Source organism: Phoenix dactylifera, chromosome 3 (assembly GCF_051530095.1).
Source record: "Phoenix dactylifera cultivar Ajwa chromosome 3, Ajwa_hap1_PhDact_Kaust_v1.1, whole genome shotgun sequence".
Lineage (NCBI taxonomy): Eukaryota > Viridiplantae > Streptophyta > Magnoliopsida > Arecales > Arecaceae > Phoenix > Phoenix dactylifera.
The window spans coordinates 49,628,435-49,729,688 of NC_143192.1; the positions used below are offsets into that span (position 1 = coordinate 49,628,435).

The following is a 101,254-nucleotide window of genomic DNA, read 5'->3' on the forward strand; positions in this document are numbered from 1 at the left end:
TACGTTCCACCATTCCAAATAAGTCCTTTCGCCCGTAAATAAATCAGAAGGCAGACGGCAATCGTAAGCTCATTAATTTTGACAGCTATCTGGTCAGCCTGCTTCATCTGACAATCACTCGTGGTTATCCTAGGCTTTGAAACGAGAGCAGCAAACCATGCAGGGTGCGAAGGAGAAGGTGAAGGATATGGCAAGCACGGTCAAGGAGAAGGCGAAGAAGCACTCCGCCAAGGGCGAGGAGAAGGTGGAGGAGACGACGGCTCGAAGCCGCGAAGAGAAAGAGATGGCCCGGGAGCGAGGGAAGGCGAGAGAGGCCCAAGCCAAGGCGGAGCTCCACCAGGAGAAAGCCGAGCACAGGGAGGAGTCCGCCGCTCATCGTGGCACCCACGTTCCCCTCACCGGTCCCTATCATAATCGTCCTGTTGGTACTGCTGCAGCTCCCACCGGAACCGCTGACCCGACTTACCCGGCCTCCGGTGGCCGCCCAGCCGGTGAAAAGTACCTGTAGTTATGTGGGTTTTTTTTCCTAGGATTCTGCGTGTGAGCAAAGCGTGTTTTCCTGTTCACTTCTGCGCCGGTCTTTTTTCTGTTCTAAGCTGAAGCAGCACTTTAGTTATATATATAATAAAAACTTGGTTATATATATGGTGCAAGAAACTGCAGACTCGTGCATAATAGTATTTTTTTCCTTTTTTCATCATAATGGTAGATATACATGATGATTAATTAGTTAACTCTTATGTGTTTAGGCAAAGCAGCAAACACATGTTAGATTATCTGTTTGCCGCAATTATTATTATTATTATTATTGCTATAATGGATGATTCATACAATTTTAGTAGGACGCCATCTACTCCGCGGTCTCAAAACATGCTTAGTCTGAAAGTATACGCCACCACTCAACATAGCTTGTATATCCTGAAGCAAAGGGTGCCCCCTCCACCATCCATAGTACCATGCACCCTGAATCCAACAAATCACAAATGGCTGAGTCTTTCTCAAGCATGAAGGAGCAAATCACAAATGGCTGAATCCAACAAATCGTCGAGCGTAGCTCAGGCCAGCCTATGCCGCTCTCAGTTGTACTCTAAGGACTGAGATATTGAAGATTTGGCAGTCTTCAACTGCCATCATCCTGGAATTCGGGCACAATTAATTACCATTTTATATATGTTTTCAACCATCGATCGCAGCTAGCCGGTAAACTGTCCGGAAATAAATTAAAAGCAGTTCTTCAGAACAAGGAAATGACGGAGACAAGCCAACAACACCATCATAAATTTTTGATGTTGCTATGTAAACAACAAATTGGCACTGGAATTTCCTTGGCATTAAAGAAAACTGGCTAATTAAAGCTCTCAAAGTTGATAATTAGTACTCTTAATTCTCTACTCAAGGATTCTCGGCATTAATCTCTTCTCAAAGATCTGTCAGTTGACTCTTCCTCTTCCTCATTGTATTGATTTTTTCTTTCTTTTTTCAGACTCATTAATTGTTCAGTTTTTATGAGCATATGATTTTCTTCCTGTTCGCTGTGATGATTTAATTCCTCGATACTCTCTGGTGTCTCTTCCAAGGGCGATTTTCTAACTTCGCTCGGTGGTTTAATCCATGGAGGAATGGCATCTAAGTCGGCCACCTCTGGTCTTATGAAAGCCTATGTCTCTGATAATGGATCCCATCAAACGCAAAATTTCGGTTGTGAGAAGAACAACTGCCAAGTACCGCACATATGCTCGTATGTTCTTCCGTTATATTGTTTTTTAAATCCATGAAATCATAATTAGATTCTATTATATTATCAATAAAAAGAAAGCACCGGTTTTCACGGCCCTATATCATAATAATGAAAATAAAAGGATAAATACATAGAGGGTTTGTTCGGTTCACTGAAAAGAAGATGTTTCAATATATGTCGTTTTGAAAAGCATTGTTTGACGATAAAAAATAATACATTATCAAGTAATTTATATTTAATTAAATATTTATTTTTTAAAAATTGAAATATCTGCTATTTTTTAATAAAAAGAGATTTATTTCATTATATCTAAAAGTTTAAAAATATTTTTAGAAAAATATCTAAATTTTTAGTCAATGGAAATTCAATTTTTTCATATTTTATATAATTTTTTTCATAAAATATAAATTTTTGATTTTTAGGGAAAAGTTATTTTTTATTTTTTTAAAAAATAATTCATATATATATATATATATATATATATATAGTTGGCTATACCTTTTCTCCTCTTCTCCAGAATTCACTGCGACCAGCCTAGCTATCTGGTTCAGGCGGATAAGCAGCGTTGTCATCCCCATTGACCAATCAGATGGTCTTCTTTTTTCTTTTTTTTTTTGGGTGAAAATATAGGAGGGGAGGGGGAGGGACCAGCCCGCTCGCGTAGCGGCCCCCCTTCCACCAGAAAATGTTCGATAAAGGTCGCAGGTTTCGTGTGCCTTCCGCGACCCATGGGCTTATCCTATTGGGCTCACCGCCTCACGTGTGGGTACGTCACCCCAGCGCCACCTTGGTACAAGTGGAAGGAAAGCATAACTGCCAGCAAGCCATCCGGACGTGGGGCATCCGGTCTCCTAATTTAATCGACGTCCGTGCATTTCGAATCCGCCCCCTTACCATTAGGCCACGACCAGATGGTCTTTTATCGCCCATATTTGTGTTCATATTTGCTCCATGAGCTCCTGCAACCTGTCAAGTGAACGTGTACGAATGCATGACAAAGGGCACTTGCATGCACGACGCTTGGCACATGCATGAGGCATGGCATCTTACGTTCCACCGCTCCAAATCTTTTTTTTTTTTTTTTCGCTTTAACAGGTTCTTCAGACAACACGTGTCCGAATATATCCAAGAAAGTCAAAATACACAATCTCACGTAGTGCCAATGGCAGCTCCCTCTATCCTGCCCACAGGGTGTATCCTGAGTGGTGGGCCGCGTATGCAGCCACCCCCACTCTAAATCCTTTAGCCCATAAATAAATAAACAAAGATGGCAGACAGCCATCGTCAGCTCATTTAGACGGATCAAGGTTGTACTGCGAAAGAACGGTTTACCTTCCTCGGCTTGGATCACCTACCATATAGATCTAAAAGCTCTGAAGCTCTATCATGGCACCACTTGCACAGGTCTTAAAACTTTTTGTGGATGATCCAACGGTTGATTCGCACAGCTATCTCAGCCAGCTCATTTTGTTAAGCCTTTCCCATTTTACAATGATTTTTTTGGATTTTAACCATTGCGGCATCCAAATAGGTCCTGAACCTATCTGTTATTAAAATGGTTCGAATCTATCCTGACCCTTTTCCGCCCATAGTCTTAAGTGGCTTAAGAATGACATAAGCGTCAGATCAATGGTTATCTATAAATTGGGTTCAGAGATAAGTCTTGTACTGGTTTTATTATTTGAGATTTTATTTAAAAACAAATAAAAGTTATTCTAAATTTTTAAGTTAAAATCGTGGACTCATGCCTAGCTTTGTATTGAGGTGGAAATCTTGCATGATAAAGTTGGAGGGCTTAATTAGGAAAACGGTTCAGGAGTACCCCAAATGCGAACATCGCTGTAGGGAAATTTTTAACCCTTTGTTTGGGGGATCAAACCCTTTGTTTATTTTTTATTATTTTTGTTTTAAGAAAACGGACTCTACCAGATGCCGGGTACCCATTTGCCGAAGCACGCACCATGGATAAATCGCGACATAAAACATAATGGTAAGCGCGTGCTACGTGCGTCTAGCATTAAGATCTCATTTGGTAAAAAATTTTGGAGAGTTAGAAAAAATATCTTGATTTTTTAAAAATATTTTCAGATGATATTATGATTGAAATGATTTTTTTAGAAAGATGATTTCTGAAAATATGGTACCTAAAAAAATGATTTAAGCATGTCTGATTGATCATTAAAAAGTGACGCATTCCGAAGTTGCTTATATTTAGTTTAATATCTACTTTTCGAGAAAAAATGTATGAGATACCTATTACATTCTTAATAAATAAAATAACATTATTCATGGGTTTTGATAGTTTAAGAGTATTTTTGAAAGAAAAAAAAGACTCCTATTTCTAAACGGTGGAAAAGTAGCTTTTGCATATCCTTCATAATTTTTTTCATAAAATATAGAAATAATCCTAAAAAATACTATTTTTCTATCTATCTCTTTTAAAAACTCTAATTAAATAAAAAAATATTTTTTCATTTTTTTGTTGATTTTTTTAACTAAATTTATTTTAATTTTATGAGGAAGCTGAAAAAAAATATTTAGATTAGTAAGTAGCATGGTCAGCTTTCTTCCGTTCAAAAGTAGTCGATCCGTCCACCGTCACTGCACGTGTGCCCGCCCCAGGACTTACCCCCGGCTTGCACCCCCCCCCCCCCCCCCCCCCCCCCCCCCCCCGCGGCGGCATGGAAGAATCTTAAAACCACCATAAAAGCTTGACTGTAAGACAACCTCAACTTATAACAAGTAAATAAGTCTTAACAATTCCCAATAAAAAGAGGGTTCAAATTCACTTCAGCGGCTAATAGGCGGATAAGAATATGTAGGGTTCGTTTGGTTCACGGGAAGTATTTTCCCTTCTAAAAATATGATTTCTGAAAAGAATATTCCTACGAACAGAATGCCTGGAAATGTACTTTTGGCATGTTTGATTAAACATGGAAAAGTGACAGATTTTCATAGTGCTTATATTTGGTTGACCATCCACTTTTCTGAGAAAGTTATGCGTAATTCCTATTATACCCTTAATAAAAATCAGGTCTTTAATGCCTCTTTAATAGTGAGGGCTTTTTTGGAAAAAAATAAAGATGGAGTGATTCTCGCCTCATGGGAAAGTAACTATCCCATATTTCTAATGGAAAAGACTTTTCCACAAAATGTGGAAATCATATTCCTATGGAAATACAACTTTTTTACCTCTTTCCTTTGAAAACTCTAACCAAACAAGAGGCATCTCATTACTTTCCCGTTGATCACACTTTTTCCTCTTTTTTCCTTGCGAACCAAACGAGCCCTACAGAGTAACAAACGATTGCTATTTGACGGAAACACTGAATTGAATAATTTAAAATATGCTAGGACTAGTAAACTAAGAACTTCACTGAAATTTTCAAAGAGAATTACCCACTTAACCAACCAAGGGCTGTCTAAGCGCCCAAATTTTGGGGCTCTCACATTGAGTTCTTGGTCTGTAAACTCGTAAGAATTTCACGAAGTTTCATACACAAAGTTTCATGCAGGTTGGCCCACAAATCAATTTTGGGCGATTAAATAGGGCAAGGCGAAGTTGAGAGTGGCCTGGTCTGGATTGTGCTACGTACGGCGTGCCTTACAGGAGAGAGAAGTCTTTCTGGAGGATGACTTTGCGACGGCCATTCGATGGTTTTTGCAGGTTTCGGAGGGGGGTCGGCGATTACCACCCACTTCGGAGTGATATTCGGGCCATAGTTTGTGGTGAGATGGTGCTACAGGCAACGCATGTATTTAGAGAGGCCAATGGGGTCGTGGATTGGATGGCTTCTTTTATTGCCAACCACTCTGGAGACCACCTCTGGACGAGAAAGGCGGAGTTGTCCAGTGCTCTCCGTAATGTTTTACTTTTTGATTTTCTTAGTTGTAACAGTACACGTTATGTATGATACTCTCATTTTTAGCAAAAAAAAAAAAAAAAAAAAAACAGGCCAGGGCGTAAAACTCTAGATGAGTCCCCATCGTCTGTTCATTCATCCACAGTCTGGTCGACAGGACCCACCTGTCTGGATGGCTTAGGATGAAGAAGACTCCACTTCCTACTGTAACTCGAGAGGATTGAGCTCGCTAGTTGCGATCCCATCGTCAAAATATTGAAGAGATCTTTCATCTATAGTGAATTGATACGAACCTTTTATATTGAAGAGGTCGATCCCCCATGGCAGCATCGACTAAGCTCCTAATTTTCATTTCCCACCTATGCATAATATTGGAAAAGCCCTCGATAAAATTACCACCCTTTGAGCTAAGCAGCCCTTCAACCCCGCCATGATCATCAAATTTCTTATGCAACCTCAAGTTTCATTTTTAATATGAAAGAAACTAAAAAAAAATTCAGGATGTCCTGTTTTTTTTTAAAAAAATTTATGTTTATTATTTATTTTCAATTTAACATCGGGAAAATGAAGTTTATTTCTATGATGCCTTTTCACTTATCCATGTGTTTAAACTTGAGCCAGCATCCGCCTCGGTTGGTACCCGAAATGGATGGAATTCCTGGGTGGCCAGAGAATGAAGAAAGCGCAGCTAGCAGAGCAAAATGTATGTGGTTAGCGATAAGGAGATTTGATTTTTAGACTGCAGGCATGTAAGAATGAAGTGGTTAGACTCAAATTTCTCGCTCGCTCTCTTCTTTACAAAAATACAATGAAATCTTTCTGATTTTACGAATACTTGTCACAAACTTGCATGGCATTGAGCAGGCTACCAGTTTTTTATCCACGTCATTGGACTCCAAAAAGTAATTCAGTAGCAAGCCAGATCAATGAAGTGGCTAACCAGTCTCCCTTTGTCCTAGCCAATTTGTAATTTTAACTGAGAAACAAGGTCTCTAGGCTACAAAGGCCATCCTACCTTTGGGCACATGGCTACGAGGCCGAACAAGATTGGATTAAGGGGCTGACTGTTCTGCTGCATCATGTTGCAATCACAATCCGTAGCTTAGGTTGTGGGGGCATCTAGATTTGATGTTAGATTTGATGTAAGCCGTCGCAAAAGACATCTTAGTGAAGGTTGCTAATAGGGATGTCAATGAGCAATCTTTGGCACAATTAGGACAAATCTCGAGTGGGCCTTCGTTCGATCCCTTATGCCAGATTACATGGGCAAAGCCTGAAAATGTGAATTATCAAAATAAAAGGTAAAATAGATTGAAACTATGTATTAGTCATCTGCACATGTACCGCTGCAGCAATTGATTGGAAGAAATCGCTCTTACCATCTGAAGTATAAAATAAATGAAGATATCACTGCTATTTTAAGTTCAAGGTGCGCAGAATTGAGACCTGCAGCGTGCAGCTCCTAGATTCGACCCTTCTCAAGTGCACCAATAACATGAACCAGGTGGGAGAGCCCTACGGACTCAAACAAGACCACCATAAGTGCAAATTTATCATACAGGACCTGCAGGGAAGGAGGGGAAAAAAAGGGACAATAGAAAAAAATAGAAAAATACTTTATATTTGGTCGGAGTTTTCAAAAAATAGAGATGCAAAAATAGCTTTATTATCGGACTAAGATTTCTACATTTCATGGAAAAGAAATCTATATGGGAGATGGAAGAGTCCAATTTCTACCGGTTGGGAATTAGGTTTTTTTTTTTCCCAAAAAATACCCTCAAGCTTTTAAACAAAATAGGATAAATTCTTTTTCTTTATTAAAGTATAGTAGGTATTTTGTATAATTTTTTCAAAACAAAATAGATGTTCAACCAAATATAAGCTATTCTGAAATATGCTACTACTATAATAGTTAATCAAATATATAAAAATTATTTTTTATCGATTTTTTTATAAAATAATATTTTAGTGATTTTTTTTTTCTGTAAAACACAGTTGTATGGCAATGGATACATTGTTTTTTTTCCTAAAATAAAGCAAAAAAAAATTGAAAAATGCTAAATGCCAACTGAACTATCATGCAGCGTGGTATGGAAAATGCACGGGAAGCGTGCATTATAGTGAAGTAGGTCCAGGAGCGCAACCGTAGACCTGAAAAAAATTGGACTGCAGGTTGAGAAATGTGTCTCATAAATGGGCATATCAGGAGACTCGTCATTATTTATTTGATATAGAAATGTCAACCCAACCCATAAATTCACCCTAACCCTTATTCAGTACCCAAATATGAACAGAAAGCAAGTGGTAGCTATATAATAAGTTGTTTATTCTGAAACGGCCAATGCTAATTCAAGTCTTCAAAATTTATCAGTTGGAAGATCGTCGAACTTTAGATCACTTTCCAATTGAAATATAATATTTGTTTGCATTTGGGATTGTCCTCCTTAACAACAAGATCGCGGATGACAAATTTCTAAGAGTGGGATGTGTTTGCTTGGAAAAATTACGGCAGAGATGGACTTTCGCTGACCTTGTTGGTTTGTAAGAGGCTCATGATTATCAAAAGCAATCTCCGTAGCATTACAGCCTTCGCTTACAGCCTTGGTAAAAATTGGCGCATGATTCGAATGCAATAAATGACAAATGCACTCCTTTTCCTTAACTTGGATCCCCAATATCTTGTCATAAGTCATGGTTTATACCATGAAAAGCAAGAGGTGACGACCAGAGTATACATAATGAAGATATACCATGAAAAGAGGCTTATCTTGATAGATCTCTTGCTACACTGCAAACCACCTTGTAGTCTAGCCACTAATAAGAGTAGAATAAATAACCTTTAGAATATATGTGAGGATTTAAACAAGCGTGAATTTAACCCAGCAATAGTTATACTTTGGGTAGATTATGTATACTTCTATAGGGCCAAAGAAGCCAAGCAATACCTTCTGATTAGTTTTTTGAGTCAAGCTTTGGAACGTTACAAATGACACCAAAACAAATTTAGTCCACTGTCTTAGTGTAATATATAAATAACTCAAAAAAAAAAACGAAGAAGCAAAACTTTGGCATCAACAAGATTTAGGCCCTCTCACAAAGAAGTCTAGTTTTCACCAACTTCAATTTATCGGGTCGGCGCAATTTTAAAAAAAAAGAATAGCCTATTCGCTTGTTATTAATATGACGATGAGGGAGAACTATAGAGCAAGCTACCAGACAATTTAGCTTATGATATGATGGACAACCTGAAATAAGGACAAGAGGCCTCCACAATGTTACTTGGGTCCTATAAATGACACTTTGAGCGAGATAATGGAGATTATTCACGAAGCTACGAGACAATTACCTGGGTCCTACAGTTGGCACCACGATGGTGAGCCAAGAAGGATTATTAAGGAAGCCACTAGACAATTTCGCATATGATATTGTGGACAAAATTCATAACGTTACTTGGGTCCTAAAGTTGGCATCTCTCTTATCAGCATAATGCATGGGGAGAGTTTTTTATCTTTTTCTTAGTATTTGTATGGGCGGCACCACCAGCAATCTTATTAAAAGAAGCAAAGCTACCACAAATATCCAACATTTGAATATGACATATGATCTAAAAAATCCAAGGTGCATGATGATATGTTTATTCATGAAATATTACAAGTAGAAGGGAAGTTCATCACGACATGGATTTTCCTAAGGAGATAGATACAGTGAAGAAGGAAAAACTAGACATTATACGTGCTCCCAACCCTATATTTTTAGATATTATCGTCTATTCGTAGTCCTCGATCATATTTTAATTGAAGTTCATGGGGTAGACTGGTTGCATATTTGGGTAAAACATCCCAAAATGTTGCTCTGTTCCTCGTGGCTTATGGTTCTCATTAAACATCTCAAATACGTAAGTCTCCAAGGACTTCCAGAGTCTCCTTGGCGTTCCTTGGCCAACATGGTTGACCAAATTCTGATTGTACGCCCTTGCATGTTCCTTCGTTGCTCCAAAGCCACCAGCCGACGGCCAACCACTCTCCGATACCACGACCGTCAAATTGGTCCCTCCCACCTTCTCCGACGCAACGTAAACAGCATCAACAATTACATCAAAGAGGTTCTGATAGCTATACTGTCCGTCTTTTACGACAGTCCTTGAGGAATTAAAGAAGAGATAGTCGACCCCAATATGGTTCGGGTCACCAACATATCTTCTGTAGGGGAACACACTTATGAGGAGTGGGACTCCATTTTTGGCCAGAAATCGAACTACCGGTGTTAACTGTGTCGATGCATGAGAAGAGAATCTCCCGGACGAGGGAGGAGAATACTGCTCCAGGACCTCACGTCCGGTGGCAACTGAGGTGGAGACTTTGATTCGGTCCTGCAGGCCGGCCGAGGACAGAGCAGAATGGATGTTCCTCATGGCTGGAAGCACATACCGGGCTTGGTCTCCTGGGATCGCCCTATCGCCAACCGCAATATATTTAAATGAGACGCGCTGGGAATAGGCCTTCACGTATTTTTGCACCCAGTGTTTGGCTGCTGAACGACTGGTGGCTAATGATCGGAGATCGGTGTTGGGAACCCCTAACATGAGTTGAATGTTGGAATCCTTGAGAGCCTCGAGAACGGCTCGGTTTGGATGAAAAAGCCTCATGGCCTTGAGGTTCTTCGACTGGTATAATTTCACTGCATCGCTGGGGTGAGGCAGGTTGTTTCCAGCCATTCCATAACAAACACCAATCAATTGCGCCCCTGGAGCAAAACAAGTCAAGGCTTTTAATGCTGTATGCATGGAACATAAACGAAATCTTAATCTTAAAACCATCTATATACGTTTATTATCAGCTTAATCTTAATCTTTATTATCTAGATATGTTGGCCAGGAGCAAGACCTGCAAACCAATATTATCAGCTATGCTACCTCACCCAAATCTTTGTTCCTTCAAACTCTGTTTGGCCTGATGGAGCTATTAATTAAAGAAACCAGAATATGTATGTGTTCATGATTGCTCAATTGGCTAGCGCAATGGCTTGATCCGAGCTTGTTAATGAAGCAGCCAATCTCGAACAGCTTGCAGAAGTATAAGCTCAAGCTCAAATAATAGATAATAGTTTCTTTTTTTTATCGATGGATGGTTGAAGTGCAAGGATTGCTATGAGATTACCTGTTGGGATTGGTATGAAGACTCCAAGGATTGATGCAATTATGGCAGCGATGGAAACAATATTTCGGTTCCCCATGGAGAACATCTCAAATAGATGAGCTGCTATCTCTATAGCAGGAATGCTTCAGGTGTGCAGTAGACGTACTAGCAGTCACCTCCTTATATAGGGATTCTGGGACTAGCTTCATCGTCCTTGTCTTTTATCTTCTAGGACACTTTAGTTCCTCGTATAAGCGGCGCCGTGTAAAGGTCCATCTTTTCCAAACTTTTTTACTTGGTTTGATCGAAGGAATTCAAATTGTTGCATTGCTTTATTTGAGAGCTGACATAGGTGATTCTTTGTTCCCTAGTGCATTCTTATCTCATCAAATTGACGCTTCATTTGCTAAGCGGTTACCAACTATTATTTTTCTTTTTTTTTTTGGTTAATGGTGATGTGAAATATGAAAGACGAGACATCCGAAAGGAGAGGGTAACAAACACACTGCAAACCCAAGCTCCAAAGGGAACAGACCTCAACAGACCTGAGAAAAGGTTACAAAAAAGCAGTCATAAACAATTCCCACAGCCCAAAACTCTCACAAAATAGACCCCATGAAAGCAGTCAAAACCTGCAAACTACACCAGAATCCGGCACCTACGTCCTGTTCGCTAACAAAATAATGTTTTAATAAGGCCCAATCAAATTGTTCCACGTGGCAATGACTAACAGAGGAGGTTCTCTAATAAGCAAAGTTTAGTCCTTCACTAAAATAAAACCAAGTAGCAAATTTGGGATCAGCTTAAGTCTAATTTTATGTTTCTATTAAGTTCTCTGTTTTTTCCACATGTGGCTCTCTTGGATGTATTAATGTGTCTTCCTGCTATCAGGGTTAAAAAGAGGAGACTGGTTTGATCTCCCCAGACCCAAAATGATCCTTGAGATTGATGCAAAAATCTTTTGCAAGCTCTTGCTTATCGAATCTCCTGTAGCAACAAAGATGCACGTACATATTAGGAGGGAGAAGCTGACAAGCTTATACTTGGCGAATTTACTCAAGTACATGAGTGAATAAGCTCGCGAGCTTATTGATCTCTTGGAGCAACGAAGGTACATGAGCGAATCCACTTGTTCTGATACGGAAGCAACCGTAGGATCGAAAGAGAGTCCTGTATTCTGCAATGCCGAATTTGGTGCCGCCGTTGGATTTTATGGTGCACGAATTCCATGGGAATTGGAGCTGACCATGATACTCTCAAAGGCCGAGAGAGGCTTGGTCTCAAAGATGCGCCGGCATCCATAATAAAATCCCAAGCATCAATTATACTAATGGGTGTTGCTTCACTTACGCAATGCTTCACTCGGTGCTACAATTTATATTGACAGGTCAAGTGCATAGCTATTTCTGTAATTCTTCTTCTCAGCACAATTTGAGAAAGATGTTTGGAAACAGAAGAGAAGCCTGTAATTTAAAAAAAGGGTCCACATCATATAAAATGAGCTCAAAATTTCGGAGGAGGATAAGAATTATTTTCGTTACAGATGATATGGAAGAATTAAAGGCTAGTTCTTATCTCAACGAGACAGAATTTAGCCAGCGCATAAATTTTAAGATGAAATCAAACCCTCTTTTACCACCAGAAAAATATTTTTTAAAAATGGATAGGGTCTTCCATCATTAAATCAAGCGAAAAAAAATGAAAATAATAAGTAATGAAAAACCGAGCCTTCATTATATCCAATTTATCATATGACGACTTCAATTTTAAGGGCTGCCGACTTCTGTAATTTAGCAATTGCGCCACCATTGTATATACCTGCTTTCCAATCTTTTTACGTCCCTCCTGCCCTCATATTTCGAGTTCAAGGCTGGCTTGGATTTAGGCAAGCCTGGTGGTTCGACACTATTCTGATATGTAACGATCATTCATCCATTGAATTGGATTTTTTTTTGTTTTTAAATAAAGCCTCGAGCACAGGTTTCTGTGACGAACAATTGCCCGTGGGTGGATTTACGTTAAACATGGCAACTTGAGTTAATAATTTTTGCCACGCATGCATAATTGCATGGCACAATTCGGACCATCTAGAGAAAAGAGCATGCGTCAACAATCAAAATTCTAGTGTTCATGCACCATCTTACGAATTATGAAATGCATTCTCATGCATCGAACGAAGATACATAACATTTGCAAATCATTGAAGTTAAAAATGAAGGTTCTACATCTCTTTAATGTATGTCTCCTAAACTCTCCTAAAGCAGACCTTGGTGGACAGCCGACCGTCCATTGTGACATTAAACCACAGTCCTCATGGGATTACCCACCTAACTTGCAAGATCTTCTCAGCTTTGCTGCAGTCCTCAAGTTTCAACATACTTTCATTTGCCGAAGAGAATTTAAGTTTGCACCACTCCAGGTTGTTAACTGCATTTCTACCCATTCAACGTTCCTCATGACATTTAACTGCATTTCTACCCATTCAACGTGAAAAAGATTATCAGCTAAACTTCTTGATCGCTGGTAAACAAGGAGAAAATCATAAATGAGCGCAGATAGGCCAGACAAGTTAAAGCATAGGGTTGATAATTGTTGCCGTTATTTCCACTCTACCATCTGAAAGGCTGTTATAATCTTAAAGAACAGAACGCAGCAGACAAAAGAGCTTTAGCATATATGTTTCATGTGCAGCCCAGTCCTTAAATAACCTATTAACAGCAAAATACATTCATTACCAGCACATCTCAAGCACAGGAAACCAAACAATTGCAGAATTGTAGGAAGTTACTTGGTCAACAAAAGCTACTTCTATAAATACTGGGGAAATAAAAACAAGCAAATATTTTTTGAACTACAAAGATAGCCTTAAAAGCCATGATTACAGCTTTCAACAGAAAATTATGTTGCAAACTTGCCACTGGCAGTGGTATAAAGTTAGAGGCCGGGACAAGGTCTGTTTCCTTACTCCTCTCTCTGAAGGATGAAGGAAGCAACTTTTAAAGGCTACAAGGAAATACATTGATCCAACTCCTCAGACTTTCCTCCTTCAAGCAAGCAAGACTTCAAACTGAAAGTTTGCTAGTCGGGAATCATTTTCATGTCAGAATCATGTCTGTTCGGATTTGCAGAGTGTGACCAATCAATGGATGCATATGCAGACTGAATGTGCTGGCTTGAATTGTTGCAGGTACCACTTTGGTTGATGAGGCTACCAGGGTCATCAGATGATTCACTTGATGTCCCTTCAGAGGGTGGGCTTGCCGCCAAAGCGATCCCAAAGTCTGCCATTTGAGGAGGGGCTGATGAGGGTTCACGTTTCAATGGCTCTGGCTTTGGGCTTTTCCCTTCTGCAATGAAACTGCCCATGACAACCTGAGAATGCGTCAAAATTGGAATGCTTCAAAATTGGCATCTGAGAGAGGTGATGCAAATACAAGAACAGTAACCATATATGGACCTGCACAGGTGTTGCTGCCATCAACATTCCAGCCACACTACCCCCAAGAACACGACCATCAGATCCTGCTAATGCCACGCTCAAACCACCAGTTCTGCTACGAGTGCCACCATCCTCTGTAAGAAGAAAGGAACCTGATAGAGAGATGATCTCAAAGCGGCCCTGCATCACGTCACCATCAAGTGCTATTATGACACGGTACAAACATAAGATTATGAGCAACACACGTACACAATAAAAAGGTAGAAACAGTTTGTCTTTTAAACCATCCAAGGCTCATTTCCAAGTACTAGACACTGCATTGTTGGCCCCCATCCGATGGGCCACAATCCAGACCACAGCATTTAGCATGTCCAAAAATTAATTAATATTGAGATTATGAACAAAGAAATTGCCTGGAACAATCAAGAATCCACTCATGAAAATCTGATGAAATCTTCTGCCACTATCTGTGGTATACACCCAAGGTTCAAGGTTAAAGACATGGGAAAAAGAATAGGGGCATCAGCTGAATCCTTCTGGGACAAAGATAACAGAGCATCCAAGGAATAATAATCCTAATACAAAATAATAGCAAGATGGTCTGCCACTTCATTAGGAACTCTTGACCTGGGTGAGTCTGACCAGTGATAAATTCAAATTTTGTTTTTTAGTATAGTTGACTACTTGGCTTACTAAGTGATAAATTCTCACTATTTGGCCTTTTATATTGTGTTAACATTATCTAGTAGCTAGCCCAAAGGTAAATGGGCAAAATGGTCTTTTTGGCATCATTAGTTTTTGTTGTCTTTGAGAAGAGGACAGAAATGCCTCTAGAATAGATAATTCAACACCTTCTTGCCATCTTTCCTCCTTTCTTTCTTCAGCCCATCAGAATACTATTAATCTAGCTCTATTTTCCTGATTTTCTTTCCTTCTCTACTCTACTTCATACAGCTGCTTCTTTCACAGATTTTTGTAAGACAACTAGTTGAAGGTGGATCAATCCCTCCCTTGAAGAGACCACATGGGTACGTATTTTGCCAACAAAGATGTTCAATCACAGGATAGAACTCGAGTTTACTTTCATATCTTATCATGTGGATGGAGCACTTTAGTCTTTTACTTGTAAACAAGTTTAGTAGTTGTTCTAAATCACTTAGCAATCAATCAGTCATAAATTGTAAAAATCTTAAGGGAATTTGCCCAAGTGCCTTCCTCATTTTAGCAATATATTAGACTTGGCACCAAATAGCTTATGAGACAATCCAGATTTCATTTAATAGTTGAACTCCAGAACATAGCTCCCACCGATATCATTATCCCCTTCAGCCATTAGCTTAGGTTGTTTTCCGTCTCCAATCGTCCTCCCACATTTGTTAAGACAATTCTTTGGTTTAAATCTGGGAATATTTCAATTTTAAACACAGATAATCTGTATCTGAGAGTTGTGAGAATCTTTAGAGTAAGATACTACCATTGTAACAGAATTCAGAAATGACATATCCAAACTAAAACCTAGAACAACCTATACATTCTTTATACTCAACTACTACCATTCAGGCAGTGTAAAAAAAAAGCCAACTTCTTTTCTCATTATCCATGTAAATGAAATAAAAGGTCCACACAAAATAATTGCATTGTGAACAGAAAATGGATTTCAGATTGAATTAATTAGTTTTGCTTATATTCCTCAATGCATTAATATATTGATGGAGAAATTAACTAGGTCATAGAGAACAAGGATGCATTAATAGCTGCACCTTTATGTTTGAATGATAATCATCTTCGACAGGCATCAGCAAATATAATAGAGTTTACCAGATTTGCTGTATAACTAACTGTTTCACAATTAACTTATGTACAGACATGAAAAACTTTCATATTTCTCTATGGTTGAATATTTAATATTTAGCAGCGATTTGCACCTGCAAATCAAAACCAGTGCTCACTTTTTTTAAAAAAAGAGAGAGCTTCGTATACTAAGAATCTTCATTGGTTAACAAGATTAAATCTAGAAACAGCATACAAGCATCTCTGCATTCAGATAAGCAAGTATAAGTGACATGGAAGAGAATGGTTTTTGTATGTCATGCTTCTTCTACAATAGTAACAATATTAGCCAAAGCTTATTCCTGTGTTCAAACCTCGTATGTCACTGTTCCACCAGAGGTTGCTGGCTGACGAAGTGTGACATTACAGATGGCACCATTTGCTGAAAGTATACATACTGTTCTAGGACCTTGCTGTGAGAATGCCATGATTTTAGAAGCCACGTCCTGCCAAAACAAAACAAAGACCTTGCGATGAATATAGATTTATCTTTAAGCAAACAAATATGTGTTCTAAAGAATTGCAGAGCACACTCTTAAAGATGGGACAGATTCGAGAAAATTGAATGCATGGGGTAGTAAACAGTGTTTCAGCACCTCACATAATCAAGGAAAATGGCATCTTTTTCTAAGTATCAAGAAAGTGTTCATTGAAACCCATAACATATATTATGGTGTACTGACAATTCAAGAAACAAAGAACATATGATAGATGAAAGGATAATTAGAAGTGTGACCAGCAAAATTTTCGGCATATTGTCTTGCTTTTAAGTAGGCTAAGGTATTTACCAGTAAAGAACTTGTATAGGAATTGTTTAACAAGATTTGTACATTTATATTCCATGAAAGCGATCTAAACAAGTTGCATAATGGTGAAGCAAATTATGGTGAGGTTAATATAGCGAAAAGCAAGTAATTTTGCAATGCAAGCTATTAGTGGTGAATTGACGTTTGACAGGATAACAGGTTTGTTTAAGTTTTAATGCATAGAGTGGCTGGATCTATTATCCTATTCCTATTTACCAAAACTCTAAGATGGCAAGGTCGGGAACAATCTGATGACACTCATGTGGAATCATGTACAACAAAAAGATGAAATTTCAAAGCAAGCAAACAAGGTATACGGTTATAAGGATGAAAAGAGAGTCATTTTCAGGTTAGAGAAAGTTGCAAAATCAGCTGACAAAAGACCCTAATTCTCTGAAATAACCAAACCAAAGACTCGTTTATATGTTGGCTCAGTCTTGAAAGTCTTTGACAAATTGTTATGTTCAGACAGGTTTGAGAAGGTCCAGTCTTAGTACAAAAGATAACAGACCAACAAAAAGAAGAAATTAGGGTGGACCTGTCAATACATACAGACATAACAAGTATTCCAAAGCAAGGTAGCAGTATAGGTATTGACATACCTTTGTTTTGATCCTCATATCCACATATTTGTATAGGATGATTGTACGAATTTGTAGATATTTTGTTTAGGTATGGAAATGACCGCATGATGTAACGAATATACCATCCTTTACTTCTATTTCTGGTGATACCCATTCTCCTACTTTGACAGCATAACATCTTATAACCCTACTATAAATGCAGAATCAATGAGGATATCATGTCTCACTCCAACAGCAATCTAAGAAAACAGATCTTCCTAATCATCTACTACCCAATTTAAAAGCAGAGGTTGGTATCTAGACCCTCAATTTCACTTACTACGACCATTAAGGTAGGTTGACATCTGATATTTCTTAAACTACCTCAGTGTCACAGTTTACCAACCAAGAAGTATTATAGATCACTTAAATAAGTCAGGATCAAGATGGTTCCACCTCCTATGCTAGTTGGTACTGTGAAGATCCGTACGGGCGTGTATTTAGTCCCACATAGGTTATTCGCTGGGTAGATCTTGGGTACTTATATAGGATCAAGAAACTCAAATAATACTTTTCAGCTAGCCATTTCGAGTGAGGCCTGGGTTGTTACAAATGGTATCAGAGCGAACTCAGCCCATAACCTATGTAGACTAGGGGATACTGCAGCACGGATCCATTGAGACTGACCACAGGCCGATCGTGGTGTTTGTGATTAGATTTGAATAAATTTGAACCCTTAGCCTGACGAGGACGTTAGGACTTGAACGGAAAGAGTATGTGAGAACCTATGTAGGCGTGTGTTTAGTCCCATATCGATTATTCACGGGGTAGACCTTGGATACTTATACAAGATCAAGGAACCCAAATAATACCTTCCAACTATCTATTTTGGATAAGATTCTAGATTATTACAAAGGAACAACTTCAAACAGAACCTGACTCAACCACAGGTGGGTCAACCCTTATGACCCGACTAGTTTAACTCACAAAAATATAGTTCAACCAACCCTGTCAAGCCCACCTAAATATAACCTACTGCAGACGTCTAACTAAATGAATAGATCTTCAAGATTTTGCTCTGCAAGTGAACTATGAGCATGAAGATCCCTCTGTCTAGTTGGATTGATAGTTGAAGCAAGAAGCATAGGAGGGCTGAGGGTTGGCACTCATTAACATCACAGGTTGTCATTGTTCGAGAGTGGTAGTTCACAATAAAGAATATATGGAGAGGGGGAGAAGGGGGTGGGGGAGAGGGAGAGGGAGAGGGAGAGAGAGGATCACTAGATTCTAGCATTATAAGGCTTCATATGTCATTACAGGTTAAGATCTAGGATAAGCAACCTTTATTAGATAGAAGGGCCATATTATGGTGAATGAGAGAAAAAACAAGGATAGGGCTTTGACACTTCAAATATTACAATCATTCAATGTAATTATCCTTTTAAAATATTATCTTGGCCATTGGATAAAGCATAGATGGAAGCAATCCATCACTTTACTACACAAACCTTGTAACCTAGGCTTGCAGCAATAACTTGGACAATTTAATCGAATTGTTGGCACGATAGTCTTATAGGCCTGATTTATTCTACCATAGTATAGCACCAAACCGAACTATGGCTTTGACTTAAGCTTGAGACTTCCATCTTCATGCTAGGAAGCGTGACAAAAGCCATCTTGGAACTAAAAATTTAGCTGGCCGAGAACTAATACAGACCGATTCTGGTCATTTTTATGCCATCAAACGAACCTTTTGGCAGGAGTAGAGTCATTTTCCTTCACATTTCAAATCCTCCTTCCTTCTCACAATAAATCAAAAACCATTGTATGGTTCCTTCTCAGAAATTACAAAATAATAATCTTTAAGATTTTACTTGACTACTCTTGGCTTCAGTTTTACTGTAAGACAGTAGCAGTTTATCTAAAATATGTACTGGTCATGGCATATATAGGCTTTTTGAGTCCTGATGGTAAACAAATAGGTGCAATCTACCAACATGTAAAACAAATACTGTTCAAGTTACATCCTTAAAATTCTGAATTTATCCACTAGAAACAACGGTCAGAAGCTCTGATTTCAGTTGGAACAAATGACTTTGGATTTCAGCCATTTATCAGTTTGGCCTTTTCAACCGAAAATTTTATAGAGATAAAAAAAAACATATATTGAAATTATATAAAAAGAATAAAGAGAAGTAGAATAAGTAGAGAAAAAACAAATCAGACGTCTTCTTAAAATTTAGGAAAAATCATGAAAATAAAATGTTTAAGACACAATGTTTAGAGTGAAATATGTCATTAGATTATTTAATGGCAATCTAATATACAATAATACAATGCTTATGAGTTTTGACCTCTATGATAGTTGAAATATGTCAAAAGATTTAGTTCTCTAAATCTATTTGAACTTAATACTGCAATGCGTTATGATGCTTAAGTTTTATCCTAAAGAAAAAATTCTACCATATTTAAGGAAATGAAGAAACAGCAAAAAGTTTATATAAACATCTCCTACATGGAGTAAATTTGGCTGCAGCAGTTAATTTCATCTAAAACTCTTGAATTGACTACATGTTTGGATAAGCTGGCACTGAGATTTGGATGATGCTTCAAACCATTTATCAAACAGAACATTCGTACATACTTCCTTTTCTTTATGAATAAAGGATCCAAAACATCAAGATGATGGGCAAGAAAATAGAAAAAATAATAAAACTAATTGAATTTATTGAAATTGAAGGGAACGTAGTATGGGGAAAATAGATATGTAAGGTGTCTCCCTCTCTTCTTTGGTTAGCTTGATCCTGCAATTAGAGCTTAAATATGCATAAAGAGATAAACTAGCATCAGTTTTTATACACTTGCCTCTCCAGCCTTAACAGTAATAACATGTGGAGTAAAAGCGATCCCTGAAGATCCTGAAATTACAAAGAATAGTAATATTAGTTAATTTAGACCAGCATATAGAAAATTATTTTAGAACCAGAAACATCAAGACATTAATGACTGAAAATTAAACAAGCAATGATGTAAATAAAGAAAACAAAAAAGTTAGGTCTAATAAGACTTATGGTAAAATGCTAGCTAAAATAAAGTTCTGGTCTTAATATATTGTTTGCCTTTTATCTCTAGCCATATCCCAAAAATAGAAACTTGAGTATTTTGAGAGAGAACTATGCAGGCTATAGAAAAGGCCAATAGTTATGTCATTGATTACAAGAGATCATCAAGAAAAAATGAAAATATAAAAGAAAAAGAGATATGATAGATACAACATATTCGCAAGACCTATTGACACAATGAAATTTGAGTAAGTTTCAACACATGCTCAAAGCAAAAAATCTTGATTTAGATTTGCAAGAATTAACATTGCAAGAATCAAGGTTTGTCATACCGTACTAATACCAAACCGGTATGCGGTACGGAGGGGTACCGACACTCGGTACGCCAAACCAAATACCGTACCGAGCGTACCGACATTGTAATTGGTTGGTACCGGTACAAGATCCGATATGGAGATGGCAAATCTTTGCAAGAATACATCAAGATGTATATGCATAAGATACTCCTATTAGCTCATGTTTTAACACTCAAATAGTTATGCACAAAACAGTATACCAAAATAGAATTCTTTCATGAAGATCAATACAAGATGTGTTGTAAAATGAGCTAGTTAGAATTTAAGCAACACATCTAATTGGGGCAATTCCTTTCACATATGAATGACAAATCACGCATCAATACACTTTATAAGAGCAAAAAGTGGTAGCATAATAATTACCCAGGGCATCAAGTTGTTTCTTCTTTCCTGATCCCGGAGGGCGGCCCCGGCGCTTAGTTCCCAGATCTGACATTGGACTATTATGGTACCCCGAAACGGAAGGTCTAGGAATTAAAGCCAAAGCCATGCTACCATCAGCTCCATATTTTCTTGGCCTTCCTTTTTTTTTCTTCATTGGCTCACCCATGTTAAGTACACCACTTGGTCTAGTCCCTGACATACCATCGCCATGATACAAAGAGATAGGTGAATCCATGGGTTTCGTTACCGAAGAAGTCATAGTATCGAAGGATAACCGCATTCCATGCATCATTCCTGCTGAATTTGGAACTACCATGGGACCATTTGGTGCTGCAGCTCCATAGGAATTGCTCTCCACCATCATCCCCAGAGGCTGGGACGAGTTCAGTCTCAAAGAATCTCTACCATCCATTCTTCAAAACCCTAAATACCAACGCGCTACTTCTTTTCTTGGCACTTCCACTAAATCTTACCTCTTCTCAGTACAGAATAATACTATACCATATACTGAACGAAAACCCCTCTTTAAATCACACCTGCAGCTCCGAAAAGACGCCTTCAGTGAATAGAAGAAAATTTACACGAAATTTCCAAAATTTCCAGAAAAATGAATGGCAAATTCCATGCAGAAAAAGGAAATTAACTGAAAGATCATATCAGCATTACATCTCCACTAAATCTTCCCTCTTCTCAGTACAAAATAAACGAAAACCCCTCTTTAAATCACACCTGCAGCTCCGAAAAGACGCCTTCAGTGAAAAGAAGAAATTTACACGAAATTTCCAAAAATTTCAGAAGAAGAAAAGGCAAATTCCATGCAGAAGAAAAGGTAAATCTTCTCCATTTACCCACCCGCAAATATAATGCATTGCACCAACCCAAATTCTGCTATCAATTTTCTTAAAGAAAAGAAAAAAGGCCTCCTTTCCATAAAATCCACGAAAAAAAAGGAATGATAATAAACAGCGGAAGGGGAAACTGAGAACAGGACACTACCTCAAAATTGATCAATAGACTGAGCCGCGAACGTGACGAAGCGCTTGGGTTTTCAGAGTTTTAGGGTTAACTCGACCTCCGAGCCAAGGAAAAAAAAGAAGACCCTAATTCCTCCATCTCTTCTTCGCCACCAAACCCTCGCCACAGCACACACCCAGACGAGGAATTGGGGAAAACGATGGGAAATGGAAATAAATATTCTTGGTAGAGAAGGGAAAAAGAAAATTATCGAGACCGAGAGCTCGAGCTTCGCATGGATTTATAATTTAATTTGGTATTGGTTTTAGATTTATATCAAAGAATTTAGGCATGTTTTATTATCATATATTATTTTATTAGAACTTTGCCAGCTTTCCAGAGTCCAAATAAACTTTATATATATAACATAATTATTATTATATGTTAATATTTTTTCCGTCCGATTTGGCGCACCGAAAGGGGTGTTTCGTGTCACGCTTTCCCTCTCATTTCAAGTTCAAATAGATTGCCAGGTTTTCTAAAATTTTCCGAATCACGTGACGGAGAGCGAGTGGTCCTCGTCTCTCTCTGTGAGTAACACCACCATAGCTTCAGTAATCGTGTGGTTGCCATGGCACACGGATACAAATCTTTCATTTGTTACAACACCCTATTGATTCTGTCTATGGTGCATCATTCTGCACACAAAAAAAAAAAAGTAGACAACTAAGTTATTTCCTCTTTACCAAAACAAAAAAATTAAAGTTCATGGCTGAAAATCTTTGGGCAAGGATTTATACAATATTTGCCATCCGATGGCATATGATTTGATGACAATTTTGTATATTCATGTGCTAGCTTGGTCCTATTAGTTTCTTTAATTCTAAAACAGAACATGAGGGATGCAACATGCCTATAGTGAGTGGTAGAGGGGAAAAAGGATCGTCCAATCCATAATTAAAAGGCCGCCTAATTTTGGCCCAGTAAATACCAATAATAAATAACTAAATCTTCGCTTCGGCCCAAAACCAGCTCGTCCTCGAAACTCCCCCAACTTCAGACATTCGCCGACTTCCACGGCTAAATTCGGGGTGCCTCCAAGCAAACGCCGACCCGTTCCGACCAAGTTTGAGATGCCGACCCCAGCAATACACAGCATACGCTCCGACCCTCGAGCTCGGAGCGCTTCCTCGAGTATACCTCGAAACCCGAAAAATCGAGCCATTTCCGGTCTACACCAAGTTGGCCTCACTAAACGCCTCACACGACTACTTAACGAGCTCGGCCTCACCAACAACCACATCCACGTGCGGACCTACACCCACTTATGTAGCTGTACTCCATCATATCGTCGTATCATGTCTCCGTAACCGGCCAACAGCAGTCAGACGGCACCTTGACTACTTCGGCCATACCCTGTTATAACTGTCAAAGCCCTATCATTCTTAAAAACGTGCTGTGTTGCGTGTCACTAGCCCACCTGAGCTGCACGCCACCAGCTCAGAGTCATACCCCCTCATGATGGGGACTGACAGTGCCTCCGTCACCTGGGCCACTCCATCGAAGCTATAAATAGCTCGGTCACGTAATTCCTAAGGGACCTCTCTTTTTGGCGGAACCAAATCTACCCACTCTAACTTGATTGTCGGAGGGTCCTCACCGGAAACACCAGTGAGGCTTTGTGCAGGTCTGCAGCCGTCGCGTAGGAGGCGGCTCCCGTCTTTCCCTTTCCAGTACCGGCGGCTCTCTCAGCTTCGCTGGCGTGGTCACCCTCGAGCCAGATTTGAACCACAACAGTAAGCATGTCAGATGGTACGTCGGTGCTACCCATTCAATAGCCATGTATTTTTGTGTAAATAAAGAAAAATGAAGTCGTTATTCAGTTTTTGATAATTCTTCTTAATTGTTAAGTGTCTGGATTTTAGTATTCGAGAAAGAGCTTAATTGAATATGCATAAGAGTTAGGAAGACGGGTCACAACCATCCTATGAAAGAGATGATATGCGATGTATATATGCAAAGGGGTCAATACTGAATAGCCCAGTGTATCATCTTTGTCTCCACCCTTGTCTTTTATGGTAATAATTTATGACAATTCTCATTCCATAGAACTTTTAACTTTTTTGATCTTAGATATGAGAGGTAGGATCGATGGGTTTGATCTCAAATGACAAAAGTGAGGTGGATGGCATGTGCTTTACATACCTGTTTGACAACAAAGTTGCACAAGTCGTACATATATTAGAGGCTTTTTCCCATACTTCATCCTATTTATATTCCGTTCATATCTTCTATTGAAAAAAAAAGCTTATGACTTATATTCAAGAGATGAAATTGCTTTGATGAGTTTATATTAAGTTTTTTACACCAGCTTGTTTTGCGTTGTTATCATTAGAAGAAATGTATTCAAAATTATAAAATTCATCTACTGTATTCCTATAACAATGATACAAATGAAGGTGGCTTTGATGAATTTCTTGATTCATACTTCATAAAAATGAGTTAAATAATTTATATCTCTAGTCAAGTATCTGCCAAGTCAAGGGTTAGAGCCTTGCTATAGAGGAAGAGAAAAGCACAAGGAGCAAATAGTTAATGTAGTGTTCTTTTTTCTAAAATTTATTTTGTTATGCATAAATTGCACGATTCTCCATTTACATGCGTAGTTGCAAGGTGCTTAGTTTCTTTTTCTTTCAAATGCATGCTAGGGACCTAAAGGGGAGGAGAAATATAATTGCATACATATACTAAAATAAATATATTGTTTCTAAAGGCTGCATGAGTATTTTGTAAAAAAAAAGATAGCTCAGTGCACGAGGCTCTTATCCTTGCAATGGTGCGGTGAGAGTTTGTTTCTGTATTTCAAATCCATAACCTCCAAATCATCGTAGAGAAACTTCGCTGCTGCACCAATGCTTACTCTCTAACATAAATATTTTGTAATCAAATATATATTTCAAACTCGAGTAAGTGAAACTCCATACTGCCATAGAGAACAAATCTAAGAAAATTATTCCATGCAAAGAAAGTTGTTATTTTCTTGAACATAATACCATTCATAACTTTTCTATAGCTGTTTTATATAAGAGAGAGTCTTTGCAGTCACCATACTTATGGATCATTTCTTTTTGAAAAAAATGCAGCAAAGTCCAGTCACTTTCATTCAGATAATTATAGACCATTTCAAATTTAGAGCTGTAATGAATGCAAACTTCATGTATCAGCAGACGAGTACATGTTCGAAAAGATCAACAAATTAAATAAGAAAATGAAAAGCTCTGGCTCTCAAAAGTAGCATAACTGAACTTGTTGAAGGATACATGTAGCGGTTTTTATGATCTAACGCCAAACATGTCGCGTGAAGGAGCCAAATCCAAAGGAAGCGCCCCGATAAACTAACACAAACAAACACACTACCGGAAAGATGGTAAGCTCACACACAAGCGGTACAATATCCTTTGTCTGTGCCTTTCTTCCACCATATATATTTAGGTAGATGTTACATGTGAACGCCACTAACAGAGCCGCCAATGCGAGAGAGAAAGACACATTAGCAAAAAAGTACTTCGTAGGTATCGAGCGGCGGAATTCTTGAACTCTGTAAGGTGAGGTTAAGAGAGACAAAAATAATACCAAAGCTGTAGCGGCACAGGACAATCCAATCACATATGCATGTGAGAAAACTTTGAAAGCAGTCTTATGCAGGAAAACTGGGTTATTATTAGCATCCTTGTCGCCTGGTATGGAGAAACTAGAAGCAAAGACCACAGCCGCTACAAGGCTTGAGTATGTTTTCCCCATCTCCATCAGTTCTCGTTTGCCTTCCTGAACCATATCCTCGTGTTCCTCGTCGAAAAGTTCTCGAGCTGTTTTTTCTTCTTGGTTTCGGCTATACATTAAATCTCTACGGACCAACCCTTTCACCCTCTGCACCCAGTATGAAAGTAATCAAAGTAAATATACAAGCAACTTTATGTACATTGTCCAAATGCCTCTGCACCCAATATGAAAGTAATCAAAGTAGATATACAAGCAACTTTGTATACATTGTGTACGTGCACACGTAAACATATTTTTCTTATCAGATATATGATTATTTCAAAGAACTAATCAATAATTTGAAACTTTGTGTGTAGCTTGTCCTATATTATTTTTTTTTAGTGAAATGGAAGGAGAGACCTCGTATGTTTTACTACAAATGAAATGAGTACAAGAGGGAGGAACATGACGAAAATAATTAAAAAGAAAAGAGAAGAAAAAAAAACGGAGAAGAAAGCATGAAAATGATGGTGAAAGCTAGTTAGCCCAAGAAACAACGCTCAACAAAATTAACTTAGCTTTAGAGTTGATCATAGGCCAGGCCTCGGGCCTAAACTATATTCATTTTTTAGTCGAGCTTCGGGCTGGGATTGACATTTTCTATGCCCAAGCTCGACCAATGATCGGCTCTATTCAGCTTGCATGATTGACCTACATCTTTTGCAAGATTTTTTAAAACAATTTTTTTATCAAATATTATTATTCAACATCAACTTGGTGATCTACAAAGGCTTCTAATCCAAGAAACACCCTAATGATATTGGATAAGAAATGATGAAATTAAAATTGGTAGGTTAGGTGCGCTTTTCTTATCTCAAGTTGTTAATTTTGGTAGTAACATAAAATATATAAGGAAGTCAAAATGTTGGATCAAAAAATTATATATATTGATTGCGTATTGGCTACCAATGTTTACTTTTTAAAAAGAAACATAAGCAGGGCCAGTTATTAATAGGTTGGAGATATTTCCTCATGATACACTTCAAAATTATTGACTGCGGCATGCACAAACACACACATGCGCATGATTGAGTCCATTTTACATAACATTCCTTTATTAAACTTTTTGAAAAAAATTAAATAGAAGAAAGATCAAATGAAACAAAAACAAAGCCCATTTGGAAACATTGAGCAATAACATAAAAAATGATTTTGATACTTCAATCAAGCTTGAAGACCATATATATTATAAAGTATAATAGTCCATTTATATCAACCAGATGGTCAACGGTTTAAGTAACCAAAAATAGTTATGCATGAGATATTCGTGGATGTGGATAAATGGACGACTTCTTAAAATCATTTTGTAATTACCGAGAACATATTTGAGATTTTGCTAATGCCTCTGGTAGCATATTAATGAATCAATTGAACAAAAACCTTAAGTTAATAGAGAAGGGTCAACGATCCATACAAGGGTTGACATATTCTTAGATGATTAGAAGATAAATCCCGTTTTTCTAGCGAACTCTTCTTAAGTAGAGTTGTATGTCAACAATATTAATGAAAAATTCAAAATTGCATATGCAAGTTTAGAATACTTTTTGATACAAATATTCTTTTATGCAAATAAGACATATCAACAATTGAATTGTATGCTACTTTTTCATTTATGAAGCTTAATGGTAGTAGCAAAAATGAATAAAAACTTTTAGCAATCTTACCTCAAACCATTGGAGCTCATATTGCATTTGTGTGGCAGGAAAATTTTTTTTGACAGTTTTGACAGCAGCGAAATGCAAGATGGTTTTTCGTGTTTTTCCTTCAATTTCAGACAACAACCAAGACGGTAAGACTGGATTCGTCTCTCTGGCCATTGACTCTATAATCTCAACAATCTTTTCCTGACCATGCAGAATTGCCACTTGAAGGACATTCCTCCCCTGTGTGTCACGCAATAACGCAGATGCTGGACATACTGTTAAAATTTTCTTTACAAACTCATGAAGGCCAAGTTCTGCACCAAGAATTAAAGGCGATTCATTCCATCGAAGTTCTTTGCTTCCTTGGTTTATTTTATTTTTATTACTTTTTGAAGTTTCGTTTGTATCCGATGAAGTACTATTGCTGATCATGTCTGGTGGAGTTGGGAACCTTTCGCTCGGGGCTGTTGATGGTTTTCTTCCCTTGTCAATAAAATCCCAGTAATTAAGATCTTTAGCCAAATAAGCAATAAGTTCCATAGCTTGTTTATGATTTTTCTTCTGAAGTTCAAGGTCTTGAATTCTGGTGGACACTATCCAATAACAACAGAGGTCAAAATTAATAATTTAATTTTTTTGCGTAAATAATGAAATAACCTAAAAAAATAGATAAGTGTTGATTTTTAATAAACATAAAGTGCTAACACAGTGAGTTTATACAAAAAAATTGAGATTAAAATTCAGAATTTATCATTTATTTGTGAGGTTAATCTATATTCAAGTTATGATCAAGTATATAAAACAAGCTCATAATGAAGCAAGGTTTACCAGAAAAGAGTATGACTTGTATGCTAAAACTCACATGGCTTTAAAATGTTGAAAACAAGTATCCGAGCCCATCTAACTGAAAAAACATATATAGTTCATTAAAATCAACCAAATATAGCATATTATAGATTTACCTCAAACTACGAAACTTATAAAAAGAGCCAATACCTGGAATGCAAGCCAATTCCCACATGTCAAAAAAAGAGGCATAATTAGGTGGGAATTTTCTTCGAGATGCCGTCACAAGCTGTAGACATTCATCATCCTGTATAGCTCCAACATGCCTCATGTTTTATTGTTTAAAAGATGATAAACACATATGAATATAAAGATATCCATATATTGGATTAAAAAGAAAAATTGTGAGTAAATTTTAGTGTGAGAAGTAAAAAATCCCTAGTGAATGTCTCATAATATTTAGGAAATATTTCTTTTGCTGATGCTTGGAATGAAAACAATGATACTGTATTTTTCATAGCGAAAAAGTTGATATATAGATGCCGTTCATTGACACAAGTACGCATGTTTGTGTGTTCACATGCCATGCAGTATTGGGATGGCCGAGGAAATGAGGGCATGATGACAGAAAAGGTTGATTGTTTTGATTTATGATGGAGCACAATTTCTTAATTAATTGTATCTACATGTCATTCTCTTCATAATAAATCTAAAATAAGTGCTGGACATGAATGGTTCCTTCTGCAATATATATTTTCCCTTTTTACTTCTCCCTCCATGCATTCTAGAAGTTGCATTAAGAAGTCAAACAATTTTTCTCCTAAAGATATTTTCATTCTTCTCACCCGTTATGAAGAGAATTCAAACAATTATTCTCTTCATAATAAACAATTTTTCTAGCTGATTTGTAGGTGGGCGCGCGCACACACACATATATATAGTGATAATTCTAATACTCAATATTTTGTATTATTAGCTCCTTTTTTTTTATCATCCCGACTGCATTCTTCCAATGTTCACAACTGCGAGAATATAATTCGACAGGTATCCAATATCAGGCTCGAAAAGAGGGAAGAAAAGCGAGGCGGGGACATGTAAAAAGATTGATTAGGTCATATATGTACAAATTGTTTTAGATTTATATGACAGAAAACGTTAAATGATTATTTATTAGCGCGTGTTTATTTAAGATCTCCTATGTAAACCAGGCACTTGAAACAACAGAAATCCATTCCAAACATCACAAGGATGGGTCCATTAACATATTGTTGGGAAACTCCTAATGATGAACGAAAATCCCTGCTCCCCATGGTTTGGGAAAATGGAAGATCTTATTTTAGAAGAAAATTGGACAGGGGTCACAGCATGCACATATCCAGATTATCCACAAAAGGTTGCCACTTGAGCTCATCCTAGTTATGAATTTATAATCTCACCTTCCCGTCCCTTACAAGGCCAGAGCCCCTTATAAGGTAACTATCTAAGACTTACTAATTTTCACATAAAACCATAAATGCACTTCTTCTGAGAAATATGGTTGTCCATTTTTATAGTCCGCCATCGCCTCATACGTGAAGGTTGATACAAGAGCTAGTACTTGATCTTTACCTTGTATCGTAGATCAGAGGTTTCACGCACTGATGACTTCTCTACAGGCTTTTCATATCTCTCTTCCAAAGGAATCCCTGAAATAGAATAGAAGAAAATGGGACTAAGGTATATGCTAAGTTATGACAAGTTTCATGAATCCCACCATAGTAAGGATCGACAATAAGTAATGGCTTAGGACATGATGTACAAAACAAAACAAGTAATTCCATAGGTAAATAAATCAATTTCTTTACCTAATACCATTTCTTAATTTATGATATCTTATGGCTTTTGGGTGATGGTCATGGCGCTCAGTCTTCCTGAGGCCTACAGTACAGCACCCAGGTACCAGGGAATATTGGAGCAGTTGTGCTATGCTTGCTCAAAGAGATAAGCCAAGGATGATAGGGTTTGTTTTCTCAAAAAGAAAGAAAGCGATAATAGGTTCTGAAATTAGATATTGTTGATATTGAATGTTCACATCGAGGTTATTTTTTAGGTAATCGATGGCAAAGGAGAATATGATGGCACAATTAATTTTCAATATCCCATTAAAATCAGAGACTTCTATTTTCTCTCCAAACCACTACAAATAGGAAAAAGAGAGAGTAGAGTGCTAACATTGATAGATGAGGGATTCAATAGGCCCAAGGTGAGGTTGGAATGCCTCCGGAATGGTCACCATTAGCTGTAAAGGCGTGACAGCGTTTGAATTCCGACGAGTCATCAGGTCTGGATACTTTTTTGCTATCTCCAATGCCAGCTCTACAAAACATGTACAGGAACAAGCAATGAGTGGCGCCGAATCTCTAATAAAAAGTATTGTGCTTCTTAAAAAACATAGATTATGTTTCCATTAAAAAAAGAAGAAGCAGCGGCAACATAGATTATATGACTGATGGAGGTTCGGTTCAACATCATGCCATAGAAGCCACAGTTAGCTTCTATATATATTTCATAAAGAAATTAACAATGGTATATCATTTTGCAGCGAGTGAGGCAACAAATAAAGAGGGCTCAGCATCAAATACGAGAGAGCAGCAGAGAGATGGTACTTTGCCAAAACAAACAAACAAACAAAAAAAAGTGCGTGGTACCGGGTGCCTTGCCCATGACGGCACAATGCAACATGTTGGCGCCGTCCTCCCTCCTTGCAGCGACGTCCTCCCTCCTTGCAGTCGCGTTAACGTTGCTGCCGTGCCTCACCAGGTTCCAGAAGATTTGCCTCTGTCCGAACAGCGCGGCCTTGTGCAGCGGGATCTCCTGCTGCTTGTTCGCGGCCCGGAGCAGGTTGCTGTCCTTTCTGACCAATGCCTCCACCACGGTCTCATCTCCCTTCTCCACCGCCACATGGAGGGCTGTGTCGCCATTAAAATTCGTGTCGTCCAGTTTCTCCGGTGGCATGTTCTCCAACAGCTTGATCGCGAGCTTGCTGTTCCCGCAGGCGATCACCACGCTGAGCACCGGGTCCTCCGATAGGTTCACAGGTCCCTCAACATGCTTCAGCAGCTCCCGCAAGTTGTCATGCCGTATAGCATCGTTCACGGCGTCGTACGTTTGGAGGATATCCTTCTCCAGAAATTTGGAAAGGGTGTCCTCTGCATCCGCTGCAGAGGAAGCAGGCCTGCCTCCACCTGGACTGCCCATGATGGTGCCCCTTGCAGAGAAAGCAGCAGGCTTGCCCATGATGGTGCCCTCTACAGAGAAAGCAGCATGCATGCCTCCACCTGGACTGCCCATGGTGGTGCCCTCTACAGAGAAAGCAGCAGGCTTGCCCATGATGCTGCCCTCTACAGAGAAAGCAGCATGCATGCCTCCACCTGGACTGCCCATGGTGGCGCCTCCAACAGGAAAAGCAGGTGGCATGCCTCCATCTGGACTGCCCATGATGGTGGAGGTTTCAAAGGGAAGGTGGTAAAAGCTCTTGCTTCTGGATGGCATGAAATAGAGCATTATATAGACATGACAAAAGGTGATTTCGATTGGATGCCTTACTTCCTTCTTCTGCTAATTTGCTTGCAGTTGGAGGATTAATGCAAGGTGCATGTGCATGCTGTCGGATTCTGTGAGGGCTAGGCGCCGTTCCTTTCGTAAAAGTCTCTTCAGCAAGAAATGCTGCCAAGCCACACGAAGCCAAGCCGTTCTTAACTTATGGGAGTGGTTCAAATTAGCTACTTGGTTTGTTTCTAAGAGACCTAGGTATTCAATTTAAATTCTCTTCCCATTCCGCATAAATCAAGAATTTATCAAGCGTAATTTACTAGAGAGGGTTTCTCCCAGGGATTACTCCCCGTGAATTTTCTTCTCTTAAGATCAAGGTTAATTAGATGTAATCTCTGATAATGTCAGCAAGGTCTGGAGAATCCTTGGAAGACTGCTTCTTCCCCTTGCAATCCTCCACGCTAAGAGCAATACTGAAATCCACCTTCTTACCCTCGGACACCGCATCACGATTCTCACTAGAGTCATTCCCAGAAAGCTCTTCGAAGTAATCTATATGATGGTCCCCAGAAATTACGAACCATTTACCGAACTCCATATTCGTTTCTTGAAGAGCTCTAAATGATATCACACTTAGATTCCGTAACAAGGACAATTAGATTCCACAATAAGGTCCTTAACAGGTTGCCTCTTGGCTGCCAAGTCGAGACCTCTGATGCTCCATACTTCCATGTAATGAGCAACGTCACCAACACAGAGACCAACGGCCTCCCGTAAAAGCAAAGAGCATCAGGACAAAAAGAAAAAGAAAAAAAGATGCTAACTACAAAACATGACAGAAGGGACCAGCAACAGAATACGCAAATTCTTCCTCTTTTTCTTTCTTAAGACAGGAAGGAAGGAATAGCCACTGTAGCCAGATCTAAATATTTGGACGCTTATTATCCAAGACTTCAATCCTTTTTCAGCTACTCTCTCAGTTCCCATTTTGGTTTCCTGTTTTTCTTTTCATGAATTTTCCTTTTTTGTTTTGAGGAACGATGGAGGAAGTGACATTCTTCCCCCATTCTTATTAATCAAGGTAGCATGCGTGGGAAAGAGAGAGAAATCTGTAAATAAAGAGTGTGATAAAGATTGGAGAGAGGAAAAATGAGATCAAATTAGCCTGGTAATAATCAATTGGTCCTGGAGCAAAATCTGAAGCTTCATGTTGCTCTCAATCACCTTGCCCGTGCATAAATTTCCCCCGATGCGGAAAGTGCAAATAATTTCTTTTTGGAAAATATCGCATTATTCATTGCCTAACCAGGCATTAAGTAAGAATTTTCTTTGCCAAAAAATTCCACAAGAACAAATATATATAATTTTTTTAAAAGAAAAAGATAAGAGAAGGGAGAGCCACCTGCACCCTAATTAGCCACGTGATCATTAGGACAACCCCCAACTTATATACATAATAAAGCCTAAGTTAGTTGTCAATTCCATCTTTTAACTCAAGGAGATCAAAATTGCTAGTTTAGGAAAATACCAATTTAGACCTGGCAAACTAGGAATTTCTGCAGCAAACACATGCATCTTCAATGGTGTTTCTCACTGAAATTTTTGAATTCGATCGTAACAAAGTTAATTTAAATTTACAGTAACATATATAGAATTAACTAGATTTGCTTCAAACTTTCGTCTAGATCATTTCCATGCGAACTGATTCTACTAAAGCTCGTCCCTTTATACCAAAATATTTGTAAGCTTTATTTTTGGAGAAACATGTGCAGCCAGTGGAATGAGTTAAAAGCTGTGCCTCTTGAATAATAGTATAATAGTACAAAGATCCATTTGTCAATTGAGCAACTAACAAGATGAAGTCGATGTAGCCAAAAAACAGGTGGAAGATAAATTCCTTTTTACGAGAGATGGAGGATATATTTCTTAAGATAACTGATCTCCCATTAATGTTTTGTTGAGAATGTTCAAATGGCAAGCATTCAATTGTCCAAGTTATTTTCGTTTCCGTATTCATCTATTTGTCGGAATTGTTTGAAGGGTATCAAACTTATTCCATCATGCGATTATTTTTAAACAACTGGTTAGGGGTGCAAATGGGTTAGGTCGGGTTGGGCTGAGATCCGACCTGATCCGATTTCTTGTTCGGATCCTAATTTTGAACCCAGACCCGACCCGACTAAAGATCGGATCGGATCCACGGCTATAATTTTTGACCCAATGGGTCATTCGGGTCGAGTCGGGTCCATGTATAACTCGGACCCAACCCAAAAAATTCGGATCCGGATCGGGTCCGAGTCCGGTCCGGGGTGCGCGAAAGAATGATTGATCTCATTTCGCGATATGAACCGTTGGATCTTAGTTCGCTCAAATCTCCAAGCACTCTAAACTCTCTTTTTTGGGCTAAAAAACTCCTCCCCTGCTTCGGCTGCAGTCTGTGGGCCTGCAGGCCCAAAGAGGTAATATGGGCTCGGGTCGGGTCGGATCTGGTCGTTGGATAAACGATCCAAAATTGACCCGAAAGACAACGAGTCGGGTCGGATCTGGGTCAGATTGAGATTCAATAAACTCAGACCCAACCCGAAAAATAGAAAAAATTCATTTTTAGAACCCGACCCAGCCCCACGGATCCTCCAATTCGGATCGGATTGGGTCTAGCCGGGTCGGGTCACGGGCCAACCCGACCCATTTGCAGCTTTACAACTGATGCCAAGCATCAAATATCTTCCCAACTTACGAGTCCTCACAATGAATACACCTTTTGCTTCACAATTCATCAACTGTCATTCATCTGCCAAGTAATTAGTTTATTTGATTATTATCATATCGATGTATAAATATGGCGGTAATCATTTATCTAATTAATTAAAACTCTTAAGCAACTTGGTTGGGTTTTAATTTTATATGGCACCTACCAATGATAATATTTTCTATGTGGTCATTTGAAGAGAAAAACTGCTCTTAGTTACTTCTATGACTTGTATTTATGTCCATGAATTTATATTCTTATCGGTATCTATCGGCCTTACAACGCAGAGACAAGCATAGATTGTGTTTATGAGTGTGGGCGGACGACTTCAGGACTTCGGCAACTTATTTTTCCTAGAGAATCAAAAACAATTTTAGACCGAGGGAATCAGTGATAGATGTGTAATAATCTATCATTCCAGTAAATAAGTGATGTTAATTACCCCTTCTTCAAAAATAGCTAAGTCGGCATTCTGTGAAGATTATCATGATCTACCAGCAATATTTACAGTTCCTCCAGTGAGGAAGTTTTCATAATGAGATTGCACTAAGACCAAATCTTAATAGATATGAACAACTTCCCTTATGCTACAAATAAACAGTCAAGTAGAATAGAAATTCAGATTGATCCAACACAGACTACAGAACGTGGAAAAGGCACAACCAGACTGAACGAACAACCATAGTTCAGATGTTCATAAACCATTTTTTCCTGATTTTCTTTCCTTCTCTACTTTACTTCATGCAGCTGCTTCTTTCACAGATTTTTGTAAGACAACTAGTTGAAGGTGGATCAATCTCTCCCTTGAAGAGACCACATGGTTATGTATTTTGTCAACAAAGATGTTCAATCACAGGATAGAACTGGAGTTTACTTTCATATCTTATCATGTGGTTGGAGCACTTTAGGCTTTTACTTGTAAACAAGTTTAGTAGTTGCTCTAAATCAATCAATCAAAAATTGTAAAAATCTTAAGGGAATTTACCCAAGTGCCTTACTCATATTAGCAATATTTTAGACTTGGCACCAAATTGCTTATAACACAATCCAGATTTCATTTAATAGCTGAACTCCAGAACATAGCTCCCACCGATATCATTATCCCCTTCAGCCATTAGATTAGGTTGCTTTCCATCTCCTATCGTCCTCCCACATTTGTTAGGACAATTCTTTGGTTTAAATCTGGGAATTTTCAATTTTAAACACAGATAATCTGTATCTGAGAGTTGTGAGAATCTTTAGAGTAAGATACTACCATTGTAACAGAATTCAGAAATGACTTATCCAAACTAAAACCTAGAAAAACATATACATTCTTTATACTCAACTACCACCATTCAGGCAATGTAAAAAAAAGGCAACTTCTTTTCTCATTATCCATGTAAATGAAATAGAAGGTCCACACAAAATAATTGCATTGGGAACAGAAAATGGATTTCAGATTGAATTAATTAGTTTTGCTTATATTCCTCAATGCATTAATATATTGATGGAGAAATTAACTAGGTCATGGAGAACAAGGATGCATGAATAGCTGCACCTTTATGTTTGAATGATACTCATCTTCAACGGGCTTCAGCAAATATAATAGAGTTTATCAGATTTGCTGTATAACTAATTGTTTCACAATTAACTTATGTACAGACATAAAAAACATTCATATTTCTCTATAGTTGAAAATTTAATATTTAGCACTGATTTGGACTTGCAAATCAAAACCAGTGCTCACTTTATTAAAAAAAAAAGAGAGATTTATATACTAAGAATCTTGTATGTCATGCCTCTAATCTACAATAGTAACAATGTTAGCCAAAGCTTATTCCTGTGTTCAAACGTCGTATGTCACTGTTCCACAAGAGGTTGCTGGCTGACGAAGTGTGACATTACAGATGGCACCATTTGCTGAAAGTATACAAACTGTTCTAGGACCTTGCTGTGAGAATGCCATGATTTTAGAAGCCACGTCCTGCCAAAACAAAACAAAGACCATGCGATGAATATAGATTTATCTTTAAGCAAACAAAAATGTTTTCTAAAGAATTGCAGAGCACACTCTTAAAGATGGGACAGATTAGAGAAAATTGAATGTATAGTGTAGTAAACAGTGTTTCAGCACCTCACATAATCAAGGAAAATTGCATCTTTTTCTAAGTATCAAGAAAGTGTTCATTGAAACCCATAACATATATTACGGTGTAGTGACAATTAAAGAAACAAAGAACTTATGATAGATGAAAGGACAATTAGAAGTGTGACCAGCAAAATTTTCAGCATATTGTCTTACCTCTAAGTAGGCTAAGGTAACTTGTATAGAAATTGCTTAACAAGATTTGTACAGTTATATTCTATGAAAGTGAACTAAACAAGTTGCATAATGGTGAAACAAATTATGGTGAGGTTAATATAGCGAAAAGCAAGAAATTTTGCAATGCGAGCTATCAGTGGTGAATTGACGTTTGACAGGATAACAGGTTTGTCTAAGTTTTAATGCATAGAGTGGCTGGATCTATTATCCTAATCCTATTTACCAAAACTCTAAGACGACAAAGTCGGGAAAAGAGAGAGTCATTTTCAGGTTAGAGAAAGTTGCAAAATCAGCTGACAAAACACCCTGATTCTCTGAAATAACCAAACCAAGGACTCGTTTATATGTTGGTACAGTCTTGAAAGTCTTTGACAAATTGTTATGTTCAGACAGGTTTGGGAAGGTCCAGTCTTAGTATAAAAGACAACAGACCAACAAGAAGAAACAATTAGGGTGGACCTGTCAATGCATCTAGACATAACAAGTATTCCAATGTAAGGTAGCAGTATAGGTATTGACATACTTTGTTTTAATCCTCATATCCACATATTCGTATAGTATGATTGTAGGAATTTGTAGATATTTTGTTTAACTATGGAAATGACCGCATATGTGACGAATATACCATCCTTCACTTCTATTTCTGGTGCTACCCATTCACCTACTTTGACAGCATAACATCTTATAACCCTACTATATATACAGAATCAACAAGGATATCATGTCTAACTCCAACAGTAATCTATGAAAACAGATCTTCCTAATTATCTATTACCCAATTTAAAAGCAGAGGTTAGTAACTAGACCCTCAATTTCACTTACTACGACCACTAAGGTAGGTTGACTTCTGAGATTTCTTAAACTACATCGGTCTCACAGTTTACCAACCAAGAAGTGTTATAGATCACTTAAATAAGTCAGGATCAAGAAGGTTCCACCTCCTATGCTAGTTGGTATAACTTCAAACAGAACCTGACTCAACCACAGGTGGGCCAACCCTTATGACCCGACTAGTTTAACTCACAAAAATATAGTTCAACCAACCCTGTCAAGCCCACCTGAATATAACCTACAGCAGACATCTAACTCGATGAATAGGTCTTCAAGATTTTGCTCTGCAAGTGAACTATGAGCATGAAGATCCTCTGTCTAGTTTGATTGCTAGTTGAAGCAAGAAGCATAGGAGGGCTGAGGGTTGGCACTCATTAACAACACAGGCTGTCATTGCTCAAGAGTGGTAGTTCACAATAAAGAATATATGGAGAGGGGGAGAGGGGGGTGGGGGAAGGGGAGAGGGAGAGGGAGAGGGAGAGAGGGAGAGAGAGTATCACTAGATTCTAGCATTACAAGCCTTCATAAGTCATTACAGGTTAAGATCTAGGATAAGCAACCTTTATTAGATAGAAGGGCCATATTATGGCGAACGAGGAAAAACAAGGATATGCCTTTGACACTTCAAATATTACAATCATTCAATGTAATTATCCTTTTAAAATCTTATCTTGGCCATTGGATAAATACCAATAGATGGAAGCAATCCATCACTTTACTACACAAACCTTGTAACCTAGGCTTGCAGCAATAACTTGGACAATTTAATCGAATTGTTGGCATGATGGTCTCATAGGCTTGATTTATTCAACCATAGTATAGCACCAAACCAAACTATGGCTTTGACTTAAGCTTGACACTTCCATATTCATGCTAAGAAGCTTGACAAAAGCCATCCTGGAACTAAATATGTAGCCGGCCAAGAACTGATCCACCCGATTCTGGTCATTTTTATGTCATCAAACGAACCTTTTGGCAGGAGTACAGTCAATTCCTCCACATTTCAAATCCTCCTTCCTTCTCACGATAAATCAAAAACCATTGTATGGTTCCTTCTCAGAAATTACAAAATAATAGTCTTTAAGATTTTAATTGACTAGTCTTGGCTGCACTTTTACTGTAAGACAGTAGCAGTTTATCTAAAACAAGTACTGGTCAGGGCATATATAGGTTTTTTGATTCCTGATGGTAAACAAATAGGTGCAATCTGCCAACATGTAAAACAAATACTTTAACAGTTCAAGTTACATCCTTAAAACACTGAATTTATGCACTAGAAACAACGGTCAGAAGCTCTGATTTCAGCTGGAACAAATGATTTTTGATTTCAGCCATTTTAGCAGTTTGGCCTTTTCAACTGAAAATTTAAAGAGATTAAAAAAAACATATATTGAAATTAATAAAAAGAATAAAGAGAAGAAGAATAAATCAAGATAATGTAAATTAGACATCTTCTTAAAATTTAGGAAAAATCATGAAAATAACATGTTTAAGCCGCAATGTTTAAAGTGTAATATGTCATTAAATTATTTAATAGCAATCTAATATACGATGATACAATGCTTATGAGTTTTGAGCCCTCTGACAATTGAAATATGCCAAAAGATTTAGTTCTCTAAATCTATTTGAAATTAATACTGCAATGCTTCCAAACTTGCAAAATTAAGTTTTCTCCTAAAGAAAAAATTCTACCATATTTAAGGAAATGAAGAAATAGTAAAAAGCTTATATAAACAACTCCTACATGGAGTACATTTGGCTGCAGCAGTTAATTTCATCTAAAACCCTTGAATTGACCCCATCTTTGGATAAGCTGGCACTAAGATTTGGATGATGCTTCAAACCATTTATCAAACAGAACGTTCATACATACTGACCCAACACGTCTTTCTTTCCCGGCAACAGACACACTGAGAACTGCTTCAGGATCAACTCCTTGTCCCCTTCCTTTTCTTTATGAATAAAGGATCCAAAGCATCAAGTTGATGGGCATGAAAATAGAAAAATAATAAAACTTATTGAATTTACTGAAATTGAAGGGAACATATTATGGGGAAAACAGATATGTAACGTGTCTCCCTCTCTTCTTTGGTCAGTTTGATCCTGCAATTAGAGCTTAAAAATGTACAAAGAGATAAACTAGCATCAGTTTTTATACGCTTGCCTCTCCAGCTTTAACAGTAATAACATGTGGAGTAAAAGCGATCCCTGAAGATCCTGAAATTACAAAGAATAGTAATATTAGTTAATTTAGGCCAGAATATGGAAAAATATTTTAGAACTGGAAACATCAAGACATTAATGACTGAAAATTAAAAAAACAATGATGTAAATAAAGAAAACAAAAAAGTTAGGTCTAATAAGACCTATGGTAAAATGCTAACTAAAATAAAGTTCTGGTCTTGATATATTGCTTGCATTTTATCTCTAGCCATATCCCAAAAATAGAAACTTGAGTAGTTTGAGAGAGCACCATGCAGACTATAGAAAGGCCAATAGTTATCTCATTGATTACAAGAGATCATCAAGAAAAAATGAAAATATAAAAGAAAAAGAGATATGATAGATACAACATATTTGCAAGACCTATTAACACAATGAAATTTGAGGAAGTTTCAACACATGCTCAAAGCAAAAAATCTTGATTTAGATTGGCAGAAATTAGCATTGCAATAATCAAAGTTTGCCATACCGTACCAATACCAAACCAGTACACAATACGAAGAGTGTACCGACACTCGATATGCCAAACCGTATACCGTACCGAGTGCACTGATAATATAATAGGATGGTACTGGTACGGGATCTGGTATCAATATGGCAAATCTTCGCAAAAATACATCAAGATGGATATGCATAAGATACTCCAATTAGCTCATGTTTTAAGACTCAAATACTTATGCACAAGACAGTATACCAAACTAGAATTCTTTCATGAAGACCAATATAAGATGTGTTGTAAAATGAGCTAGTTAGAATTTAAGGAACACATCTAATTGTAGCAATTCTTTTCATATATGAATGATAAATCACGGATCAATACACTTTATAAGAGCAAAAAGAGGTAGCATAATAATTACCCAGGGCATCAAATTTTTGCTTCTTTCCTGATCCCGGAGGGCGGCCCCAGTGCTTAGCTCCCGGATCTGACATTGGACTATTATAGTACCCCGAAACGGAAGGTCTAGGAATTAAAGCCAAAGCCATGCTACCATCAGGTCCATATTTTCTTGGCTTTCCTTCTTTTTTCTTCATTGGCTCACCCATGTTAAGCACACCACTTGGTCTAGTCCCCGACATACCATCGCCATGATACAAAGAGACAGGTGAATCCATGGGTTTCGTTACCAAAGAAGTCATAGTATTGAAGGATAACCGATTCCATGCATCGTTCCTTCTGAATTTGGAACTACCATGGACCATTTGGTGCTGCAGCTCCATAGGAATTGCTCTCCACCATCATCCCCAGAGGCTGGGACGAGTTCAGTCTACCATCCATTCTTCAAAACCCTAAATACCAATGCGCTACCTCTTTTCGTGGCACTACCACTAAATCTTACGTCTTCTCAGTACAGAATAATACTGTACCATAGACTGAACGAAAAGCCCTCTTTAAATCACATCTGCAGCCCCGAACAGACGCCTTCAGTGAAAAGAAGAAACTCTACACAAAATTTCCAGAAAAATAAGACGCAAATTCCATGCAGAAAAAGGAAATTAACTGAAAGAGCATATCAGCATTACATCTCCGCTAAATCTTCTCCATTTACCCACCCGCATATATGATGCATTGCATCAACCCAAATTCTGCTATCAATTTTCTTAAAGAAAAAAAGAAAGCCTCCTATCCATAAAATCCACAAAAAAAAAAAAAAGGAATGATAATAAACGGCAAAAGGGGAAACTGAGAACATGACACTGCCTCAAAATTGATCGATGCCGCGAACGTGAAGAAGCGCTAGAGTTTTCAGAGCGTGCCGAAAATTTATCATTATCAAAATGGATCAAAAACATACTTACTTGATCGGATTACATCACTAGCCGTAAGAATAATTACAAAATTAAAAAAACGCTGGTTGATCATAACTCAAAAGCCCCTATTGTCAGAAAGAATATAGAGAAAGATCAATGATTTTTTTTCTTTATATGATGTTCTCCTTGTTCTCTTATTATTTTTCTGTTTTGCAACTACCCGCATATATAGAGGCAGAAAGTAATTAACTGGGTAGTTATGAGATATTCAATAGATATCATTGAAGGGTTGTTCCTCTTCAAATAAACTGGATCGAGTCAATCCATCATGGACAGATTGACCTGACTCCAAAAACGGGTTAACTTGACCTCCAAGCCAAAGAAAAGAAAAAAATCCTAATTCTTCCATCTTTTCTTCGCCACCAAACCGGCGCCGCACCACATTGCACCCAGTCGTGGAATTGGGGAAAACACTAGGAAACGAAAGTAAGTATTCTTGGTAGAGAAGGGAAAAAAAAAAATTATCCAGATGGAGAGCTCGAGCTTCGCATAGATTTATAATTTAATTTGGTATTGTTTTAGATTTATATCAACGAATTTAGGCATGTTTTATTATAATATATTATTTAATTATAACTTTGCCAGCTTTCCGGAGTTCAAAATAACTTTATATATATAACATAATTATTATGATATGTTAATATTTTTCTCAGGTTTGGTCATGCCTCCCTCGAGGCCAGAGAGGGCCCAGAGGGGGATGGGAGAAGTAACGATTTTGGCGGGGGGTGGGTTCGTTGGGAGTTGGGACCAGGGAGAGTTTGTTCTCTCTGAAAACCAAGTCAAAGCCCAACTATTTTGGGCATTTCGCTTTTGGAGCCCAAGGCTCGTCCATGGGCCTAAACTATTTTAGGGTCTGGATCAAGTTATCGAATGCCCTCGAGTCCCATTAGTGTTTGGATAAGCTTACCTAATAATCTCCCCGGAACCGGTGTTAAACCGGTTTTCAAGCCCATATAACGTGGGTCTGTGTTATTAAACCGGTTTGAGGTCTTGCTATCAAACCCGGTTCACCTCGTTAACTTGGGGAGGATTCGTAGGCTGTGAAAGAGACAATAATATTTACTATTTGATGATCAACAGCCATCCATCAAATATTCGTTAAAATATTATGAACGAGGATCCTAACATTATGTTAAAATTCAAGTAATCAATAGCTAATTTCTCTCTTGAATCGACTTTTTTTCTTAGAAAAGATCCCGGATTCAAATTTTAGTGGCGTCAAACTTAGAGAATGTACGCTAACAATTGATGTGCTCATACGTAGATCTTGCTACAGTGCTAAGTCTCATCCATCACATGTGCAGTTTGCTGAATCCTGATCCTATCCTTTTGCTATGCAATGGAAATAATGTGCAATATTCATAACATGTTAATTTTCTCTATTAGATAGCACAAAAGCTTAGGCTTAAGTGCTGACTTGTCATGATTTATGCATCTAATTTTGACGGCTACAGATCCTCTATGGTTCATATTTTACCCTACAAAGAGTTGCGCATGCTCGGATAGCTGCCTCACTGCTCATCTTACAGGCTCTCTGAACCTCACATTTACCTCATCGTTGGTTTCTCTAACACACGGTTGAGAGATTGTACGAAAGCCTCCCCATTCCTACATTAATAATAAGATGGTCACCGATCAACAAGTACAGTATTTTACGGTACCAAACATGCACGTAACGAAGACTCGTCCCATAAGACCCGGGACATAACTCCACCGCAAAGGCCCGATGCCACTGAAGGATGACAACCGGCAACGCGTCCACGCCCAGCCCTTTCATTTCTGTGAGTAACACCACCATAGCTTCACTAATTGTGCTGTTCCACGGCACACGGATACAAATCTTTCATTTGTCACAACACCCTATTGATTCTGTCTATGGTGCATCATTCTGCACAAAATAAAGTAGACAACTAAGTTATTTCCTCTTTACGAAAAAGAAACTAATGTTCATGGCTGAAAATCTTTGGTCTATGATTTATTCAATATTTGCCATCTGATGGCATATGATTTGATGACTATTTCGTATATTTAAGTGCTAGCTCGGTACTATTAGTTTCTTTAGTTCTAAAAGAGAACATGAGGGATGCAACATGCCCATAGCTAGTGAGCATGCCAGATGGTACGTCGGCGCTATCCATTCTATAGCTATGTAATTTTTGTGTAAATAAAGAAAAATAAAGTTGTTATTCAGTTTTTGATGATTCTTCTTAATTGTTAAGTGTCTGGATTGTAGTATCCGAGAAAGAGTTTAATTGAATATGCATAAGAGTTAGGAAGACGGGTCACAACCATCCTATGAAAAAGATGATATGTGATGTAATTATGTAAAGGGGTTAATACTGAATAGCCTAATGTATCATCTTTGTCTCCACCCTTCACTACAGGAAAAATGATCTTTTTTGGTGTTTTTTACATCCTTTACGGACGCTTAAGAGCGTCGGTAAAGATCTGTCCGACGTTACGCAAAGCGTCGCCGAAGCATCGGCGATAATTGAGTGGAAAAAGTTTTTTTCGACGCTTTTGAAAAGTATCGTAAAAGGTTGGATTTTAGCGATATTTTGTAGCGACGCTTAAAAGCGTCGCTAAAAGCATCAAAGCCGGTGTTAGCCTTCAATTTTTTTAAAAAAATTATTTTCTTCACTAGGTGGACTTGGGGACCGCATGTAGGTCGGGACTCGAATTCCCCAGGCTTAGATCCAGATCATGGTCGCTGCGCCGGAATTTCAAAATCGAAAGAAGAGTGCAGAAATGGAAAATCAGAAAGAAAGAAAAAAAAGGAGGAGGTGATGCCGAACCTAGTGCTGGAGAACTCGTAGAGGGGAGGAGATCTGAACACCATCTTCCCTCCTCCTTTTCCTCCTCCTCTTCACCTGGAGTCAAGTTTCCCAAAATAGAAAGAAAAACAAATAAACAAGGAGAGGGGAGGAGATCTGAACACCAGCATGAGGAAAATAGGATTTGAAAATAGAAAGAAAAATAAATAAACAAGTCCCCACTCGCCTCAGTACATGAAGCCCCAGGCCATGGCCAGCCCCTTCCCGGCCACCGCCTGCCCTTGGTGGCGCGACGCCGGCGCTCCGGCCCCTGCAGTGGCGAGGGAGCAGTTGTCCCTCCTCCCGCTCTCCTCGTCCATACATATCCGCTTGCTCCTATCATGCCTACAACAAAAATAAAGAAAATAGAACTTCTAGAGAGAGAGAAAGAGGAGTTTGTACTCCCAAAATACCCACATGGGGGCTGAGTGGAAAGATATGCTCACCTGAGCTTCGGAGGAGGGGGGGAGTGGAGATGGAATGGAGGAGAGAGAGTGTTCGGAGGACAGAGGTCTTGCTGAGGATTTGGGTGTTCTTTGGGGAGTCCTTCTGGGCTTCCAAACCCGCCATGAAACACTTTCCTTCTCTCCCTACTTCTTCTTCTTCAGAAGCGAGGTTGGTGGCGAGACACTCTGGCTTGGATTCACGGTTCAAATCCAAGAGACGGAGGAGGTGGTGGATTGATATTGGCGCCGGAGGGAGGAGAAGAGGAGATCAGTGGCTTGGATTCGTGTCTCAGATCCAAGAGACGGGGGAGGCGGTGGATTGATATCGGCACCGGAGGGAGGAGGGACCTACGACACTTCAAAAGCGTCATCGATTCTAAAGCTCTACCGACGCTTTCTAGAAGCGTCGGCAAAATTTGGCGCTGAACCAAAATTTTCCGACTCTTTCCCCTAGCGTCGGAAAAAAAGCGCTTTTCCTGTAGTGCTTGTCTCTTATGGTAATAATTTATGACAATTCTCATTCCATAGAACTTTGACTTTTTGAATCTTAGATATGAGAGGTAGGACCGATGGGTTTGATCTCAAATGACAAAAGAGAGGTGGATGGCATGTGCTTTACATACCAGTTTGACAACAAAGTTGCACAAGTCGTACATATATTGGAGGCTTTTTGTTATACTTCAGCCTATTTAGCCTTGTCGTGTATAACTTCTATTGAAAAAAAATGCTTATGGCATATATTCAAGAGATGAAATTGTTTTGATGAGTTTATATTAAGTTTCTTACACCAGCTTGTTTCACGTTGTTATCATTAGAAGAAATGTATTCAAAATTATAAAATTCATTCTATTGTATTTCTATATCAATGATACAAATGAAGGTGGCTTTGATGAATTTCTTGATTCATACTTCATAAAAATGAGTTAATTACATCTCTTGTCAAGTATCTATCAAGTCAAGGATTAGAGTCTTGCTATAGAGGAAGAGAAAAGCACAAGGAGGAAATAGTTAATGTAGTGTTTTTTTATTTTATTTTGTTATGCATAAATTGCATGATTCTTCATTTACATGTATAGTTGCTGGGTGCTTAGTTTCTTTCTCTCAAATGCATGCTAGGGACCTAAAGGGGAGGAGAAATGTAATTACATATACTAAAATGAATATATTGTTTCTAGAGGCTGCATGAGTATTTTGCAAAAAAAAAAAAAAAAAAAAAAAAAAGCTCATGAGGCTGTTGTCATTGCGATGGTACAGTAAGAGATTGTTTCTGTATTTTAAATCCATAACCTCAAAATCATCATAGGGAAACTTCGCTGCACCAATGCTTATTCTCTAACATAAATATTTTGTTATCAAATATATATTTCAAACCCAAGTAATTGAAACTCCGTACGCCCATAGAGAACAGTCTTGATATCTAAGGAAATTCTTCCATGCGAAGAAAGTTGTTATTTTTTTGAACATAATACCATTCATAACTTTTCTATAGTTGTTTTATATAAGAGAAAGTATTTGCAGTCACCATACTTATGGATCATTTCTTTTTGGAAAAAATGCAGCAAAGTCCAGTCACTTTCATTCAGATAATTATAGACCATTTCAAATTTAGAGCTGTAATGATTACAAACTTCATGCATCAGTATACGAGTACATGTTCGAAAAGAACAACAAATTAAATAAGAAAATGAAGAGCTCTGGCTCACAAAAGGTGCATAACTGAACTTGTTGAAGGATGCATGTAGGGGTTTTATGATCTAACGCCAAACACGTCGCGTGAAGGAGCCAAATCCAAAGGAAGCGCCCCGATAAAGTAACACAAACAAACACACCACCGGAAAGATGGTAAGCTCACACACGAGCGGGACAATATCCTTTGTCTCTGCCTTCCTTCCGCCATATATATTTAGGTAGATGTTACATGTGAACGCCACTAACAGAGCCACCAATGCGAGAGAGAAGGACACATTAGCAAAAAAGTACTTCGTAGGTATCGAGCGGCGGAATTCTTGAACTCTGTAAGGTGAGGTTAAGAGAGACAAAAATAATACCAAAGCTGTAGCGGCACAGGACAATCCAATCACATATGCATGTGAGAAAACTTTGAAAGCAGTCTTATGGAGGAAAACTGGGTTATTATTAGCATCCTTATCGCCTGGTATGGAGAAACTAGAAGCAAAGACCACAGCCGCTACAAGGCTTGAGTATGTTTTCCCCATCTCCATCAGTTGTTCTTTGCCATTCTGAACCATAATCTTGTGTTCCTCGTTGAAAAGTTCTTGAGCTGTTAGCTCATCTTGGTTTCGGCTATAATCTAAATCTTTACGGACCAACCTTTTCACCCTCTGCACCCAGTATGAAAGTAATCAGAGTAAATATACAAGCAACTTTATGTACATCGTGCAAATGCCTCTGCACCCAATATGAAAGTAATCAAAGTAGATATACAAGCAACTTTGTATACATTGTGTACATGCACACATAAATATATTTTTTAAACAGATGTAAGATTATTTCAACGAACTAATCTATAATTTGAAACTTTGTGTGCAGCTTGTCCTATATTTTTTTTTAGCAAAATGGAAGGAGAGACCACCGTATGTTTTACTACAAATGAAATGAGTACAAAAGGGAGGAACATGATGAAAATAATTAAAAAGAAAAGAGAAGGAAAAAAAAAGGAGAAGAAAGCATGAAAATGATGGTGAAAACTAGCTAGCCCAAAAAACAACACTCAGCATAAATAAATCAGCATTAGGGTTGATCATGGGCCGAGTCTCGGGCCTAAACTATATTCATTTTTAGTCGGGCTTCAGGCTAGGATTGACATTTTCTGTGCCCAAACCCGGCCAATGATCAGTTCTACTCAACTTGCATGGTTGACCTACATCTTATGAAAGATTTTCTAAGACAATTATTTTCTCAAATATTGTTATTCAACATTAACGTGGTGATCTGTGGAGGCTTCTAATTCAAGAAACACCCTAATGATATTGGATGAAAAACGATGAATTAAAATTGGTAGGTTAATTGCTTCTCTTATCTCAAGCTATTAATTTTGGTAGTAACGTAAAATAAATAAGAAAGTCAAATTGCTGAATCAAAAAACTATATATATATTGATTGAATATTGGCTATCAATGTTTACTTTTCAAAAAGAAACTTAAGCAGGGCCAGTTATTAATAGGTTGGAGACATTTCCTCGCAATACACTTCAAAATTATGGACTACGGCATGCACAAACACACACATGTGCATGATTGAATCTATTTTACAAAACATTCCTTTATTAAACTTTTCGAAAAAATTCAAATAGAAGAAAGATTAAATTAAATAGAAACAAAGCCCATTTGGAAACATTGAGCAATAACGTAAGAAATGATTTGAATACTCCAATCAAGCTTGAAGAACATATTATAAAGTATAATAGTCAATTTATAGCAACTACATGGTCAACAGTTTAAATAACCAAAAATAGTCATGCATGAGATATTCGTAGATGTGGATAAATGCATGACTATTTTAAATCTTTTTGTAATTACTGAGAACATATTTGAGATTTTGCTAATGCCTCTGGTACCATAATAGTTAATCAATTGAATTGTATGCTACTTTTTCATTTACGAAGCTTAATGGTAGTAGAAAAAATGAATAAAAACTTTTAGCAATCTTACCTCAAACCATTGGAGCTCGTATTGCATTTGTGTGGCAGGAAAATTTTCTTGGACAGTTTTGACAGCAGCGTAATGCAAGATGGTGTTTTGTGTTGTTTTTTCAATTTCAGACAACAACCAAGACGGTAAGACTGGATTCTTCCCTGTGGCCATTGACTCTATAATCTCAACAATCTTTTCCTGACCATGCAAAATTGCCACTTGAAGGACATTCCTCCCCTCTGTGTCATGCAATGATGCAGATGCTGGACATACTGTTAAAATTTGCTTTACAAACTCATGAAGGCCAAGTGCTGCACCAAGAATTAAAGGTGATTCATTCCATCGAAGTTTCTTATTAGTGCCAACTTCAGGAAGTTTTTCGTTTCCTTGTTTTCTTTGATTTTCATTACTTTTTGAAGTTTCGTTTCGACCCGACGAAATAGTTGGAGGTTTGCTGATCATGTCAGGCGGAGTTGGTAGGTATTCGCTCGGGGCTGTTGATGGTTTTCTTCCCTTGTCAATAAAATCCCAATAATCAAGATCTTTAGCCAAATAAGCAATAAGTTCCATAGCTTGTTTATGATTTTTCTTCTGAAGTTCAAGGTCTTGAATTCTGGTGGACACTATCCAATAACAACAGAGGTCAAAATTAATAATTTAATTTTTTTGCGTAAATAATGAAATTACCTAAAAAAATAGATAAGTGTTGATTTTTAATAAACATAAAGTGCTAACACAGTGAGTTTATACAAAAAAATTGAGATTAAAATTGAGAATTTACCATTTATGTGTGAAGTTAATCTATATTCAAGTTATGATCAAGTATATAAAACAAGCTCATAATGAAGCAAGGTTTACCAGAAAAGAGTATGACTTGTATGCTAAAACTCACATTGCTTTAAAATGTTGAAAACAAGTATCCGAGCCCATCTAACTGCAAAAACATATATGGTTCATTAAAATCAACCGAATACAGCATATTATAGATTTACCTCTAACCACAAAACTCATAAAAAGAGCCAATACCTGGAATGCAAGCCAATTCCAACATGTCAAAAAAAGAGGCATAATTAGGTGGAAGTTTTCTCCGAGATGTCCTCACAAGCTGTAGGCATTCATTATCCTGTATAGCTCCAACATGCCTCATGTTTTATCGTTTAAAAGATAATAAACAAATATGAATATAAAGATGATCATATATTGGATTAAAAAGAAAAAATGTGAGTAAATTTTAGTGAGAGAAGTAAAAATCCCCAGTGAATGTCTCATAATATTTAGGAAATATTTCTTTTGCTGATGCTTGAAATGAAAACAATGATACTGTATTTTTCATAGTGAAAAATTTCATATATAGATGTTGTTCATAGACACAAGTACACATGTTTGTGTGTGATTCCAGTACGGGGATGGCCGAGGAAATGGGGGCACGATGACCGAAAAGGTCGATTGTTTTGATTTATGATGGAGCACAATTTCTTAATTATTTGTATCTACATGTCTTTCCAAGTGCACTAACGGGTGGCCCACGGCATTCCCTTCGTAAGAAAATCTAAAAGCGCTTGACATGAATGGTTTCATCTGCAATTTTTTTCCTTTTTATTTTCCCCTACATGCCTTCTAGAAGTTGCATTAAGAAGTCAAACAATTTTTCTCCTAAAGATCATTTGCATTCTTCTCGCCCATATCTAGCTGTCTTGTAGGTGGGCGCATGAGTGCGCATACATATACATATATGCATACATATATACATACATACATACACATACACACACATGTATAGTGAAAATTCTAGTACTCAATTTTTTGTATTATTAGTTTTTTTATTATCATCCCAATAGCATTCGTCCAATGTCCACAACTGCAAGAATATAATCCGATAGGTATCCAACATCAGGCTCGAAAAGAGGGAAGAAAGATTGATTAGGTCATATATGTCCAAATTTTCTTAGATTTATATGACAAAACGTTAAATGATTATTTATTAGCTTGTGTTTATTTAAGATCTCCTATTTAAACCAGGCACTTGAAACAATAGAATTCCATTCCAAACATCACAAGGATGGGTCCATTAACGTATTGTTGGGAAACTCCTAATGATGAACGAAAATCCCTGCTCTCCATGTTCTGGGAAAATGGAAGATCTTATTTTAAAAGAAAATTGGACAGGGGTCACAGCATCCACATATCCAGATTATCCACACAAGGTTGCCACTTGAGCTCATCCTAGTTATGAATTTATAATCTCACCTTCCCGTCCCTTACAAGGCCAGGGTCCCTTATAAGGTAACTATCTAAGACTTATTAATTTTCACATAAAACCATGAATGCACTTCTTCTAAGAAATATAGTTGTCCATTTTTATAGTCCCCCATGGCCTCATACGTGAAGGTTGATACAAGAGCTAGTACTGGATCTTTACCTTGTATCGTGGATCGGAGGTTTCACGCACTGATGACTCCTCTACAGGTTTTTTATGTCCCTCTTCCAAAGGAATCCCTGAAATGTAGAATAGAAGAAAATGGGACTAAGTTATATACTATAAACTATGACATGTTTCATGAATCCCACCATGGTTAGGATCTACAATAAGTAATGGCTTATGACATGATGTACAAAACAAAACAAGTAAATCTATAGGTAAATGAATCAATTTTATTTGTATAAATTCTTTACCTAGTGCCATTTCTTATAAATCTTTTACCTAATACCATTTCTTAATTTATCATATCTTATGGTTTTTGGGTGATGGCGCTCAGTCTTCCTGAGGCTTACAGTACAGCACCCAAGTACCAGGGAATATTGGAGGAGAGGGGACGTTGAGGATTTGTGGAACAATTGGAACATTTGGAGCAGTTGTGCTATGCTTGCTCAAAGAGATAAGCCAAGGATGATAGGGTTTGTTTTCTCAAAAAGAGAGAAAGTGATAATAGGTTCTGAAATTAGATATTGTTGATATTGAATGTTCACATCGAGGTTCTTTTTTAGGTAATCGATGGCAAAGGAGAATATGATAGCACAATTAATTTTCAATATCCCATTAAAATCAGAGACTTCTATTTTCTCTCCAAACCACCACAAATAGGAAAAAGAGAGAGTAGAGTGCTAACAGTCATAGATGAGGGATTCAATAGGCCCAAGGTGAGATTGGCTTGGAAATGCCTCCGGAATGGTCACCATTAGCTGTAAAGGCGTGACAGCCTTTGAATTCCGACGAGTCATCAGGTCTCCATACTCTTTTGCTATCTCCAATGCCAGCTCTACAAAACATGTACAGGAACAAGCAATGAGTGGTGCCGAATCTCTAATAAAAAGTATTGTGCTTCTTAGAAAACATAGATTATATTAACATAGAAAGGTGCATGGTACCGGGTGCCTTGCCGACGACGGCACAATGCAACATGGTGGCGCCGTCCTCCCTGTTTGCACGCGCGTTGCTGCCGTGCCTCACCAGGTCCCAGAAGATTCGCCTCCGTCCGAACAGCGCGGCCTTGTGCAGCGGGATCTCCAGCTGCTTGTTGGAGGCCCCGAGCAGGTCGCGGTTCTTTTTGACCAATGCCTCCACCACGCTCTCATCTCCCATCTCCGCCGCCACATGGAGGGCTGTGTCGTCATTAAAATTCTTGTCCATTAGTTTCTCCGGTGGCATGTTCGCCAACAGCTTGATCGCGAGCTTGCTCTTCCCGCAGGCGATCACCACGCTGAGCAACGGGTCCTCCGATAGGTTCACAGGTCCCTCAACATGCTTCAGGAGCTCCCGCAAGTTGTCATGCCGTATAGCATCGTTCACAACGTCGTACGTTGGGAGGATATCCTTCTTCAGAAGTTTGGAAAGGGTGTCCCCTGCATCCCCTTCAGAGGAAACAGGCCCGCCTGGACCGCCCCCTGCAGGGAAAGCAGGTGGCATGCCTCCAGCTCGACTGCCCATGATGGTGGAGGCTAGGTTTCAAAGGGAGGGTGGCAAAAGCTCTTGCTTCTGGATTGCATGAAATAGAGCATTATATGGACATGACAAAAGGTGATTTGGATTGGATGCCTTCCTTCCTTCTGCTAATTTGCTTGCAGTTGGAGGATTAATGCAAGGTGCATGGGCATGCTGTCGGATTCTGTGAGGGCCAGCCGTTACTTTCGTAAAAGTCTCTTCAGCAACAAGTAGTGCTGCTATGCCACACGAAGCCAAGCCGTTCTTAACTTATGGGAGTGGTTTAAATTAGCTAGTTGGTTTGTTTCTAAGAGACCTAGGTATTCAATTTAACAATTAAAGGAATTAGTTCTTTCTTCCCAACTCAGCTGCGATTTTCTCTACCGGCGAAAACCTATTTTATTTTCTTGTAGTACAAATCTGATCGGGTGAAATGGTAAAATGACAGTAGCTAGCTCCTCCCAGCTTCCGAACAAAAAATACTGGTAGACCGGTCCACCTTACTCTTAGTCTGTTGTCGTAAGCTGAGATCTACCTGCTCTACAAATTAGTCATCTTTCTGCTGAAAGATATGACCTTAGGGAGCTGGCCAAATGTGGTGCCTGCAGGTCCTAAATGCAAAGCTTAAGTTCATTGCTGACCATGCCTTAACCACACTTTTTTTTTTCTTTTACCAACAATTGAGCTGCAAGATTCAAGCATGCTTCTTAACACCAAAAATGATGAAAGAAGGATATTATTTCAAAGCTGCAGCCACAGTAAATCTGCATGTATTTACAAAGCAATCAGTTCGCGCCCCAATCGGGACATGGTCAGAACATGCATTCACAAAAGCTTCATGAAATTTAGGACAGTGGGAAATTCTCTTCCCATTCTGCATAAATCAAGAATCTATCAAGCTTAATTTACTAGAGAGGGTTTCTCCCATGGATTACTCCCCGTGAATTTTCTTCTCTTAAGATCAAGGTTAATTAATTAGATGTAATCTCTAATAATGTCAGCAAAGTCTGGAGAATCCTTGGAAGACTGCTTCTTCCCCTTGCAATCCTCCACACTGGGAGCAATACGGAAATCCACCTTCTTACCCATGGACACCGCATCGCGATTCTCACTTCAGTCACTCCAAGAAAGCTCTTCGAAGTAATCTACATGATGGTCCCCACAAATTACGCACCATTTACAGAACTCCATATTCGTTTCTTGAAGAGCTCTGAATGATATCACAATTAGATTCCGTAACAAGGACAATTAGATTCCATAATAAGGCCCCTAACAGGTTGCCTCTTAGCCGGCAAAGTCAAGGCCCCTGATGTTACTTCCATGTAATGAGCATCGTCACCAACACAGACACCAACGGCCTCCCGTAAAAGCAAAGAGCATCAGAACAAAAAGAAAAAGAAAAAAGACGCTAAGTACAAAACATGATGGAAGGGACCCGCAACAGAGTCCGCAAATTCTTCATCCTTTTCTTTCTTAAGAGAGGAAGGAAGGAATAGCCACTGTAGCCAGATCTAAATATTTGGACACGCACCATCCAAGACTTCAATCCTTTTTCAGTTACTCTTTCAGTTCCCATTTTGGATTTCTGTGTTTCTTTTCATGATTTTTTTTTTTTGAGGAACGATGGAGGAAGTGAAATTCTTCCCCCACTTTTATTAATCAAAGTAGTATGCATGGGAAAGAGAGAAATCTGTAAATAAAGAGTGCAATAAAAATTGGAGAGGAATAATGTAAGAGCCCGTAATTGATTGGGTTGGGCCGGCTTGGTTCGGCTTGGGAACATGCTGGACCGGCCACTTGGGCCGCCCAATGTGCGCTAGCACATGCGACGGGAAGAAGGACTCCCGATGGTAGTCATCTTCCTCCTTGAGTCTGTCGTGGAAGAGGAGTCCTAAGGCTCGCCGGACTCCAGTGAAAGCCCTAGGACTCCGTCTATCCCCACTTCCCTCAAGCCCTTGCTCATAGATTCCAAACAATCCTTGCCGGATTTTCTTTGTTTTTCAAGTTCTAAGTCAGGATCCTTCTTCCTTGATTTGTTGTTGGAGAGCCACCGAAGCACCTTGCCAGACCGAGGTAAAGCTCCTCCTTTTCATTCTCTTTCTTCTCTACTATTTCCAGCCTTGTTCGCCGTGATTGGAGTTGGTGCATCATTAGAAAATCGTCGAAACAGGGGTGCCCTATTTCGGTCTCGCCCTTTGCCCTCTCCATCCCACCGCCTCTTCCTCTCTCACCCTTCCCCCTCTCTCTCTCTCCCCCTCTCTGTCTCCTCCTTCTCAACGCCGCTGCCCCCTGTTCCTTTGTTTTTTTTTTCCTTTGTTTTGGGAGGATGCTCGTGGCTGCCCACGGTGGCAGCCACCATGCCAACCATGGGTCACCATGTCAGCCACAGGTCCCCACGTCGGCCACCACCCATGGCCGGCGACCCCTCCGTAGGTCGTGCCGAACCATGGAGCGGCCGGGCTGGGCCGTGGGGTGGCCGGGCTTCCACAGCTGCTGGACCGTGGCGTCCCAACCGCGGGACCGGGGAGCTGTGGGGCGAGCCGCTTCAGCTCTCTTCTGCCGAGACCGGCCGCGACGTCCCAGCCGCAGCGAAGCCCCCATGGCAGTGGAGCCGTGGGGCGGCGATGTCCGCCTACGGTGGTGGCGGGCGAGCTGCCTCGGCTCCCTTCCGCCATGCCCCCTCCCGCGGCCGCCGGTGGCGCCGGAAGCCGCGCGAGAGGAGAAGAAAGAAGAAGGGGGGAGAGGAAGGAAGGAGAAGAAGAGAAGAAAAATGAAAAGAGAAAGAAAAGGAAAAAAAAGAAGAAAAGGAAAAAAAGGAGAAAAAATAAAAAAAAAAGAAAAGAACAAATAAATAAACAAATATATAAATAAATATGTATATAAATGAATGAATGAATGAATGAATGAATAAATAAGATAATAAATAAATATATTTCAATGAATAAAATAATAAATAAATAAATAAATGCATAAATAAATATATATACGAATGAACATATAAATAGATAAATAAAAAAAATAATGAGTGAGTGGCAAATAATCTGATCTTTATGATAGTAAATTTGTCACCATTGAATAGTTAAGTAAAGTGATAATCTATTAAAGAGATAAATGGTCATTAGAAGGATGAAAAATTAATTTATACTAATAATTATAATATTTTATATATTTATTGTTATATTATACTATAAATATAATATTATATTACATTATATCATAATACATTAATATGTTATGTTAAATAATTTAATAGTATATTATATTATGAGAAATTAATTTATAATAATAATTATAATATTTTATATTTTTATTATTGTATTATACTATAAATATAATATTATAATATTTTATATCATAATACATTAATATGTTATGTTAAATAATTTAATATTATGTTATATTATAAAAAATTAATTTACTCTAATAATTATATTATTATTATGCTATGTTATACAATGTTATATTACTATATTATAATAATATTAGTTTACATTACAGTAATATTATACTATATCGTATATTATGTATTAATATATATTATGTTTTATTATGCTCTGTTGTATAATACTATGCAATGTCCTTTATAGTAATTTTATCATACAAAAGTACTTTCTCAGTTTGTTTACCAAACACATGTTAAAGTACCACAACACTTTAGAAATGTAGTTACCAAACAGTAAACAGCAAACAGCTTTTTATAAAAGCTCTACTTCCAACAGCTCTACTACCAACAGCTCCCCCAAACAGGGCTTGATTCTTGTTTTATGAGTTGATTGGTTTGATTGCCAGAGCGGACCGACCTACATCATCGGACGCTGCTACCTAGTCGACCCAGTCCGTCTAAAAAAATCATTAGTTGAGAGAGTTGTTGGATATTCCTAGATTACTACGTGATGGTGGACCCCTTTAGTGGATCAGTAGAGGATTCTAGATTGTCGGATACCTTGGGTAATATTTAATGTTAACTTGATTATGTAGGAGAACAATCTTTTGGATAAGATGACATTGAGCAGGATTTTGCGCACCTCGGTTCGCAGATTACGGTGTGGGCAGGTGATCAATCTGTCTGGGTTGTCAGCAAAGAAGTAAGAATCCTTGTACACCGGTCTACATGGTATAGATATTTTTGTACTTATATATGTATAATATGCTAATGATTCAAATATATAAAAAGCAATAGTAGTTTATGATGGTTTTTGTACCAAATCATATTTTGATCATGTATGATTGTAATTGATAGTATGATGGATGCATATATGAGCATAACTTATACTTACATAATTGGACTAATGGATGTGGTGCTTTAGACTAACCATGTTATATTGATTGCCCTATCACGGGTAAAAAACGTGACTGTGGTTAGTTTAACGCCCAAAAAAAATGTTTAAAAAGAAATTGATGTGTGGATATGAACTTGATTAAATAAACAAAGACTTCGGGTTCGTCTCGTTATCATTGGTTGCCCCGTCATAGGTTAAAAATATAAAACAACTATTTGCCCCATCATTGGTTAGAAATGTGAAACTATTGTTTGCCCCGTTATAGGCTAGAAATATGAAAATATTGTTTGCCCCATCACAGGCTAGAAATGTGATATTACTGGTTGCCTCATCATAGACTGAAAATGTAATACTATTTGTTATCCTGTCACAAGCTGAAATGTGATACTATTGGTTGCCCCGTCACGGGCTAAAAATGTGACTGAAATTTAGCCCAAAGTTAAAAAAATAATTTATCTGGGTCAAGTTAAAAAGAAATGGAATGAAAAGCATTGAAAATACTATTAAAAAGTTAAGAGATATTGTATGCTATATCATTCTTAGGGGGCTGGATTTCTATTGATCTTTGATGTATATATTTATACTAATTATTCAAGTATTATTGAAAGTCGGTTTGTGATTTCATGTTGTGTGCAACAATTTCTTATGGTTTTCAAACTTATGGTATTATTGTGTTGGTGTGAATGTGTAGAGATTCTTACTGGGTTGTAAAGCTCACAACCCCTTTTTCTTTCTCTTTTCAGTATTTCAGGTTGCATAGTACATAGATATAGTTGAGATCATAGGCTGAGGGAATGATTAGATAGAGCATCACTGATACTAGTTGGATTATCAAATTTTATAATTAGACCAACTTTATCATTTGGTATGAATTATGATTATTGTTGATTACGGATATTGAGGTTGTAATATATTTTTAGGCCTTGCATATTCTTTAAGGCTCTGCTCTAGGAAGTGTGCGGCCGCCGGCCGTGTTGCATGCCAGATATAAATTTTGGGTTCGGAGCGTGACAAACAATGAGAACAAATTAGCTTGGTAGTCATCAATTAGTCCTGGAGCAAAGTCTGAAGTTTCATATTGCTCTCAATCACCTTGCCAGTGCATAAATTTTCCTAAATGTGGAAAGTGCAAATAATTCATTTTCGGAAAATATTGCATTATTCATTTTCTAATTAGGCATTAAGTAAGAATTTTCTCTGCCAAAAAATACTACGAGAACAAATATATATAATTTTTTTTAAAGAAAACGATAAAGGAAGGGAGAGCCACTTGCACCCTAATTAGCCACATGAACATTGGGATAACCCCCAACTTATATACATTATAAAGTGCAAGTTGTCAATTCCATCTAAAAGTTTTGATCATTTTGCTTACTAGAAAAAAAATTGTTCAATGTACTTGGAAAGAGTTAAAAAAATAAAAATTCTAAGGTTTGCTACTGTCACAGTTTAGGGCCTCGTTCAAAAAGACTAACTAAAAAATATTATTTGAGTTTCTTGGCCTTGTGCAAGTACCTAAGATCTACCCAATGCATAACCAATCTGCATTAAATATACACCCGCATGAATCCTCACATGCTCTTTCCATTTAAATCCCAGCACCCTCACTAGGCCAATGATCTAAATCTATTCAAAACTAATAACAAGTATCACGATCGGTTCATGATCAACCCTCATAAACCGATGCTGCAGTATCTCCTATTCCATATAGGTCATTGGTCTGATCCGTTCTGATAACATTTATCACAACTAAGATTTTATCCAAAAAGGCTATCTAAAGATATTAAACGAAATTTTTGGTCCTATCTAAATATTTAAGATCTACCTAGTGCATAATTGATGTGGGATTAAAAAATATATTCGCACGAATCTCCATAGTTATGAAATGATTCAACGATCTCATCGATGCATCGTCCCAGCACAATGACGACCATCAATGTTCTCGTAAAATCTTGTAGTGGACTCGCACATTGTAACACCGTATCAAGTTGCACATGTGAAATTGCCGAAGAAATGGTCGATTTCAAGTCCTCCAATAGAGAATTGTGGTCCAATGGAAAGAGCAAAACATTCTTGCACAGAGGTTGGCATCCATACATGCCCTTTTCTTGTTTATGAATCAATTGTAGTGGCTCTCCCTTCCCTTTAAGTTCTCTACACCCTTTGTTTTGGTTTTGGTTCAAATGGTTGCAAGTGAGAAGAAAGAAGTGGTTGTGGAGAAGGAGAAGAGCGAGGACATAATCACTGCCGTTTATAAACTCCACCTCCATCGCAAGGAATGATATCACGCAGTTGCGAAGACAATCATAAGAACCCATGGTGAGTTTAGATGACTGAACTTAACATCTGTACCTTCCTTTGTCCTGGCTATCTCAATGATCAGCTTAATTTGAGTCGTTTGGATGTAATACTGTAAATAGTTCTTAAAGGTGTAACGGGCACGCTAACCTTGTAATTTTATTTAACAGGAGTTCGTAAGGCGGATATCGAAGTGGACAGGAAAGATTTCGGTGAAGGGCGTGTTCAACCCTGGGAATATTCACAAACGAATAGAAAAGAAGACCAGGAAGAAACTTGTGCTGATATCACCCAAGCCAAGGAGGAGGATGAGCCAATGTTTACACTCATCCCAGGAGGCCGTGAAAAGGACAGTCAAAAACGTTCACATTCACTGTAAGAACTGTGAATACGACCTTCAGATGAAATTGCTAAAACTCAAAGGTGTGGATCTTTTTAAAAATCACCATCTTATAATGATCTCCTAAATGATTTCTAGTTCTTGTGGTTGATAAAACAGGTGTTCACACTGTTAAAATGAATTGAGATGCGCAGACTTGCACTGGGGTTGGCACCTAGAGGAAAAGAAGTTAGATTGAATACATTCGCAAGAAGACACGCAAGCATGGAGTAGTTGTACCTCAAGAGATCGATTAGAAGGTCGAAAAGGAAGAGGGAAAAAAAGAAAGTTGAATTGAAGGATGGAAAGAAAGAGTAGAAATGGTTAAGCAGAAAGAGGAAGTGAAGAGTAAGGATATAGTTGTCCCTTCATCCACTGCACACATAAACTTGAGTGGTTTAGTGCTGAAAACCCAAATGCTTGTTATGTGATCTAGATGTGAGGTAAATTGGAAAGGATTATTGCTATTTCGCTACGATATTCTCATACTTATTTGGACAAACAGATAGTCTAGTGGTCAGCATCTATAAAAATGTGGATATGCACATGTTTGAGAAATGTTGCGATGTCCCTTCTACAGAAAGATAAATATCGCTATCAGAAAAGTAGATTGATATTAAGTTTAAACAGAACATGTCACATTATTAAAGAAAAAAACTAAGGAGAATATTTAGTGTATGTAAAGAATTAAGCAATTATATCAGAAATCAAACCAAATAGAGGACTACGACTATGACTATAGGTTGAATTAAGCAATTATATCAAAAATCAAACCGAATAGAGGACTACAACTATGACTATAGTTTGGGAAGCAACTAACTCATTTGATGGAGGATTCCCACAGCATAAACAACTTTAAGCTTTATGAGTACATTTGTTATGGCATGCATTTTCTCCTGATGACCATTGCACAATCACTGGAATTATATGAGATGCTTTGGCCACGCGAACAGCAGTTTGATGAGGACGCCGGGATTTGTTAAGTTAGGACAAGTGAAGGCAAGGCAAAAATCATGAAACTACTAATGAGAAGAAACCTGAAGCTACTTTTCTATATAACCGACCATATGCGATGAGGTTCTTTAAACGTTTGTTTTTTGTTAGGCAGCATCATCAAGACATGTAGAATAATTGTATCTCACCAAAAGGTGAGATGCTTGATGAACGAAAGAAACATAGTATTGCTTCACAAATTTTGATTCCACTATCGACTGCATTCAATTTTAGGAAGTTGCTTTCGGCATGGATATTATACCCCTCCTTTGAATCCCTAAATTTTTCAAAAGATAGCAAGAAATTAAAACAAGACCATGTCCTGTCCAACAATTGGATCTCCACATATTGAAACCCCTATGCGAGAGCCACTGCTGCAACAGACTGGAAATATCCAAAGAGAAAAAAAGTAGAATAATCAATAAAAATTGTCATAAGTGGATAATCTTTTCTCACTTCATCAGAATCAGAATTCATATAGGCTTGTCAAGCTTGTTTAGGATGAACCCTTCAGCAAATAAAACTTTATTGAGCGGAATACTGTTCAACCATGAAACGTAGTTAATCAATACTGAATTGAATAAACTAAATTGCATCGCTTACGAGCCAATATTTCCCCAGTACACTAGCTAGGCAGTAAAGCTTCATGGTGTCCATTTTGTCCAGCTTAATGCCTCCTTATGTACTTCAAAATATTTATACCATGAAACGACAATGGATAAAGAAAATGGAGTCCAAAGCCCACAGAACACATAGCTGAAGTCATATGCTTAATTAGTCACTCCCCAATCCCCATAGTAGGAGATCACAACAGAAGGCAAGAGACATGATAAATATAGATTATGGCATTATCATAATATTGCTTCCTTTTCATAGGGAGTGCATGGTTAGTACTCAAAAGACCTTATCCCACATAGGTTATATTGCCTTTAACTCAAGGAGATCAAAATAGCTAGTTTAGGAAATACCGTTGGATCTGGCAAACTACGAATTTATGCAGCAAACACATGCATCTTCAATGGTGTCTTTCACTGAAATTTTTGAATTTAATCATACCAAAGTTAATTTAAATTTACAGTAACATAGAACTAACTAGATTTGCTTGAAACTTTGGTCTAGATCATTTCCATGCGAACTGATTCTACTAAATCTCGTCTCTTTATATCCAGATATTTGTAAGTTTTATTTTTGGAGAAACATGTGTAGCCAGTGGAATGAGTTAAAAGCTGTACCGCTTCAAAGTATAAAGATCCATTTGTCTATTGAGCAACTAACAAGATGAAGTGGATGTAGCGAAAAACCTGGTGGAAGATAAATTCCTTTCTATGAGAGATGGAGGATATATTTCTTAAGATAACTGATCTCCCATTAATGTTTTGTTGAGAATGTTCAAATGCCAAGCATTTAATTGTCCCAAGTTATTTTCGTTTCCGTATTCATCTACTTATCGAAAGTGTTTGAAGGGAATCAAACTTATTCCATCATGTGATTATTTTTTAAACAACTGGTGCAAAGCATCAGATATCTTCCCAACTCAGGAGTCCTCACAATGAATATACATTTTGCTTCACAATTCATCAACTGCTATTCATCTGGAAAGTAATTAGTTTATGTGATTATTATCATATCGATGCATAAATGTGGTGGCAATCATTTATTTAATTAATTAAAACTCTTAAACAACTTGCTTGGGTTTTAATTTTATATGACGCCAAACAATGATAATATTTTCTATGTGGTCATTTGAAGAGAAAAACTGCTCTTAGTTACTTCTATGACTTGTATTTATGTCTATGTATCTATATTCATATCTGTATCTATCGGTCTTACAACGCGGAGACAAGCATAGATTGTGTTCATGAGTGTGTGGGGACGACTTCAGGACTTCGACAAGTTATTTTTCCTAGAGAATCAAAAATAATTTAAGACCAATGGAATCAGTGATAGAGGTGTAATAATCTATCATGCCAGTAATCAATTGATGTTAATTACCCCTTCTTCAAAAATAGCTAAGTCAGCATTCTGTGAAGATTATCATGTTCTACCAGCAATATTTACAGTCCCTCCAGTGAGGAAGTATTCAGTATGAGATTGTGATAAGACCAAATCTTAATAGATATGAACAACTTCCCTTATGCTATAAATAAACAGTCAAGTAGAATAGAAATTCAGATTGATCCAACACAGACTACTGAATGTGGAAAAGGCACAACCAGACTGAGCAACAACGATAGTTCAAATGTTCACAAACCATATCACGAATAGCATGAGCTAAAATACCTGAAATATTGTGAAGAAAAAACTTTCTAGACTACAAATGACAAGTTTTTCAATTCAAAACATAAGAAATCAAGTACAAGCCCACATGGATCCATATTAACAGCTTGGTAATGGTTATTTTTTTGTTATTATTGTTGTACAATCAGACATTTGCTCATCTGGCTCAAGTTATCCATATTGAAATTTAAAGATGCCACAATACGGTAAGGTGTTTATTGACATATCAGGACTTTTTTTGACATTCGCATTTATTCAAACTTCATTTGAATTCGCTTTATGGATTTCATCAAATAGCTTTGGGATCAACCTGAATCAAAGCTTAAAAGTGATTATGAAGAGACATAGTTTGCAACTTGGAAAATCTCAAACTCTTAATAAATATTTTCTAAATTCTATACCAATTAGCTGATAGAGTTCGATGACGAATTACTTTTGATGCAGTTCAACTAATTGGAAACAATTGTGAAGAATATGCATTTTGTGGCCGGTGAAGAATAAGCTTAGAGGACTCTTACAAAGCATGGATTGTTTTGTTCCCCCAAGGTAGTACTTGTAAACATAAACAGCCCTGCTGCTTCCATGAATGTGCAACTATTCAAAACCTTAGCATTATGTCATTTTGATGATAAAAGGAAAGAAAAAGAGAAAAGAAGATGGAAATGTTCAGAAAGTGATGATTTTAAGCATTCAAAGACCTTCTTCATGAAACCCTAGTATATGAACTAAATCTAAAGCAAACGATATGAAGATTTAGCTCAAAGCAATCATAAAAACCGCGTTAATTGTAGAAGAGGCAGCACCAGAAGGAAGAAAACAACCAATGTAACCAAGTGCAAATCATGCGATTCGACATGCTCAGTTAGTGACTGTTACTACCAAATTTGCTGATTATCACTTACCATTTGGTGTTGCAAATGACGTGACATGATGAACCCATTTCTAATATAAACTCCTGCTAGTCTACTAGTGAAGATGACCGAAATAAGCTAAACAATGAAAACATCGCATAAATATAGGAGCCAGCATTTACTTTTTCTTGACATTGTTGCCTTCAATGCACAACCCAAAGGAATCTTTGAATGTGCTTGCTCCAAGATTTCATGGAGACCAACATTTTAGATTTCAGATGCAAAGATAGAGAGCGAGAGGGGTGAAGATTCCCCAGGAGCTTGTTCCGAGAAAGTAAGAGCTCTTTCTATCGAAGGCATGCACACGCGAGATTAAATTAAGACCTCCGTTTCAATTCCCAGAGAAGAAACCCTAGCCCATCATGTCCTACTTGTTTTTATTCTTTTGGTCTTACTGAAGCATCTCTACAATGTTACTAAAATTCAACCTCCCACATCCCTGTTGCTTCGTTTCTCCATTCCTTATATTGCATTGCTCTATTCTTTTTAGTAATAGAAGCCCATGCGTAGCACTTCACCCTCCAAACAATCCCGGAGAAACCCACATCAAACTCCAAATAGATAAGTAGACATGAAGTTTACCACAAAAATAATATGTAGACACGAAAGTTGAAGTGGGAATTCTAGTGGTGGATATATTTGGATGGTGATGATAATGGAAGGAGAGGAGGAGAAATGATGGACATATAAGGGTGATGATGATAGTAATAAACAAATGTCAAGGCCTGCGGCCTCAAACCCATTGCTTATGAAGAGAGAGTTTCTATAAACAATAGCAGCAACAGCAAACCGAGCAAAATGAAACATAGAAGCAGTCGAAACAGAAAGCCCAAGAGACCAAAATATCAGAACAAACAAAAAGCTAATTGTACATGGATATCGTCAAATTTGCATGCTAACCTTTGCAGCAGCCAATGGTCCATCCGATGTCTGATGTCATCTCCCTTGTCCTCAAATCTCCAATAGATCATTTCTTGATTCACAGTTACACCACCATCAGTAAGGGGTCCGGCCGGCCGCACCTCCGGCCCACCCGTGCCCGTCCACCGGCAACTGGCAATTGGCCATGTTGAACGGCAAATTGAAGAAGGGCAGCCCGGAGGACGGGTCAGGGAACGGGTTCCCCCCTCCGCCGCCGCCGTCGCCGCTCCCGCCGTCACCGCCTGACCCCTGGGACGCAGGTGGTTGCATCTGCGGTGGCGGCTCCTCCTCCTCGAGCGGGAGCCGCTCGTACGCGATGTTGGTGAACGAGGCGGCGATGACGATCACCGGGCCTGCAGCGAAGAGGGCACCGACGACGTTCCCGCCGACCACCTGCCCCTGGCCTCCGGCGAGGAAGATGGTGAGGCTGGTGGCCCCCGGCGGAGCGGGGGGTGGGAGGAACGAGCCGGAGAGGGAGAGAATCTCGAAGCGGCCGTGGAGGGTGACGACGGCACCGGGGGCGGAGGGCTGGCGGAGGCTGACGTTGGTGACGGTACCGCTGCCGCTGAGGACGCAGATGCCCCGCTGGCGACGGCGGGCGTACGTGGCGACGCAGTCGAAGACGTCGCAGCCGCCGCCGACCTCGAGGATGTGGGCCCTGAGGGCATTAGCGCTCTCCCTGGTGATGATCACAGGTGGCTTGGGCTTGTTCTTGGAACCTGGGGGGCGGCCCCGGGGGCGCCGACCAACCACGTCTCCTGGCCCGGAGCACGCAGCGACGAGCTCGAGGCCCTGCGGAGCCGACGACGACCCGTCGCGGTCCGCGGCGCCGGCGAATTGGCCGTTGCGGTCGCCGTCGTTGTTGTTGTGGTCGTCATCAGAGTCGGGGTCGTGGCGCTGCTGGAGGTGGAGGTCGGGGTGGCGGTGGAGCTGGTGGATGAATCTGGAGGCGGTGCCTAGATCCAGGCCAGCCATGGCCTCATCCAAGAAAAACAATAATATGAGAAAAAAATAATAGGAGAGCTGTTTTTAATTATAAAAAAAGGGGAAAAGTGTGGGAAATCATATTTAAAATAGAGCTTTTTTTATGTTTTTTAAGATTTAAAAAGAACGAGGTGAGAAGGGAAAAAAAAGAAAACAACTAGGGGAGAGGAAGAGAGAGAACAGGATGAGCCCCAGTGGAAGGGAGTAGAAAAAGAACAAGGATCGAGTGCGGAGAAAGGGAGGATGGAGGGACAGAGAGAAAGAGCGAGGTGCGAGGTTCCCCAGGAGTTGATGAAATGGATAAAATAATATATAGAGGGAGAGAGAGAGAGAGAGAGGAAGGGGAGGAGAGGGAGCAGAGGCACGTGCGTGTGCGTGTGCGTGTGCGTGTGCGTGGGATGGAAGAGAAAGGGGGTCATGATATGCGTATAATGTTGATGGTGACATCTTCTAGGGTTTATTACATCTCCTAAACTAGGGTTAGAAGTGTCTTAACTAGGGTTTAAGGCGGTTGACCTAGGGTTAGATTAAGAGTGGGAGCAAGCAGATGGAGGGTACTGCGGCGGATGGGACCCACTCCTCTCTTTCTCTTTCTTTCTCTCCCCTTATTCTGAAAGGAGGAGCTCAGCTTGTCGGCTCCAGCTAGGGTTCACTTTGCCAGTTTTTATCGGATTGAGATGTATACTGCAAACGCTAGCATAAAAAATCCCATGAAGACTGTTGATTTGTAGTTCGTATCTCAAGAGATAATATCGTAGAAGACCAAATCCAAATGACTTCGAGGTTTTCCATTAGTCGGTTCATGGGTAGAATTTTTTAAACGACTGTCCAAAAGATAACGTTGCCTATTAATTTGGGTCAACTAATTGTTGCTTCTTACGTGGGCTTAGAAGATAGCGGTTGTCGCATTTAATGTTTAGTGCAAGTCGGCAACAATCAAATTGCTGATAATTTCATAATGAGGCGTGACTAAGATCTAAGGAAACGAAGATGAGTGATTTTGTTAACGAAAGCACGATCTATATATCATGCGAAATTTATTGAGTTGACTAATAGACAACCCACTCACATTGTCATATAGGAAGAACTCATTATTCATGAGCACAAAATTTAGTATACCCTTTAGGTTTTGTTATATTCAACTAACTTTTTTTCAAAAAAAATAATTGTCTATTTTTCAGTTGATATTCTTGATTTATTTTTAACCAATCTTCCCTTGCCGAACAAGAATCAATAAAAATATCAAAATCTATGTTTTATAAATATGTACCTTCATGTGCATAAATACGCTTGCTTCTCACATATAAGCGAGCCACCGATGAGTAATTGTGATTGACATAATAGGAACAAAGCATATGCACATATGTCCACCCAAAAGTTAGCACTGAGATAAATGACATATACACACAACTTATATAAAGTTTGGTACTTGAACCATGCTCAAAGTTAGCACTGAGATAAATGACATATACACACAACTTATATAAAGTTTGGTACTTGAACCATGCTCGAGTGAGCTAGAAGGAAAAAACAAAGATAAATTTAAAATTTAAAATGGAAATTAAAATAACTCACTAGTTGTGAGAGTCGCCTTAGCGGACTAACTTGATAAAAGAGATTACATTTCCCAAGAAAAGTAAAACAATAAACTACTAATACACAAATGAATTTGAAGTCTTTCATAAGGAACACAGATTTACTTTAAGGTGAGAATGTTGAATAGTAAAATAATTGGAAACTACTTTTCCCAATGAATTAAAGATAAAACAAGGAATTACTTCTAACACTAAAAAGAGTTTATGAGGCTTTTCAGAAGGGATTCATAGTTAATTTAAGATATCGAGGTTGAATAGTAAAAGAATCTGAGCATAAGACATCTAAGATGTGGATGGTGGGAGGTTTGGAGATACTTTTATTGCATAGTTGCAGGTAAGACAAGTTCTTATCATCGCTTTGATTGATTTTAAGGCCATGGTGGCAGGCTTATCGGGTTTTAAATATGAAGGTAACTAAAAATGGCCAGTATTGCCTGCTCCTTACATTGGAAATAGTCTAGACTGCTGAATTTCTAGACATTGTTTTGAGAGGACGTGAGCTTCGAGCCTTTTGCTTATTGACAAGAAAATGTACAGAACCAAAGAGATTTTTAAAATATGTAGAACTAGGAGAGGTAGAGACATATTTGTGCAGCCAAAGGACACCGACTTGTTTTGGTGGGTCATTGTTGACCCATTTACTAGCAATTTATGCTTTTGAGTTCGAGTGGCTAGTTAGCATGATATTAGAATTAATGTTGCTTGAAGTTATTGGTTTAAATCCTCTCCATGCAATTATCTATTTAATTGATCTGATTGTCAACCTAACTTGTTTGTTGTCTTGCTTATCCTTCCACACATGTAACCCGGATAATATGAGAGGAAGGGACATTAAATTTGTTATACATTGTTAACTTATTTCCTTACAGCTTAAGCTTTTACATTCCAGTAATTAGATAATAAATTAACCTGCAAATGAAATACATGTACCAATTGGATATTATTGTGGCTCACGGTGTTTGCAGTGGCACTTTGCCTATTATGATGTTAAACTCCAAGAGACAGCCACAAAGTATGCATAAAGAGTAAAGAGATTGCTTTATCAACTTCAAATTCAATTAATTTTGGAGGTTGAAAACAAGAATAAAATCACCCGTTGCTAGTTAACGCAAGAGAGAGAGATTCAGTTTGCTATGCATAGCATAGTATAATATAATGTAATGTCATATAATATAATATACTAATATACTATTATATATTAAAATATTATTATAGTATAATATTATTATTATATAATATATTAGTGTAATATAATATAAGAAATAATAATATAATGTAATATAATACTATCATAATATAATGCAATATAATACAATGTATCTATTATTACCTTATAATATTTTAATATGTAATAATGTATTATCATATATTACATAGTATAGTAGTATTGTGTTATAACATATTTTTTATGATACAATATATCTATAATATAATAGAATTATATTATAATATTTAGTGTATTGTTAATTTACAATTTCTATATTTTATTTTCATCAAAATATTAATAATATAATATAATATAATGTAATGTAATAGTGTATTGTTCATTAGCATTTTGGTCACTAAGATTTTTTTTTTTAAGCCAGAAACAACGTTCCAACATCTGCCAAGTAGAGATTTTGAGAAAAAGCTCCAAAATGGAGCTTCTTCTAAACAAATATTTTTTAGCATTTTAGGAATCAAAAAGTATTTCTTATTTTTTAACCAAATACCATCATATCTCTCGAAAGTACTTTTTGCCCTACTTGCAGCCCCTAGGGTTAAATTGGTGAAGTTTTAGCATTATAATTTAACCTACAACTTAGGTTCGGTTCATTTATCAATGACATCGGCCGGCCTAGTTTTCTCCTTTAAAAAAAATAAGGATAGGCTCAACTGCTTCATGATACATGCAGAATAACTATAATTAAGAGGAAGCTCATAACCAACAACAAACTTTCTCTTTACATGTCATATCAAACTAGAAGCAAAGCATGTTAGTGCTCATTACGCTACTTTTGACAATTAGATATAGCCTTAATTGAACGTTACACGCCAAGATGACTAAGCCACTATGCATGGACTTTTACGACCAAGCAATATACATTCAATCTGCCATTCACATATGGCGATGATTGATATGCAAACAAGTTTGTACCAAACCAATTTAATGGTTCAATATGTGTCAAGTTTTTGATTCTAGTCTATATTGCAATCTCGTATAGATCGCACATGCAAACTTTGGTAAAAAATGTTGAGATCATTTTCTATGCCTATATGGAAAGGGCGTCCAACCAATGTCTCTTTCTCATGCAGAAATTTCTCCAAAGTCCTCCCTAAATTTTTATACCCTAACAAATTTAGGGCATATTTAGTTGGAGAGAGTTGGACTTTGAATTGGAAATAAGTGACTCCTATTTCAGTTGTGATGATCTGTACAAGCGTACGTTTAGTCCCATATCGGCTATACATTAAGTAGATCTTGTATACTTATACAGAGCCAAAGAGCCCAAATAATACCTTTCGACTAGTTTTTTTGGATAAAATCTTAAGTTGTTACAAATGGTATCAGAGCAAAATAGGCTAATGGCCTATGTGGACTAGGAGACTATAGCACAGGCTCATTCGGGCTGATCATGAACCGATCATGGTACTTGTGATTAGATTTGAATAGTTTTAAATCCTTAGCTTAGTGAGGATGCTAGCGCTTAAATGAGAGGAGTATGTGAGGATCCGTACGAGTATATATGTTTAGTCCCATATCGGCTATGCATTGGGTAGATATTGAGTTCTTATATAGAGCAAAGAAATCCAAATAATACCTTTTAGTTAGCCTTTTTAGATGAGATCGTAGGTTGTTACACCAGTTATTTAATTGGAGGGGAGTTCCATCTCATTCCAATTTCAGGAAGGAACGGAAATGCTCCAATCCTCCAAATCCAATCCTAACTCTTTTCTCGTATTCAAATCTAATTTCGATTCCAGACACAAACCAAATATGGTCGGAAATATGATCATTACGATTCTCATTCCAATCTATTTTGATTTTTACTCCGATTGCGAATTAGCGCTCAATAAAAACTAACAGATCCAAATGGAAAATATTCTTGAACATTGCTCGATTATAATTTGAACTTAAAATTTATTTTATTTAGGAAATGGGCTTGCTAAGTAGTGATTGTTATTAGCTTTATACAATGCTGATTACAATTAAACAATATTCATTAACTATAAATACACTGCAGTAGGGGATTTAGAACACGGCTCCGAACTGATTCAATGAAATTGCATCCTTGGACTCGTTAAACTGCCGCCTAAGCCATCATATGTATCTTTCAAACCTCCTTTCCTCCCTCTCCACGCATTGCAGCGAAAACGTTCACGAAAACACGATTGAAACTTCAAACGCGGTGGGCCGTCCAGAGAAATTTTGACCGCATGTAAAATCGCAAATCAAGATCAGCTTCCCCCAAATCTCGCCTTGGGAGCTCTGCCGCCATCGCCAGCTCCCACAAAGTAAACGCCAAAGAAGACGGATCACGGCAAGAGGCCTAATCCCAGCTCGACTCGAGCCGAGCCGCCGGCGCCACTCCTCCCGGGTTAGCCGGCGAGGCGACCCGCGGATCACGTGCGGTCTCCCAGGTCAAACAATAACCTCCCCCAGAGCCACCGCGTGGCTGTCGGCCATGGGCCGGCTGTCGCTTTCCTCGGGAATCCCTCCGCACCCTGCCCGCATTCCCCGGGCAGCCGGAGACACCACCCCTTCCCGCTCGCGGACCCCGCCCGTTCTGCCCGCCCGTCCAAACCCTAACCCTAAGCCTACAAAAAAGAAGAGAGAGAGAAGCGAAGAGACTGAGACCCCCGGGGTTTTAGGGCTCGGCCCGCTCGCCCTCTGACACACCGGGGGTCGCTGCAGTCCCCCGAATCCAATCTGTCTACCTTGCCATCACCCAATCAACATCGCCCACGTCACCAGCTTACGTACCCCTCAGCACGTGGCAGGCCCTGGCATGGGGTCGTACGATACGCTTCTTCGCGGTAGAAGTACCGCCCCCAGGCTTCTTGTCCTCCACTCCGATGAACTCGGCCAAGTTCCTGTGTATAAACACCAGGTTGTGCTATATAATTAATCTCTTCTCGAAAAGCATAAGACGTGCAGGGGTAAAAGATAAAAAGAAGAAATGATGGAGAGCTGGGTTTATGTAAAAGTAAATTAGTTGCCTCGTACAACTGCTAACAAAGACATATGAAAGGATTAATTGATATAGATTAAGGAGACGAGAGCATAGTATACGTACATAGTTGGCACTCATTGAATGGAGTTCTTTTTTTTTTTTTTTTTTTTGCTTTTTGTAAAGAAAAAAATCTTAGATTAGACAACTGTGTCAAGGTTAGCTATATAATGAGGATATTAATCATAAGGAGTGGAGTAATATGCTTGTCTCGATGAGGGATTTATATTGCCAAAGCTTATCTCCCTGTAATCAACAACAGCTAATATACGTCTGACTTAGTTTTTACCTGAGGGGGTATTTAACGTGCTAGTGCAACAAAGGATCGATGTATTGCTTTGTTTGTTCTTAGATGTCGATGATACTGTTAACTTCTTGAGGGAAGTACGAATTAAAGATCTCGTATGATTCCTTGGAGATAGATGAGCTATGGTGGCTCGAGATCTTAAGCGTACATCATTATTTTCACTGCTTTTGACCGGTTTCAAATTAATATGCATCACATCTTGGGCTCTCAGGAGAAGTGCCATGGAGGGTGACTTGCACCCATTTGTCTCCTTTTGCTTTAAGAATGTGATTAAAATATGTTGCCAGGTATCTCTATGATCAATGTCCCAATCAGTCAATGGCATGATGTGTTAACCACTATTAATCTGCCGATTAAATTTGAATAGTGCCATTAGATTGTCCTCCACTTCCTAACTCGAGTTCTTCTCCACCATGTTAATTTCTACACTCATTTCGATTGGCTAATTACTTTTTCTCCCTTCTTCCTCTTCACCTTTTCATTCCAAAGGCCGAACGAACATCCACATAACAAGACCAAACATGGTAGGCATCGAATTAAGAGTTAAAAAATCACATCCACTTGGAAATCAGAGGATTAATACAGGTCCATCAAAAATGGTAGCACCTATCTTATTTAATTTATTCAACTTTTTCGATGTACTCCTATGAGCCAATGGACATAATTATTCTTAGATTCCTTGCAGTTAAAAAATTAGGAAAGCACTTGAGTTATCCAAACAAGATTGTTAAATAGGCGCTTGACAGTAGTGTTGATTGAGAATTTAAATAAGAGCTGCTTTCTTTTATAATTAATGTCTTTTCTTTGTTTATCATGCAGTGTATTCGACAATTGAATGCCTAAACCTGGGGAAGATTCTTCCATTCAATCATTCAATGATGAGAACTTTCTTAAGGGTTTCAGAGAAAACAACCTACAGATAATGGCTCGCTAACCTGTACATATGTTACTTTTGTTAGCTTTAGCTCTTTATCTGAAAGAGTTTAATATATTAGAACTAGGTGACTGCTATACAAACATTTTTTATATTCATTAACATAGAAGCTTATGTTTTGAAACCGCATGTTAGGTCAAATAGCAGAATATTTAAGCATCTGTAAAGAAATCAATTATGCCATCTGGATAAAATGTATTAGGAAAATGAAAGATGACTATTTACAACTCTTTTTTGTTGTTTGTTGTCTGACCTTTGATATGCATTTGGTTTATATATATATATATATATATATATATATATATATATTAGTCTTCCTCTAATTTAAATGCAGTTGATGCTTAACAAAACAGAAGGTAATCATATAAAACTTCTGATCATATATACATTTAGAATATATTAAGGATCCTACCAAAACGACCATTTTGGGGGTTACTGATCTGTTCGGATGAAACCAGATATGGATAAAAGGAGCAGATCAGGATCGGAAAAAAAAAAATAATATCAATAAGATGTTGTATTCAACAGTCAATACGATTCCCCTTGTGTTGTTTCTAATGATTTTCAGTTAAAAAATACTAACCACCGAAGGAATCTCAAATCTATGTATGTTCTTGGCCAAATAGGATTAAACATTAACTTTGTAACTTTACTATCGTTAGCTAGACTGAATATAAATTAGAAAGTGGTCCGTAATATTATTCTGGTGCATAGTTTAAATCGAGTAGTAATTATTTGGGAGGAAAGAAAACTCCTAAGAGTGATTTTTATTAGGTCTGTTCCTCCATGGTATAGAGTTAGGGTACTAATCCAATATAGATACATTCATGTACGCATAGAAACAACAACGACTATGACATTCTAGGCCATGTAAAGAGTCAAGTACTGTAACATATCTCTTTCTGAGGGCTTTGGACTAACCTTGAAAGAGAGGACGTTGTTGCCTATGTTTCTTTTGAGAGGTTGATCACTAAAAAGATTAGGTAGGATGCGGCTGTTCGAATACATATAAAAGCAAACTTAATTAGCTAAACACAAAATCTTGAGGGTACTCTCCTCGGCAAGACTACATAAACCACCTTGCCCTGGGCGCGGCAGCTCCACCTAACCGTGTTGCCATACTTCAACATCAAATTTATAGAATTTAGCTGACAAACCAAGTCTTTAATGATATTTTAGATCATGTTTGCATCGGCCATGATGGAAACCCATATATTACGCAATTAAAGTGAGCTTACACTTATTGTTCCACAAGAAGAGATTATTTATCATGACATGCATGGGACCCTACAATGATAATCATGCACGACACCTATGACAACTTGGATTCAATTGAGTAGAAACTTTAATCAACCTAAAGAATAAGCTGGGATCGGTTACGAGCCCACCCTTGTGATTGATAGTGATTGCTTCCTCGCTTTATCACCTTGTTTAACAAGCTGTATAGCTAGCCTCTCTCTCTCTCTCTCCCTCTCTCTCCAAAGAGGTCCAATAATGAAGACTTTAGATGTACAGACCTTTTCTGATCAACATATGATAGCTACAATTGACCTCGAGTGGTTAGAACTATCTTGCTACTCGGGAAAAGATAGTAATGCTGGTAGCTGTGGTGGTTACATGACCAGTTTTTTATACACAGACCTAAAAGCTTAGATGAAGCATTTGCCGAGGACCAGGAGCTGCAAAAGTGAATGTTCCCGATCTGCATGGCATTTATTATACCTTTCCCCCATCAAATGGTATGCCTGCAAGCCTGCAACTACTCTGCATTGAAATATTACTTATGGGGGAAAAGAAATCATGAACATCTTTTCGCCACAACTAATTAACGTGGTATGGATTAAGTTTGGGCACTGCATCTTGGCTTGGATCGATGGATCAGAACTACATTATAAATGGTCCCAACCCGATCTGTTTGCAGCTCTATTTTAGCAGTAAATGGACGGCTACGAGTTTGAGGACCAGCGTCATGATATTATGGGTTGCATGCCTCCGCGTGCGCCCCTGATGTCCCTCGGCAGTCGAAATATTCGATTTCTTGCGCACGTGCGACTCACAATGCACAAACTCCTAGGGGGAGACCGGCTCCATTATGTGTTGCCGGGGCCGGCCCTCGCTCCCACGTGATGGAACAAGCGTGTGGGGCCTGTTGCATACTTGCATCGATTCAGGTAGGGTTTCTTTGGACATCCAAAATAATTCCGGCCCGACTCGGCTAATTGGCACCCCTAGATTTTTTTTTTTTTTTTTTTTTTTGTTGCTAGGACGGATGAATCATACTTGACAAGTACGAATACACCCAATAAAGTTAAAAAATAGAATATCTCAGAGTGTCAGGAGCAACTTCCCATCTCTAGCCCATAGAGTACTGCCGAAGTGACAAGCTACATAAGCAGCCACCCAATCCGCAGCCCCATTGGCTTCGCGGTATACATGCTTCACCTGGAAGGCCCCTCCATCCCTCACCATAGCCCAAATGTCCTGGAGCAATGGGTGGTCACAGCCGTTACCCCTTGGACCCCACCGGATTCAATTGATAATGGTGGCTGAGTTACCCTCCAAGATGATGGACCTGGCCTGTAACACGCACCGGGATGGCGAAGACCCGCCTAAGCAGCCCTCAGCTCCGCACTCAGAACCGAAGTGTCAAATAGCTGACTGCCCCCAGCAGCCATAACCCTGGCAGACAAGTCTCGAATAACAAAACCCACACTGCCCCTCGTGCCACCTTTCAAGACTGACCCATCAAAGTTGACCTTGAGGAAACTCGGGGGTGAGGGCTCCCAAATGAAAAACACCATACGGGATGCTACCGAAGCAAAGTAGGAACCTCAGATGTCCTGAGTTGTTAAGGTCCCTTCAACAGGAATGGTGTGATACAGCTTTGCCGCCTGCACGCGGGTACTCTCCACCACAAGTCTCGGCGACATACGCCGTTCGCCAAAGGTTCGAGCATTTCTGGCCAATTAGATCTGGTAGGATGTACAAATTGCTCGAACTGCCTCCTGATGAAGTACCGGGGACTCCGAGCCCCGACGCATGGCCTGTAAGAACTGGTCCCTATGGTTTCACACCTCCTGCAGGACTCCTGCCAGACACTTAGTCACCCTAGCCCATGTGCACTAAAACAAGGCATTGTCCACCGTCTTGTCCATACTACAAACCCCACACTCCAATGGGATCCTTAGTCCTCATCCCCCAAGAATAGCTCTCGTGGGAAAACGGTCCCAGACCACCTTCTAGAGGAACAACGCAACCCTCAGGTGGAGTCCTAATCGCTAGATTCAGGCATAGTCTGGCCCAGGCTCATATTTTCGCCTAAGAATGTTTTGCACCCGTAGTTGCATTGATTCAGGTAGAATTTGTTTGGACATCCAAAATTTTATGTGGAGATATTCCTGGGCCTTAGTACTTACCACCGGACTCCGTCTAAGATGCACGCTGTGGGAGTCGCACAGCGAATGTTTGGTACAAAAGGAGTTGAAGGCCAACAATTTTTCTTATGATAATAAAGGTGATGATACTTATCTCTTTCTATATATAGGGAGAGAATGTGCACTTGTAAGGACTTTAATTCTCTAGAGGTGGCAACCGTCTGGTCAAGTTCAGTTTGGAGTGAACTCTAGTTGGAGCACAAAAACTGGCTTATTTGTAATTAAGTTTGAAATGATAAATACATGTGTAATCTATTTATTTTATATAAGCCCTTATCCAACCTGCTAAATCAATTAGTGTTTCACTCATCAATCATATATAGAAAAGGAATAAAATAAGGTCAAGAAGAGAGAATATAGAGTTGAGCATCAAAAAAAAAAAAAGTGTGAGAGAGGTAGACAAATTAAAGTGAAATTAAAAACCTAAAAAACGGGGGGGGGGGGATCCTGAATATGTTGTATATTCCACACTTATCTTTGGCATTTCCCATCTTAACAATGAACCATGTGCTACTATCACTATCTTAGGGAACTCTGACTAGATTTTAAAGGCTCATGCAGTCTGGGGTGACTTGTTAGGTACAAACTAAAACTCGACCCATTCATAATCTAGCTGGTTTTAAAAAATTCAAATCTAATGGCATCATAAAAAGCACTCCTACTGCCCTGCAAACTTGCATATCCGGAAGTTTGATGGTTCGAGTTATAATTTACTGCTGCAACTCTCCGGCGAGGGCCATGCAAGATGGTGGCAGGACGTATTGAGGATGCATTAGATCAAGAATGCAATAATTGCATTCAGTTCATGGGGCAACCCTCAAGCATTTAAATAGCCTTATTTTATTGAATCTCGGTGCCCCATTCAACTTAGAAGTTTGGATTTGCCTTACTTTGTAGATAACATTTCGCCATTTAACATTCATTAGCAATCAACCCATGGAAGTTAAGGAGTAAAGGAAGATTAGCATGGATGAGGAGAGGGGGAATTTGTGATGGATGGGAGGTAAAATTTCATTTGTGCAAACTTTCTAATGTGGTTGAACGGGACAGTGCATGGCAATTGTGAATTCTAACCATCCTCCATGCCTAGTGTCGTGCACCGGGCCATGTGCCCCATGTCGTTGACGCGTGCGCCGGCGCCGTTCATTCGCACGAGCGCCTGTGCAGGCCCTCGGCTCATGCAGCGTGCAGGCCGTGGCCCGCGTGCCAACGTCAAGCGGGTCACATGGGCCCAATGGATGCGGACTCATCTTTGCCTGGCCCATGTGACAACTAGAACCAGCACATGCATAGTTAGCTGGGATTAGCAGCACTATGTTTTTAGAGTAAATTACAACAACCCTTTAAAATTTATGTTTATTGTATTTGCATCTAATAGTTTTTAAAACTTACTCTTACACCTGGTTAAATTAACCGTATTGGTAAAACCGTTTACCTCATGTGGAAAATCGAAATTGCCTTTAGGTGGGGAAGAGGATGCACATATTTTTTTTTTTTATCTTAAAATGATTGTTATGTCATTTAAGGTTATTTTGGATATTTTTGAAATTTTTTCTGATATTATATTTGGGTCTAACGGTTTTGACTGATGTTCTGTTCAATTATGAGTTAAAAATGTTAGATAATAATAAACTTCATGGGAGTAAGCATAGGTTTTTTTTTAACTATTGGATGTAAGTGTAATTTATTCATAATTTTAGTGGAGTTTTTATAATTTATTGATGGTTTTATTGCTGCGGCATTTAGATCTCATCTCAAAGATTCTTGGTGCCGCCCATGTGGGCTTTGGGCTGTGCCAGTTCAAGTAGATTTCAGTACTTTGCAGCCTACAAAGAGATTCGGCCTAGCTGCATGGGCCACATTGGTGCGACCCAGGTCCATGCTCTTTGTTGGTAACAAAGCTCGTAAGGGTTCTATATCACTTCCAAGTAGTGTTTTAAGTAGCCAAGCTAGTCTTGGAGCTGCTGGCCTCATACTTGTTTAGAAATGGTTTATGCCCCAGAGTGCATGTTTTTTTATATGATGTTGCTGAGAGGATGAGAAAGTATGGGGGATAAGTATGTCACAAAAAGAGCTGCTCTTGAGCCTTATGAACATGCTAGTTCTTGTCAAGTAACAGTTCTAACAACCAAGACCCAAGACAGTGGAGACCAATAGCTGCATGCACAAGACCCATAAGAAGCCAAAAGTTTTAACATCTAGGATTAAAATATCATTATTACTCTGTTACAGAATCTATAAATTGGTCGAGTTAGCTCACATAACAACTAAATCTAGCTTGACCTGGATCCTGTCTGATTTGGATGTGGGGCTGCAGGTTTAGATATAGACTGGACACCTCATCCATTTCCAGGCTGGGCTAGACGTAGGGTCTATGTTTAAGCATAGGCCTGACTGTGATCAAATTCTTGTTGAAGGTCCAATTGGTTGATTTGGACTCAGCAATAAGAGACCCATAGCCAGCCTTGATGGATTCAAGGCCTGCATTTTGGATCCATGGACATGGAGCAGGTCTATTAGAGCGATGATAAAATATAGAATTATTGGAGCGGTTCCCTTGCTTTTTTCAAGGTTTTATTGCTAAAAATTAAAATATGTCATTCTTTTTGATGAACATTATGTATGCAAGTTATATAGATGAATTATTGGAGAAATATAGAATGATCATGATGGTATCCATCAACTAATCTTTCAAGACAGGTGTTCTATTTATTTTAAAGTCATGTCCATATGAACTCACTGAATTGGACATGCAATGACAAAAGGTCATTAGAATTCAACATCAAGCTGCTGTAGAATTCATAATGCGCTCTAATTTGTGTCATCAATATGCACTTTGGGTTGCATCAGAAAAGTTGCATTGCAACAAGTAGTAAATAATATAATATAGCACCCAAACACCAATGTAGTTTGGTGGGCATGTAAGAAAATCCCTAAAATTAAGACTAACATAATCAAACCTTCCGAACGTTGCCGTGTTTGATAAGCGTTTCTTGCAGTACCTTTGTCTCGTTTCATTGTCTTATAGCACAATTAGTACTTGTCATGAGAACAAGAGTCATCTATACTAAGGGCCAAGAATATCCTTCCGACATGATCGACGAATCAACCAACATAAATTAGCACATCCTAGTAGGTTCACCAATCACGGGACAAAAAAAACTAATCTAGTCATTTAACTAGTCTAAGTTAATGAAAGGATCGATTGGGTCCCCCACCCCTTGAATATAATTATAAGCTGACCAAATTAAACACACTTCTAATAACAGTAGGATTTTTTTATATTCGTATGGATGATTATAGACTCGGAACTAGGATAGGAGTTGTTCCACCAAGGCAAATTACTTTTCTTGTTTGTTGGAGGCAAGAGCTTCTGACTATGGAACCAAAGTTAAGGAGGTCCCAAGAAAGAGAGATTAGGTTAGTTTTGGTACAGGGAAGGCGAAGCAAGCTATGGTGAAGCAACTTTTCGAAGCATTGTTGGCTAGCCCAAGAACAATTGCCAAAAGCCATAAAATGACAATAGTAAAAGATGGGTATTACAATTATGGATAGTACAAGTCTATCATGTAGTAGCCATGACCGAGTTCTAGTTTTAACATTTTATAATGGATTAGGAAGACTTCAATGGGGACGTATGTGAACAGGGAAGAAAGCTTAAGGGTGGAATTCAATGGAAATGACCAAGAATTAGATAATGGCGGGGGTCTTGCTCATGACAGTCTATGTCCACGAAGATGGAGATCGACTCTCTTATGGCATTGAAATTGTCGTGATATACAATGAGATGTTCACCTTTTTCTGTGGTACTTTTCACATTAACCAAGCAGTACGTTCACTCTCAAACCAACATGCTGGAAAAACTTTTGATACCAAGCACAACCTTGTTATATTTCGGCCACTACACTTGGATCGTATATTGTCTCAGAATATTGCTGAAATCCTCCTTGGCAATCTAACTCAATGCTGCTTTCTTAATATATTTAGGTTTCCATTGTTGACCGACCTTTTAAGCTCCCGAAGAAGATCTGGAATCTTGGCTGTTCCCATGAATGCTTGTTTCCATCCTAGTCTCCAGCCCTTGTATGTTGCACTGTTAATTTATTATCAGGCATTCCAATATTGTTGGCTTCCTAATTCTTCCCATATGTTTGTTGTCTTCCCAGAACGCATTGTCCATGAAGAATAAATGGAAATATATAATCCAAAAGGATAAGAAGGATAAGTTGCTTTACTGACTATTCGTTGCACCATAAAATGCCATTTCACACTGACATGGATCTACAATTCTGGTCCCACCCGGCCATTGTCCATCGAACAGCTGCCATGCTTTGGGATGGCATTCAGCACGCACCATGAACCGGCATAGAGTCGAGAGAACCAAGTATATTCTCTCTATAAGCCTCTTCTCCGATAACAACTCAGGACCTCATCCAAAATAGCTAGCCAGAAGATATTATTTGGGTTCGTTGATCCTGTATAAGTATTCAAGATATACTCAGCGAATAATCGATATGGGACTAAACACACGCCTGCACGGGTCCTCACATACTCCTCTGTTTCAAGCTCTGGCGTCCTCATCAGGCTAAGGGTTCAAATCTAATCACAAACACCACGATCAGCCCCAATAAATCCGTGTAGCAATGTTTCCCAGTCCACGTAGGTTATGGGTCGGGTCCGCTCTGATACCATTTATAACAACTCAGGACCTCATCTAAAATGGCTAGCCATAAGGTATTATTTGGGTTCCTTAACCCTGTATAAGTATCCAAGATTTATCCAACGACTAATCGATGTGGGACTAAACATATGTCTGCACGGGTCCTCACATCTCCCATCTCTGGCGGGTTTCCTGCTTGCTACCCTGTGATCGAGAGGATGGAGTAGTAAACAAATTAAAAAGAGAGCGGGCGTTCAAGGCAATGCATGGACTTGTACTCTTCTTGGGGGAGATATTCCACCTCCGTGTGCTAGCTTGTAATCCTATATTGTTTTTGATGAATCAACAGCTCTCTTTCCCTTTACTAAAGTCCAACAGCTAACTAGCTCCCAACACTGGTGATACACTCCATGCTCTCTCTCTCTCTCCCCCCCCTATTGCACCAAAACCACCCTCCCTTGGTATATAAACCACCAACCCCTACCAAACTAATCCCATACTCTCTTCCTAATCCGAAAGTATAGTTTTACTAGTACCATGGCAGCTGAACTTAGCCTTCTGTCCCTGAACCAGCTCCAAAAGCTAGCCCAGCAGCAGCAACAGTTTAATCCTAGGAATTGGCCAGGTCTCCGACTGGGCGAAGCTGATGATTCTTGGGAGGTCCGGGCATTTGCGGGGGAAACAAGCGGTGCCACGGGCACGACATGGCCGCCGCGCTCGTATACATGCACGTTCTGCCGTCGTGAGTTCCGGTCGGCCCAAGCCTTGGGTGGTCACATGAACGTTCACCGACGCGATCGAGCTAGGCTCCGGCAGTCCCCTCAAGGATCCGACCCATCCCCTCCTACAACTCCATCTCCTCCCATTACCTTCCCGCCACCAGTACCAGAATTCGTCGCCAGCGGCCGCTACTGCCTTCTCTACCCTATCCGGGACACTGGCACAATCTTTGCACCGACTAGCGATTCACCCTCCACTCTCCTATTTATCACTCCATATCCCGGGACTGGACTGATCTCGCCTTGTCCACCAACGCTTGACAGCGGTGTTAACAAAGATGGTGGAAAAGATGGAGATGCCGTTGATGAGGAGCTGGATTTAGAGCTTCGACTTGGATGGTGATTAATTTGGAGGTTGAATGGAAAGGCATGCTGTAATATTTGTGATTTATGCATGTGTTGATTTATATATGCTCATGTAATTCCTCCAAAGTGGAGTCATCGAGTGGTGTAAGATATTAAATCTGTTCCTGTGAAATGATTGAGCCAAATATTAGTTTCTATCATCTAACGATGTCATATATGGAGGTGCACTCGCATGAGTAAGGAATTGAATGAAGACGTAGCTGTTGTTCTGGACGTAGAAGCCATGGATATAAAGAAAATGGAGGAGGATGATATGTCGCTTTTTATGTGACATTTATTCGTACGCACATTTTCTGATCGTAGTTGTATCCTTTGCGCGAAAGAGAGATTCACCTTCCTTCGCTTCCATCTGCCGTTGGATCACCCACCACACAGAGCTCGAAGCACTTCGAACTCCGTCATTCATCCGCCTGCACAGCTCTCAAAGCGATTAGTGGATGTTCCAACAGTGGATGGGTGCGAAGGTAGATGAATCCTTGAAGGATACAATTACGATCTGTCAGTTTTCATGTCGTTCGAGCTTATACGCCCTGCTAAGGAGAGCCAAGTGACTTGTTGCATTTCTCTGCTCAAAGTCTCGCCATGCCATCGTTTTTCTTATAATAATAATAAAAAAAAAACAGGTTTACTACTTTCTATACTCCTTATGGCTTTAAAATTTGTCCAGAAAAGTACTGAAGCATTATTAGATATTGCTGCATTATGTCATCCAGACTATTACTCTAAATTATAATGCTTACCAATAGATTTTTATTTTGTTTCATTTTTATAATAAAAAGAATGAAAGCTTAAGGAGATTTTGGAGGTCCGATTTTCAAGCCAGCCAAATGAAACCAACAAAGTCACCATAAAGCAGGGAATCTACACCAGTGAATAGTCACAGTTAAAAACCAATCTCTTAAAAGAAATAAACATGAAAGAACTTAAAGCCCCAGCAATCACGTTATTACAAGGAAAATAGATGAAAGCACTGGCAACCACCCATAGCTACAACGTAGTCTCAATGAGTTCAGGAAAAAGTGCATGCACGCAAGCCAACTATAGCTTCAATCTGGCTTGATTTTGATTAATTACTGGCTCAAAATTTTGATTGACATAATTCTATGTGTAGACCTTCACATAATACTAACAATAATGCATGCACAGTGACTTATAAAAGTATTGAATATAAAATAATTTGATTAAAATTTTAATTTGAAAATAACTAAAAATAAATAATTCATAATTAACTTTTTTCCTACGCACAAATCTTATCTTTGTCTTTATGGTATTTCTTATTCCTCCTCCCGTAAAGGCTTTTAGAGACTAGATATTCTAAAATTTTTAGATTCTTTCTTTCTCGCTAAATTGAATTCTTTATTATCTACTAATACGAAATGCCTTGCACCTCTTTTCAATATTCTCAAAGCCCAGAATATTAGAATCCGTTCATTACATTTACATGTTTGCATGTCTTCTAAGTGAAATCTAAATAGAGTTTCTCTAATGAAGTCATTAGATTAGGGTTACCATGCATTGAAATTGAAAATTAAGAAATAAATATGCTTTTAAATAGTTTATTGGTATAAGATTTAAAATGAGATTTGCCAAAAATTGTCCGACAACCTTCTTCCCAAAACTCGAAAGCTTTTTTTTTTTTTTTGGTGAAAGATAGGATGAGGGAAGAGAAAACCTCACTCGCGTAGCAGCCCCCACTGCCCCCATCTACCAGAGAATGTTCGATGCAGGCCGCAAGTTTTCGCGTACCCTTTCCGATCCGTAGGTTTTCCCTACTGGGTTCCTCATCCACGTGTGAGTACGTCATCCCAGCGCCACCTCAGTACCAGCGGATCAGAAAGCGCTTCAACCTTGTGCGTCCAAATGGAGAGCATCTGATCTCCATATTTAATCGACGCTTGCGCGTTTTGAACCTGGACTACACCAGTGGAAACAAATCCGAAAACTTTAGCATCAGCTGCACGCTGAAGCCACGTGTTTATTCGTTGCCTTCCATTTCTGGGGAACCAAAGCTTGCTCCAGGATTCCTGTCTTTCCTCTTGTTCCATTCTCCCTTTCCGCTAAGCCCTCGCTCGTTCCCCTGCTCCTTCTCTCCTCTTTTCATCTATCTCCCCACACCCCAGTCCAATCCAATTCCAATGGCGGCCGCTTTCGTGAAGGAGATCCTGGGAGAGCGAAGATTGTGGGCGAGGCCAATACATAAGTTGTTGGTAGTGGCGTTGCTGCAAGCAGGGGTTACCAGGAATACTCCACCAGTCTCTTTTCCGATGCACCGTGCCATCCCTTCGATGAGAGGCACATAGAAACAAGGATTTTGCACCAGTTTCCTATGGATTTGAGCCTCGAAGGCCTCCATGGTGACCCTATCCTTGTGCTACTTCAACAGTGGGAAGGGCAAGAAGGGTGATTCCCCCGATGGACTCAGCCTTTGAGACCAAGCAAGAATCTCTCGATAACCAATCCTGAGGATTGAAGCGATCATGCAGAGATGGTTAGCAGACAATGTGACATAAATAAGGTAGAAACTAGTGGGAAGCAGATGAAGTTGCCAACTAGGAAGCACTCCTAAATGGAGAATTTAGCATCAGTAACTGAGAGGGAAGGAAAGAAAATGGCCTTCGCCACCTTCGTAATTTGAGACTCTGAGCATCCCTTTTATATTTGATACAGTACCTATCCGCAAAAGACATTGCCTACGTGTTTTCATTTTTACGGTATACAACTGCTTTCATTGGTATCGACTCCTTGTTACATAATGCGCAGCAGTTCCGCCATAAACTTCTAGCCCCGGACTCTGTCCTGGTTCAAGCCAAAGCATCCCTTCTTTCTTGCAAACGTTAATGATTATCATCAGCCAGCTTCATGATTTATTTAAATTCTTGGCTTCCACCCTCACTTGCTGGATTCTTTGGCGCAGCCTACGCTTGTTGTCATGAATTTTACAAAGTCCATGCCCCAGCACCACAGCCGAGTATATCCCATGTGTGATCATAGGAGCAAGGATATTATCCGTCTACAAATATCCCAAGATAAGTATAAATTTATTTATTTTTTCATATTGTTGCAGTGGTTGCTGAAAATGAGACACTTCCAATTTTTTGATAAGAAAAAAAAAATGAGACTTTGATGAGATGCTAGCATACCTGAATCCATTCAAAACCAAGGTAGAGAGCCAGTAATCCTTCCAAAAGGGGAGAATATATCTTCTTCATTTGTCTCTTTTCGTACCAAGCTGCATAGCAAAAATTATGTAGGCCACAGAGATTTAGTTTCGTCTGTTTTGAGTTCATGCGGAATTGCACTAAATAGTACTGAAGTAACAGAGTTAAGCAGGCTAAGGTGAAGCCATGCGTAAGGTGCAGCTGTTGCCAACTAAGCTGCCCACTGGAAAAAGTATATAAGAAATAATCTAGTTTTTTATAAATGAAAATGGACGTCTGTTCGAATGTAGAGTTTCTTTTTAGTGAAATCCAAGAATGCTGTACGGATCCATAGCCAGCAAATCTTTGTTCAGAGGCCACCGTAGACGGCAAAAAACTAACTTGCTCCCCACCTGACAATTTTAGCTTATATTTTGGCTAATTACATACCAAATACATTAAGAATTGATACACGAATTGCACTGCAAACACAACCACCTATTGCTCATGGGATATCTTTTTCCATCAGTTTTTTTTCAATTTATTCCAACTAGTCCAAACATAGGTGATTTATGATGCATATTTCTACGTACCACAACTGGGCATCTAGTTCACTGACCTGCAAAAAGCTTCTTAAGGTCTTCACGGCCAGAACGAGACTGTAATACTGGTGCAATGACATATGTAGGGTCTGCAGCAATATACAAAATATATGATTTAAAATATAGGGGATGAGACAGTAGCTGTGGTTGCATAAAAAGGAAAAAGTGAAGGCAAACATACCTTTTGGAGCAGTCGCAACATAGTAGAGTGATCCCGTGAGGGCGGCTGTGACAACAGCTGCAAATGCTTGAGCGAATGGGACAAAGAGAGGCAGCATGCCAGTCTACAATGATTTGGGACATTAGAATTTTACAAAGCATCTAGTTTAGAAGTGGCATCTGAAATAACGATATGTAACACTATACAGATATTGCCAACAAAACTAGGTGCTTACCAGAGATGCAATTCCACGTGCATCTTTCATGAGTTCAGTGCTCTTTAAGAACGTATCAGCCAATGCCCCCTGTAGCATGGCATGAATTAGATAAGAAAAAAAAGATTATAAGAAGATGAAAACTGAAGAGACAAAAGGAAAAGGGTGGCCTTTAGGATTGGATATTTTGCAGCCAGATGGGAATAAGATTTATCATGAGTTGAACTCACTTGATGGGGTGATCGATTAAAGAGATAATATGTGTCTGACTTTACACTATGGGTGTTTTAGCTTGGACTAGGAAATGGTTGAATTCTTGTAAAACAGCATTAAGCAGCATGGACATTGTCTCCAAAAAGTCTCATCTTCCATCCATGTCTGCTTCCTTTCTGTGACTCAGTATATATTTATTTACTTAAGGCACAGACACACTCATTAAAAAGTTAATTTTAATAACCATGACTTGAGGCTTCCTGGTTTGGTCATTACACATGCTGCGAATGAGCTAAAAATCTGCCTACTGAATTAGATTAGTTTGTCTCATGTTAGGACATCTCATTGTTATTATATATAGAAACCTTATAATTATTTTGAGAATAAAGATGGGGATGAATTTGGATTTAGCATAATTCATCATAGCTTATTGCTTGTATCCTATCTAATAATGCCTATGCTGTCAGTATTTACTCCTCTCCTGGTTTGAAACATCTTTAGTCCTTGCATCATTCTTCATCTTTAGCAGATTCACTGATCACAATTATGCTCTCTTCAGTAATGTCTTTCCTATCCTTTTTGTTGATAAGAACTCCATTTCCCATTAGATGGAGCAGCTCAATCAACAATTACAGGAGTAGTGGTAAGATGCGTCCACCATTTCCTGCAGCCATTTGTCCCCCATATGCTACTATGGTAGCACACCTCCACATCTCCATGTCCATGTCTATCATGAAGGGAACAAAGCAGCCAATTGGGCTGTGAGCTATGGAGCCATGAACAATATGCGTACTGGGCGTGGACGAGTTCCTTCCCTAATGCTCTGTTCCAGCTTGCCGTGGCTGATGCCCAGGCATCAGCAATTTAAGATTGTAATGGGGGTCTTGGCTTCATTTATCGAAACAAAGAAAGAAAGGGAAAGGATGAATCGACCTAGGCTCCTCTTCCTGTAACCCACATCATCAATTGATGCCGTATGGAACTTACATAAAGTTTTGCCCATTGACAGCAAACCCTGTTCAGATTATACTATAAATCCCCCACTTAGGCTTCCTTGTGTGCCATCTAAGATTCAGCATTTCACATGTAACTCATGCAATGAATTTGTTATACTTTATCCACTGTCATTCTCTTCCAACTTTTCCAGTACTTTAAGGGACTATTAGCTCTCTCTTATTCTATTTTGCCTTATTAAGGCTGGCAAGCTAGCGATCCTGCTGATTAGTGTTTCACTGGTTTCTACATCTTGTTTAAATCTATAAATTTCTAGGAAGAGTTCAAGTTCGAGGATTCGTTAATGAGTCATAAGTGGTGTATTTTAGGTTGTTTAAAATTAGCTTGTGCATGTAAATCAAATCATACGAAATGTAGAATAATACCAGATTGGTTCATAAATAATTACTTAGAAAACAGTATAATTTAGCTATGACTAACGCATTTTCAACAATGTAATATCAACTGATAAGAAAGGGACAAGTATTTTGAAAAGAAGTTACAATCAATTGGCTTGACACCATTACATTTCCATGACTACCAAGTATAAGATCAATCTTGCCATAATGCCAGGCCTATGCAAACAAATATGGATTCCATGACTACAGTGGAACAGCTACATTTTAAGATTTATATCTCTTGAATTTATCTCGATAAAAGCATTTTCCCCATGTGCTAAAGTTTCGATTTCAGGTTTTTTTCTTCTGATTAGTTTTTCTTTTTTAGAAATACTATTCTCATTAAATTTGTATTTAACTTATTTTACCTGAAACTGAAACATTTCAATTAAAAAGCAATTGAAACCAGTGCAGGGACCAGATGGAGTTTTGTTAAAACTGTTTGAATTGTTTTTTTGGTTTCATTTTTAGACTATTCACCACAAAACAACTATCCTATTATAATTTGGATTTCCAGAAGTCCAACACCATTCACCAGACACAATTTTGAATCATGCTATAAAAAATCCGCTCTAGTTCATTTATTAACAAACAAAATGACTGTATTTTATTAACAAACGAAATGTATTAACTTGTTTCACAATAATATCAAAACATTACTTTGTGCAGAGGATGGTCAAATTGTGTATATTCCAAATAAGGACAGATATATTACGCATGTTTATTCCTTTTCAACATTTGGAGATGTCATCTGTAGTGTGGTCCTGCTAAATATCTTCTTAAAATGGTCTGTAGTGAAACCACACAAGTTTATGGTGCAAGAAGGAATGATATCCTCCAGAGGCATGTATGATCATTTGCAAACTACATGTTTCATGACTAAATAGTTTCACTCACTCAGAAATATCAATATAGTAATGATAATTATGATATTTTTTCATGGGATGAGATAGTGAAAAAACAAAATGAATTTAGTATTTTGTTGATAGAAAGAAGAATGTAGTTTTAAATAGAGCACATTATTTCTCATGAGGCCTTACCTGAACAGCAACACGATAGAAAAGCTCCTCACCCACTGAGCTTGCAGTAACAATGAGTATGAACTGCAAAAAGCCCAAAAGTACCAGATGATGTTAGTCATCACAGGATACGATATCAGAAGAATATACATGGACAAAATAAATGTTAGTAAATACCTGCCACAGTGACATGCCATAGAAGAAGCTCCGGAGCTCCTCATCCTCCACATCTCTAATGGCACGAGCCTGAGGTGAATGCTTGACAACCTCATCCTGTGTAAAGCTTGTCAGTTAACATCATAATTATGAATTTTTTTGTCTTTTGTATTTTAGCATCTTAATTTTCAACCAAATAAAACATAGATTCCTGATTAGGCCTTAAGAACGCAAGCAATGAATATGCATTACTGAGGACATGTAGATAATTATTGCTATTTTAAGAATATGAACCCATGGGGTTCTTTTTTTATAGAAATATCCTATCTACTCAGCTTTATTATTAGTTTGAACTGTTGATTGTCCCATCTTAAAACTGTAGAAGGTTGCTGTCCAAAGGAGAAGCGATTACAGAACAGAGGCGGAACTAAGTAGAAAGCCTTAATTCAACCTTGGGCCCAGTCTCCTTTGACCATGCTAATCAATACGAAAGATTAATCAAGATATAAAAGAAAGCCTTGACAGTTATTATGGCTACAGGTTTATTAATTCACGTTCCGCAAGGATGCCTATTTAATACTATTGTAATTCTATAAGTAACATGCTTAGAGACACAGTTAAACTACTGCATTCCCATTTAAGACTTATTCAAGTGTTATAAGTAACACTCTTAGAGACACAATTAAACTATTGCATTCCTGTTTAAGACTATTCGAGTGCTGCAAGTAACATTGTTAGAGACAATTAAGCTACTGTCTTAAAACAGTAACAGATTCTCAAACATATGAGAATAGAATTTCAAACTAAGCCATCGAAGTCCAGATGCATATTGGAAGACTTTCTAAATTAGGTAGCATAACTTTGTGTGGAAAACTCTATAAAGAGAATTAGTGTATATCACCATCCAAGTCCGGGCCCAACTGCACAGCTACAGTTTTACGAATTTTCATTCGGCAAGCATTAGTATTTAAAGCTAACTCATGCATGGCAGGTAACATAGTTGGAATGCCAATTCTGATTTGAAACTTGAATTACCAATTCTAAATAAGAACAAATAAAACAGAGTAACATATGATGAGAGGGTATTCTCAAAATGGGAGCATACGTCTAAGATGAAGAGCAGAGCCATGATTGGAGGAGCTGCATATCCCAATCCCTCCACAATAGCATTTAGCGACGGATGGAAACCTCCCGTACAGTCTACTCCTGTAATCGAACATATAAACTTCCCCGCCAGCGCCATAGCCGCATATATCCCTGATATATTTTTTTTTGTGGAAAAAAATCAGAACTTTCCCCCCTTTTTTGAATTAAAATGCCATTTCATTCGAACTAGAAGAAATTACTCCCTCATTACAAGCATAATATTTTTTGTACTGACAGAAACAATTAAACTTAAAAACTCCAGAAATTAGTTTAACATATTTTCAGAAACAAAATCGCGAGGTTGAGGGTTTCCAGAGTTAGTAAGAAGAAGGATGATACAAGACTCACCAATTCCGAAGCTGAGTCTTACGACGGCTCCGAGCTTGTCCCAAACCGGGAACTCGGTATCCCCGCCGCCGAAGCTCCGATCGATGACCGTCGTCGTCGTTCTGGAGGAGGAGGAATGCGAGCCCGAGGCGGAGACCTCCATCGTGGGGCCACCGGAAGCGAACCCCCTCCGGCGGTGCTCCCCGTCGCTCCCCTCCGCTGAAGCCTTAATCCTCGTCCGACCGATCCCCTTCCGCGGCCAGAAGCGTAGGCCGCCGCTCGGAGAAGAAGAACACGAACAAGAAGAAGGGGAAGGAGACGACGAGGATGCGGCGGAAGAGGAGGAGACGAGGGAGAGACCTCGAGGAGAACCGCAACGAAGCTCCATGGAGAGAGAGAACGCGCACTAGGGAGTGGAGATTTTTTATATCATATATAATGAAAGCGTCGCCAGCGCCGCCACCATCAACGAAGGGCCTTTGCGGCTTTGCTGTTTAACGCGAGCTTGGACGCAGGAGAGGCGTCTCCACATCGACCAGCTTCCACCTCCGTTCGTTTCTCCCGCGCTTTATCCTGCGACCCGGGTGATGGGACCCACTCTGAGAACACTGGGCACACCATGAGCCGTTTCTGTGGGCGTGGCTTGGTTGAGGGTGGAAAAATCCCTATTAACTAATTGGAATTGGCCCATTGTTCTATCAATTAAGATAAATCGGTTTGCCTTTAGGTCCCCATAATCTTCGACCTTAGGATGAGGCTTCCGCCCACAGGAATTCCCTGGGCCCAATGGGTATTTGCCACGTAGGATAGAGATAGCAGGAGAATCAGGCACTCGCAGATAAGCCACGCTGGGAGCCAGGCCAGATCCGTGCCCTTCACGGCTTAACCCATTAGAACGGGGAAGTCTATGCCGAGAATTTATGTACACTGTTTAAGTCCGGACGTGGCCACTGTTAACAGGTCAACCCATCCGTGGGGTTGGCGGCAATCCTTGTCTCCTTTTGTCGTAAGGGGAACTTGATGCCTGGTCCTTAATTTTACCGGGCTCCAATGCATAGTGTTTTTTTTTTTTTTTTTCTTTGTGTTGTGTGTGAGGGGATAAGGGAGGGTTTAAATCAAGTTATACAAGGCTTCAACTAGTATATAGGTTCCTAAGTAGAAATTTTATCCGGATAAGTGTAATCATGAGAGCTTGATTAGATAAATGGGCTTCCCCCAGCCCTTTTCTAAATGGTGCCTAAGTATGGCTTTAACTTTAAAAATTAGTATTATTGGTGGAGAATAAAAATTTCATCCCATTCCATACAAGTGCTGCTCTGTCAAGGCTTTGCCCATTCTAGAAACTAGGTTATTGCTTTGATTTGACTTATCAAGGGACTTGTACATCGCTACATGCAATAATAATCTAATAAATGGGGCTATGAGCGAGTTCGATTTAAATCGAAATCCATGCAAGATCCGAATATTTTCTAGATAAGTTCTAGGCTCTGGTTCAAGCCCCAGCCCAGCGATTATACGTGGCTTTGGACTTAGGTTGGTCGAGCGGCCGCCATACGAGTGGCCCAGCACGGGCTTTTGAAGTCAACCAGCATTCGTAATGGTTTAACATCATGGGCTTTCTCCGACCACCCGGGCCCATTGAAAGCCCTGAAGCAGAGGTTCCATAGAGGACAAGCCTTGAAGAAATTTCACCAGTAATTCCAATCAGATCCAGATTTCAGAAACCATATTGTTGGTAGGATGACGGACGATCATGCAATTCTTAATAGATGGCTTTTCCAAGCGGTGGTAAGGATGGATTAATTTGCCATGGTCCATAGGTGGACACCATAATGATGAGAAATTCATTAAATCGTTAGTTATGAAGACATCTCACATGGACATAGAAGCTTTGGATGCCAATAGCATGTTGTTGACGTTCAAAAGTCACAATATTTTTGGTAGAGGGTTTTATACATACATCGCACATAGATATTTGCATACACACACACACACATACATACATAAAACAAGATGTTGATTAAATCATAAGTTTGTAGATATATATCTCGCATGGTCATAGAAGCTGTGGAGCCTAATATGATGTTGTTCATGTTCATAAGTCACAATATTTTTGGTATAGGGTTTTACACACACAAGCACACACACCTAGATATGTGCATATATATATATATACATACAAGCACACATACATGCATACATATATACACATATATATATATATATATATATATATATATATATATATATATATATATATATATATATAGAGTATTTAAATCAAAGATTTACATCATTGATATATTTTGTACCACTAAAAATGCCTCAAAACTAAATGTCATATATTCATTAGGATATAAAAATGGATGGTTTCTATTATGCTAGTATACTAAAATATAATGGAGCATTTAGATTGAAAATTTAATTTTGTAAATCATGCTCTAGACATATTAAAATATATACTTGATGAAAATCAATAAATTATAATACTTAAATTATAGCAATATATGGCCTTATATCATTTTAATCCTTTATTTTTGCACCCATTTGACACGTGAGATAGAAATTACTAAAACATGTCATTTTTAGTGGTACAATGATCAATGGTGTAAAACATTAATTTGTATAGCCTGTATTGACTTTTAACTTGATCAGATGGACAGATATCATCTCCTCTCGAGAGGGGTAAACTTCATCCTTATGTATATTTATATTTTTACGTATATATACATGTATATCATGGAAAGAAAATTTCTACGTACGTAAGCAAAATATGATCATATATGGATCAAGGAAAATTGGTCTTCAAAAAAATAATATTTAGTATACATGAAATGTGCGGCTTGTTAAGATTCCATATATCCCAAGAATAAGGTAAGTCCACTAGCCGACCAAGAAAGAAAAGGACTCTGATCAGTCGTGGATTCCATTATTGATGCTACAAGATACGTACTTATTCAGCTTGGATATGCCAATGAAAATGGCATGCATCCCGATGTGGGCGAAAGCAAGTTTTTATTTCTTAGATAGCATTTGTAACTAACAATTTAAAGCTTTTATTCTTGCCAGCTAGGAAATCCAGCATTCTCTTGCTTCTACAGTATAATATATATTAGTTACCTCCTCAGTATAAAGCGAGTGTTTCTTTTCGTACAAATAGGGGGCAACGCGCGTTATTCCAGCCACTGTCGAAATGTAAATGCATGGGAGACATTGAGGTCCAAAAGTAAAAGATGGTGCAGTTAATATTATGGATGTATTAGATATACGCCAAGGCCCTTTTTTTTTTTTATTTGGGGCGCCGAGCTTGGGGGCAGGCACGAAAGTGGTTCCGAAATATGTTATCCATGCTCTTTCTGATAAGTTGCTAAGATCTATCTATCTTTCCCATAATACCTTTCATGCTTCTAAATATAATTTGTACATTCATAATGTATCGCCTCTTAGTGTATCAACTTAAAACGAATATTTACAGGAACAAAAAATATAACCATTTTACAGGCCAATAGAAAACCAAGTTATCCACCTTCCAAGTGGATAAATGTTTTTGGCCATTTTATGGATAAATACTATCATGAGAGAGTAACTTAGCAAGGGCCATTGTGATCAGCTGGGTTCAAGAGGGCTTGTGCGGTGGTGGAGGCGTACACTCGTTGCTTCAAGATATTTGGGCGATGGTTAGAGATGGAGTGGCTTTTCAGGTTAAACATATGTACCAAGAGGCCAACAGAGCGACGGACTGGGTGGCAGCATATGTGGCTAACTACTCAGAACATATCCTGAGGGCGGAAGAGGGAGAGTTGCCCTAAGTACTTTGTGACTTATTATTTGCTGATTTCATTGGGTGTATCGATCCATACTTGTAATGTATGAAATACCCGCTTTAGCAAAAAAAAAAAAAAGAATAACTCAGCAACATCACTTTTTTGAGAGGAGCATGAGAGCATAGGTAAACCGATCAATGTGAAAGTTTATCAAACTTTTTAATTGACCTCCAATGAACAACATATATGTAAATATTGAAACTAAACCCCGAACTCTGCCTTCTAACACCGAACTATGCCGAACCTAAGAAGTTCCAGCTTTTCAATGTGCCGCGTGCATATCACTTGCAAGTCTCCATGCTAGGAGTTCAACGCATGGAAATGCAACATTAGACCATATGGCAAACGAATTCGGTGCAGGTTGAGAATCCGGTTCCCATCAAACTATGGTACGTGGAAATGCTCGCGCATGTATTTGACGAGAATCACTCCACGCAAAAAAGTAGCAAAAAAAAAGGGACAGTTGACAAGATCCGATCTCCCTTATTCTCTCCTACCTGTACATTACGTCACAGTCACTACCTTCCATTGGAAAAGGATATTAAGCAAGAGATATGCAACAAAAGTCTTTATTTATCACTGAAGCGATTGAGCTATTCAGAATCTCTCTCTCGCCAGTCTCCTTATTTTCTATTTATGGGCCAGCCCGGGGCTCTGCAGCTACATCATGAAGGCGATGGTCACAAATTCTAGCAGACCACACACAAGTCATGGCCATCCTTGGAGTGATGACCATACAGAGGAGGATACGTTTGTTGAATAAGATTGTAACTGTGACGAAATAAAGACACGGAAGTCTGATACCATGCGTAAAGTTGACGAAGACCGCTTCCTCCTCTATTTTGTTCTTCTTTGTTTTTCTTTTTCTTGTAGTTAGCTGTGGCCCATGGGACAACACGTAGACCAAGGAGTTTAAAAGAGTATAACCTACTGTTTAAGACTGTGGGCGGACGTGTGTGTCACGCTGTCTTAGGCCGGCATCTACCCATAATTAAGACCGTATTCATTCCGCTTGAGACCTGAGATCCTAGAAGGACTTTTTATCATACCAAATAAACCGGGAAACATCGAATTAGTTTCTCATCCCTTTCATTCATGACATTGCTGGAATTAATGGCACAATGAGATTACAGGAGCTCGTATTAATTAATCCAGTGTGGTTGACGCTCGATCTAGAGAGTCCACCCCTTCACACTTGGCTATCGTGCATGCTACTGGGTCTCACAAATTAGTGCAGGTGGTTGAACAACGTAAAACATATGTTGTAGGTGGGATCCGTGAGGACTAAGAGGGTTTCCTATGTAGTGGAGAGGATCCAAGCCCGTGCTTTGCATAACTGAGAGAAATTATATCCCATACAACATGCACCATGGCGCTCATTCCTACATGTTTCATTCATCAAGCACTAATCTCGGTGATTAGCCCGTAGGAACACATGCCTGTGATTGATATGGTGCATCACCATGTGGTGCTTGTGGTGTATGATATAATTTTCTATAGAACTAGAAGTGTGAAGCCGGTTTGGTCTCTAGTTCTTATACAGCAGAAAATGGTAAGTATCTCAAAAATATATCACTCAAAAACCACTCAATTGGTGTGGCATATTCTTATTACTCTTTTTGAATTTTTACATTACGAAGCGTATCATTTAATAAAGCAAATCGACCGGTGCAAGACACCGGAGTGATTTTTCTGGGTTATCATAGCATGGTTCATACGAAGAAACTCTGGAGGTAATCCAAACTCTAGGGTGCAGTTTAAGTCTGCAATATATTCACTAGAAAAGGTTGTGAAGCATTGTGGACTTTGAAATTTTTGTTTGGCAGATGGTCACTTTTACACGCGCCCACCAATTGCACAATACAAATGTCAACGTCTATTGAGCTACACATTCCACTTCGATGAAAATTAAGTCTTTGTTCTTACCGAGCAATTAAGTAATAGAGATGAAGTCCTCCCTAGGAAAAATTGACAATTAAGAAGGGATATAAACATTGGTCTAACACATACAAGGAAAAATCATGTGAACACATGCAAGTTGGCTGGTTTTTTGTATCGAAGGATATAACTAGTTCGCTAATTATGTGGATATATAATTACTCAATTTACTCAATTATGTTCTTTGCCAAATGGAGGGAAAGGTGATTTTAGAAAAGTTGAGGTAAGAAAATAAACTAAACACATATTCTAGTCGATGCTGCAGAAAACAAACACATCAAAGCTCAGATATAAACTGCTATCCGATATTTAAGAGCATGTGAAAGGTTCTTTTAGAACTTCAAAATTCTGCTTCGCTAGGGAAAGAAAAGTTGCTCTAAAGGTGGTGGAAATACCTTTCCTTTCCACGTACGTATGAGCAAAATAAAGACCCCGGGGAGAAGTCAGCGTAAACAATTAACTAACTTGTGGGACAACAAATAATGATGTAAGTTAATGAAAGAAAAAAATGATAAAAAAAGACGTAGGGTTGAACGCCCGTCGTCGGATGCAATTCAAAATTATATTGAAAAAAAACATACGCAGAGAAGGTAGTCCTATATTTAAAACTAGTCTCTTGCGAGGCAATGAAAGCTCGAAGCAATCGGTCCAAAACTTGGGTTTCAGCTGCCAAAATTCAGAAACTTCGACGCAAGACAAAAACCATTCTTCCGAAGTTACCTTTTAGAAACTTACATGTCAAGAGAGTATAAATCTTTTCTTCCCAAGTTACCATCACTATAATTATATCCAGGTCCAAATTCTCAGGAATCAAATCCAAAACCTTTAATTGCCCAACAAAAGTGCATGGCTGCTCAGGCAAGCCTCAATCCACATGGAGTTTGGATCTTGCATTACTTGGTTATTCAAAAATGTTACAGTCATGACATATGATTGTTATTCATCTCCAATGAGAGTGCCAATCCTCTACCATCCTGATTAGAGTGTCATAAATTTTTACTGAAACCACAAATTTGGCCCACATCCAATTCATCTAAGAGATTAGCTGAAACTAGAAAGTGATTCTCACCTAAACTGAGTTTTTGATGTTGGTTCGGATGATTCGATTGTTCAATACAGCGACAATTGTTGCCTACGTCTAATCTTCGGAATGGAAGAGGTATACCATACATGTTGTATGTAACATGTATCCACAACTTATATATGATCATCAAACCCACACAACCGTTTTCAGAACCTCAATAGGCTCCAACCTTCGAAATCCTCGGCATGGGCTTGCTAGCGCTATGCAATGAGTAAACACCATAAAAAACAAGAGAACTTTATGATTCCTTTGTAGAATTCCAATAATAAATCATCTTGGTTGAATGGATGATTCAGAAGGATCACCGGACTTGATGTAGACCAATTTCGCCACTACGGAATCCAGGAGGATTGGATCAAGTTGGTATCCGAGCCCCGGTCCTCTACATCTATGGGAGTCTGAGTGCATGGTCTAGATATGCGAGCAGCGCAAGCAGTCAGAAAAATAGCTATCCATGCTTGAAGTACATTGAAGGATAAAGACGAGTATTGTTGCTAGTTCTATCTTGATGGATGATGAGATGATGAAACGTCGCACACAACTAGAGAAGAAGATAGCCCAACTCACAGAGATTGTATCTCGATTGGCGATGCCTTCAACGCGAGCACACCAACAACTCTATCTTCGAGCAAAACCAAGTGGTTCAGCTACGAGATAGGGATGTAAGCGCTTCCTCATCTTCAATTCCATTTTAGCAAGAGCTAAATCTCCTAAACAAGCGGAGCTCTCATCCAGCAAGATCACTGGACTGATGTAGACCAGTTTGGCTACTACAAGTATTCAAAAGGATCACCGGACTGAATATGGAACACTTTGGCCACTCGAGATTTTATCTTTTGTACCATAGATATCTATTTAAGAAAAAAAAATGCTACTAGGATTAAAAAGAGGAATCCGACTCAAATTGTTTTGGGGCAGGCCTCACATTATAAAAAGAGGTTATGTACAGGATCAATGAAAGAAAAGGAGAATTAAAGCCTTACTTTCAAGATTTCTCCATCTTCTCCGGTCGGATTGATAGAAAATCAAAATTAATCATAATAAAAAATTTAAATTGGTTAACATGCCCTATTTGGTGTCCGGCGAGAAGTAGCTTGGTCTCATCAGCCATAGGCTCATATATATCAAATGTCTGCCGTCCGCGAGATACATGCAAGCAAAAGGCACGTGAATCACGTTAAAATTGTTTAAACTCTAAACAACGTACGCCTCATGTGCCTCTGCCCACTTGGTGATTGCTTATAATGGAGCAGCCATGCTGTCTTATGTCTGGTTAGGTTTACAAAGCTCCTTAGTTGTTGATATTTTTGGGACCAATAGAATTGGAAGACCAAATACGAAGTATTGGCCCCGCCTAATGGGTCATGCGAGTCACATCGAACTAGTGAATATGCCCCATCTATTTAATGTGTCATGTGGATTATACCGCGCTAGCTAGAAAATAAGGCATGTCACATATCAAATGATAAACATGTATATCTTCTTCCGAGTGAGAACAAATTGACCCCCTCACACGTGAATCTATCCACAAATTCACAAGTGCAATGCATCACCTACCAATATTAATGAGGTGTCAAGCTCTACAAACACCAACATTGTACTCAGATACAGCGCATGAAGGGAATGCCCTCCTGTGTAACTTCTACCACCTCTTTTTAAGAAGTCTCTCCTTCTCTTATCTATCTTTTGTATCATCTCAGCTTGCGACATCCACTGCATTCGCCAAGGTTAAGCGACCTCCAATTGATAGTAGCTTTTCTTCTTTTTTTTTTTTTTTTTTTTGCTAAAACGGATGTTTCATACATTACGAGTACGAATACATCCAATAAAATCAGAAAATAACAAGTCACAGAGTGCTCTAGGTAGCTTTTCCTCTCAGAATATTTTTGGATTGGTAGGCCACGTAAGCAATCATCTAATCCACGGCTTCATTGGCCTCTCTGAATACATGCTTAGCTCGAAAGACTGGTCCAATAGCTTTCCTTTTTAAGAAGCCAGTCTTTTATCCACCTTTTCAACTAGAAAATTCCAAACTAGAGATCCGGTAACTCACTTTGTTAATGGAAAATTTACGTACGCCATGCAGTCCAACAGTGCTACAAATCTGTTGCAAATCAAGATTGGAAGCATTACTTCCATTAATATTTTTTAGAAAATTAATTTCTAGCTCAGTAAATAGTTCAAAAGACTAGTATAACATGAACTTTAGAATCAGAGCGTGTTATTGATTTTTTGTTCCTTATTTATTTTGGTAGCACCCAGAAATTTAGTGCTACCAAGGGCCAGCTTTTATCTTTAGTAAGCCAGTATATCTTCTTTTATTTTTTTGGTAAAAACCAGTTTATCTTTCAAAGCGATGGGAAAGCCAGCTATCATTCTCAGTTGAGTTTTGCCAGAATTGTACAGGTTGCTTCGCGGCCAAGCTAGCGGCTTTGTCATTCCAATGAAGTCAGGCTTCTGTTATACTATTTTTCGGGATCAAACACGTCTCTGGGATCACCTTATGGGAATCAACTTGGAAAGTTGGCAAGTTTTTGTTAATATTTTTAGACTCGCGTAAATGCGAACGAATATGCTTTTCTGAACAAGCAAACTCCCATCGGCATTCTTATCAACAAAATGCTTTCTTTGTTTATTTTGTCAAACACCCGTTCATTTTGAATAACCCACAATAATTTCTTTTTCTTAGAGGAATAGAGGAGGAAGTAATACGCTTGCCCCAAACTTTACTAAAAAGAACTAACTCGTCATATATAGTTTCTGCAAAAGCGGTTGATAATTCCGGTCCCTTTGGCCCAGGATTTATGATTAGAATCTAAGTACTTCTATCAGGCCATTCTTTTGTAGACTACAATTCTATTCCTTTAATTGAACTTATTGCAGCTTGCATTGGTTTGAGTTATGCGTTGGAATAATTACAAACTGCTAGTAGTTGAGTAGAAGATTATTCCGGTGATGTTATTTCTTTCACTAACAAAACCAAGATGACAGCTACCCGATAGTTAGTCATCAATCCCAAGATCGATCGAGTTTCACGTCTCTAGAGATGGAAATTAGATAATTAACTAGCCTGTTTTGTTTGGTCAGATGTCCAGCTTTCTTTTTTTTTTTTTTTTTGGTAAAAAGATGTCCAACCATTTGGATGCTCAATTTTTCTGTGCATTCGTGCACTCTAGTTTTAAATTGTTGCTTTATTCATATGCATATGATGCAATGGAATAATTTTTTCATTATCCATATTCAAACCATTACATCACCATCAACCCCACCTTACATGATGTTCAAGTATTTACTCGATTCCAAGTAAGAAAAAGTAAGCAGATAACCTCAAAGTCCAATGTGAAGAAAAGAAATCAGGTGGATGATGCCAAAGACGCACAGTAGAAGTTGTGCGAATGTTGTTTTCTTTCTTTTCTGCTTTTAAATTTTCAAACTTCTAATGGATGAAGGGCCACCTCAAGGAGTCCAGTGTTGCATAGGAAAGGTTGACGCATTTCCTTCCAACCTCTTTTAATTTATGCTTCTTCTTACGGGAAATCTCTCAAATTCCTTGTTTCATTATAGCATTATGTTTCTCTTAGGATGGAACGGGTTAGGTCTTCTCACAGCAAAGAGAAACCCAAGTACTCTCTTCTATAGTATTATCCTTGTTTGAGGATGGAACGAGTTAGGTCTTTCACGGAAAAAATCATCAGAATCTTTCATGCACCGATCATGCTTTAAGGTACATATGTGATCACGTTTAATCACGCACCATCATGCTTGTCAAAGTGGTTGCGGGGCATGATCAGATATTGCAACCCAATAACTAGTTGGCACCCACTCGATCTATAAATAATTCAGCACTTGGGCTCCATTTGGAGAGCCAAAAAGTACTTTCTGCCCTTCCAAAAGTACTTTTAAATGAAATAGAAATGTTTGGTAAAAATTTTGAAAGGTTGTTTTAGCGTTCATAGTTTTTTAGGAGAAGCTCTATTTTGAAACTTTTCCGAAAAACACTTATAGACCCGACCAGAAAGCTGTTTTTTAAAATCAAAATATCCGTGATAAAATATAA

General features: G+C 38.7%; 8 protein-coding genes and 1 pseudogene across 18 annotated transcripts; 2 read left to right on the top strand and 7 right to left on the bottom strand.

The window, feature by feature from the left end:
• The first annotated feature begins 36 nt into the window (after positions 1-36).
• LOC103700399 (uncharacterized) lies at positions 37-641 on the top strand. The gene has a single exon (XM_008782346.5). The coding sequence runs from the start codon at positions 158-160 to the stop codon at positions 506-508; it is 351 nt and encodes a 116-aa protein (XP_008780568.4). The 5' UTR covers positions 37-157; the 3' UTR covers positions 509-641.
• An 8,231-nt stretch (positions 642-8,872) lies between these two features.
• LOC103711795 (glucan endo-1,3-beta-glucosidase-like) lies at positions 8,873-10,922 on the bottom strand. Of its 3 annotated transcripts, none has more exons than XM_088718825.2 (3): positions 10,758-10,922; positions 10,514-10,685; positions 8,873-10,344 (listed from the first exon to the last, which is right to left on the bottom strand). In XM_088718825.2, exon 3 carries the CDS (start codon positions 10,313-10,315, stop codon positions 9,392-9,394), a length of 924 nt encoding a protein of 307 aa, XP_088574951.1. In that variant the 5' UTR covers positions 10,316-10,344; positions 10,514-10,685; positions 10,758-10,922; the 3' UTR covers positions 8,873-9,391. The 3 variants fall into 3 exon arrangements, with proteins under 3 accessions (XP_088574951.1, XP_088574950.1, XP_008796301.1); XM_088718824.2 differs by having other exon boundaries at positions 10,485-10,685; positions 10,758-10,921; XM_008798079.4 differs by lacking the exon at positions 10,514-10,685 and having other exon boundaries at positions 10,758-10,917.
• Positions 10,923-13,520: 2,598 nt separating this feature from the next.
• LOC103711794 (AT-hook motif nuclear-localized protein 10-like) lies at positions 13,521-22,521 on the bottom strand. 9 transcript variants are annotated; one of them, XM_039119121.3, is made up of 7 exons: positions 22,173-22,456; positions 21,843-21,905; positions 21,156-21,712; positions 20,240-20,298; positions 16,320-16,451; positions 14,194-14,355; positions 13,521-14,108 (listed from the first exon to the last, which is right to left on the bottom strand). In XM_039119121.3, exons 3-7 carry the CDS (start codon positions 21,586-21,588, stop codon positions 13,815-13,817), a joined length of 1,080 nt encoding a protein of 359 aa, XP_038975049.2. In that variant the 5' UTR covers positions 21,589-21,712; positions 21,843-21,905; positions 22,173-22,456; the 3' UTR covers positions 13,521-13,814. The 9 variants fall into 9 exon arrangements, with proteins under 9 accessions (XP_038975049.2, XP_088574954.2, XP_038975057.2 ...); XM_088718828.2 differs by having other exon boundaries at positions 21,156-21,732; XM_039119129.3 differs by having other exon boundaries at positions 21,821-21,905.
• Positions 22,522-25,318: 2,797 nt separating this feature from the next.
• LOC103711820 (uncharacterized) lies at positions 25,319-31,888 on the bottom strand. The gene is made up of 7 exons (XM_089929752.1): positions 31,066-31,888; positions 30,590-30,733; positions 29,987-30,063; positions 28,589-28,685; positions 28,455-28,496; positions 27,614-28,185; positions 25,319-26,057 (listed from the first exon to the last, which is right to left on the bottom strand). Exons 1-7 carry the CDS (start codon positions 31,853-31,855, stop codon positions 25,470-25,472), a joined length of 2,310 nt encoding a protein of 769 aa, XP_089785878.1. The 5' UTR covers positions 31,856-31,888; the 3' UTR covers positions 25,319-25,469.
• A 4,554-nt stretch (positions 31,889-36,442) lies between these two features.
• On the bottom strand, positions 36,443-41,974 carry LOC149768133 (AT-hook motif nuclear-localized protein 10 pseudogene; annotated as a pseudogene).
• A 4,684-nt stretch (positions 41,975-46,658) lies between these two features.
• On the bottom strand, positions 46,659-52,734 carry LOC103711819 (uncharacterized). The gene is made up of 7 exons (XM_026806478.4): positions 52,105-52,734; positions 51,846-51,995; positions 51,158-51,234; positions 49,765-49,861; positions 49,631-49,672; positions 48,757-49,361; positions 46,659-47,427 (listed from the first exon to the last, which is right to left on the bottom strand). Exons 1-7 carry the CDS (start codon positions 52,661-52,663, stop codon positions 46,840-46,842), a joined length of 2,118 nt encoding a protein of 705 aa, XP_026662279.4. The 5' UTR covers positions 52,664-52,734; the 3' UTR covers positions 46,659-46,839.
• Positions 52,735-58,417: 5,683 nt separating this feature from the next.
• Positions 58,418-66,024, bottom strand: LOC103711793 (AT-hook motif nuclear-localized protein 23-like). Its single transcript, XM_089929753.1, has one exon. The coding sequence runs from the start codon at positions 65,689-65,691 to the stop codon at positions 64,792-64,794; it is 900 nt and encodes a 299-aa protein (XP_089785879.1). The 5' UTR covers positions 65,692-66,024; the 3' UTR covers positions 58,418-64,791.
• A 15,244-nt stretch (positions 66,025-81,268) lies between these two features.
• Positions 81,269-82,102, top strand: LOC103711817 (uncharacterized). Its single transcript, XM_008798102.4, has one exon. The coding sequence runs from the start codon at positions 81,379-81,381 to the stop codon at positions 81,961-81,963; it is 585 nt and encodes a 194-aa protein (XP_008796324.3). The 5' UTR covers positions 81,269-81,378; the 3' UTR covers positions 81,964-82,102.
• A 2,484-nt stretch (positions 82,103-84,586) lies between these two features.
• LOC103711792 (uncharacterized) lies at positions 84,587-91,070 on the bottom strand. Its single transcript, XM_008798071.6, has 9 exons — positions 90,373-91,070; positions 89,984-90,135; positions 88,900-88,995; positions 88,744-88,806; positions 86,121-86,189; positions 85,907-86,009; positions 85,743-85,814; positions 85,127-85,215; positions 84,587-84,996 (listed from the first exon to the last, which is right to left on the bottom strand). The coding sequence occupies exons 1-9, from the start codon at positions 90,737-90,739 to the stop codon at positions 84,844-84,846; spliced, it is 1,164 nt and encodes a 387-aa protein (XP_008796293.1). The 5' UTR covers positions 90,740-91,070; the 3' UTR covers positions 84,587-84,843.
• Between the last annotated feature and the right edge of the window lie 10,184 nt (positions 91,071-101,254).

Coding starts and splice junctions, on each gene's coding strand:
- LOC103711793 (XM_089929753.1), bottom strand. CDS start 65,691: ATGGCTGGCCTGGATCTAGGCACCGCCTCCAGATTCATCCACCAGCTC.
- LOC103711792 (XM_008798071.6), bottom strand. CDS start 90,739: ATGGAGCTTCGTTGCGGTTCTCCTCGAGGTCTCTCCCTCGTCTCCTCC. Junction 90,136..90,372: donor AAGACTCAGCTTCGGAATTG/GTGAGTCTTGTA, acceptor AAAATATATCAG/GGATATATGCGGCTATGGCG. Junction 85,815..85,906: donor TGTTGCGACTGCTCCAAAAG/GTATGTTTGCCT, acceptor ATATTGCTGCAG/ACCCTACATATGTCATTGCA.
- LOC103711795 (XM_008798079.4), bottom strand. CDS start 10,842: ATGTTCTCCATGGGGAACCGAAATATTGTTTCCATCGCTGCCATAATT. Junction 10,345..10,757: donor CTTCATACCAATCCCAACAG/GTAATCTCATAG, acceptor GTTTTGCTCCAG/GGGCGCAATTGATTGGTGTT.
- LOC103711819 (XM_026806478.4), bottom strand. CDS start 52,663: ATGGGCAGTCGAGCTGGAGGCATGCCACCTGCTTTCCCTGCAGGGGGC. Junction 51,996..52,104: donor CGTCGTCGGCAAGGCACCCG/GTACCATGCACC, acceptor CATGTTTTGTAG/AGCTGGCATTGGAGATAGCA. Junction 47,428..48,756: donor ACGAGCTCCAATGGTTTGAG/GTAAGATTGCTA, acceptor TACTGGGTGCAG/AGGGTGAAAAGGTTGGTCCG.
- LOC103711820 (XM_089929752.1), bottom strand. CDS start 31,855: ATGGGCAGTCCAGATGGAGGCATGCCACCTGCTTTTCCTGTTGGAGGC. Junction 28,686..29,986: donor CCTCTGATCTACGATACAAG/GTAAAGATCAAG, acceptor GGAGCTATACAG/GATGATGAATGTCTACAGCT. Junction 28,497..28,588: donor GGAATTGGCTTGCATTCCAG/GTATTGGCTCTT, acceptor ATGTTTTTTCAG/TTAGATGGGCTCGGATACTT.
- LOC103711817 (XM_008798102.4), top strand. CDS start 81,379: ATGGCAGCTGAACTTAGCCTTCTGTCCCTGAACCAGCTCCAAAAGCTA.
- LOC103711794 (XM_039119144.3), bottom strand. CDS start 21,588: ATGGATGGTAGAGATTCTTTGAGACTGAACTCGTCCCAGCCTCTGGGG. Junction 16,452..20,239: donor TTACTGTTAAGGCTGGAGAG/GCAAGTGTATAA, acceptor TTGTTTTGGCAG/GACGTGGCTTCTAAAATCAT. Junction 14,109..14,193: donor TGGCAGCAACACCTGTGCAG/GTCCATATATGG, acceptor ACGCATTCTCAG/GTTGTCATGGGCAGTTTCAT.
- LOC103700399 (XM_008782346.5), top strand. CDS start 158: ATGCAGGGTGCGAAGGAGAAGGTGAAGGATATGGCAAGCACGGTCAAG.